The sequence below is a fragment of the Dermochelys coriacea genome, chromosome 6, assembly GCF_009764565.3.
Source record: "Dermochelys coriacea isolate rDerCor1 chromosome 6, rDerCor1.pri.v4, whole genome shotgun sequence".
Taxonomy (NCBI): Eukaryota; Metazoa; Chordata; order Testudines; family Dermochelyidae; genus Dermochelys; species Dermochelys coriacea.
In genome coordinates, this window is record NC_050073.1 from 61,224,769 (window position 1) to 61,341,828 (window position 117,060).

A 117,060-nucleotide genomic window follows, 5' to 3' on the forward strand; every position below is an offset into this window, starting at 1 on the left:
GGGCAGTGGACTTACCAGTTTTAATTAATAAGACACCTACTTCTGGTCCCTTCTGACACACTCAAGCCCTGAACTTGAACTACTGGGGTGGGATGCGTGCATTCACCCCTCCACACCCTCACAGCTCCAACTCTTTTGAGGTGGGGCTATTTGCAGGCAGTATATGAATACTGTAACTCAGTCACATTACCTGGTGGGAGGCAAAGGCCGGGCAGAGGGAGGTGGAAGACAGACTGTGGGCCAAGCTATTTGGTGGAAGGAGTAGGACCAGGGAATGAGGTCTAAGCTGGTGATGGGGAACAAACGAAGAAGTAAGCCGGTGGACTTGGACAGAACAAGAGCTAAGCCAGAAAGAGACCAGAGGGTCTAGCCAGGTTATTTGCAGCAAAATAAGACCAAGTTTAATTGGCAGAATACACAGCAGGGGAAAAGGACAATGAGATTAGAGGTGACTTTCCAGCTGTGGGGGCAGGAGAGACTTGCTCCCTTTGTCACAGAAACATTTTTAAGTATGTGAGCGAAAATATGAACACAAACAGGCTGCAGAATTTTTCCGAACACATGAGGACCATTACAATTGAAGAGAGGGGTGCAGGAGTAGAACAATCCTTCACTTACATCAAAAATAAGAGGGTGCTGCTTTTCAGAAGAGACATAAAGTTGAGGTCCTGGCCACTTGTGCTCATAGAAGATCTTGATGACTCTTTAATTAGTCTGAGGGCATTAACCCCCCAGTCTTGACCAAATTCAAAGTAGAGCACTTATATGCTAACCCCTTGGAATTTCCCCACCTGTTCCAGTTGTATACAATGTGCTTCACATCCTCTCTTAAACTGTAATAAAGTGTCACTGTACACTATTAGACAGCTGAGCCATTCCATCCCAGAAGTGGCTGCATTTTGGTGGTGGGTAAAGTGATATACCAAGAGGCTATGTATTGTTCCATATTTAAGATTTCAGTTCAGTCTGTTGGTTGTTCCCTTTTCTTTGGGCTCAAAGCAATCTCTCATGGAAGTTGCTGATCACATGGCCCTTCTGCCTCTTCCCTCACCTGCCTCTATACCCGCACACGCTTACTGAATTCCTGTGTGTAACTTCATACTTAGCGCTGTGATTTGAAGGATTGGGCAGGGCTATTTCCACTAACAGGAGGTGGTGTGGGAGGGCGGAGAGTGGCCCCATGTGGGATGCCGTGGGTGGTGCGCCCTGTCATTGAGAGCCCATCCATTGCTCCAGAGTTAATTAGCAAAGCTATTAATAGCATCACAGGCTTAATGTTACTCTATGAGGCTCATGTTTGTGTCACTGCAACCAACGTTAGATCCTAAAGAAATGCCTGTTTGGATTCTCTTAGGGTTCCTAGGTTTCTAAATGCTCTGGGTTATGTAAGGTCTGCCACATTAGGTTCTGCAGGCTTGTCCTTAGCTGGGTGATGGTGGAAAAGAGAGGTCACCTTCCTGTCTGCATGAATCCCTACAAATCTGCAACTTAAGCCAGGTGAATTCACAGCAGCTTGATGAGAATATAGTACCCAGTCATCAAGCACCGTGGGGCCACTCAGGACCTTGTAGAGGAAGTGGGGAAAGACCTCAGAACGAAAACGCTTCCGGAACCAGAGGCTCTTGCTGCTTGAGCTAAAAGAGACTCTTCTTCAGCTGTTGCAGTAATGGGCCCACCCAGCTGAGTATTTCAGATTCAGTCCAGCTGTAGGCAGTGATACATACAAATATCCTTTCATTACAGTGATGGATGTAGGGAGAGGATTCCTTTGGTGTGGAAGCAAGGTACAACTGTGCACCAATAAGGAAATTAATGGGTTGGCCTAGTTTGTCTCATCCTCACTCTTGGTTGCCTGCATTCCCTGGCTTAGGGAAAAATTGTGCCCTGCATTGCCCGGGTGTGCTGGGGGTGGGAAAGGGTATGGCAAACTTCTTCCCCTCCTCACCCCACCAGTGCCTTGCACAACTGCATGGGAGCAGAGACCGATACACTGAACACTCCCAAGAACTGATTGCTAGACTGGGGACCCAGCTAATGGGCTTGCTGGTCTTCCACAAACTGGAGCAAAGAAGTAGGGCCTCCAGATTCCCTACTTCCATACCGCAATGAGTATGTAGGCAGTAGGGCTATGGAGCAGTGCTCACTGCAGAGTACCTTGCCTCAGGACCCCTCTGTCATGCTAGCAGGATGTTTACTGGAGTTAAAGCCAGGCTACTACAGCTCTGCTACCCTTGTCCCCTGAGCATGCCTTTGGTGAGTTGGGGCAGGTTCTTGCCCCTACCTAGCAAAGGGCTCTAAGGAAGAGAGCTCCAGTCCACGCTCAGAGGCCAGTGTGAGGCTGCATGTTTTCCATGCAGCAAAGTGGCCCTGCTGAATGCAAGTAAGAAGGGAACAAAGAAAAGTAGCAGGTAGCTGCCTGTTCTATGTGCTGTAGACTATTCAGTGTTCTGACCACTGTGCTAGGGTGTGAGGGTGCATTACAGGAAAGGAAGACTAGTTTCCTGAGTCTGCCTGGGAAGGGCTGAATCTCTGCCAGCTACCCAGCCCTTCTGACAACCACTATAGGTGAGGAAATGGAGCGTACCATTGGAGCGGCACAGGGTATTTTGGGCGGCAGAGTGTGATACTTGAATTGGAACTTGTCCAGGATATTGGGCTTAGCAACCATCCTCATGTGAAAAGTACCAATGGATCTTCAATGACCACAAGTGGCCAGGACCTTGGTTTTATATCTCATCTGAAACACAGTCCCCCCGGCAGCTCAGTGCCCCCCTAGCACCATGCTCGTGCACTGGCGCAGGACTGACTCAGAGGGAAGAGTGAACCACCAGTGTCACTCCCTGTATTCTCCTTGGGAGCTGCGTGTAACCCAAATATATGTTGTGTTGTGTTGTGTCTTGTCAGCGCCACTATTCACAATCACGCCTCATGACAAGTTGGCTGTTACTCATGTTAGACCCCAATTTACCTCAGGCCATGCAGACTGGTATTTATTACTGTGAAATTTCAACATCAGAAATGCAAAATCTGGACACGGAGATTATAGAAAACTTCATACACATCTGAAGGATTCTGTCAAGATAAAACTCCTATAGTTAATAAACCTGATCTAGGTTATGATTACCATAAACTGGAATTAAAACGGAAACCACTTTAACTGGCTGTTCTGTTTCATCATTTATGGCAGTGTTCCCCACCTTATGTGTGTGCGTGCGCCAAACAATTCCATGAGGATGCAGGGGTGAGAAGAAGGGGACTGGGAGGCCCATCCTCTACAGCTGCAGGTAAGCAGCAGGTGACTGTTTGACTGCCTCCTGTCTTTTCTCCCTGCTCCTGCTCCTGCTGGGATCCCCAATGCAGCTGAGAATCAGGAAGCATCCTGCTGACCCAGACATCTTTCTGCCGCTGCAACACAGAGCCCCCATACTCCCACTCAGCTGTGAAACCACAGATGCACTGGTCTCACAAGCTGCAGCTGGATGCACCATCTGGAGCAGCTTTATGGTGAGTGGGGAGGAAGAGCTTCCAGCAGTGAGGGAGAAAAACAAGAAAGACCAAGCACGAATGCAATAAAACTGACAATGTGAAAAAGAAAACAGACAGAAAAGGCCAGGAGAGAGAGAGAGAGAGAGAGAGAAAGAGAATGTGCAAAACAAGGAAAGTGGCAACTATCGGTATTGGGGGGTGAGGCAGGAGGATCGGCTGCAGAGTGGGATCAACCATCTGCCAATTCCTTGTCGGGGAGGCTCAAACTAAAAAAAGGGTTGGTAATTAATTGATTTATGCTGTTTGTTTATTTTTGGCCTTTCACTCAACTTGGACAGTGAAACTAGCCTAGTGAGTTCACTTTGTATTTATGGACAATTTCAGTTTTCATGCATTAGTCAGTGCTCTAGTGTTTGAGTTTTTGAAATAGCAGGACTAGGTTTACATCCAGTAACCCAACAGTTTGCACTGAAATTAACTGAGAACCCATTTCTGTTCATACTGAGTTTTGTTTAAAAAAAACAACAAAAAAACCAACCCCACCACACATCTTTGGAGGTGGGGCCTAAACTACTCGATCATGTCCCTTTATAGAAAAAAGCTCACCCCCTCTTCCAAATGACCTGAGCTGTCTGATATTAAACATACACATTTTTTTGCCTGTCCCTCTTTCACTTTAAAAAGGCCAATATTACATATTTGAATCTTGGGGATTTGCAAGCCATGATGAAATCTCAATAGCTTGATCATAAGCAGCTTCGCTGCTTTCACTGTCTGTCTCACTCACATACACATTCTTGATATGAACAGACCTCAGAAGAGTAGAAAAGGCCTCCTCTCTCTCCACCTGGCATGACAACATTTTAGACACAAAAGGCAGCAAGAAGAAAAATCCCACACTCTAACTGGAAGGATACTGAATGTATTAAAAACCTCAACAGGACTGTGCTTTTGCTATTTGTAATTACTGTTGATGGAGAAGAAAGAGCACCTGCAAACGTTAAATGATTTTGTCTACTTCAGCTGAACTGACAGGCAGGTAGAAATTCCTTGCTAGGAACCTTCATTTTGTGTTTCAGAGTAGCAGCCGTGTTAGTCTGTATTCGCAAAAAGAAAAGGAGTACCCGTGGCACCTTAGAGACTAACAAATTTATTAGAGCATAAGCTTTCGTGAGCTACAGCTCACTTCATCATCCGATGAAGTGAGCTGTAGCTCACGAAAGCTTATGCTCTAATAAATTTGTTAGTCTCTAAGGTGCCACGGGTACTCCTTTTCTTGTTTCATTTTGTGTGTGTGTTTGCATATACAGCAGGCTGGAAGCTTAGCCTCACTGGCTTGTCAGAGGCAAATGGAAAATCAGTTTTGCTCAGAAAAGGAGGGGAGCTGCCTCTGAAGGGCAGGGGAGCCTGTTTAGCACTTAACCAATGTAGTGTCAGACTACATCAGGCAAAGTGAGGAGCACCCTCAATTCCCATTGATTTGAATGAAATTAAGGGCACTTCATGCTGGATTTACACTGCTTCAACAGGGTTTCTATCTAGAACAAGAGGTATGGGTCACTGCAGAAGAGAAAGAGTAGAACTATAATGTGGGTTTGAATGGCTGCTGAAACTACATCAGGTCACTTACACTGCTTCATGCAGAGAGGGCTGAAGGGGAGCAGTGCACAAGACAGGATTGGGCCTGTCAGTAAGAATGAGAGTGAAGGTGATACACTGAAAATTAGGGCTGGGCAGATCGCTAGTTACTGATGTACTGGGTCTCCCAAGGCTTTAATTTTTGTATGGCAATCAAGCTGCACTAGGCTCAAATGTGTTATTTAAATTGGGCTCTCTGTCTGTTGGGGGTTGGTTTTTTGTTTTTTGTTTTAGTGTTAAAATGTTTTCAAACTGCATGTTGAAGTTTCCATCTGCTCATCAATGAAACAAGGAGAAAACCAAAGGGGAACATGAGTATCTCAGAACCTGAAAATCAGCATCTCTGCCTGGCTCAGGTGAAGGAGAGACAATGGACATGGGGCTTGCTGAACATATATGAGAGACTTAGCGGAGGAGGTGCCTCTATGGGCTGGAGAAGAGTCTTAAGGAGCCAATCCTTGGAGCGTGGGTGGGGAGAAGCTGAGAGTGAGTGATGTTTGCTGACCTGAAAGCTGGGGAGAGGCTGATGGGAGTGTCATGAGAGCCCTTGTGGGAAGAGGGAGAGTTGGTCTGGGAGGTACCGAGCAAAGAAGAACATAAGAGGAAATCAGGGTAAAGATGATGTGGTAGGAGGGTAAGAAAGATGGAGGAGCCACCACCTGATCTGTCTCTGGGCCCCAGCTTCTAGCTTTTTCTGGATGACTCAGCCATCTAGGGCATTTGTGCTACAGCTAAGGGCCAAAATGTAGGAGGGAGTAGTCAGACAGAGAGCTGCTTCCTTAGAGGAATGGGGGAGATCAGCTGGAGGAGGTAATAGGCTGCTAGGTTTCTGCCCCAGGAAGAATTATTACAGCCAGTAAATACGGGTAGAGGAACAGTTTGGTCCCAGCTCTCTCCTCTAGGAAGGTAGGTATGTAAGAAAGCTGAAGTAAATTTGGACAATAAGACATTTCTGGTCTGCCACTGGTGATTGACTGTTTAGGGTGGGGGTAACCTGTAACATTATTTGGAGCGGACTTTCCCCTTCCAAGTCTGGATAAGCAGCTAAGCTTGGTTTGCTTTATCTGAACCAAACCTTTGAGTATAGTCTTTTTCTGTGCTTATGCATCCCTTTGCCTATCTTGCTGCTTTTTATTTGTCAACACACACACACCAATTAGCATACTGGACTATTGTTAACCCAACAGCCAGCTGCCGGAGATCACCAATAGGGATATAGAGCTTTTCCCTGGACTGTGGGTCATCAATTTGAATCCAGAGCAGGCAGTGGGAAGTGACAGGGGAGCTTTTAGCATCTGTTTTTCTGGTGGCTGTTTTGGGGTCTACAGGAAATGAGCTGCTGGGTGTCAGTCCAGTTCCCAGGAGTGAGAAGGGAGTTTAGTCTCCTTGATCAATTCAAATTGCCACCACAGGGAACAATTAGTGCCAATTGTGGGGGTTGGTTTTGGCGATGGGGATGCTTATCCTCAAGGAAGTGACGCGATGCAGTTTGAGCAGCCGTTCAAACCCACATTATAGTTCTAATCTTCCTCTTCTGCAATGGGACCCGTACCTCTGGTTCTAGGTAGAAACCCTGTTGATATTTTCATGTGTGCTGCTGGGGAGAGTTATGAGACACTACTCTTATACATGCAGTTTAATTGCTGGTAGATTTTTGGTGTTATCTGGCTTACCCGGAAAGAAACATATGGACAAACAGGGCCGGCTCTAGGATTTTTACCGCCCCAAGCAAAAAAAATGTTTGGCTGTCCCCGCTTTTTTTTCATGCCCCACCCCAGCTCCGCCCCAACTCCGCCCCTTCCCCAAATCCCCGGCCCCGCCTCCTCCCCCGGGCGTGCTGCATTTCCCCCCCCATTACTTCCTGCAGCTCCCCCCCCGCAACCCCGCACCCTCGCTCATCTCCACTCCGCTTCTCCCCCCTCCCTCTTGGGGTGGGAGAGGCAGCGCATTCAGGGGAGCAGGCAGAGCAGAGGTGAGCGAGGGTGGGGAGAGGAAGCGCAGGAAGTAACGGGGAGAGGGTAGAGGAACCGCTCCCCACCCCAGCTCAACTCCGCTCCACCATCACCGCCTCCCCCGAGCGCACCACTGCTCAGCTTCTCTCCCTCTCTCCCACCCAGGCTTGCCGCGCCAAACAGCTGTTTGAGCAAGAGACTGCACCGAAGCCTGTGCTCAGACCCCATCACACCAATGTAAAGGTGCTGAGGCAACAACATCACAAAGGCCCACCCTTGAAATCGTCCTAGCAAGCTGGAGGTGCTCAACAAGTGATCTCACAGTGGACTATCCTCTGACAGACCAACAAACTTCAGTCACTGAGTCAATAAGCTCATAAGGCTTGTCTCTTGACATCAGATCAGCAAGCTGAGTTAGTGAGCTCACAAGGCCTGTATTTAGGCATCATCCCACGGCATTACTACTTTTTACCCTTGCTAGGCCTGCAGGGTCACCATAGCTTTGGGAGAGCACTATCTATTTTATTTTGACTTGGCATCAATACCATTGTTTCAGAGACAAGAGAATGGGATTTCCCAGGTGTAAATGAGGGTAGAACATGGACTGCAGATTGCAAACAATAATGCAGCTTGACTCAGCCCTGAAGTTGAGTTTGTGATGCTGTCAGTTAGAAAAGTCATCTTTTTCACTTGGAGTGTGAGCACATCTGAATGACAATCAGTTAGAATATAAGCAAGGAGTCCCACAATGCCATTTTTTATATAGTCATGTTGCAAAGCAGAAGCTTGGTTTGCCTGCTCAAGAAAGGGAGCTTTCTCTAACTAGGATTCAGGCACTCCTAGGCAAAACGTGTCTCAGTTTTGGTTATCAGGGACACAGCTACCCTTTCCAGTTTCACCAGTGACTCACTGCGTGACTTTAGCATGTCACTGAATTCTCTGAGTTTCCTCTTGTATACGTGGGCATAACAATAGTAGCATAATTCACAGGTGCATTGAAGAATTTAGTAACAAATGTTTGCAGAGTACTTTTGAAGGATTATATGAACATAAGGTACTAGTACTGTCAAAGTCAAGAACGCAATCTACTGCTGAATAATTCATTTGATGTGAGAAACAACCAAGAAGTTGTTGAACAAAATTGCTGTACAATGAAACATAATTGCAAAGTGGCTACAGAGAGTGGGATACAGATGGAGCTTTCAGATTGGCTGCTGCTGCTGTCATAACCAGAACAATGCCAAGTGAATGAGTCTATTTTCATACTTTGTATTCAGTATAATTATAATGCTGTGCCCTTCGCTAGCCTTTCATCTGAGAATCTTAGTGCACTTTACAGATGTTAATTACACTTCATAACACGCCTGCAAAATTGGTATTGTAATTCCCATTTTGCAGATAAGTAAACTGATGAATAGAGAAATTAGATGATTGGCCCAAGGCCATATAGGTGAGTCAGTGGTTGGGAACAGAACTCCAGATTCTGGCTTCTAGTCTCTTGGTCTAACAAGAGAACACACCTTCCTCCCTTCCATGGCAGCAGTTAGATCACCTTAAGCCACTATGCTTTTCTTTTTGCGAATACAGACCAACACGGCTGCTACTCTGAAACCTGTAATTAAGCCACTATGAACTTCTAGAAGATGACTGCACATTGTAATCATTTGCCCTCTGCCTCGGGTCTTACAATACACATGGTAGGTTATAGTCATCCAAAAGCTGCTATACCCTGCTGCTTCAGCATGCAGTGAATTTAGTACTTTGAATGAGAGCTGATTGAAAGCCATAACATCTGAAGTCCTCTATTTATGCACCGAAGTAGTACAGCTTGAGCAGCAGCAACATCCGTTTCCTCTTCTCAGTTCCAGTGGTATGACTCAGTCCTGATCAAGAGGGGCCATCTCTCAGGAGGAGAGAGGATTTCAGACTCCATGGTCTATTTAGTCCTTAACTTCTCTGATGAGCCTGCCAAGAGAGGAACCAATTAGTGCTGACTGTGGTGTGATGTTACTTAGGTTGTAAGCTCTTTGAAGCACAGCTGAAATGCTAAGGACAGTTTAATGGCTTTGGTAATGGTATTGATCTCCCATCCTTTTAAAAAGGGACTGGAAGCTTAATCTGATCTGTAAGAGGGTGTCTCTTATTATTTACTTTGCCAAAGAAGATGATTAAATATCAAGAGGAACAGAAGGTACTATAGAAGCATGCGTTTGCACTGCAGGATAAATGCACATCCACTTATAGTTAGCCATAAATGTGTTTAAAAGAGAACAATTCCCAAGAACTCTCCAGGAGGTTTTGGTTCAAAGAAATAAGACAGCAATAAATAAAGGGGAACCCGTGATGCAGTGAACTGGCTTTTAACCTCTAGAGACTCTAGTTCAGATCATCAACGCTATTTTCACCAAAATTCCACCTGCAGAATCTTTTACATGTTACAGCGTAAAGGCAGATTGAACAAACTTTCACAGCCTCAGTTGGATGTGTAGGGTTTGGAGAAAAATGAATTTTGACTTGTAAGCTGAGCAAACATGAGCTTGAAAAGTCTCTGAGAAAAAATAAATGAGAAACTCCATGATGGCCTTTTTGACAGTCACTTTTCACACCACAGGAACTGTTGGTCAGTGCTGCTTAATCTGCAATGCCCTTTTAGAAATATTCAGGTTTCTTTTTCTTGCCACTTTGAGCTATAGTTTTCTCACCCATATTTCAAATGGATCACAAGGCATGCAACTTGTTTGTGCATCAGCACTTTTGAAGCAATGTTAGCACAACTCAGGGGTTGGAGAATTTGTTAGCCAAGGTATGTTGGCTCTGCAATAGGAGTGAACAAAACATTTCAGGGTGACCAGTGACATTTCTGGGTGATTTTTTTTAAATGTTTCAGCATCTCTTACAAATCAGCAGTCCTTCAGGGCTACATATACATACACACAGAATTGATGTAATGAATAATCTGTGTGTATTCAGCTTGCAGAAAATACCTAAAATGGCCACTGTAATTCCATTCATACTGCATTCTAAGACTGCCCCACTATTTCTGCCCCAAAGTCCCGCCATAGTACAAAAGGAAAGTTCCAGAAGCCACTGACCTGCATATGTCCCAGTCACTAGTGGCTCCTTCCGATAACTGTTGTTCAAAAAAATCTTTTCTTTTGAAGTCAGTCTTTCTTGAATTAATATTTATCCATGTCAGACAATAGTGCCATCCTCTCTGTCAACCCTGATCTGGAGCTGCAGAGGTTGGTCAGAGGTTTGCAACTGCCCTGCTAGTTTTGCAGAGATAATTATGGTACATTATCTTGGGTCTGGAGGTTTCTGGTCAGCCCCTCCTCAAATGTCCTGTTCTGAAATGAGGAAGAATCTAAGAAGGGGTTAATCCCTCCATTTTCTATCTTTAAATGCTCTTCCCCTAACATGCCAGATGGGCAGCAGGGTGAATCTCACTCTAGCCATTATGTGGGAAATTTTCATTTTGGATTTCAAATTATATCAGGGGTTGGTGTGACAGAGCTCAGGAACACAAGGTGGGTGAGGTCATAGCTTTTATTGGACCCACTCCTGCTGGTGAGAGAGACAGGCTTTTGAGCTTACCCAGCCCTGAAGAAGAGATCTGGGTAAATTTGAAAGCTCATCTCTCTCACCAACAGAGGTGGATCTAATAAAAGCTATGACTTCACCCACCTTGTCTCTCTCTAAGAGCCTGGGACCAACCCAGCTACAACAACATTGCAGCCAGAGCTCAGTAAATTAGACAGCCCCTTAGACTGTTTAGAAAGCTACAGCAGAGTTGTAAGAGAAGCCTGAGAGCAGCTGTTGTGGCTGTAGCGTGTGGATTTGCACAACTGTTATTGCTGGTGATGGTGCATGAGAGAGAGTAATCCCAGACTGACTCCAAGACCCAAAGGCTGGCACTTGGAGAGGGGGGAATATCCCAACTTGTAAAACAAGCAGTTTTCACTCCGAAATCATTGAAAGACAATAAACATAGCAGCATGCAATGCCTTGTTTACAGTTTCTATTAAGCAGGGGACAGCAGTGGAAGGATAGGTTTCAGAGTAGCAGCCGTGCTAGTCTGTATTCGCAAAAAGAAAAGGAGTACTTGTGGCACCTTAGAGACTAACAAATTTATTGGAGCATAAGCTTTCGTGAGCTACAGCTCACTTCATCGGATGCATTTGGTGGAAAAAACAGAGGAGAGATTTATATACACACACAGAGAACATGAAACAATGGGTTTATCATACACACTGTAAGGAGAGGTTTCAGAGTAGCAGCCGTGTTAGTCTGTATTCGCAAAAAGAAAAGGAGTACTTGTGGCACCTTAGAGACTAACAAATTTAGACTAATAAATTTGTTAGTCTCTAAGGTGCCACAAGTACTCCTTTACTGTAAGGAGAGTGATCACTTAAGATAAGACATCACCAGCAGCAGGGGGGGGAAGGAGGAAAACCTTTCATGGTGACAAGCAAGGTAGGCTAATTCCAGCAGTTAACAAGAATATCAGAGGTTTCAGAGTAGCAGCCGTGTTAGTCTGTATTCGCAAAAAGAAAAGGAGTACTTGTGGCACCTTAGAGACTAACAAATTTATTAGAGCATAAGCTTTCGTGAGCTACAGCTCACTTCATCGGAAATGCATCCGATGAAGTGAGCTGTAGCTCACGAAAGCTTATGCTCTAATAAATTTGTTAGTCTCTAAGGTGCCACAAGTACTCCTTTTCTTTTTAAGAATATCAGAGGAACAGTGGGTGGTGGGGTGGGGGGAGAAATACCATGGGGAAATAGTTTTACTTTGTGTAATGACTCATCCATTCCCAGTCTCTATTCAAGCCTAAGTTAATTGTATCCAGTTTGCAAATTAATTCCAATTCAGCAGTCTCTCCTTGGAGTCTGTTTTTGAAGCTTTTTTGTTGAAGGATAGCCACTCTTAGGTCTGTAATCGAGTGACCAGAGAGATTGAAGTGTTCTCCAACTGGTTTTTGAATGTTATAATTCTTGACGTCTGATTTGTGTCCATTCATTCTTTTACGTAGAGACTGTCCAGTTTGGCCAATGTACATGGCAGAGGGGCATTGCTGGCACATGATGGCATATATCACATTGGTAGATGCGCAGGTGAACGAGCCTCTGATAGTGTGGCTGATGTGATTAGGCCCTATGATGGTATCCCCTGAATAGATATGTGGACAGAGTTGGCAACGGGCTTTGTTGCAAGGATAGGTTCCTGGCTTAATGGTTCTGTTGTGTGGTGTGTGGTTGCTGGTGAGTATTTGCTTCAGATTGGGTGGCTGTCTGTAAGCAAGGACTGGCCTGTCTCCCAAGATCTGTGAGAGTGATGGGTCGTCCTTCAGGATAGGTTGTAGATCCTTGATGATGCGTTGGAGAGGTTTTAGTTGGGAGCTGAAGGTGATGGCTAGTGGCGTTCTGTTATTTTCTTTGTTGGGCCTGTCCTGGAGTAGGTGACTTCTGGGTACTCTTCTGGCTCTGTCAATCTGTTTCTTCACTTCAGCAGGTGGGTATTGTAGTTGTAGGAATGCATGATGAAGATCTTGTAGGTGTTTGTCTCTGTCTGAGGGGTTGGAGCAAATGCGGTTATATCGTAGAGCTTGGCTGTAGACAATGGATCGAGTGGTATGATCTGGATGAAAGCTAGAGGCATGTAGGTAGGAATAGCGGTCAGTAGGTTTCCGATATAGGGTGGTGTTTATGTGACCATCGCTTATTAGCACCGTAGTGTCCAGGAAGTGGATCTCTTGGATGAGTCATTACACAAAGTAAAACCTATTTCCCCGTGGTATTTCTCCCCCCCCACCCCACCCCCCACTGTTCCTCTGATATTCTTGTTAACTGCTGGAATTAGCCTACCTTGCTTGTCACCATGAAAGGTTTTCCTCCTTTCCCCCCCCGCTGCTGGTGATGGCTTATGTTAAGTGATCACTCTCCTTACAGTGTGTATGATAAACCCATTGTTTCATGTTCTCTGTGTGTGTATATAAATCTCTCCTCTGTTTTTTCCACCAAATGCATCCGATGAAGTGAGCTGTAGCTCACGAAAGCTTATGCTCTAATAAATTTGTTAGTCTCTAAGGTGCCACAAGTACTCCTTTTCTTTCAGTGGAAGGATGTTATTTATTACTGACACACTGCAGTGTAAGTATTGTAGGTTTGTGTTACAGGCTGGGTACTGAGAAATGACTTTGGGTATTCATAAAGAGAGGAAAGTAAGGGATTCATCTACAATCCTGGGCTAGATGAGTGCCTATGGGTGTATTCAAGAAGCTTCTACCTTTGATGTTCTGATGCAGATGCTGAAGGCAAATGGCAAACTGAAGCAGGCAGCTGCTTCGAATATATTTGCTGATTGCAACAGTCCCCAGTAAAGAGCAGCTTGATCTAATAAGAGAACTTTCCTCTGACATTCAACCACTGATTTAATAAAATAATTGAGGGGCTGCCAAGAAATTGGGTTGTCATCAGTTGCAATAAAAAGAATCTATAGTTGATTGTAACTTGGCCACTCCTGCTGTGACTGCAGCCCACAGGCCCAAGAGCAGAGAACAAAATAGCTCCTTTCCCATGCTGCTGTTGGTTTGCCCACAGATATTTTTGATTATCTGATATATTTTTTCCTTCAAAGTCAGAATCCTTCTCTTCCTCTGAGGCAAAACCTTCAAGGGCTTTGTCTGGAATTCCCCTTGAAGAGTTGAAGGTGTTTCTTTAAAAGGACTCCATCAGCTTTATACAGTGTTTGTAAGCCCTCATAGTAGTTAGTGTCGTTTATGTTGCTAACACTTTTGACTATGAAAACTGAAAGCAATTTATAAGTCTAGTTTTCAGTATTTATGTTATTTTCCTAACTGGGGAGAGTGGGGCTGGTTATTTATTCTCAGTTCTATAGCAAGCTCTCCCAGATAAGGAGTAAACCCATCACTTTTTGTTCCGATCTTGGTGACTAATGAGAATAATGGATCCCTGTTCTCTTTCTAGTATCCCTTTGTTCATCTGCAGACAGTACGTCTCCCCCTCAGACATCTTTTCTCCATACCAACCCTTCCCAGCTCTCTTGGCCATACTCCTTGGTTTCAAACCCTTTATCATTTTGTCCCTCTCTGTTGTACTCTTCAGTTTGTCTGTGTCTCAGAGTGAAGCCCAGAATGACTGTGGTATTGAAACTAGGACCTAACCCCCGTCAAGCAGGGTGGAATAGCACTTCCTTTGCTTACTGTGGACAGTCCTGTCGATGCCACATCACACAGTAAATCCCCCCCCCCCTTTTTTTTTGCATTAGCATTGCTCTGTTAATTCATATTCATCACTCACTTTAGCCCTAAATCCTTCACTGCAGTTCAGCTACCCAACCAGTATTCCCCCAGTCTTTAACATGCCTTTGTTTATTTGTTCCAGTATGAATCAATCCAGCTTTATTAAGCATGGCATCTTTCATAGCAACTGAATCCCCAAATGGCTAGTAGCAGACCATGAACATTATCTGGGATAAATGACTGCAAAGAGTACATACACTGCAGAGTGAATGCATTCAGTCACTTAATATTTGTCTTTACTAAATCTCATGTCATTGATTCCAGCTTCCGGAGCTCATGCTGCATATCCTTCTCCTCCTCCACACTATCGCTGATTCCCTCCCACCTTTCTCTCATCAGCAGCTCTGATTAACACAGTCTCCCCTGCATCCTCTTGATCTGCTCATGAAAATATGAAATAGGCTGCACTTGTGACAGATACTCTGAGAGGCCCCACTAGACAGCTCTATACATAACAGTGCATCCATCTCATTAGTTCCACCTAATTATTATTATTTGTCCTGCAGTAGTTCCTAGTGACAACATGCAAGGTGCTGCACAAACAGAACCAAAGGAAGGTCTCTTCCCAAAAGATCTTACACTCTATGTCCAGATTTCGCTAGCTTTCCTACACGAGTATCATGTGGAAAAGGGCCAAATTGTCCTCTTTTTTCCAGGGGTGGAGGGAGGGGATGAAAAACCTGTGGTTGCCCTGCTGGGGAGCACAAAAGGGAGGAAGAATGTTTCTATAGCATTCTTTTACAGAAGTCCCTCCTTGAGCAATGGTTCCATGCATAGGGGAGATATACATCTTCTCCCTACCCCTCCTGGAATAAACACTGCTACAGTGTCAGTATTAACTTTTCTGCAGAGAGCTCCTTGGTACTGTTGAACCTTCTTCTGAAGGCAGGGTGGGGAGAGGGAAGAAAGTAAGGGGAGTAGTTGGCAGGGGAATGTGTTGCATGAGGATTCAGTTGGATCTGTACTGTCAGGAAACCAGGGTGGACTGCAAGGGGCTAAAGGGGAATGTGGAGGACCCAGCTTTCCTCCCCTCTCCTTGCAAAGAGCAGAGGGAGAGATCCTTTCCTTGTCCCTCTCCCTAGCTTCTGGAAAGAAGAGCTCCAACACATCCTGTCTCCCAAACCATGAAGCAGGCATCTGTGAGTTCAACCCCACTTCTTCAATGAGAAGGAAAAACACCTTGCTGCCCTCTGGTTGAAGAAGAGGGAGAAAACTTTGTAAGGGGAATCTTATCTGGTTTCCTGTCCCTGAATAAAGTTTCCCATGTAATGAACTACTTAGGCCTTAGTCGCTTATGTTCAGATAGAAGAACATGCAATGGACATGGCCTAGCAGACATAGATACTTATTTGAAGACTGCAAATCTTGATGAAGGGAAATGCTTTTGCCCTTATGTGCCCACCCAATCCCCCACCACCTCCGTTTTATCCTTCCCCATGAAATTAACAACGAGCAGATCAAGGGCTGCTCTGGATACACTGAAATGCTTTTTCAGGAACTATTAAAAGAAAAACAAAAAGGCCCTTGGCAGCTTTCACAAGTCATTCTTCTTCCTAATGAACCATTAAAGGGCTGGTTCTTTTGGTGCATTGCTTACTCCGTAACTTGCCATGGGATTCCACATTTTCCTGGTAGTGCTGCTCTTATGGAAACCTTGTGTTTTTCTCCATTGATCGCTAGCCAGGAACAGCTACTTTGTTTTAATGTCATTATCTGTGCTAACAATTGCGTTTAACTCTCCAAGAGTTAGCTGATGTATACATGGATCAGGTCTGAGCCTGGACATATGGCCAGAGGAGGGGATTAGGAAGCAGGAGTCTTACTAGCTTCTAGTCCCAGCTCTGCTCATCAGGTTGTACCTTGCAAAAGTAATTTCTGTGCCTCTGTTTGTTTGTAAAAGGAGTCTGATAATAAAAGTGAGCAGTCCTGCAGGGTTGTTAAGAGAACTAATTTGTATTTGTAAAGTGCCATAAAACCCTTGGAGGTACAAAGGGCAACAGGACACAAGGGCAAAGTGAGCCTGTATTTCACAGGGCTGCCCTTTCCACTGCCCCCTCACAATTTTTTGATGCAAAACTATCAGATTATTTCACTGAAGTCTTTACCAGTCTGAGTCTTTACCAGCTGTTGACCAAAACACTTGTTGTATACAAACGTTCTCACTTTTTGATGGAAAAGCTGTTTTAACCCCACATTTTGAGGTTTGGATAAATTTTCAGTTGTCAGAATTTTTTTTTCCTGGAAACACATTTTTGTCCCAAATGTTTCTCTCTCTCCACCCTTTCTTTTGATGGCCACTTTCAGGGCCTGATCCTCTACAAAGCAAATTGTAATAAGCAGCCAGTAAACATTTATGAGCAAGAGAGAGCACAGAGGAACCAGATCTTCCTCTAACACTCCCCCCCTCTATTTTTACCCTGACCAGTTACAAACACTCCTGCCACTTTCTACCACTCAGTGTGGTCACCATAGGGCTTCGCTTTACTTGCACTCATACAAAGCCTCCATTCACACTTGCACTGGAGCACAACAAATGTTTGCACCGTGCAAGAACATGCAGGATCCAAAATTCAGTAAACATTTTAATAAATACACAATGAGGAAAACTGACTTCCCCGAAGGAAGATGGATCATCTGAGCACCCCACACTCTCACCTGGCTCCCTGTTTGTTTCCAAATTCAAATCAAGTAGTCTGTGACTTTCAGCCCAGACTACCCAGAAACCAACTCACTATCCATGACCCGCTAAGATATCCTCCATGAGCGAAGTTGTGGAAATTAGAAGCCTCCAGCTGAAATTTCTGAGGGACGAAGACTGAGCATCCAGGGTAAACACCAGGGATAGTGAAGAGCTAGTTAAGCTAACAGGCAATGCTGGCACAGGAACAAATGGGTATGAACTAGCTGTGAGTAAAGTTACCGGGAGGGGGGGATTAGAAAATGGTTTGTTACCATCACAGAGTTGAGGTGCTAGAACAGCCTCCTGGGAAGAACAGTGGGGATTAGAAACCCAACTGGTTTTATAGTGGCTCTTGATAAGCTTATGAATAGGATTATATGACATGTGACTGTGATAGCAGGGGACTGAACTCAATGACCAGAGGTCCCTTTCAGTGCTACATTCTTACATTCATTCTCAATGCTGAATCTTAAAGCATGGTACTCACTGCCAGATAGACTGACCCTTAGTCTGAGCCATTTCAGAGCCTGGTGCAAAACCCATCCCTCCACCAAAGCCTACTAGCAATAGCAGAAACCGAAAGGAGAAATAATTAGGAGGACAAGGCATCCCAAAGGCAAATTTAAGCAGCTGAACCCTAAAATGACAAGAGCTGAGTCCAATTCAATGACTATTGTTTGCTGATCTTCATTTAATATTGCGAGAGGTTTCAAAGTGGTAGTCGTGTTAGTCTGTATCAGCAAACATAATGAAGAGTTGTTGTGGCACTTTAGAGACTAACAAATTTATTTAGGCATAAACTTACGTGGGCTATAACCCACTTCATCAGATGCATGGAGTGAAAAATACAGTAGGCAGGTATAAATATACAGCACATGAAAAGATGGGAGTTGCCTTACCAGGTGGGGGGGTCAGTACTAATGAGGCCAATTCAATCAGGATGGATGTAGCCCTTTCCTAACAGTTGACAAGAAGGTGCGAGTATCAACAGAGGGAAAATTACTTTTTGTAGTGACCTAGCCACTCCCAGTCTAATTGTGTGCTTCAGTGCTATTCTTGTAAATACATAACTTAATCAGATTTTATAGCATCTGCCAACTGATCTATGAGAAAATGTAGAAAAGGACACAGTGCAGGAGAGAGCAGGGCAAAGAGAAACTGAGTGGCAGTAGGTAGGATATGTGGAAGTGAGTAAGAAATTGACAGGAACACAAGCAATCAGACATGAACAAGGAAATAGAGTGAGAGCAGGTGGTTCAAGGGGACAAAAGCAGAAATGAATGGAGTATGGGTGTACAGAGCATGTGGGACAGCAGGGAGAGGAGACTGGCTAATTCATGGAATTGGTAGTGCAACATGGAGCATTTCCTGATCACCAGATTAGCCCTGGTGGAAAGCCTTTACCATCTGACGACTGTTGGCCTCTGTGAAATGACTTTTGTCATCTCCATCCAGTTCCTAATGTGCAGGTGTCCACCTCCCAAAACCACCATGGCAACGAGCAGTCTCAGCCCAGAGGCCAAGGGCTGAATGAGCCATGGAGACTGAACTCCCTTCTGGGTCAGGATTGAAACACAGAGGGGAAAGCTTTCACTGCCTTTACTTGTGCTATACCTGTTTTGTGAGAACTCCATTCATTGAGAGCGGAAAGATCAGACAGGGGATCTGCATTGTATTCCTGTAACAGGTCTAGTCAGTAAGTCACCCATCAGTTGATGCAGGGTCCGAAATAGGTTTAAGCTCCCAAAACCTGTTTGTCACTAGCAAATTAATCTGCGGCTGCTACCTGGCTTTCTGTACAAAGCTGATAGGACATTTTCCTTGGGATGGGGTGGTTTAGGGAAGTTGATTTGAGTGAAAGAACATGGAAGTTCAGCACCCAGAGAATAGCTATTAGCCAGGATTGGCAGGGATGGTGTCCCTAGCCTCTATTTTCCAGAAGCTGGGAATGGGTGAGAGGGGATGGATCACTTGATGATTACCTGTTCTGTTTATTCCCTCTGAAGCACCTGGTATTGGCCACTGTTGGAAGCCAGGATACTGGGCTAGACGGATTACAGGTCTGACCCAATATGGTCGTTCTTATGTTCTAAACCCCACTAGCAAGCTGAAAAGTTGCAGCTTGTCTCAGGACAGATGCAGGCAGTGGTTGGGTGATGGTACACTGCCTAATGCCCATTCTACAATTCAAGCCCCACGTCCTCAGCAAAATCAAATTTTCACACAGGTTGCATGCTTGATGTGAAGGCAGAAAGCCACTGAATTCCATTAGAAAGAAAGTGCACACACATTTCCTGTGCACCTGGTAACCCCAGGTCCCTGTAGAGTGAGAAAGTCCACAGAGCACAGTTGATTTGCCCCCCAATTGAATTCTGAATAACGGTAATTTCTTTCTCCCCTGCTCCACAGGATCCAGAATCCCTGAATATTCTCCCTTCAATCCACACAAACACTTATCTTTCAGCTACCTGAGACAACTGTGGGTACCGTCAGAGAATCCTAATTAAATGCTCAGCATGTCCCTTTATCAGCCAGGGATGTTGTCATCCCCCTTATCAGACTACACCCAGTTGTGGAAGTGTTGACCCTTTGCAGAATTCAGTCCTCACTGAGGGTAAACTGCCCTCCAAGGTATGTTACAAAGAGGGGCAAAAAAAAAAAAAAATCACAAAACCAGCTGATCTTTTGTTTTCAGCTTGTTGCCTGGTCTGTCAGCACAGAAATGGAGACACCTTTTTACCCACTCTCTCAGACAAGGGGCATGGGGGTGGGATGAGAGGTGGATAGTGCTTTTTGATTTCATGATTTATAACATGCTAACAGTATAACTCCCACCTCCCCTTGATCTGCATGGGATCAACACCATGTGCTGACACTGCTAGCAATGCTCAGTGAGAATCTCTTAAGAACCATGCAGAAAAACCTGGTTTTCTATTAAAAAGGCTGCATATGTTTTTTAAAAGACCCTCAAAAATAAAAAAAGGCTAATCCAAAACCAGTCAAAGTCCTATCTGGCGTCTCTAGCTATAAACTGCAGAGCATGCAGTCCTATCAGCTGGGGGCCAGATGGGAAGGACGGTGTTACACTCATGTCTTTTGTGCCATCAGATTTTTTGCAGTGAATTTATTGCTGAATAACAGCCCTGGCGCAGGACACCCAATATCCCCAGAACAGTTATAACGTGGGCAGCAGCAGAGCAAGTGCCTGCAATGCTACCCTGCCAATATGTCTCAATTCTGCCTGGGGCTCATACAACTGCACTGAGGCGACTAGCCGTGAGAAGAGCGTTCATTCTTCAGTCTTGACTCCCCTCCCTGCCCCCTTTTTAAACTCCCAGCAAATGGAGCCAGTTCACAGATTCATCAATTCCAAGGCCAGAAGGGACCATCTGGGTCTGACCTCTTGTGCAACACAGGCCATACACATAGGACTTCCCCCAAAACAATTCCTTTTGAAGTGGAATTATCATAATTATTTTCTCTTATAAAACATCTTTCATCCCAGGATTTTAAAATGCTTTATAAATAATGCATTATCCAGCACAGTACTCCTGGGTGGGTAATAGTAATATCCCTGTTTTACAGATTGGACTACTGAGGGACAAAAGGGTAACTGATTTACCCAGAGTCACAGAAAAATCTGGGACAGAATTGGAAGTAGAACCCAGGAATCCCCCAATTCTAACACCTAGATTCAATCCCCTCCAATGGTGTGACAGGTCTAAAATGTACTGTCAAATGAGATAGGCCAGAGCACAAAAGCCTACTAGGAACCATACTGAAACCAACTCCCCCTAATTCTTAGCCACTCAGCAGCTGCCACATGCTCGTGGTGACCACTGCCCTAGAGCAGAATCAGGCAGGTGAAATTTATGAAAGGCTTCCTGTCCTCATTACCAACTGCCTATTTAATAGCATGTGCTGTTTCCATTTGCATTCATCTCAATAGGTTAGTGACACCACTTCCTGATGAACCACTTCCTGACAGAGAAACTTCAGTGCTATGGTGTGGAGGCAAGATGAGCAGGTGAAAAGGAAACAGCCCTTGCAACAAATTTTGTCCTTCTTAGACTGTTCAAAACCACACATTGTTCATCAGGGCACTGACAAACAACAAATTTGTTGCTCTCCACCCATGCCAGGTGTTTCAGTGGAATCATTCTACAACCTCCTATGGCACAGAGCTGCTAGTGATCAGTGAACCTTTTGCACTGATAGATATGGGTCCTGAAGCTGGAGACCAGGAGCAGCTCCTTCTTGGTCATCAGAAGAAGCTGCAATGAGAGACTAACGTCTGGAGTCAGAACTCAATACCATGCTCAGTAAAAGAACTGTTCCTGGCTGCTGTGGCATTATTTTGGCCACAAACCTTTATTCCCAAAAGGAAATTATCGTGGCAACACAGACATTCTGGGAGATCTGGTGCCAAATCTTGTCCACTGGTCATGGACTTTAAATTGACCCATCCCAGCACTACTGAGAAGACAGAAGAGCTGCGTCCCATACAAGTTTCACATATGCCATTACCTCCTGTGGTCAAATCAAGGCATTTCACCTGCACTTACAATTAAAATACACCTTATAGTGCACATCAGCCTAACTCAGTGGTTCCCAAATGTTTGAAGTCAGCCCCTGTCTTACTCTTAAGGTAATCTGCCCATGGCCCCCCTCCCCCCAGGCACTGGGGCTGAGAAAAGGGCCAGGGTTGGGGGTGCAGGTGAGAGCTGGGACGAGGCCACACCAGAGGCCAAGGCCAGGGCTGGAGCGGAGCTTAGGGCAGAGCAGGGTTGGGTGGAGCTTCCTCCATACTCCCTGTTGTGACTGGCCCAGGTCCCACTGTGCCCCTGAATATTCCTCTGCACCCCTCCGGGGGGAGTTGCACCTCACAGTTTGGGGACCCCTGGCCTAACTCCAGCCTGACACCAGGACACCGATGAGTGCCTTCTACACTCATACTGCTGAGCATCAAGCAAGTGGTGCATTCACTGAGCTGTGTAAAAATGAAGGTAGACACACATCTGTAACATGCTGATGAATGGGATCCTTAAGGGTAGGTGTGGGAGAGTGACAGACAAAGAGACAGAGAAATCAGCAAAGGAGAATTTTCAGGTCTATGATCAATCTGGAGAGTGATAGCTAATCTCTTCTGAACACTTGCATAGACCTAGGTTCATACTTCAGAGTAATTTCAATTCATTGTTTTCCAGATCAGAATATGGGTCAGGGTCCAGAGACCCAGACACACATTGCACATGTTAATGCTACAGCAGCAAATTGCTTTTACTGTAAGTTGCTAATAACCACCAGGAGATCATCATGTGCCCATTACATTATACACAATACAAGCCCACCCATGCACCAAGGCTGGAAATAGCTTCTTGTGCACTGCTCATTTGGAGTACCACATCTCTTGCAAGTTCTGCACCCTATGTGCTCATCTCAGAAGGGCTGGAAGCATAACCTGGTTAAGGTACAGGATTGGGAATACGGAGATGTAGCCTCTGCTCCTGGCTCTGCTGAAGACTCACTGTGTGATCATAGACAAGTCACTTAACATCCCTCTCCCTCTATTTCCCCATCTGTAAAATGGGGATCAAACTTCTCCACATCATGATGTTCCGAGACCTATTCATGTTCACCGATTTATGGGAGCAGCTCAGGTTCTACGGTGGTGCATGCCACACAAATTTCAATAAATGAACTAGACACTACTATCCCACTACAAGGGCCAAAGGGTGAGGCAACTTGAGGCCCTGCTGAAGGGTGGGGTCTGTACATAGTGAGGTTGTCCAGACATACCAACTGTGAAGACCTGAGAAAGGATTCTTCTCACTCCCAGTGTGAGGAGAAGTGTGACAAGCTGTTTAAAGGTACAACAGGGGAATAGTTTTATTCTAGTTAGAAGCTTACAAAGAAAAAGTTCCAATACTGAGCTCCATGTAAACAAGGTGGGAATCTAGAAGCTCACAGCACAGCCTCCCTCACCATAATCTGCAAAAGGCTATTTACCTTTTAGCTCCCCCTAGTGGTATAAGAAAAGGAGGACTTGTGGCACCTTAGAGACTAACAAATTTATTTGAGCACAAGCTTTCGTGAGCTACAGCTTACTTGTTGCATAACAGAATTACCTGTCCAAGGAATAAATCTTTGACGATGCCCATGCAGTTATGGCATTGATATCACAGGGCAAATTTGAGACTTCATTGCGTATTTAGAGGAAATAACCTTTCCAAGGGAATATGGCATGATTGCCATCTCCTAGTCGCCACGGCAGAGCTTGCATCTGACTGCTCAGAGTGCCCATTTATTAACAGTGTGTTTAGTCTTGTACAAGACACAATTCTTGCCTGAAAGCGCTTACCCTCTAAACACCAGACAGATAAGACATGCTGCAAGACCCAGGGTCATCATATGGTGTTTAAAAATCATTTTATTCTCTTTATTGATTAGATTCTTCTTCTTCACTTTAAAATTGGCTGTTGCAGAAATGTCCCAAGGCATTTCCTTCTTAAACTACTTAGACAAAGAGTGAATGCAGTTGCACTTATTCAAAATCCATTGAAATTTAGACCTACTTGATGGTCTAAGATATTTGATTTGTAAGACCTTTATGGAAAAGTCACAAAGAAAATTATAGCCTTATAGGTATTTTGAAGCAACCTTTAGAATTTAATAGATAATTATATCCCTGTTATAGAATTCCTTAGGATGCTGCAAAAAACTTATGGAAAGCATATATTTCTCTATAGAACGTAACAGTTGTTTCTTTTTTGAGGAATGTCAGACTGATTCAAGTCCTTCCTTACAGGAAACTTCTTCCAATAGCCTATCAATCTTAATATTTTCGTGAAAAAGGTCAGAACAGAAGAAAAACCCTCTAAGCACTATTTTGTTTTATCCCATTCTTCATCTGTCCATTGTTTATTTAGATACTAACCTCTTTAGGGCAAGGAATGTCTTCTTACTTTTACTGTAAAAGGGCCAAGAGCACATGTGTCACAATAATCAATAATAAAAGGTGCAGTGAGTTAGTGTATAGCCTTTCACCTGTGTGGATCCGAGTTTAGAATATTTATATTTTACCTAGGAGTCAGAGTGGGGGATCCTTCAAGGTTAATAATACTAGAGATTTATGCAGGTTAGAGAACCATCATGCAGTTCAGCTTTGATATGTAGTCTGCTCAGTAGAAACCCAGGATTGGAACTACATGACAGTGTCAAGATCGACAGCACCGACAGAATCATGGGAGAACCAGGACTAGAATACCAAGGATGCTGTTGGTCAGGATCAAAGGCTATGCATTTGTAGAGGGCGGGGAGCTGGCTCCAGATTAGAATAGTAGGGATTGGTGCAGATCAGGATTCAGGTGCTTTGCCAGAGAACAGTGACAAAATTAGACTAGCTGAAGATACTGCAAACTGAGGAACACTGCCATAGGTGTGCAGGGGCTTAGGACTGAAACAGTCTGTTTTGGGGGATGACTGCAGTTCAGGACAGAAGTGCACTGGCAGAGCTGTGTAGGGAACTGAGTGATGGAACAGTCCGATAGTGTTGCAGACACAGTAGAATCTTGAAGAGGGGAAAAAGAAGGCATATACATTTAGAGAGTAGTTTGCTCAATGAAACAGTCTGCTCATTCTAAAGTCAGTATCAAAAACACTTCAGAGGTGAGAGAGGAAGTGACAGCTACACTGTAAGAGAGGAGAGTTCAGAGACTATCGCTAAATACACTACACGTAGACTATCAGTTTTGCTATGTAATGGTAACAATAGCGCACCCATATCTCCTTCTAAACCTGTCTTCAGTTTTCCAAGACAATGGTAGAAAGGAAAACATATAGTGTTGATGGGTTTGGGGGAAGCAGTATTAAAAAGCTTCAGAAATTGATTCCCTATGTTGCTAGAACAGAGCAGGACAGCCCCTGTCACAGTCACCACAGGTAAGATTACCACCTCGGTCAAGACAGGAGAAAGAGTTAATGTGGTAGCACCATCATACATTGCAAATAACACACTGAACGTCTGACTCCCACAGTCCATGCTGACAGATTTTATCATCTCCCAAGATACAGTCAATAAGAAACAAATTGCTGCTTCTTTATCTGCCAAGTGAGAGAAGCACCAGACTGTCCTTCAAGTCAACTTACTAAATTAACATTTTAGACGCTTAAGCGAAATACAAAAAAGTGAAAATGTCATATGATCTGCATGACGCTCCCTCCCACTAATAGAGGAAATTTAAAAGAAAGAAGGCTAATGGAGATGGATCATCTTCTTACATATCTGTTGAGAAGCAGACAGGCTGTAGCTCATGAAAGCTTATGCTCTAATAAATTTGTTAGTCTCTAAGGTGCCACAAGTACTCCTTTTCTTTTTGCGAATACAGACTAACACAGCTGCTACTCTGAAAGGTATCCTAATGTATTTCAAAAAGTCACTTCCTGTACTAAAAGTACAATACTTAGACCTTCCAATAGAAGGCATTTTTGACAGGAGGAGCTAAATTTATCCATGACAGAACTCAAAGTTACAGCTGGAATGAATTAAGTCAAAAGTACACCATTATGAGTTTGAAGACAAGGATTTATTAATTTTCATAAAAGATGTGTGATACCCAGGTAGGGGGTACATGCTCTGATCAAAGATAAAAATATCTGACAAGATAAGTTTGTAGAATAACAGAAACAAAGAACAATGAACGTGTCATTAAACACATCTGGTAAATCAAAATTTGTGTGTCTGCATACAGCTGTTTTAATAATAAATTACATTACTAGGACACCTTTCATCCTTAAGGAGCCAAAGTGGTTTAAATCATGTTTAAATCACATATATGTATATATATATAAACTATATATTATATATATATGCAAGAATCACTTCACCCGTCACTAAAATACAGCTGCTTGGAGTGGGATGTGACAAACAGCACACAAACACTGAAAAACAGTTTAGGACAGAAAATGAAGAATCCCGTATCTAATAAAACTGCAGGGGGAATCAGAATGCAATTTCCTGAACTGGAATTTTGCTGGATGACTGGAGTTAACCCCCCTACTGATGTGAAAAACGCTATGAGATTTCAGCTCAATGTCTCAGCCAAGGGAGGATAGTTCCTCTGCATTGTTTCTTAACTGTGGAGAGCAGCACTACAAACTGAATCACTACCTAGAGAGGTTTCTAGAAGTCTCCCATCCAAGTACTGACCCAGCCCAGTCCATTTTACTTTCTGAGAACTGACAGAATTACTGGACACAATCTATATCAACAGCTAACCATCCCATGGTGAGTGCTTCAATTAGGTGGTATTCCCATTGTGCTACCCTGGCACTCCCATATTCACCACTGTCACATAATTGATATGTTTTGGACAAGTATTCTAAAAGTCTTGATCTGCAAGACATTAATATCTCGTTGGATTGCATGTGCTATTGTCGTACGTGAAGTTACGAAGTTTGGCTATGTATGCGTTATTGAAACATGTTGTGAGGTTGAAAGCGCCCACAAGCAGCCTTTCAGGTACAACAGTAAAAAGGCCAAACAATGTTAATGGCTTACTGAGGAAATGCACACAAACGCAAGGATTACCCCAGGAATTGTGTACAAGAGAAATCTCTCAGAGATAGCACTACACAATGGGAACTATTTGTCCCACGTCACAGCAAAAGAGCTTTCCAGCAAGTGGGAAGAAGATATACAAGGGGGACAATGACATCATGATGGTACCTCACTCTCCTCACAACTACACACCTGAAAGTACCAGAGGAAGAAAACTGAACTGGGGATGGGGGTGGGAGGGGAAGAATACTGGTCCCAGGCCAAAGGGGTTTTTAGCCTGTGTATGGAAACCTGGTGGACTGCTTATATCATCAGCCAGCGTGAGAAATTGCTAATTCATATCCAATTTTTCTAATATCTTATGCTTAGTTTGCAGTTTTGTTTATTTACTAGGTTATCTCCTTTGATCTGTTTGCTATCACTTAAAAGTGATATTTCTGTTGTTAATAAATCTATTTTAGATTTTATCTAAAACACTGTGTATTGTTTGAAGTGCAAAAGGGATAAATCTCAGCTCATAATAATAATAAGAGTTGGTGCACGTCCACTTTCCTTTGTAGAAGTGGTGGACTGGGTAATAAATTCATACTGGTTGGGTTTTGACCAGGGCAGGACGGTACAGCTCTGGGGTCTTAGGCTGGGGAGCTGTGGGTATTTTAGCTGTAGCCTCTCTATTGTGGGTTCATGAGTGGCGGGCCAGAGCATTCATGAATACAGCTGGGTATGGTCCCTGCCTGTGGATGTTGGTTTGAGTGCTAGCTTGGAGGGCTTTGCAGCTTGTCACAACGTCCTGGTGCAAGAGGGAACCCAGATTGGTGAGACAGAGGGTTCAGCTGTACCTCAATTCCAGGTAGCACCCTGGGGGTGAGGGGAGGGAACCCGTCACACCCATCACCTAATAATGTCTTCATAATCCTTAGTACCCTTTGAGGACATTGGCTTCAGTGGGAATGCGGAGTAGCTTGCAGGAGATCCCCTGCAGGCTGATAGTCAGCAGCAGATGCTAAGACTGAAAGCTCATCTGCACCTACAGGATCCAAAGACAGAAAGAGTAGTGTGCCTAGATCCTGCTCATGTCAAGAAAGGATAGCATCTCATTAGGCCTCTGTTTCTTGGGCCAGGTCCAGCTCAGGTCTGTCCTCTGTTTTCCATTTCTCACAAGCCTCTCATATATTCTCCCAGCATATATGCCAACAAAGCTTTCAAGCAAAGCCCGTTCAGAGAGCCCTGAGCATCTCTGAAAAAACACAGCTCAGCAGCCACCAATGTGTTTTCAGCCACTATTTTCTTTTTTAAATTGCATTTTGTCGTCATAATGAATTACAGAAATAGACAAAATAATAGCTAAACAGGAGAGATTTGCATCAGGAGCTCTCTTGAGAACAGCTAAAAAATTGTATGCCAGATCCTGATATCACTGAACTTGTTATTTACTGAAATGGTAGAAAGATGGGACCCTTCAGAAATCTCTGTGTGTGTGTGTGTGTGTGTGTGTGTGTGTGTGTGTGTGTGTGTGCGTGCGCGTGTAAGTATGTACACATACAATTTTATTTTACCAATTAACATAGCAACAAGTTCAGTCTTAGTAAAGATTAGACATTGTAAACCAACAAAAACATTTACTCATGTCTGTATATGATTTGCTAGCAACTTTAGAAGTATGACACCAATAATTATGGCATTAAAGAGGAAGGTAGCCTTTCATCGTGAGTAATTCCAAATTTCAAATGACATTTAAATGTTGACTCAAAGGATAGTATTGAACTGTCACAGAAATTAAGAAATGTTAACATAAATAATAAATGAGAACAAGAGCAAAGTAAATAAGAATCAAATGAAACTAGCACAGCAGAAGATTGTTGAGAAAGCCCTTCACAAATCATCAGTTTTTGCCACCTAGCAAAAGAAAAAACATAGTAGGACAACCCTAAACAATTATATTCACCTTGTTTATCACTCAGGAGTGGTAGCAGGTGCCCAAAATAACTGATGCGGCTGCTCCCCACATTGCCTCCTTTCCCTCTTTCTGACACTGCCTTCCCCATCACCCTCTCTCAGCAGGCTGACCAAATGGCAGGAGGAAAGAATTTATCCCTTTGTGGCCACTTGGCTGTACTCTCCCCCTCACCCACCAGGCTATCCCTACTCTCTGCACATCCTCATTCTCTCACTAGAATTTCATCCCCCAACTCCCAGTCATTCCATTCTATCCTACTCTCACCTGCACTTGCTTCCACACTCACCAGTGTTCATCCCACATTCAGCCTTGCCAACTCAAACCTTCCTCCTCCCTGTTCAGAACCTCTTGGTTCCCTCCAACCCAACCTCCCCACAATCTCCCAGGCAGGCAACCCTTCCCCAGCTCAGAATCGCCCTTTCCTCAGTTCTGCAGCCTATCCCCCTTCCATCCTATTTACCCAGCCTGGTTCAGAAATCCTCCCACTCTCATTCCTACCCCCTCCAGGCACATATTCAGAAACATTCCTCCTCCCCTCCCCACCGGCTGAGAAGTTTCCCTTACCTGTTGGTTGGTTGCACCCTGAAAAATAGCGATAGGGCAAGGGGTGGGGGGGGGACACCACATGGATGCAGGGAGTCCCATACCTTGTCTCTGGGCAGCTAATATAAGTTACAAGCACATGAATGGCTATGTTTTGTTCTGTGCCTGCTCCTTTTGTTCTGTAGGGACGCCTGGTGGGGCTGGGGTCCCCTGGGTGGCAGGCAGGTGTGTTTCAGCCACTATAACCTCCAGGGGATGTGGAAGCTCCAGACCCATCAGGAGCATCCCAGTGGCTGCAAGTGGTACTGCATAATGGAGAACACTTAAGACTATACACATAGTGGTTCTGATTTTCCATTTTCTTGCACCTTTGTGTAGTCTTGTACACTTGTGCAAAGCAGGTGTAAAATGCTGCCAACTCAGGATGGTAGTATTTTATTCCCATGTAGCAAGAGCATGAATGTTACCAACATCACAGAGGATGGATTGCCATTTGACCTCTCCATTCCGTATTTGGGTTCAGAATATCTGATAACACAATAGTTAATTGATGCCAAAGTTATTAAACTTGCTATGTCATCATCAGATATGGAAAATTGGCCACATTTTTGACTTCAATGGGAGTACTCACATCAGTAGAGAAAGCAGGTTAGGCTCCACATCTCTGCCTTAAACTGTCTCGCAAACAGTTCTCTGTCAGCATTGAAAGTATGGAGGGATTCCAGTGAAATTTATATAATCATTTGGTACTTGGCTCATCTAGTGCTCATGTGTGGGACTCATTAACTTCATTGGGAGCGCCACACATGGAGGGCTTGCAGAATCAGCTCCTTAAAACTGAAACCTGTTTTAATTTTGCTTCTTTGGTAGCTTGCTATTCCTTAGGCCCTGATCCTGCAAATACTATGGGCATGTCTACACTACAGCTGCTTCAATGGAACAGCTACAGTGCTGCAGTTGGGCTGCTGGGGGTGCCTTAGGGTAGATGCTTCCTACATCATCTGAAGGGGTTTTTCCCACCAGTGTAGTTAGTCCATCTCTCCAAGAGACAGTAACTAGGTCAGTGGAAGTAGTCTTTCTTCCTTCAACCTAGTCGTGTCTACTCCAGCACTCAGGGAGCAAAATTTTTCACAGTCCTCAGCAACATAATTGGTCAATCTAATCTTTAAGTGTAGACCAGACCTTGCACGTGTCCCCAACTTTACACACACTGAGTAATCCCACTGAAGTCAGTGGAAATACAGTGTGACAAATGAAACAAGGTTTTGCTGTATTAGGACCTTGATTTGTTCTGTGTCTGCATTCTCATAAGGGCATTTTTAGCATCCCATACCTGAATTGTTCCTGTGAGTTCCCACAGGGTTTGTGCCTATTTCGTTGTAAAACTGGACAGAAACTATTAGTTAGCTAAGTTTATGTATGAAAGAAACAAAGTGATTCTTTTTTTTCTGGTTTATCAGTAACATAGCACAGTGACTGCATAGAAGAGGTGGATCCGTTATATGTCATACTTTCAAAACTATATGTTAGAATAATATTTTCTAAGACATTTAAAGTAACATTTTAAAGCTGATTTGAAAGATCTTGAGCAAACTTTCATGGTACACATCACCAGTGACTCAGGTCTGCACACATTCAGACTTTCCAAATGACAAACCCAATTCCATCTCCATTTTATGATATCTCCAAGAAAGGGAAGTTACAGGAATTCTTTGGATTAATTTTACACCTTGGACCCTGTGGAGAGAGAGATTAAGTGGTTATGCAAATAACAATGTAGTTTACCTTTTTGTCCTGTTCATGATGCGAGTCCACAGAAATGCTGCATCTTCTGCCTTTGTCACTTTACCTTTCTGCCTACTTCCTCCCTATCTGTCTCTTCATTCTGTGGCTTCCCCAGGAGGGGCACTTCAGCGGATTCTATGTTTCTGCTTCCCACTCTACTGCCTTTAAAAGGATGAAGTGGAAGGCAGAGAGAGGAAGATCCTTCCAGACTGAAGACAGCAGCAAGGAACAATCCACTCACTCAGGCCTCTCAGAGATGAAGTCTTTGATTAGTTTGATCATGCAGGCTGTGCTAAAGGGAAGCACCCAGCTTCTTAAATCACCCCCCTCCTGGTGTTAGGAGGAGAAGCTGTGACTGGCTGGCTGGGGGAACAGGGCTGCCAGTGACAAAAGAGGCTGCAGCTCTTGAGGAGAGGGGGATGCCTACAGGAGGTCCTAATTGCCAGGGGAACCTCTGTGAAGGCTATACTCACTGCAGGTGGTGCCTCCTTGTGGCTGCTCTGGGGATCAGCTCTCACCCCATATGGCACCCCTTTCCATCAGTTACTCATCCTGTCACTGCTCTCCTTCTCTCTTCACAACTTGGGGTGCTCCCTCTTCAGGACTCAGCCCTCCAGCCAGTCCTCCCCTTCCAGGGTAACAAAGTCCCTCCAGACAAGCTGTCCAATTGGCGTCTCCAACAATCTTGTCCCACTTCTCAGTGGCTGGTAGGGGAACCCAGGCCCACCATCTACAGCGGGTATCAGCCCAAGAACCCTATAAAATGCAACCACGGTCTGCTCAGTCCTACTCCTTGCAGCTGTTTTCCTGGGTTTCTTTCTATTCAGCCCTCTCTTTCCCCACAATTCCTCTGGGGTGGACCCTTCTTCCAGGGCTAGGATCCCAGGGCTTATTCTCCCTCTCCAGTTGTATCCTCTCCTCCCCACTGCCAGAGACTGCAGACTCACCCTGCAGCCTCCTTCTGCTCTCAACTTCCTGGCTTTATACTAACCAGCCTGCTCCTGCCTCTCTGGGCTTCATGTTCAGTTAAGTCTAGCTCTCCCTCCAGTTGCAGCCAGATACCATAATTGGCCTCTCAGGCCCGCAACCCTTCAGAGCCTGTTTGTGGTGCATACCCCATCACCATTCCTAAAACCCTTGATCGTAGGACTCTGCTCCCATAAATTTCAGTATAATTTCCAGTTTGATGGATAATTCAGTATTGCTCTGCTGCGTAAATCAGGAGGCCTTTTTGCACAACTTGTGTCTTGCATGTCACATGGTACATAGCTTTATTTCTCTCCAACTATCTGCATTATACTGGTATTATATCGACATTCAGCTCTGTTATATTCAGAGCCATTGCACAGCGGGATCATATTCCACAGCAACAATACCCTAAACTGCAGCAGCAATTCATAAATTCCAAAGCGACATGAATTTATTCTGTTACTATGAGATTCTCTTTGTTCCCACCTCCCAAGCCCCATCCAAAACATGTACTTGCTGGAGCTCATACTTGGAAATACTCACAGATATAAAATTAATCTGTGATTATTTTTTGAAGGTGGTTTTTTTGTTATGCTTTTCAGACAGCTCAGCTCCACTCCCCTAGTCTCTGCATCCATAGTGCTGTCCAGGCAGCCTAGCTCAGAATTTCCTTCCTCTTATTTGCGCCAGGCGAAGAGAGAGCCTGTAACTAGCACTAATGGCGCCACTCTTCAGATGAATATGCCTCAGCTGCTGTGTTATTGTCTAGGCTGCCTAGTTTATACTTCTGACTCCCTCAATCTGCACTCCCTGGCTGCAAACTGGACTGCAGCTTTGGTTCCCCCAACCCTGATCCCTGCTGCCCAGCTCTATCGAACACTGCTGGAAGCATGCTCTGCTAGCCTATCCAAATAACTGCACACTGTGAGAAAAGCTAGAGATTGAGCATGACTGAGGCAGCTACAGTCAGGTCCCAGCAGGTCAGGGAGCCAGAAAACAAAATGCTGCATCAAAATGGTGAATTCTATGATGATAGAAATGCTAAATTATGTGGCATTCTGGAAAAATGCCACAGAATTTAGCATGCTCACTAACTCAGCCACTGTCTCACAAGATCCACAGCAGTTCAAATTGAGATGAATGCGATATTCGTAGCAGTTAGAGCTATGAGCACAGGTTAACAGCAGTCTAAGATGCAACATTATCAATTTACACTGTTTGCATATTCAAGGTTATTTTGGCAGCCATAAGGGATAGAAACTTGGTTTTAAAATGAGAGCTGAGATTCTGGAGCATAATTTTTGTGGCAAGGGGAGAATTCCACTGCAAATACATGGGGCTATGGGTATACTTAATAGTGGTAGTTTAGTCTTTTTCTCTCTTGTATTTATGTTAGAGTGCCGTCTTTGATCCCACCACCTTTCACTGCACTTGGATATTTTGTTGAAGGATTTGTTCTTTGTTAATTAAGTAGGATTTAAATGCACTAATCATATGTGATATAGTAAAGCTCCAGATTAAGCAGTTTTAAGAGGTTGAATGTATGCCAGAATCTCATAGAAAGTCTCCATGGAATATGTAGAATCCTGTGAGTCAAAAATATAATCAACTACCCATTCGTCTATCTGTAAGCTGGTTACAGCTTCAATCCACCAGCCAACTGAACTGTAGTTTCCTTTGAGACTGCACTACTTTCTGCTCTGACAGATGAAGGGGGTCCACACCAGAGAGGGAACAAACTGATTGTAATAAAACAACAACCCAAATCTGTCCATAACAAACCCAAAATTCTTACAGGTTTGGAAAAATTACGGTAACTTTTTGTCCCCTAACCAAAACCTGCGATGCAAACAACCCTGAGAAATTTGTGGCAATTCAGATCAGGATTCTAACTTTCCAGCTCAGGATTATCTCTAATTTTCAGACACTGCCACAGTTCTGGGTCCCAGCCAGAACCAAAAGTGTCTACGTTCAATGACAAAGGCTATTCCACCCAGTGTTTCCCAAATGGAAATCTGAAGTATCAGCATATCACATACAAGTGGGCCCATTCTCAATTTCCAGCCCAGGCCAATTTATCAGGAAGTCAAGATGGGGTTCAGATAAATTTTCAAACTTCTGAATGCTTAACTGAACCATTTGCAGTTTTATCTATTACTAGCTACAATCTTACCTCTGTCTCACATTTTCCCTACTGCCATAGCTAAGCCTATCACCAGATAATCACACTTTCAATTGCCTCAGTGTGGCAGTGAGCCCTGCTTAAACTACAGTAACATTTGTTCAGCTGCACATTCACTCCAGTGCTTTCACTAAAGTCTGCAAACTCCCTAAAACGACTATGTCAATTTATTAGCCAGCAGCAAGAACTTCCAAGCAAACCTATCATTATGCAATCAATTAGATTTCTGCTAAGCACAGTGGGTGCTTTACTAAGATTGCCTTTCTCCACTTCCCTTATGTTTAAGAAGAGCTAAGCAAGTAAACATTTAATTAAAAAAGCAGGAGATTAATGTTATTTTATTAGCTGAAGCTGGATCAGATGGAGAAGTCTGGGCTCTTTCTCCTTAATCTGCCTAGAAAGCTGCTAGGAGTTTCCTCAAAGAAATATAGTCTTCTGATAAAAAAAAAAAAGATAAATGAGCTGTTCTAGCATGTGCCATCTGCGGCAGACACCCGAGGACACCATCCAGGAGATCTTACAGGATGCTGCCAAGATCGACGCCTCCCTGCTAGCACCGTGGCAGAAGATAAATGCCCTGAACACCTTCCTGATCCTCTGCATCTCTTTCGTCCTAAGGGGGTCCACTGTGGCAAAGGTACCCCTCATCAAGGCAGACAAGATCGTCCGGCAGCTGGTGAAGAAGTGGCTGTTCCTTCCCCAGAGAGCCAGCAACGAGCTGGTCTATATCGCCCACAGGCATGGTGGTGCCAATGTCCCCCGCATGGGTGACCTGTGTGACATCGCGGTGATCACCCACGCCTTCTGTCTGCTGATGTGTCCCGACGCCATGGTAAGGAACATCGCAGCAAACACCCTCCATGATGCAACAAAGAAGCGGATCGGCAGAGCCCCCTCTAACCAAGACACCGCCAGATTCCTGAGCGGTTCTCTGGATGGCGAATTTGGACAGGATGGTGGCGACATCGCTTCAATGTGGTCCCGCGCTCGCAATGCCACATGTTGTCTGGGGAAGTGCATCGGCTGCCGCTGGGAGCAGTGCGAGGAGCGCCAGGAGTTGGGAGTCCTGGTGCCGCAGATCAGGTCCGACGACAACACCATCATCACCCCGAGCACCAGGGGCATGCTGGAGAGGACCCTGAAGGCGGCTATCCACTTGCTGTACATGGAAACCCTGAAGTGTAAACCGGACCAGGGTAAAGTCTTCGAACTTACCAGCAAGTGGGACGCCAGCAACCGCTTCCTCGCCGGGGGCAGCTTCACCTGTTTCGCCAACTGGCGGTTCATCCACTGCACCCTGCTCAACTGTGTCCTGCTCAACGGAGCCATCCGCCACGGGAACCGAGACAAGCGTTACAGGAAGTGCGGCTACTCCCAACGAGACCCTGCCCCACATCCTGTGCAGCTGCAAGCCCCACTCCAGAGCCTGGCAGCTGCGCCACAACGCCATCCAGAACCGCCTGGTGAAAGCCATCACACCGTGCCTGGGGGAAGTCGCCGTGAACTCCACCATCCCCGGGACGGACAGCCTGACGTGATAGTCACCGACGAGGACCAGAAAAAGATCATCCTCATTGACATCACTGTCTCCTTCGAGAACAGGACCCCGGCCTCCCGCGAATCCTGAGCTCGTAAGCTGGAAAAATACCCCCCCCCCCCCGACCAACACCCTGAGAGCAAAGGGCTACGAGGTGCAGATGGATGCCCTGATCGTCAGAGCTCTGGGTGCTTGGGACCCCTGCAACGAGCGTGTGCTGCGGACATGCGGGATCGGGCGACGGTAGGCACGGCTCATGCAGCGCCTCATGGTCTCAGACACAATCCCGTGGTCCAGGGACATCTACATTGAACACATCACCGGCCACCGACAGTACCCAGGAGGTGTGAGTTGGTACAACATCATGCATCAACTATGGGAAAGGGACTGAGAGACTTTTTTTCATTGGACCATATGAACTGGAACCATAAACTCAATGAACATTAAATCCCAGAAAATGAGGGTAGATCCATCCTCATCATGGCATCCGCTCATTATACTCCACACCTGAACATAGCCATTATATGGACAACATACCCCCATATCTCAATGTCTGTACTTTGACCCGTTAAACTTTTACCCCCAATCGGGGAGATTGCAGATTATGTATTCCTTACACCACCCGCTCCTAAACTGAATTTCGCACCCCTTGATAATCTGTACCTTATTCCCTGACAACCAGAAACTTCTATGCCTAAACTCTGTACCATTTTCTTTTTACTTCAACATTATCTTAATAAAATTATTAAATCAAAGCCTCCAAGGGAAATGGGTAAACGTAGTACATGTTCACCTCTACACCTGATCTTGTATAAAGCACAGAGAACGCATAAGAAGCTGTACTCCAGAATGTGTTCACCTTCCTTTTATAGGCAGAAAAATAATTACATTACTCAGCCACAAAGTAATTCCCTAGGTTCCTCTTTCTGTATATAATTCAGCCTTAGTGACCCCACTCATGCTGCCTCTTAATCTGAGATGCATACTCAGTAACAGATCATCCCCTCAAGGACCCTTCGTCTTCTAGAGCTGATCAGAAAATGGACGCCAACACCAAGGAATTTTGAGTTTTTGCTGCTGCTATGCCCCATACTCCCATTCTTCTCTATAGGCTGTGTTCCCTAGTCCGAATGCTTCTGCTATACTGCGCCATGGCCTGGCCTCTTGGTGAGGGGAAGCGGTGCTTCCTGGCAGTCACATTGCCACTGTGCATCATGGGAGATTATGGAGCAGGCTGTCCAGATGGACTCTGAGGGGAATGGGAGCATAAGGTACCCGAGCTACAACTCCCATGAGGCACCCCATAGTAGCATTTCAAAATGGAAATATTTTGGGCATTCACATTTTTGATGAAAAACATCAAAAGTTTCTACAGGATGCCTTTTTGTGAACATTTTCTTTTATCTGAACTGAATCAGAATTTTGTTTTAATTTTAGATGAAATTCAATTTTCCATCTAAAAACTGTTGCAACAGAAAACTTTCAACTAGCTCTACTCCATTCATTCCTGGGCTATATAACATCCCCTCTACTCCTCATGCATTACTCAACCACCCAGCATTTCTTTTTACTTTTGGTGGAGAGATCCACCCAATTTTATCCCCTTTCTGGCACACCCTAATGTTATAAAATCCTCCTTCTCAAAAGGGGCTGGATAACTTGCCTGCCCATAGGACCATCAGTGCAGCTCCCCTAATTTACTAGAGGAGGCTGCCTGACAGGTGTATGAGGTCCCTCCTTCCACTAGGAGAAGAGTATGCTGCCAGTCTGGAGATAAACCAAGGATTAAAACTCAGATCCCTACACATTTCCATCTGCCATCATAAGAACAGCGTAAAGATTCTGAAAAGACCTCTGCCACACAGCAGTCGGATGGGTTCAATGAAATGGTAGGAAGACCAAAGAAAGTTGTCATTAAAATTTAAAAAGTCATCTGCTAAATGTCACGATTCATGAGCCAAGTGGGTTACTGCATTAGCCTTTCGACTCTGGACAGCTGTAGTCATATTTTCGCTTTGTCATATGTAGAATAATGAGGATAGTCTTAGCTAATTCCTATATGAACATTACCCTTAATAAAAACCAATATACAATTAAGCAGCCTGTTCAGAGGCGGTCCAGGATTAGGTTAGCAGATGGTCTTGAAGGTCAGAATTGAGAGGCAAAGGCAAAGCTGTACTAAGTAAGGAATGGAATAGCAGTGGTGCTACTTGTCAGCACGGAGGCGGATTTGCAGAACTATGTGGAGGTCCAAGGCTGGAACAGCAGGGATGCTGCAGGTCTGAATTGAGGTGCACTGGCAGAGCTACATAGGGCGAGATTGTAGATGCACGCTCGGCTTTAGCAAAGACCATCAGTTTTCTGCAGTCATTGTCACAATTATCAAAGGCTGCTCAAAAATACTTGAAAAATGGAACAAAAACTCAAAACCTAAAGTAGATGACTCAACAGTTTTATTCAAGTCTCTGTTGAGTGTTGAGACAAGGCCTAAATCAGCATTACACTGTAATACAATAATAAATTTAGCCATTGAACCAAGCCTGCTTGGCATCCTTGGTTTACAATTTACAGGACATCCAAAAAAAGGCAGAGAAATGAACAAAAAAACCTAACATTAATTAGCTCTTTGCTTCATTTAAATATTATTCTATAACAAAAGAACTTAATACAAAAAATAAACTGAAATCCAAGATACACACAGTACATTGATATGGAACTGAGGAAAGAGATACAGTAGATTATACACAAGAGTAATCAGCTGATATGTTAGCTATAGTGAAACAAACCAGACTGATATAATTTAACTACTTTTTTAAGCCCTAATGAGTCAGAGGCAACAGCTGTGTCACAAATAAAGCTTTTTAAAAAATAAATTCAGTCTTATTTTCCCCATAGCTGAGCAGAAGCTAAAGGAAGGCTCCAACGAATCACTTCATTTAACAATAAGTCATCACTCACACAAATAAGGAAAGAGTGGCCTCAATTATTTTATTCAACTTACAGGAGGAAATTAGCATTTGCAGTTTTGACCACTTTGGTGCTGATAAATATACTGTGTACTTTGGGCAAAGCACACCTTCCAGTAATGCTTCCTATCATGACAAATACGTGAAGACTCTAGACAGGAGAGAGAAGCACACTGCAAACCGAGGTAATTAGCAGGTCAAAATAAAGGCCCACTCCTGCAGAGTGCATGGTGCTTATGAGGTGTCCAGCACCCTTTACTCCTAACTGACTTCAACAGGAGCAGAAAGAGTTCTGCACCTCAAAAGACTGAGCATAAGGGCACAGTCAAACAACAATGAAATCTGTTTGCCTGATTCTGTTAATCCATACTTACAGCGTTGTAATAGAGCAGAATTTGGTCAATGGGATTTTTGCCATTGATTTTAATGAGAGCAAGATCAGCTTCACAGCTAGTAGATAAGGCAAACAGAGGAAAAATATACTGCATAAAAAGAGCAGAAAATACATTCCTGTCTGAGATGATAACGACCTTTCAGATACACAGAACAGTTAGTATTTAAAAGGACAGTGATTTCCCTGACCTACTCCCTAGATATAAACCTCTCAACACGTAGCTCAGACCAAACATCTCGGATGCACCAGAAACATCCCCACATTTACAGTGAACAAATTATACACATCAGCAAATACTGTGCTGGACCAGCAACAAGTAGCTGAAGGTGCACAAGAGACTGTTGCTGGGCTTGGCAATTGTAGCCAAGACAGAACACTATCCTGAGAGTGTATTCTGCAAGGGGGTGGGGGAAATAAATTAGAGAAAAGGCATCAGGGTTACTGACGCTTCTGTCCCCTCACCCTCCCACGCCCCTTCACAGCTCACAACCAGCCCACATGGAAACAGTGCCTCCACTTTTGGCAAGAGAAACTTCCGAACTTCTGAAAGTGCCTATTCAAAGTATAAAAGCTAGCATCACAACAGCAGTCAGCAGATACAAGCACACACAAGCTGGCATTTTCTTAAAGCCTTCTTGAAGAACTGGAGGAAGGAGTCACTTGTCAAGTGACAGTCATACACTGCCATTCCTCTAAGGTTATGTCTACACTGCAATTCAAAACCCACGGCTGGCCCATGCCAGCTGACTGAGGCTAAAGGGTTGTTTAACTGCAGTGTAGACATCCAGGCTCAGGCTGGGGTGCAGACTCTAGAACCCTACAAGGTGGGAGGGTCAGAAAGCTCAGCTCAGGATGTAGCTGGAGTATCTACATCACAATTAAACAGCTCCCCAGCCTGAGCCCTCTGAGCCCGAGTCAGCTGACACGGGCCAGCCACAGGTATCTAATTGCAATTTAGATGTATCCTAAGAAGAACAGCCTGGTTAGAACATATAGGAGCACAACCCTCCACTTTAGCACAGAAGAGCTCTAAGGCACCATTTCAGCAAAGCACTTCAGTTCCATTGACTTCACTGGAACCTAAACACGTGCTTAAGTGGTTTGCTGAATGGGAATGGATGTACGTGCTCAAGTGTTTTGCAGGAACAGGGTCTAAAAGGGTCCATTCATTTCCTTAGTGTGTATATAGCCAATAGGTAGCAGAACCAGAGGAACCACGTCTTTTCTACCTAGATCTCCCCACTTAAAATCATTTGCCATTGGGACGGTTCCTCTCTGAATTAAACAATGGCCTACTCTCACCCTAAACTAAACTGATCCACTGGTGAATCTGCTTTGGAGTTCCAGATGCTCAGCCAAAATAACTCTTGCATTAGAAAACTCATCATCCAACCCCAAGATTTAAAACATTTTAGTGTTTGGATTAAATAGACCTTTAGTGTATTTTCAACTTCTGAATAAGGTGCTCAATCCTGAGATGCAGAGACATCTACTGACTTCAGTGGGAGCTGTAGGTGCTCAACATCCTTTTTCCATTCAGCACCCTAACCTCTCCCCCAGATGGATCCATTTTAAAGAGGAACACCTTTTAATCTCTGCAAAGCAGAGCTCAAATTCAACTGGTATATGGCAATATGCAATACGGGCACTTCTGTCATGCTGCTGTTTTATTCCCCAGAGTCTAAGATTTAAAAAGGGGAAACGTCTACCTGTTATGGTTGCTGAGATAGCCTTGAAAATGTGACCAGAGCATTACTGATGCAGCAACATCTGCTAGTGTTTAAGAGCCCAAAACAACGGTTCTGGGAGGTATTAATTATCCCACACAAATACTCAGTGGTAACAGTGCTTAAAACACTGGCTATTTCACATCTCAAAGCATGTAGGAAAGGGGGAGAACCATATTATGAAGATCTCCACAATTTACTGTGTGACAGTTCGTTCTCATGCCACGAATGATTGCACTTGAGAGCTACTACCACGCTTTCCCACCTCCATCAAGAAGCCAAACCCAAGATGCTCACTAGAACATCTAAGATCCCCTAAATGGAGAATCAAGTTCAAGAAGTCCAGTAGAGATATGAGCCTTATTGAGGAGAAATCAAGAACAGATATGGGTGTTTTTGGACCTCAGTGAGGAGCAGCCAAGCCCAAGGATCCAGGGAATGTATGTGATCATATTCTGATCATCCGGTATGAGTAGCATTTCATTTGAGTGGAGTTTGGAATAGTTCTGCCACTTCACTCCCAACCCCATTTTCTTCCTTTACTGCAAAGATGCAGACTTTGGAAGGGAAAAGGATATGGTCGGGGCAGGCCTATACCCCGACTCCAGCTCTCCCTCCTCCAGCCTTAAAATGGGAAGGAGTTAAATCTTCCCAGACTTCATAATCTGTTCTTGGGAAAGTCCCAACCAGAAGATTAGGACATTTGCAGGTAAGCAAGCTGTACAAAGGGAGGAGAGGTTTCAACTACTTCCAAATGGGATACACAAAACACTTAACCTGATCTATGCTGGCATTTTGGCCATCAGTGTAAATATATCCCTTTAAAACTGGGACAACGCTGCACCAGTGCAAATTGTGTTGCACTGGTATATATTGTGTACACTAGGAGTTTGAACTAGTGCAGCTACAGTGGTGGCTAAAATCCCAAAGTGGGCAAGGTCTTACAAAAGCATTTCTAGATGGTGACGGGGTATTTGTCCCAACATGAGACTGTTGGTCTCGCAAAGAATCAAAGTAAGCATGCCCCACTGGGTTATCCTCAAACTTACGTCAGGTCCCCATTTGCTATTTGTTTGTCCATCTGAATCATCAACTCCAGAGCTAACAGTGTAATTAAGCAAGTAATTAACCACATCTAGCCAACATTATAATTCCAATGAGGCACTGTGGCACCATTTCAAAATGGAAATATTTTGGGGTTTGGGAATTCAAATTTTTGATGAAAAAATCACAAGTTTCCATAGGAAGTCTTTTTGTGAAAAATTTCTTTTATCTGAACTGATTTAGAATTTTGTTTCAATTTTAGATGAAACTCAATTTTCCATCCAAAAACTGTGAAACAGAAAATTTTCAAGGATCCCTACTCCCTGCATTCCTGGACAATATAACATCCCCTCAACTCCTCCTGTATTACTCAACCACCCAGCATTTCTTTTTATTTTTGGTGGAGAGGTGAAGCTTTTTATAATATCCACTGCTTTGGGCACTAAGAATACATCATGCTTTCCTAATAGTTGCTGCCATGGACTCTAACTGCTAGATACTAACACTCAGATGTTAAGGTGATGAGTGCATTAGATATAGATGGGTTAAAGGACGAGTATTGTAATTGGAGAAGTGCATCATGGTTCTGTGCAGTTCTACTTTAAAATACATGAGGTGGCATTTTTTTTAATCTGCATGTTTATGTATCTGTATTGTTAACAGTAGTAAAAGCCAATACATCTTGCAGCTAATGACTGGTTGGACTGAGGGCAAACAACTACGCAGCTCATAAACTGCCAAGAAACGTGCTGATTATTTTGAGACTCCAGCAATGGAAAAATAAGCAGAATCTTTTAAATAAAGCACATACATTCTATTTTATTTTACATCATATATTTGAATATCTGAGACCCAACACAATAAGTGTTATCAAGCTGATTTCTACCTTTGCTGTGCCAGCTCATAGTTCACTAGTTCAGTGTTCACTCAAAAAATCTTTGTGCCTTCCCCACATTCTGATCCCTATGAATGGGTGGAGCTTCCTGTAAAAAAGCACAAAACCACTACACTGATCTCCTTCAAATTCCTCCTTTTATACTCACCTTTGCTGTGATACCTACAAACCTCTCAACTATGATTAGGCACGTGATATCTTGTGACTGCTTCTTACTGTACTAAACACAAATCATTTCACTATTGCCTGGTCCATCCCTCCAGCTCCCCCACTGCCTCCATCTTTATTTTTCTCCATTTGACGACTCTTTTTTTTATGCCTAAATTATAAGCTTCTTTAAGAGCTGGCACTACCTATTATGTGTGTGAAATTTCCTGACCCTAATTTGGACCCTAAGGCACTATCACAATTTAAATAAATAAATAATAAACTGAGGAAGATAGCGGGGACGGAGCAAGTCATTGAAAGCAGAGATTTAGAACAATAACTGAGAGAAGGTAACTGCTTGCTTATTTTTACCACAGTAACAGAGAAGATTCTGTGCATGTTTCAGTTAATGGGAAGGTATAAACTCTACAAGTCAGGTGTTTGATCTGACATGCTATGAAGCATACTACAGTACTGAAAGCCACAGTCTGGTCCTTTCAAAAGAAAAAACACCAGAGAGCAGACGTGAAATATAAAGGAACCTAGGATGCCAAAAACCCACTTAATTATTAAGGTAGTTAAACTCTGGACTAGGCTTCCAAAGGAGGCTGTACAATCCCCATCATTGGAGGATTTTAAGGACCGGTGAGACAGTCAGGGATGATCCAGATACACTTGGTCCTGCAGCAGAGCACGAGATGGACTAGATGACCTCTTGAGGTCCCTACATTTCTATGATTCTTTGTACCTAAAATACACAGCATTTGTTCTATGCAGCTCACAAATCAATCCAAGGAACCCACATTGAGTAGGACAATGATACTCCCAGGCATCTGGAACCGAAAGAGTGAGAAATCTCTGCCTCATTCTTGGCAGGAGTTGAACTTCTCTTCTCCATGTAAAGAGCTGCTGTGGCAGAGAAGCTTCCCCAGAAGGGAAAAAAAGGAATCTTATTCTTTATTCTAAGGAAGTGGTATGGTTTTCAGGTGGCTGCAGCCACCACACCCGATCAGTGGCAAAAATTTACCTTGAAACCTCATATACATGTTTTCAGACTGGGAGGGATTATTTAAAACCAAAACCCAATGTAGTTCATTTTCTAAAAAGCTATATTCATCTCTCAAAGGAATGGCAAGAAGGCTAAAAACAGACAATCACAAGATAAAGCAGAACCTAAATGCACATCATAGTTGCAGCAGATTTGTATCACTGTGCAATATTTTACTGCTGGTCATTATATTTCCTAAAAAAGGCATGCGTTTTTAGATTATCTCCAAAATTTATGAGCAGGTAGTGAGCATCTTTTTCTGGAAAAAGAAGCTCTGAAAAACCCAGGAAACATCAAGATTTCAGAGCTGTTCTTGATTATTCAAGAAGGTGGCAGGATGTCACGTGAGCTTTGGGATGCAATACTAGGCTTGATTCCTGAATCTTTGTCATGTATCTAATGTTGCCTTTGACTACAAATATAAATACTAACATGGGGGTGGGGAATCACATTACAAATGGAAGCTAGATAATGCAAATAAGTTTTCAAAAGGACTTTTTTTAAAATAAAATTCTCTGAATAGCAATAAACTTTTGAGTTCAATGTTTATTCTTTCAACTACCTTAAGATGTCAAACAGCAAACACTTGGATAGAGTGAGAGGTTATCCAGTTTCTCTGTATGCTCTTTACGGGTCTTAACAACAGACTGAGATCTCCACTATGAATGCTATACTGCCCCTATTGATCACAAGAAGATCCCGCAACAACTGTACCGCGGGGGAGGAGGCAACTACTTCTATACCTCTACATCTATAGCAATGAAAGGATATTACCTTCACTAAGTTTTGCTAAATCATAACACTTTTTTCTCCACACGGATGCCAATAGATTAATCTCTTAAAAGTGCTAACCTGCATGGACAGCTAGTCTCAAAAGAAACTATACACTGAGACTTCCTTGTCTCATACACAGCAACCACCTGAGGCAACAATGGTACACTGAAAAAAAAATAGCCTAAGAAAAATAATATTGTACTATTGATGTGGAACTCAGGGAGATGGGATGGGATCTCTGATGGCAGAGCAGGATCATCTAGCTGGTCTGGGAAGAGGCTGCAGCTACTGCCATTCTGGTTTCTTACATAAAGGTCATCTCTCCAATAAAGTTTTTCAGTCTACCAGAGATTAATGAAAAGAGACCTGTGGTTCTTAGGGTTTGGTTATTCTGGTTGTACAGGATGAACAAGGAGAACAAAGGACAACCAAAATCTTCAAGGATTCATATTATAAGGGCCTGAGGGAGTTTTTCCATTTCCCAATTCAGCATCTCACTTTGTAAATTAAAGTAACAGAAAATAGAATGAACTGATGGGACTGGGTAAGAACAGAAACAAAAGAAGAAAAGATCCACAAAGACAAATGTGGGAGTTACTTTGAAAATGTTATTTATTCAATTAAATTCCTAGATAGCAGTTTTTAAAAAGAATGGAGTTTCTCAGATGTAAATATATTCTCTCTTAGCACCACTCTATTTGCTGCTGTCATAGCAGATACTAACATTTGCCATTCCCCCCTCTTCTTGGAAACTATTTTTAAACTTTAACACCTTTTACCCAAGTCTTTTGCCATTATTTCTTGGTCAACTCAAGTGAAACTCCAGTCATACGCTTTCCCTTCCTTGCTTGGCAAATGGCACATGAATTATTCAGATATCAAAGAACTAATATATTTACCTGAACGGTGGTTTTCCCATAATGAATTTACACTGCCCACCTTCCCCTCCTCAAGAATGTTTGGTTAGAGCGACACATTAATCCATTATTACATTGAATACTGGGACTGATCTGAGATTTCTCCATTTGGCAACATGTGGTCAAAAGTAGCAATGGGGATTTGTGCTCTTCCAATTGGCTCTCAGCTTCCTAGCACCTAGTGAATTGTATCTAAGAATTCTATTGGAGATTTGGAGCATCCCAGCTACTGACAACAGGGCAGAAGAAAAGAGATTAAAGTAGGAAAGACATTAACCCAGGATAAAAGATGTAGGGGTAGGAATAGGATAGGATAGAATAAAGAATGGAATTGGTTAGGACCTTAGCTTAATCCAGATACATGTTTTCTACATGATATGAGGGCTCAGTGCCAGATCTGGCTCCCACTGATTTCAACGGAAACAGGCCATTAGTATTATATGCCTGATTTTCCTAGCATTGACAGGGTGAGTAAGAACCTCACTACTGAATACACTGAGTTCTTTCTGCAAGACAAATATACCCGATTCCTAACGCTGTTGGCTTTGTTATACAACATCAGTGTGGAGAGCTTGCACTTGAGGTCACACAGAACTCAAAAGAAAGAGTGATTTACTGTTCTAGCTACAGGTCCACTCACACAAAAGGACTACATTTTATATATATATTATATATATATATATATATAGACAGATTTGATTAGATGGAATGTGTCAGAATTCCAGATGAAAACTGCATCTGAGGAGCATTTAACAAAGAAATTTATTAGAGCCCATAAAATCCAAACATGTGTGGGCCAGGTGTTTCTGCCAGGGTAGCGGGTAGATACCAGACCAATCCTGCCATAAGAATGGCATTCAGTGAAGCAAATCTCCAAATATTTGCCATTTCTCCCACTTGGACAGCCTTGGGAAAATACCAAATACCAGTACCTGATATAGTGTAATACTTGGGATCTCAGGATCCAGGTTAATACTGGGATATATACCAATATACAACATTTGTCAAGCTCTGTGAGGTCAAAAACAGAGACTTTGATATGATCATTTTTGCTTATTGCAGTTTCAAACTGCAAAGACAAGATAAGGAAGACTACATAAAATCCCCACAGCAAAAGTCAGCAGCTTTCAGTCACCCAGTTACATCCAACTGCAGACAAAAATCAGGCAGTCAGACAACACATTTTCGATAGAGGCAGCACCATTATATGATCTCAGTAGCATCCCTCCATTTTATCCGTCTTCAAAGTGCATTCTCAGTGCAAGTAGTATGATTGACTCTAAAGGGGCTTACCGCCCCCTAATGGATTTCATGCTAAGACCAGAACTCTTGTTTCAGTTCATACGCTGCAGGTTTGGTTGCTTTAAGTTCAGTTCTGCATAGCGGAACCGTGCTGTCCTGGCTCTGACCCTCAACATCTATGTCCAATAGCATCTGCTCCACTACAGGAACACCCACCTGAAAAGGGAGCAGAGCAGGAAGTCCTGGCCTCTCCTCTACAGTGCTGCTGCTACTAGCAAAACAGGAGTCCAGATTGCTTGGGGTGTCAGTACTTGAACTGTTGGCAGAGGATTCACCCCTGGCTTGGCTGGGCGACACAAACCACCAGGGATCAAGCCGCTGCCGGTTGGCTGAAGGGCGTGGCCTCGGCAAAAACTCCAAGGTCTTGGGTCTTTCCAATGTGGAGTCCTGCTGTGCATTCCAGCGTCTTGGGGTTGGAGGAAAGACAAGGTTGGGGTCTGGCAGGCGAGGGACCTCATTTGGATCTCGGCTTGGGCTGGGAGTTTTTAATACACCTATCCAAAAAGAGAGAGAGAGAGAAGACCTATCAGTTAAGTTGGAGCTATTTAAAGCATCTATCTGACCTTACTGCCCAGATACACTAAAGGCATGTGCAAAAATAAAATTATATATTCAAAATTCAGAACGCCCCCAGTTTTCATCTGAAACACTATATGCGAGGTAGACCACTGGGAGCTTTGACTCTTTCCGCCAGAAAATTTTTGTATTGCATTAATAAATACAGGAAACACTGAGTTCAGAATAGAAGTTCCTGTGTGGACAGATTATTAAAAAGGGACAAATATAGTTCTCCAAACAACAAAGAAGTCTATGCCCCCGTTGTACTGATTTGAGATGAGGGACTGTCCACTGGCTCCTGGGCTGTTCTGGACACACTAGTGAGATACAACTGCTCCAATGCTATAAAATCAGATCACTTAAAGCTCATGTGGGAAACCTTAATCTTCTCACTCAGTGGCTCTGGGATGCTTCACTCTATCATCTTAATGTTCATTAAATGTATTTTAATAGAATATACATAATAAGCATAATATCTCATCATAGGAATTTGTATGTGGCGAAGAATTCCAAAGCAGAATTTATTGTTCAGTAAATAAAGTTTTAAGTTTTCACTGAAGCTATTTTTATGAGCATAAATGACTATGTTAACTTGTATCTCAATACAGACCCTGATACAATAGAACAACTGCAGCCTGACAGGACAATGGCCTAAATAGCTACAGCCACTTAGATTAGAGAACAATTCCAGTGTTCCCCCCCGTACTGGTAAGGAATTTGGGATGTTGTAGAGACTCAGTCCCAGGTAAATGTTTGGAGGCAGAGAACACCTTGTACTCCCCAACAGGAACTCTCTGGCTAATGAACAAAAAGTGGCACTGGCTCAATCCAAAAGGCCTCACGTCCTTTTTTTGTTGGCTTTCGGACTAGAAGTTGCCTTGAAAGCATAAGAGGGACTTAAGGAAGGGCAAAGGCTGAAGGTGGAATCCTCCACGAATGAACAACAGAAATGACATTATACTTGGCTAGTGCCTTCTGTCTAAGAAACTAATGTAGTAAGCCTCACGATACCCTTTGATGAGGAAACAGAGAGGTTATGTGAGTTGCCCAAAGTTGCACAGTGTGCATCAGTGGTAACACCAGGCCTCAACTGATTAGAGCAGGGGTTCTCAAACTTCATTGCACTTCAACCCCCTTCTGACAACAAAAAAACAACACACAACCCCAGGAGGGGGAACCAAAGCCTGAGTCCACCTGAGCTCTGCTGCCCCAGGTGGGGGGGGCCAAAGCCCCAGGGGTTCAGCCCTAGACAAGGGGCCTGTAACCTGAGCCCCGGCACTCAGGGCTGAAGCCCTCGGGTTTCAGCTTTGGCCCTGGGCACTGGGGCTTTGGCTTCAGCCCTGTGCCCCAGCAAGTCTAAGCCAGCCCTGGCGACCCCATTAAAATGGGGTCCCGACCCATAGTTTGAGAACCGCTGGATTAGAGTATTATTTTATTTATTATTAGTATAAAGGTAATGCCTCGGAGCCTTTGCCTATTGTGCTAGGCACTATATAAACACAGAGTACTTTCTCTCTTAATGAGCAAAGGCACAAGAGGGAGGAATTGATCTTTAAATATTCAGGGTAAATAGGCCAAATCCCCTGAGATGGGATATTAGATGGATGGGATCTGAGTTACCCAGGAAAGAATTTTCTGTAGTATCTGGCTGGTGAATCTTGCCCATATGCTCAGGGTTTAGCTGATTGCCATATTTGGGGTCGGGAAGGAATTTTCCTCCAGGGCAGATTGGAGAGGCCCTGGAGGTTTTTCGCCTTCCTCTGTAGCATGGGGCATGGTTGACTTCAGGGAGGCTTCTCTGCTCCTTGAAGTCTTTAAACCATGATTTAAGGACTTCAATAGCTCAGACATGGGTGAGGTTTTTCATAGGAGTGGGTGGGTTAGATTCTGTGGCCTGCGCTGTGCAGGAGGTCGGACTAGATGATCAGAATGGTCCCTTCTGACCTTAGTATCTATGAATCTATGAATAAGAGAACCACTGCACCAATTGTCTGGCCTTCATTCTGAAGACTGAGAAAGAGGAGAAGGGGAAACTTACCTGTGCCCAGTGCACCAGTTAAACAGTTACTGGGAGAGCACCCATTAGCAACCAGTTCAGCCACTTTGATGGCTCCATCAGAAGGGGTTCGCCTGTGCCCCCTTTGCTGGGCATGGGAAGAGAGAGTCACATGTGTGGGAGTCAGGGATTGGTTGGGGTCCTGCTTGAACCTCTCAATGCGTACATTGACCAGTGGGTTGGTAACTACTGGCAAGGGAGCCTTGACTGTCACAGGGCTGACGGGCATCTCATACACCACAATCTCATCACTGTCTGAGCGCAGCAGGGAGCGGGTGGAGTTACATTCAGAAATGGAAGACAGGGAGAGGAGGGTCAGTGAGGTGGATGGCTCGCCCAGCAGCAACAAGGGGTCCTCTTTCTTGAAGAGCTTCCGGGAAGGTGGGCTGGTGCTTCTGCGTGGTCGCCCAGCCCGCTGGAAAATACTGTCGCGCTTCTTCTTCTCCTCCTTGGGTGGTTCCAGCTCATCCTGGGTCAGCAATTGGCACTTGCCTGCCTCTAACAGATCAAAACCTAGGCCTGCAGCAGCCAGCACTGCCCCGCAACCGAGCAAGGCAACCTCCCACCGCTTATGCGGGGAGCCACCCCGCTTAAGGCTATTGGTGGGCGTGAGCTGAGGGGTGCTTGTAGCAGAATTCATGGGGGTGGACTCCTCATTGGCATCACAGGGTGGGCCATCCAAGTCTCCGCTCTTCTGAAACGGGATGCAGAGGTACGATGGGGTGCGCCCAGGTGAAGGGTGCACTTTGTCTCCATTAAGACACTCGCTGTCTTCATCCTCTGCAAAGCAAATGAAACATACTTTGCATTGGCATAACATTTTCACCAGAGAATCACAACATGCCTTACAAATATGAATAGATTAAGCTTCACAAAGCACGCAAAGGAGGAAATGCCTTCATCTAAGCACTAACTGTTTAACCATAGTCAAATGTGAATAAGCTGGCAATCCAAGACTGCACAAAAGACTGGCTGGTGAATCTTGCCCATATGCTCAGGGTTTAGCTGATCACCATATTTGGGGTCGGGAAGGAATTTTCCTCCAGGGCAGATTGGAAGAGGCCCTGGAGGTTTTTTGCCTTCCTCTGTAGCATCGGGCACAGGTCACTTGCTGGAGGATTCTCTGCTCCTTGAAGTCTTTAAACCACGATTTGAGGACTTCAGTAGCTCAGACATAGGTGAGAGGTTTTTCGCAGGAGTGGGTGGGTGAGATTCTGTGGCCTACGTTGTGCAGGAGGTCAGACTAGATGATCACAATGGTCCCTTCTGACCTTAGTATCTATGAAAAAAAAAAGCTGGCCCTTGGGTGTGAATCCAGCTCTCAAAGCTGATGCAGGCTGCGAACACTGAAAAGATAAATCACATGTTCAGCTGCAACCCCTACTGGCTGACCAAGAGTAGCATTTCTGAAAAGAGCTCGACAGCCCTCCCAATTGCAGTAGATTTACACATGATAAGGACATGAATAGAAAGATAGGGAAGGAAACAAGAACCACTCCCATAGTAGTTCCTGTAAGTGCAAGTGTGATCTATTCCTATATTGCAGCACCCAAATATCCCTTCCCAACAGGATTATTAACAAGAAAGATCACAAAGTTTCTAAGGAGTGCAGAGCTACCACAGAGAGCTGGACAGTGGTTTTGAGAGGTGAGAACTGGTGAGCTGCAAAGTGAGAGAGACTGAGTGTGGAGAGATGGGAGGCGAATGAACACACACAGAAAATCCAAAAGGAGAGATGAGAAAGAGGGCATTCCTTGGGGAAATTAAGGTGAAATAGTGAGTCACCAAAGTGAAGACATTGGAGTAAGATGCCTTGGATGAATAGAATTGCTCACTCAGGGATGCGTGCACGTGTGTGAAATGAAATACGTGGTCTGCCCTTACCCATCTCTGCTAGGCTGGTGAATCCCGGCAAGGCAGGAGTAGTTCTCTGGACCTTCCCTAGGTTTGGAGTACTAGATGACCATTGTTTATATCCATCTACCAGAGACTTCAGGCTGGAGGAGGAAGAGACAAGGGAAAAATATGTATTACACAAGACTAATATAACTGAGTTCAAAAAAGAATTAAATAAGTTAATGGAGGATGGCTAATAGCCATTGATGAACCTAACATAATCAGGGATGCATCCTCATGCTCTGGGCATCCCTGAACCTCCGACTGCTAGAACCTGAGACTGGGCAACTTGATGAATTGGTTCTGTTCTGTTCACTCCCTCTGAAGCATCTGCCACCATTCACTGTCAGAAGATAGGATACTAAGCTAGATGGACCATTGGTCTGACCCAATATGGCCATTCTTATGACTCTTCCCCACTACATTTCCGAATAGTATTATTGTGTTTAGGACTGCAAGCCTGGGCCAATTCATCTCCACATAGACAGGGCTAATGCCCTCCTGTAGTAAGACATTTTGCAACAATGACATGTTTCCACCACTAAAGAAAAAAAAACAAAAAAGCATCTCTCCTACTGGACTATAATGTGGCAAGCACAGGAATGTCTGCTGAGAGTCAATGATGTGTGTGGGTTCAGGACTTTACAAAATACCATTTTAGCAGAACATGCAGAGGCAATTATAGAAGGTACAGAAACTAAGCAAAACTCAGTTCTTTTACCAAATGTTGCAACTCCCATCTTAGGGCAGGTGCACAATATATAGTGAGCAAAGAAAATTAATCTCCAAGAATATTTCAGCATAAAACACAAGCAATAATGAAAGCTGAAAATCACTGCAGGGAATGGGATGTGCCAAGGTCATGCCTTGTATATTTAACCCTGTCCAAAAAACAATTTTAGAGCAACCAGTTAACAGTGGTAATAGTTTAAACTTGTAACACAACAGTCAATGCAGCCATACCATTGTATCATTAATTTTCTTCTAAATATGGGCCAGAACTAAAAGCTCTAATCCAAACTCAAACTTTAGGGGACTTTTTGTGGCCCAGATGGATCCTTACTTTCCATCCACACAAGCGTGTTACCATGACATTGTTTACTTCGTGGGGCCACTGTCAAGCCACTGCGAATGTCAGAACTTTCAGTGGTGCAACTTTTTGGCACATCAGCGATCAGCAAGGATATCAGCACCCATTAATTGTCTTGTAATATCTGGATTTGCAGATTTGAAATTACTTCCTTCAAACTGCTAAAGTTACAGCTCTTCACCTAAGCTGTGAAGTGTAAGACCCAGCTAAGAGAGTCAGAAGCCTAGAGAGGAGATCTAACCATGCCGATAAGTCAATGTCAGCAATCTCACTGTACTATGGATGTGTACAAATTAGCTCAATGGGCTGGGAAAGAGCATGTTTAGTGGTCAGAGAATGAGAGTGCAAATCAGGAGATCTGGGTTATATTCCTAGCTGTAAAAAGAAAAGGAGTACTTGTGGCACCTTAGAGACTAACAAATTTATTAGAGCATAAGCTTTTGTGAGCTACAGCTCACTTCATCACTTCAGCTGTAGCTCACGAAAGCTTATGCTCTAAATTTGTTAGTCTCTAAGGTGCCACAAGTACTCCTTTTCTTTTTGCGAATACAGACTAACACGGCTGCTACTCTGATTCCTAGCTGTGTTGTTGACTTGTATGATCTTGGGGAAGTCATAATTCTCCTGTGCTTGTTTCACAAATCTATAAAATGGGAATGATACTGACCTTCTCCCAGAGTTCTCAAGAAGTTTAATTCATTACTGGAGGCACTCTGCACTTTTTAGTGCTGTTCACCTATGATCTGGATCTCAGAGTATTATTATTACAGATTTCATTGTGTGGATATGGATTTCCTTTACTCTTTAGTTAATTAAGGTGTTCCTATAGCTCACTGGACAGAGGACTATCTTTTTGTAGCAAGATTGCAAAATCTACACTTGATTTTGCACATGATCAGTTGGATGATGACTGTTATATTTGCATTACCTTGGAACCACAAATATTATTTCCAATTTAGGGGCATAATTTTAAATTACATTAAAAGCATTCTGTTCTCATCTGTCTTGAGATATTATCATTCTTCCACATTAATCACTCCCACTAAAGTTTGTGCAATATCCTGCCATGTGTTTGAATCCAGTCAGTACAATGCTGATCTTATGCCCCAATGGAAGGCGTCCATGTGACTTAGCAACAAGAGTGTGATTGATGGGGTGACCTATACAAGGACAAAATTCTATGTCATAATTTATTCATCCCCAGATGTGCTGTAACTATGTGATAAAACAACCTGGTAGCTTTAGTTATATTTAAGCATCCCACCTATATATACCTGGACAAATAAACAAAGAGAAGGAAACATTAAGGAATGTATAGATGATGAATGCAAGCAAAAAGAAGAGGGGGCAATGTGCTCACCTCAAGGGTAAATGCCAAGGCCTTTGATAAGACAATTAGTATGGAGTCTTTCTCCATGGAGTTGGAAGGGTATGTACTAGGTTCTCAATGTATACAGACAGTAAACAGCAAAACAGTGAATAATGCACAACTATTGTCAGTCTAGCCTTCACCTTCGTCCTGATATCCCTGAAGATTACAGGGGTGTTCTGGGCTGCCCTTTGTGGCACAGCACGACACATCAACTTCTTCTGCTTCTCTATGCCTCCTTCTAGACACAGCTTCCTTCATAAAAAAGCAGAGGTCGAAGATTCATTGGCACTGAAAGTGAGCCTTACTTTGAATATGAAGAGTAGGAGTGATTAGAATAATTCCAAGACTTTGCTGAAGTTGACTAATTATTATTTTCACCTCATTGTTACATTTACCATTTCACTCCCATCCAAATTACAAACATTGCTACCCACAGTCCCTGCAGGCCTGACAAGGAGACTGCTGCACAACATACATGCCACTAGGGTGCACTTGAAAGCAGTTCAACATATAAATTCCACTTGCTAAAGCACATCATCTCTGGATCAGTACTAACTGACAGCACTAGCAGCTAAACTACCTATTTCTCCCCCGCCTCCCACTTTGGCAACCTTTATTTATTTATTTATTTTTGGCTAGGTTTAGATTTTTTCAGTAGCCTATTTGGGTGGGAAAGTTGATAGGGTATTCATATATTTATGTTATGAGAAAGTAGTAACTACATTTGTCCTCCCTTCCCACTAGAAAACCCGTTATCCCTCTCCTTGGGAATTCTTACAAACTCCTTCTTTAGCCTGAGTGTTGATTAGATGTCATTTGGTCAGTAAATTGCCAAATGTGTAATGGGATCCTTAATAATGTCTAATTTGAAAGAGAGAGTCTTCAGCAGTACACTGTCCTTTAAACACCATGATGGGGCATTGGTACAGTACTGACTCAGAGGAAAGTATGTCTGCTACTGAATTTCAAACACCACTTTTTGCAGCAAATGGGTTTTCTCTGAAAGTCCCTCATCTATGTATTGATCAGGGTTTGTCCTGCTTAGCTGGCAAGATCTGAAAGGGATCACAGCTCAAGGACCAATAGCTACCATAAACCCATAGATGTCACCTTCAGTCCAACAGAACACTAAAATCACATAAACGCTGACAACCCAACTGCTGGTGTGAAAACCTGAAAGTGTCTATCCCTAGGCAGAACAAAAATCTCCCATGTCACAACAGCAGGCTGAGGCCAAGTCACTCTATCAGCTGACTTGAGCATTACTAGGGGTAGTGGAGCTCAGAATTAGGAGTCTAAGGGTTTCTATCAGACAACCTAAAGTAAACATCACAAGGTCACAATGCAAATGTCATGGCACTGTTCCAAGTTACGTTCAGCCTTAATCAGTCCCTGCCAGTTCAGCATATCAGCCTATTAGATATGCATATCTCTGCAGTTCATCCACAAACTTTAAAAAGGATAAAAATAATCACTGTCATTTTTCAGTGACTGGCTTTATATAAACCTGAATTTAGAATGCAGGTTTTTTTTGTTTGTTTTTGTTTTTTTTAAGAGTTCTGGTTATCAGCCCCAGGTAGCTGAGGCTCGTGCAAAAGGGATGTGCACACCCAGGAGGTGGGGATAAAAGGTACAGCCAGAGCCCCACCATCCAGGCTCAGGCTCTCCTTCCCCCACCCTCAATCTCTGATTGGGAAGCAGCCCAGTCTTGGGCTCTCCCCCCCGACCAATCCCTCACAGGGAGGCAAGATGGGCTCTCCTTCCTCCCCACACCCAATCCCTCACCTGGGGGCGGAGCTTCAGCTGTCAGCCTTGGGGTGGCAACATCAGCGCAGAAGTAAGGGTGGCAACGATGCGCTAAGTCTGCTGTGAAAAGTGATACTGACAAATATCACTTTTTACATTGCATCTGATGAAGTGAGCTGTAGCTCATGAAAGCTTATGCTCTAATAAATTTGTTAGTCTCTAAGGTGCCACAAGTACTCCTTTTCTTTTTGCGAATACAGACTAACACGGCTGCTACTCTGAAACCTGTCACTTTTTACATTGCCATCCTTACTTCTCTGCTGCTGCTGGTGTAGTGCTGCCTTCAGAGCTGAGCACCAGTGAGCAGCCACTGCTCTCCACTCAGCCTTCAGAGCCGGGTGGCAGTATATGTATGTATGTATGTATGTATGTATGTATGTATGTATGTATGTATGTATGTATGTATGTGTCGGGGGGGGGGGGAGGGAGGAGTATAAAGGATTACAGATACACAGAATGGGGGCCCAATCAAATAAATTTAAGAACCATTGATCTAGTCTGACCTAGTATAACAAAGCCCACATAACTTGTTTGAAAAAATTCCTAGAGGGTATCTTAGAAAACCATCCAATCTTGATTTAAAAGTTGCCAGTGACTGAGAATCCACCACAACCCTTAGTAAATTTTTCCAATGGTTAACCACTGTTAAAAATTTATGCTCTCCCCCCCTACACACATCTGAATTTGTTTAGTTTCAACTTTCAGCCATTGGATTATGTTATATCTTTCGCTGATAAATTGAAGAGCTCATTATCAAATATCTGTTCACCACATAAGTACTTATATTGAAATCAAGTCATCCCATAACCTTCTCTTTGTTAAGATAAACAGATTGAGCTCCTCAAGTCTATCACTATAATACAGGTCTTTTAATCCTTTAATCATTCTCGTGGCTCTTCCCTGAACCCTCTCCAATTTATCAACTTACTGTAACTTGTGTTTTTTTTTTTAAATCCCTGTTGGAAAAGACATGGCAAAGGATAAAGGAGATAAGAATTCAAGATGACTTGGCAGAGAGCTATGTAAGCTACTGAAATGACAAGAATGTTGCTAGCCAGGATTACAGAGCACTGGCACAGTTCTGTGGGAAAAGCTTGCAAGGGGATTTTTCACCTATGTCTGGCACTTAAGTGAGTGAGCCTTAAAATTTACCTTTAACTAACCAAAAAGAAAATAAAAATGGGTAGTGTGCCTCAGAGTGACTGCAGCTTATTGCAGCTCTGTTTGCATTAAACAGCCTCTCAGTCTGGCACGATTTAAATGAGCAGCAAGGGCTCATCATATATTCACTGCATTCCCCATTCAGCAGAATAGTCGCCATGTTCCAGATGCTGCTCTGTGTGATGTTGTGACCTTACTGAGTTCATCTGTAAGAGATGAACAGTCAGTCACAGAGATAGCATCTCAGTTTTGCGGGGAACAGGATTAAGTTAATTTCAGCCACTCTTAGCAAACTGGCAAATCCCATCCTCCTAGCTCCCTGTGCACAATAGATGCTTCACCCTTTCCAGCTGTTGTTTTGCAGGGGAAGAAGTGAAAGAGATGAAGAGGTTTTCTCTCAGAGTTCCAAAAAAAGGCTTCTGGACTTCAAGGCAAAATTATTTTTCTACCATCAACATTTTTTCCTCCCCCTTTTAAATTTAATGCTGGTGAAAGGCATGGGACTATGTGATAAATAAAGGAATTAATTCTCAAGAGTTAACTACAGAACAGATACAGCCTGAGCAGTGGCCATGCAAGCTCTCTCCACACTGTCCTGCTAATATGCCTCAAAAGTCTGGGCTAGAAAGACCACCGTTTAAGGGAGATTGTAATTTAATTTCCATGGACCATTCAATCCTTGGCTTTTTTGAGGGGGGCAATCAATGCCAATTTTGGTGGACAGGTTTATTATATGGACACTTGCCTTCCAGGAATTTGGCAAACTGACAGACACCAGACTCATTTCTCATTTGGCTACTGACCAGCTATCAGAGTAGCAACCTAGGGGTGAAAGGCTCTTTATCCAACCTTCAAACCTATGAGGCATCCAGTCACCTCATTTTTTTTAATCATATCATTAAAAATAAATACTAATCTTTTAAGCAGCATCACAAAAATGCTGAGGTTCGAATCCTGGTATACTGTCTTCAGGTAAGACTGGAACCACAGAGTAGAAATCAACAGCAGCAGACGGCACAACATCTCTACAAGTATACACATACTTTTTAAAAAAGCTGAAAAAATATCCATCTGGCTTCTCTAGTCCCAGTTAAATACTACTACACATGAGAAGGAAAATATGTATTTGAAGGGTGTAAATATGAAGGATGGAGAAGAATATTTCAGGGTAGTCCAAAGGGGGTATAATTAGAAGCTGGAGGATATCGAGCTACAGAAAATTTAGACTGAATATCAGGAAAAGACACGTAATATCTAAGAGTTATTAGCTGTGCAATAGTCTCCGAAGCAAAATCGAAGAAGTCCCACTACTTTAAAACTACACTGGATAAAGTTCTGAAAGGCACACTGAAAATAACAATCCTGCACTGGACCTCTGAGGATGGATTAGATGTGACTTTACCTGTTTCTTCTATCTCTAATGTCTATGAGACTATGGATAAATAATTATTTCAGCTGAAAAGCATGGCAGCTCTGCAGGACAGAGCTGGAGTTTTACCAGGCAGCCCTTCTGAGAACCAAATGCTCATAAGCAGCTTTAAAGTTCAGAAAACTTTGGCCATTCACACTCCCCCCTGGACCCAGTCCTGTTTGTTCTTACCCATCTTCTCCTGCAGCTATCTCCTTATGACAAAGAGAACTTGGTCCCCAGGTACGCCCTTTCTTCTTCTGGCTTCTCTTCTCTTCCTCCTCTTCTTCCTCCTTCTGTAGAACTGAGTTGCATCCCCATGCTTTGCTGCTTTCACCAGGTGTCACTATGGAAACCAATAAGGGGAAGGGAGGGAAAGGATGGGCATGTGGGGCAGGAAAAAAAACAAAATGCTGCCTGCACCTCCTGAGTGGCAATGTACCACTCTTCAGCACCGGTGAAAAGAGAAGCAAGGCATAATGCTACAGACCCTGAAGGAAATGTATTAACACTACTTAACCAACCACCTGAAGAGCGTGAAGTGCTCACCGACATCAAACGATTTAGCCACACAACACTCACATGATACAGATAGATTTGTTTTATTTTAGAGATGGAGAAACTGGCACAGAGGTTAAGTAGCTTGCCTAGGAGTCACATAGGAAATCTGTGGCAAAGCAGGGAATAGAACACAAACCCAAAAGGGGTATGGCAAAGGCAATGGCTATGTAATCCTCCCTCTTCATGCCTCAACCCTGAGCCAGAAAAAGCACCCCGAGAGGCCTTCATAGCCTATTTAATCCTTGGGTTCTCTTCTAAAACTGCCAACAAGAGAATAGAAATCCAACTCTCATGATGCTGAGACCCACACTAATCACTAGACAACACTACCTTCATATTACTCTTCAAAATGTACTTGTGTCCCCTGCAAGGTCTCCACTTCCCGGCTGCTTGTTATGACAGGGCCACATTCCCACACCAATTGCTTTCATTTTTCTTGAAATGTTTTTACCAAACAATTTCCATTCCTTTGCCACACACTTCTCTTTCAGCCTATCTGATCCATCTCTAGAATACATGCTGAACTTGCAAATATAAATTCCATAAATTCAGTTATAGCAAGCAGGCTGTATCCCTGAGAAATATACTTCCAATACAATCAATCAGCAAGTGCCCAAAAACACAAACAAGCGAGACTCAATTTCTGGGAGAAGGAACATTCCCCACTACCACTCCCCACAGTTAGGCTTCATTCAGGAAGTTTTACAGTCCTTTCCTAAACAAGACCCAAAAATCCCCACTGCAGCACCTACTAGGCATATTATATTTTTCCCATGTTCAATGCTATAGCAAGCTTCTTACACTGTATGGCCCTGAGTCTGGGAATGATGGTAGGACTTGCAGGAGGACTGGAACAACTACTGATCAAACTTTTCCTTTTATCCATGGTTGGAGATGCCTGCACAGTGAACTTGTGCTGGAAATCTGTTAAAAAAAACAGTCAATTAAAATACTCATTCATGAAACACAACAAAGATTATTAATTCTTTCTAGTACCTTTGCAGAATGGCACCAGTGTTTCAGTGCATTTTTGCAGGCACATAAACCCCCAATTTGCATACACCCCTAATGCAGCCTGAAAATTAGTGCTTTGCATCTGGACATACAGCTGCAAAGGAGCAGCATATAAATGTGTCTAGTTGGGGACTTACATTCCTACCCATTTGTACCTGCATAATTTTTTAGGTAAAAACCTTTTCATCTCATTTCCCAAAGAGATTTCTTGGGGCAAGCAAAAATTCATGAAACAAATGTTTTCAAGACTGTTATTATTAAAAATATAATCTACCACCATCACTCTCCCCAACTCTCAGTCTCCCTTGAGAGACAGAGTTAACAGTGCAGTACATGTTAAGAAACATCTATAACACGGCTGCCAACTCTGGGTGAATTATATAATCAAACACACACAGCTTTCTGTTTCTTGCCAATTTGGAACTCCAAGCAATTTGCACATTCGGTACCCTCTCTTATCACAATGGACTCACTTCAATCGACAGCCATCCTCATTTTCCCACTCACTTTCCCAACTGTTGACCAACCAAGTGACATTTTCCATCCGGTCTTGAGGGAATGAAGTAGCAGTCTAATTCTGTATTTATGTGCTAAATAGTAGTGCTGAGAAGTTGAGTGCTGTAGTCTTCATAATCTTCCCTTAGCTACCCAACATGACTCAAGAGTCCCAAGGTCATTTCCAACACCAGCAGTGCAATGGGCTATGGTTGCTGTTCTGATATCAAACATACCCACATCAGCTTTATTTAACAATAAGAAGACTCCAGAGTAGACACTGCCATCATTTTCAGGTAATACCTTCAATGAAAGTGTGCATTTGGGGTATTGTTGAACTAAATGTTGCATTGATAGTTAAAATTAAGATTTTGCTTTAAAGTGAACTTCCTGATACCAGCTGCAGACTAGTAATGTGTGCTACAAACACTCAAACATTCAACATTCCTCTTTAGCTATATCCTTACCCTTTGGACAATGTTAGTCATAGTGCACTTATTGCTACAATTTCCTGGGTTTTTCCCTATAACCACTGACCTTTAATTTCTTGATGCCAAAGAGGTTGGGATTTCTTAAGGCACATCTTGTGACCATTCTATGATTGCAGGCACAAAGCAGCAATATTTAACAGAAACTCATCTGGCACCAGAGGACCCCCCCTACAACCCGTCACTGCGGCATCACTGACCTGAAGGGAGGCTGATGCGATTGCCATCTTTCAGCTTAAGACGGTTCTTCTTGAACTTGCCCATGCGCTTCTTCACCTGAGGCTTCTCCTGGCACAGCTGGTGGATAATGATGTTGAGCTCCCTTTCCAGGATGTCAATCTCACGTTCTGCCAACTCCTGCTCCCGCCGCCGCAGCAGCTCCTCGTGGTTCTTCTGCTGGAGTGCAGCACGGGTCAGCTCCTCTTCCCACGTGCGCAGCTCCTGCAGGGAGGAAAGAGAGGAGAATTCTATAGATTACAAGTATAACATATGAGGTCTGAAATTATTCTATCTACTTGAGCAAATCCAAAGATAGCTGGTGTTCATTACTGGCCTGGTTCACACGCTCAGCAGGGAGGCCAAGGAGTGAAGTGACAGAGACCGAACTCCACTCTCCCCCTGCAAAGCTGTCCCTGCAGCTCAGGGTTGAGGCGCTTTGATAGGGCAATGTGGGAGAAGCTTATTCTGCTGCTGGTCATGATGTATTTGATCTGTGATTCAGTCTCTACAGAGGTAAACCAGGCACCTTTCAAACACTATACTGACTGTAAAAATAAAATAAACATTTCCAACTCCAGCATGTTAGAAGTTGTTCCCTTTACCTAGTATAAAATATTTCAGATGTAGGTGCTTTCCTCAATACTTACAATTAGATATTTAACTTGGAGAAAAATGTTTCAAGATAAAAGACTGAACACTAAAATGTGCATCAAGAGATTCTGCTCTGCATCAGAACTCTCGATAAGCATAGAGTGGACTGGAGGCTCAGCCAGAACTTTTACATAGGCTGGCTTATTCAGGTCTGGGTATTGCCATTATCACAGGGGAGCCAGGGAGTAAATAGCATGATACGTCCACATCAATGAACACAGCAACTTCAGACTTTCCACCTTTCCAGCAAGATGATGACAACAGTTGAACCTGGAAGCTTGTTTTCCAGATATTTGAGAGAGTGGGAAGGGGGAAGACATGGGATATGGCAGCTTATTTTTGCAGGATTTGTTCAGAATTTCCAACTGTTAACTCCCCCTTGTTTTTCTGCCTAAATCAGCATCTACATTAATTTGTTTAAATTGACTTCAAAGCAGTCTAAAAATTAAATGTTCCTATCTAGCGCATCATAAGAGAAAACAAAACAAAAAACCTAGCTCCAACATAAGGTGACCAAATGGAGGAACTAGAATTACTGGTGCAGGAAGTGAAACAAGATATTATAGGGATAACAGAAACATGGTGGAATAGTAGTCATGACTGGAGTACAGGTACTGAAGGGTATGTGCTGTTGAGGAAAGACAGAAATAAAAGGTAAAGGCAGTGGAGTAGCATTGCATATTAATGACAAGGTAGACTGTAAAGAAAATAGAAGTGACGGAAAGGAAAGACAGAATTTGTTGGGGACCAAAATCACTTTGGGGAAGAAAAGTAACGGAGGCTCCAATGAGATAGTGCTTGGGATACGCTGCAGACCCAAAGGATCCTGTTTGGATATGGAGAGAGACAACTAATACCTTTAATGAAATAAGTACTAGAAGGAATTGTGTGATTATGGGAGACTTTAATTTCTAAGATGTAGATTGAAGAACAAGTGCTACTAACAGTTGGGCCCAGATATTGCTCGATGTGATGGCTGCAAGTTTTCTCCACCAAATAGTCACCAAACTAACAAGAGATGACGCCATTTTAAATTTGGTATTGGTAAGCAACAAGCACCTCACAGAAGAACTGGCTGTAAAGGACAACTTTGGATCAAGTGATCATAAACTAATTCAGTTGACACTAAATGGAAGGATAAACAAAAATAGCTCTGCAAGTAGGATCTTTGATTTCAAAAGGGTAAACTTTAAAAAAAAAAATAAGGGAAGTAGTTAGGGAGTGGACTGGACTGAAGAACTTAAGGATCTGAATGTGAAGGAGGCTTGGAATTACTTTAAGTCAAAGTTGCAGAAGCTGTCTGAAGCCTGCATCCCAAACAAGGGGAAAAAATTCATAGGGAAGGGTTGCAGACCAAACTGGATGAACAAGCATCGCAGACATCTTATTAAGAGAAAGCAGAAAGCCTACAAAGAATGGATCAACAAGGAAAGCTACCTCTTGTATGTCAGAAAGTATAGAAGAAAAGTGAGAACTGCCGAAAGCTAAGCAGAGTTGGACCTTGCAAAGGAAATAAAAAACTATCATAAAAGGTTATTTAGCCATTTAAATAAAAAGGAAATATGGAAAGAAGGGGGACCACTAAGCACTGAGGATGGAGTGGAGATTAAAGATAATCTAGACATAGTCCAACACCTAAATGAATACCTTGCCTCGGTTTTAATAAAGGTAATGAGGATCTTAGGGGGTAGTGGCAGGGTGGCTAATGATAACAAGGTTACGGAAGTAGAAATAATATGAGGTGGAAGCTTATAGGACCAACAGTTTATAGGACCAAATTGGCGGGCCTGTATGATCTCCATCCAAGACTATTAACAAAACTGGCACATGAAATTGCCAGCCCTATAGCAAAGGATTTTAATGAATCCATAAACTTGGGGGTTGTACACTGTGACTGGAATATTGCTAATATAGCACCTATTTTTAAGAAAGGAAGCCACAGACCCATTAGTTTGGCCTCAATTGTATGCAAGGTCTTGGAACAAATTTTGAAAAATGAAGTAGTTAAGGACAGAGGTAAATGGTAACTGGTATAAAATACAACATTGTTTTACAAAAGGTAGATTGTGGCAGACCAACGTGATCTCTTTCTTTGAGAAGATCACAAATTTTCTTGACAAAGGAAATGCAGTAGATCTAATCTACCTGGATTTCAATAAAGCATTTGATACAGTTCCACATGGGAAATTATTAGTTAAATTTGAGAATATGGGGATTAATATGAGAATTGAAAGGTGGATAAGGAACTGGTTAAAAGAGAGACTATACTGGTCATATTGAAAGGTGAACTGTCAGGTGGAGAGAGGATACTAGTGGAGTTCCTCAGGTATCTGGTTTGGGACTAATCTTATTTAACGTTTTCATTCATGACCTTGGCACAAAAGTGAGAGTGTACTAATAAAATTTGCAGATAACTCAAAGTTGGGAGGTATTGTCAATATGGAGGAGTAGAGGCGGGTTAAGGTTTCGTGGGGCCCTGGGCCAGACCAAGTGGGGGGGCCCCCTCTTCACCCCTCCTTCCGCCTGCAGTCCCACCCATAGCCCCACTCCATTCTGCCCCTCCCCACACCGCTCTGCTGTGTTCCACACACGGTCAGCTCCCCTCCCCCAGCAGTTCCACAATCTTGTTCCTTTCTGCCCCTCAACCCCCCACTGCAGCCCCAAGACCAGAGAAGCTCTGTGCCCCTCCCCTCTGCCATGGCCCCAGACCACACCTAGGGGTGAGAACTCCCCTGGCTCTGAGGCCGCAGCAGGGAGCTAGAGTTCCTCCAGTCCCAGGGCTCTAGGCGTAGTATGACTGCTATATTTGGGGGGAGGGGGGCAAAGCACGCCCATACACACGCACACATGGAATGCTGAAGCCAGTCCCCTTGGTTCACTGGCTCTCGCTTTCTGCCTACAGTGCTACCTGGGCTGCTGGTGCTCGGGGGGGACAGGATGGCGTAACAGGGGAGGCCCAAGCTACTGCTGGCAATCACTCCTGCATCGGCTGCTGCAGCGATGTCCCTGCTCTGGTGTTGCTGCGGTTGCCTCCCTGCTGGGGCTGCTGGTGGCCCAGGGAATGCCACATGCTGGGCTCCTACTTCCCCCCACCCATTCCTGTATCCCCTTCTCTTCCCCATCTCCTTCCTCTCCCCTTCCCTTCCCCTCACCCCACCTCCCTTGCTCTGCATCCCTCCTACCTCTCCGCAGGCACTCTCGGTTGTAGAGGAAAACAGGCTAGCAGTAGGACCCAGGAGGTGGTGTCCAGCTGCTGAGGCAGGACCCACAGCGCAAAGGAAAAGCTGCTCCGTCCACACCCCATGAGCTGAAACATGCCGGGGAGCAGGAGCACCCATTTTTCCAGAGTCCCCCAATTGGCCAGGGCCCTGGGGCCCATCGGCCCAGTTGCTAATCCGCCACTATGGAGGAGGACCGGAATATCCTACAAGATGATCCTGAAAACTGGAATAATAGAAATGGGATGAAATTTAATAGTGCAGAGTGCAAGGACATGCCTTTATGGACTAACTGCAAGAATTTTTGCTATTAGCAGGGGATCTATCAGTTGGAAGTGACAGAGGAAGAGAAAGACCTGGGTCTATTGGTCAATCACAAGATGACTAAGAGTCACCAATGTGATGTGGCTGTGAAAAAGACTAATGCAATCCTAGGATGCATCAGGCGAGATATTTCAAATAGAGACAGGGAAGTGTTAGTATTATTGTACAAAACACTGGTGACACGTCATCTGGAATACTGTGTGCACAGTTCTAGTCTCCCATGGTTGAGATAGATGAATTCAAATTGGAACTGGGGCAGAGAAGGGCTACTAGGATGATCAGAGGAATGGAAAACCTATCTTATGAGAGGAGACTCAAGGAGCTTGGTTTGTTTAGCCTAACAAAACAAAGGCTGAGGGGAGATATGGTTGCTCACTTAGATACATTAGGAGGGATAAACACAAGAGAGGAGTTACTGAAGTTAAGGGCCAATGTTGGCACCAGAATAAATGGATATAAACTGGTGATCAACAAGTTTACGCTTGAAATTAGATGAAGGTTTCTAATCATCAGTGGAGTGAAGATCTGAAACAGTCTTTCTAGGGGAACAGCAGGGAAAAAAACCCAACTGGTCTCAAGACTGAGGTTGGTAAGTTTGTGGAGGGGATGGTATGATGAGATAGGCCAGATGCCATCGTAGATAATCTGCAACTGCTAGATATCTCCAATGGCCAGAGATAAGACAAAAGATAGGGAGGGTTCTGAATTACTACCGTAAATTATTTCCCAGATACCTGGTTGGCGGATCTCACTGATACACTCAGGGTCTATGAGTGCCATATTTGACTGCCATATTTGAGGTTGAGAAGGAATTTTCCCCCAGGTCAAGTAGGCAATAGAGCCCCACAGTCTCTGCCATTCTCTGATGCTTGGGTCACTTGCTATTTGAATTAGAGTAGAGTAAATGGTGAATTCTCTGTAACTTGAAGTCTTTAAATCATTATTTGAGGACTTCAGTAACTCAGCTGAGATTATGGGTTTACTGCAGGAATGGGTGAGTGAGGTTCAGCGGCCTATAACGTGCAGGACATCAGATTAGATGATCACAATGGTTTCTTCTGACCTTAAAGACTGAGTCTGTGAGCTCTAACACAAATCTACACAATAACATTATCAAGAGAAATGAAGTGAGGTTTATTTGTTTCCTTTTAAACGTTAATTATAGAGGTCGTTCCTATCAACTCATGCTAGGGTGCAGCATCCCTGTGAACATGGAGGACTTTAAAGTTAACTTTTCACCTTGCCCTTTGTTGATGAAATGGATCAACTGGAATTAATTGTTCCTGAGATCTCTAAATCCTTTGCTTTCCCCATTACATTCCTTCCTTCTCACCACAAGGACAAAAGGTTTCAGAAAATCACAGAATAATTATCTCCAGTTGGTCAATTTCACTGCAGAGGTAAAAGTTGAAGAGTTCAAAGTTTAATTCCTTTTGGTTTGGAAGCATACTGTTAAATTTTAAATGTACTTTTAAACTGATTTTCTCTCTCTCTTTCCTTCTCTCTTTTTTTTTGGTAACCTCACTGTTATCTGTAATACCGTCCTACAAGCTTGATAATAAGCTTTATTTAAAAAACAAACAAATAATCGTTGTCAAAAGTAAGTATTCTTCAAAATGTCCTTTTCTGAATGCTATAGATGATTCACATTTTTCCTTTTATAATAGTAGCACCAGAAGCTCCAATTGGGATTGGGGACTCACTGTGCTATGCACTGTACAAACAGACAGTTCCTGATCTGAAAAACTTCATATTTAAATAATTTTAAAATGTAATTCTCACAATTGATGGTTTTGTTTACTGTTTGCACATCACTAAGACTGGACACTGAACTTGGACTAATTAGAGCGGTTTCATTTTCTGCCTCTAAAGAACTAACATAATGCTGTTGTACCATATGTATCAATGGACACCACCACCACCACATGTAATTTAAAAAAAAAAGTGCTCAACAAATTCCTAGTTACATTAAGGTTTTTTTTTTTTGCTTGTTTAAAAAACACAAAACAACAGAGAGCCCCTTCTCACTCAACCCCTACATTAACATTTGAGCCTAAAGCAAATTGACCTTTAAAGTGACAATTTCATTATAGATAAGCTCATTGTTCCCTTAACTTTGGTTAGGCATATATCCACCAGCCCAACTGGTGGACATATTAAGTCACTTCATTGTAATACACTGATGGAAACTTCGTCCCCTCTTTTTATACTGACCATAGCAAGCAGATGTTCTACGACGGCAATAACAGAGCTGCTGCCGTTTATGTTCACTTTTCTGACAGTACATGAGAACTCCACCCCATTCACTGAGCAGCCTTTATTTTTGGTGGCGGACATCCTCTTGTCCTTACTATCCTCCAATGCTGTCTCCACTTAGTCTGCTGCCACACTCAATCACCCAGTGTTTCTCTTAGACTTACTAGAGAGCTCAATGCCACTATGGGGAAGGGGAAGGAAGAAAAGGGAAGGCAAAGGGACCTGCTGGTGCATTCCAGGAAAAAAGAGAGAAAATGGGGTAGGGAGTAGCCGGGCAACAGCTGCTTCAATGACTATTTGTAGCAGAGACCATAAAGTATATGGAACGCAGATAGCTTTTAAGTGAGCCAGCCACCAGCTGTGTTTCTTTTCCCCTGGCCTTGCATCAGTTCCAGACACATTGAGAACTCCTGCCAATGGGGAGGAGGCAAATCAGGGTACATCAGCTCTGTCTACTTGAGCTTATCTTCTCATTGATCCATTCTCTGAAGCTATTTCCATTTTGTCTTTACTGTTGCTCTTGCCTGTTGGCAATCCCTACGGTCTCAAGATCAGAGCCAAGGGAGGACAGAGATTAGAGGCTCCATATGTCACAATCTGGTCACTGATACTGCAGGCCATATGGTGCAGGCCAAATCCAGTACTTTTTAAGTGTACATGTGTTCTTGACACCTAGAACAGCAATGCAAAATTTAGTGCCATGTCAACTAAATCAATCAAGTGGGAAACTCATATGATTGGTGATAGAAAGAGGTCAATACCATTACTAGCATGATTATGTCAAGAGACCCCTAAAAACACAGGCATACTAACATTTCTAAAAGCTTCCCAATTACATGATGAGCTGAGCTAATTCCCAAAAAGAGTCAAATTGGGTTGGCAGATGTACCTTGTGCTCCAGTATCTGAAATATTTTTTTTAAAAATGTAAGTCTCTAGCCCTTGTGGTTGTGACCAAAACCTTGAAAAGATGACCATCGTGTAACCAATACTGATGTTTGCTTGAATTTTCAAGCAGCCAGAAACAGTAGCTCTGAGAATGTGAACTGCCTCTTCCATATTATTTAGGTGTTGACATATAAGCCTAATGATAATGTATTTGTCATGATTGTTAACAATTTCACTGCCAGATGACACATGGAAAAATGGAATGGAACTATCATATGGAAAATCTTCAGTATTTGTGACTGAACTCTCATTTTGATGTCACAAGCGGACAAGGTTTACGTATGGACACAGCATGGAAGAGTACTACAACCTATTTTGTTCCCATTTCAACCCCTTTATGTACATATTAAAAATGCCAGTAAAAGAAACCAACACACAAAGATGATACCTGTTTAGGCTGTGAAACTAGACAAGATCACAGTCTCAAGATCACATGAGAGTGGAATGTTTTTCCCTGTTTACCTTTTCTTTGGCCCTGAGCTGATCAAACATCTCCTGGATCTCATGTTTCCAGTCTTCCTGCAAGGAGTGGAAGGAATCTTTGGGCATTTCAAAGAAGCCAGACTCCTCTATGGTAGTGAGCTGGTCTAGTATATTGGCGAAAGATGGTCGTGAGTGTGGGTCAGAATTCCAACAGTCTAAAACAGGACAAAAGCAAGCATGTGTTAAACATCAGAATAAGGAAGTTAGAGACTAAGCAGGTGGCAAGTTGTGTTTACTCCTTCTGACTGGCTAAGAATTGTGCACTATCACATCCCCCAACCTCAGTCTACAAGAGAAGACATGAGGATATGCTCTAAAGGGCAGGGACTGTCATTTTAAATATGTCCTGATTTGGTGGCTTCTAAATTTTACTGAAATATAAATATTAAATAAATAAAATATTGTCAGAGACTGACTCAGTTTATAGACAACTACCAAGCTTGTTAAAAAACACACAGCATAAGTATTTTCCCCAAATACTTTGCTTAAAACTAAGTGGTTATGGAACAGAGACTGATTTTGCTGTTGAGAGCATAGCTCGGCATAGAGAAGCAAGGGTTAGTACAAGCTTCTTCTGCACTTCACTGAAGAGTTAATTGGGTGAATGGTACTTAAATTAGCCTAGATTGGGTGTGAGCAGCCACAATACAAAGCCATACCCAAGTTACTGTGTCCTCATTGGTGCTGTGCTCCCCCATTTGTGCTTCTAGGACTTCTATGAGCATGTCTCATAGCTCTTTGTGCTGCAGTTAGCAGAGCACAGATTCTTTTCCAGTGAATTGTAGGAGAACTCATCTGTCCTCCTGCACACAGAAGGAATTGTGAGAAGCCTTGAAGGACTATCAGCACTCTTATGATTTAGCCTGCAACCTCACTGCAAAGTGAGCGGGTTACCAGTTTGAGTGAAAGCAAAGCTGGGCTCTAACCCATACCCCCAGACACACCAGCTAGTTGAGGTTGAAAGAACCACTTAACTCAGCTAAGACGGCTGAGTGTGTGTATGAAAGGGAGGTGAGGGGCAACAACTGAGTAAGAGCCTGAGCTAACCTTGCAGTGCAAATATATCCTATAGATCTTCAATTCTCATCTGCAATATACATGACGCAGTCAGTCATTGACACCAAGTTGTGCGGTGTTTATTTGTTTTACACGAGCAAAGAACAAGCAACTTTTTCCACTTAATCTAAACCAGATTTGAGCTGCCACGTTTCAAAAAGTGAACTCAAAATGCAGTAACTTATTCTATTACGTAGCTCCCAAATACAGAATTAAGGCACCATCTTACCACAACATGTACAATTCTTAGCAGCTCCTAACAAGCAACAGTATAAAAAAGATGCTCAGGTACTATAGCAATGTGGGCCAGAGAGATTAAATAGAGAATGGTGTATAATAAAATCCCAAACTCTTAAATTACCAAAATCATGCTTTTAAAAATACCATCATGTTAAGTGGAGGATCTGAAACCTTCATGATGAGGAAAATCCCAATCATTCAACCCCCTCACCTCAAATGTAGGCCCCCTTCCTCGGCAAATGTTAGTTATTCATTCTACATTTTGTCTCCTAGTGCCGTCTTCATAGATTCCTGCCTGAGTCATACACTTATTCCCTTTAATGCTAGAGAACTCCTTTATGCCAAGCCCCAACAAGAAGTCAGATAGGAAAGGCCTATCACATGACCATAGTCCCAGAGGTGGCAGAATACAACAATCTCAACCCCCCAGTTGCAGATACAGATGCTGTAATGCAGAGGGCCTTCCCAATGTGTAAATGTAATCATCCCTTCTAACCAGTACCGGGAGAGGCTGAAGCACAGGCTTCCCACATGGCCAAGAAAGTGGGATATTGCCTGCTTCCCCCCCCTCCCATAAAAAGGGAAGTTTAGAACATTCTAAGAACATTCATATTCTACTGATCTTTATAATTTTAAAAATTGCCAGTTAGATTAGAAGACATCATGAGCCAAATTCATCCCTGCAATAATTCTATTCATTTAACACAGTTACACCAGGGATTAATCTGAACTCCTATTTCTTATCCCTTTTGACTCTGCTGGGATCCTGATTTTGCATTTTTTTTTAATTTTGAAATTATTGCAATTCTCTATTTGGAAATTTTGATAGAGTAACTCCTTGCTTAACATTGTAGTTATGTTCCTGAAAAATGTGACTTTAAGCAAAACAATGTTAAGCGTATCCAATTTCCCCATAAGAATTAATGTAAATAGGGGAGTTAGGACAAAAGACTGTCTATGTCTATACACACTGTGATAGACCCAGGCCAGTTGAGTACAGCAAAGTAGCAAAAGGCAGATATACTAGCCACTGGATTAACAGTTTTCTGTTCCCTGACTGACCAGAGCAGGGCCTGCTCCAGGCTAATAAGAACACCCAACTCCAATTAACCTGCAAAGAGTCAGGTGAGGCCATTAGGCTAATGTGACCACCTGACTCTAATTAAGGCCCCTCTGATACCATAAAAGGACTCACTCCAGTCAGGTAGAGGAGAGCAAGTACAGTGGAAGGGCTGGTTAATGAAGATATCCTCAAATCATTAGTAAGGGAGCCCTAAGGTAAGGGAAAAGTAGGAGAGCTGTGGAGAAGTGGCCCAGGGGAATGTAGCAACTCTAGCAGTGAAAGATTGGCTGCCAACAGCTACTACTATTAGGGCTCCTGGGCTGGAACCTAGAGTAGAGGGTGGGCCTGGGTTTCCCCCCCCCCCACCTGCTATTACAGAAACACCTCCTGGAAGGGGAAAACAGACCCCTGTCAGGAGAGGAGGCTAAACTGTTTTGGTATAAGGCCCTAGGAGCAACAGAAACTGTGGGAATTTTCTCACCAGCCTTCTTGCTGGCTTATGATGAAAAGGGCTCAGTAGACTGTATCCCTGGCCCCAGGGGGGGGGGGGGGGCTATGTGGAGGGCTGCAGTGAGCCTCTGAAGCTAGCATAAGCCACCTGGAAGCATGGGCCCATGGGGACAAGGTTGGAGCTCTGCCACGACGCGCACACACAGTATAAGTTTTAAACAAAATTTAGTACTGGTACACAGCATGATGATTGAAGCTTGGTTGAAATGGTGAAGTCAGAGGGAGAGATATTTCCCCAGAGGATGCCTTACTGCTAAATGATGAACTAGCACTTGGCTGAGCCCTCAAGGGTTAACTCGTTGTTAATGTAGCCTAACACTCTACAAGGCAGCACCAATGGAGGGAGGGGAGACAGCATGGGAGACCAACACACACACACCGTGTGTGTGTGTGTGTGTGTGTGTGTGTGTGAGAGAGAGCAAGAGCAAGATATGCATTACTCCTTTAAGTAAGCTGACTCTTAAGTACACTGCCTTTTTAAGTTAATCAGCAAGATGAGATGGCAGCTGCTGCCAGGAAGCTCTTCTCCCCCCCCCCCCATCCTGAGCCCTGTTGCGTGTCCCCCTGCTCTATGGAAAATGGGGTAAGTGGGGTACAGAAGCAGGGGGGAGGGGACACCCTGACATTAGCCCTCTTCCCCCCCATATAGCAAGTGGGAGTCTGGGGGAGCAGCACATGGCAGTGGGGGGAGGGACAGCAGAACTGCCAGCAATTGATAGCCTGCTGGGCAGCTGTAGCACAGGGAATTTAGCGGGGCTGCCGGTTCACCCTGGTTCCAAGCCCCCACCAGCTAGCTGCAATGGGCTCCTCCTCCTGCAAGCAGTGGACAAAGCAGGTGGCTGCCAAATGACTTTATAAGGGAGAATTGCACAACTTTAAACGAGCATGTTCTTTAATTGATCAGCAATGTAACAATAAAACAACGTTAACTGGGATGACTAAGTGAGGAGTTATTGAACTGAGATTTTGTGCATCAGGCTGCTGTTCTTTAGGCATCTGGGTCTCAAAAGCAACACAATGAAAATTTTTGTTTTTATGGCTCACAAGATGCCTCTTATATCTATGTGCAGAACCAGGGATGTCCAAAACTGCTTCATAGCTTCCCTCATGCTGACCAATTAGTGATGATTGGTGATACAGAAAAATTGTCAAGGGCATAATCCCTGCCCCTCTATCCCACTTTTTAAGCATGGCAAAGCAAACATGACCCAGTGTAAAACAAAGTACTGCAATCAGCCAAGTGCATGAGTGACTGAGCTTGATAACTATGCAGGTAGTCTATGGCTTTTATTTTCCCAGCCCTAGAACAGTCATTATCTGCACTAATGAGGACAGTTGTAACTTATAAATCTTCTCTCTGAAGAGAGCAAGTTCAGGTTTGTCATCTGAGTAAAGATCACCAGGGCAGTAACTCAAAAGCAAAATCAGCCTTAGGGGAACCAGAGTTCATCAGGAAGGGAAATGGTGTTTTTGACAATTTTGATAAAGGGGGAAGAAAGTGATTGCTTTCTTATTCCCTTATTCTATGGTATTGGGGTGAAATATTTCACTTTATTTCACACCTCCCAATATTTTCCACCCCACCAACACTCACATTTGATTTTAAGAAACTTAATACTTCTCCTAAGAAACACTGTCAGTATAAAATGCACAAAAACTATGACTGCTTGATGTTGTCATTAGCTCTTTTAGACAGCGCTTGCTGCACTGCATTCTTTCTGATGTACTTAAATTAACTGGCATACTATCGGATTCCCATTGTTCCCATAGCATGTCCTGTGTATCTGACCAGGGGAATCTCAATGAACAAGTTACATTATTTCCATCCTTAGTGGCTACTATACTTTCAAGTGTGCATTTACAGTAGTTTCTCGGTAACCACATCCACCCGACAAGTTGCTCCCAATTTCGTAACCAGACTGTCATTTAAGGTCATAGTTTTAGTAATGCGGATGTATGTACTGTATCTGCAATTCTATTGTTTGTAATCCTATGGCTCATTGTTTTAGCAAAACATTACACAGAATTCTAGATTTTTAATTGAGCTGTGTTTGTAATCTGTATCAAAGGACAGAGAGACACAAAAGTATGCCAGAAGCAGACAAACCTCTCAGTGACTCACCTACTTAAGTCAAAGGCAAGTCTATCCCACTAACAGGGGGAGTCAGATACTCTGGGTTTATTTCCAGCCCTGCCATTAACTCATTGGGTGACACTTAAGAAGTCACTTTACCTCTCTATGCCTCCATTTTCCCCATCTGTAAAGTGAAGGTAATATCAGACTCACAGGAGGGTTGTGAGGTTTAATTCTGTAATGGTTGTAAAGCTCTATGAGAGCTTCAGCTGTAAGGTACAATATAGAAGTTCTAAGCATTCTTCTAGAATTCTGTATACATATTTTGATAAAAATTAAGAATTGGTCTGGAGTGGATGGCTCGGGGGAACATTTGCAGAGTTAAAATAGCCAGAGAACCCATCTGGGCCATCACCTGAATTGCACCCTACAAAAGATTTTATTCCTTCCTTTGGTACTATATTCATACTATAAAGCTCACCTCTGGAAACTGATTTTTTTTTTTATTAAAACAAACCTTCAACCACCTGGGGCTTTTCAGCATGTCAAAGTCATGCTTAAATCCCCCCCAAAATTTGAGTATGACATTACCAGATCGAGGGGGACCAGATGATGTTTAGCACTAGAACTATATACATATTAAGCCTCACAATCCTCCTTTGTGAGATAAGTGACCCATCAAAAGTCACATACCAGGCCCATTTCACCACTGGTGTACTGCAAATATGCATTCATTTCAATTATTGTGTCAATACTGTAAGCAGGTACTACTCCATTGATTACAAAATACATTAATGTGGCCCACTAAGTCAAGGGCACAGCAGGAATAGAACTCTGACCTCCTGAGCCCCAGCCAAGAGTTCAATCCATTAGACCAGTGGTCCGCACTCCCCCTTATTCCTGTCTGTGCCCCCCCACCCTATGGAGCTGGGCTGTGGTTCCGGGGGGGGGGCACTGATGGGGCAAGGGGACAGAGGCTGGGGCCACAGCTGGGGTCAGGAATGGACCCTTGGCCAGGGGCAGAGGCTTACAGCTGGGTGCAGAGCCCGTGGACCTTGAGCAGAGGGTTGGCAGCTGTGGTTGGCGGCAGATCCCTGGGCGTGTGGCCAGGGAGTCACTCCCTCCCTGCTCCCTGTGGGGGTTGGTGAAGGCCCCAGCCGTGCCCTACTAGAGTGGTGCACCCTGGAGATTTAAGACCTCTGCACTAGACCATTCTGATTATAGAATAGTGATAATAGTATTAGCTAGCAATAGGCTCAAGCTGCAAAATTCAGAAGTAGGACTTAGATTTCAAATACTCTAAATGTGGTTTCAGAGTAGCAGCCATGTTAGTCTATATTCACAAAAAGAAAAGGAGTACCTGTGGCACCTTAGAGACTAACAAATTTATTTGAGCATAAGCTTTCATGAGCTACAGCTCACTTCATCGAATGCATTCAGTGGTTGATGGTGGGATGGAAATTGTTGAAATCATGGTGGGAATTCCTCAAGGGCTTCTTTTCCATGGGTCCAGATGATGATGATGTCATCAATGTAGCGCAAGTAGAGTAGGGGCATTAGGGGACGAGAGCTGAGGAAGTGTAGTTCTAAATCAGCCATAAAAATGTTGGCATACTGTGGGGCCATGTGGGTACCCATCACAGTGCCACTGATTTGAAGGTATACATTGTCCCCAAATGTGAAATAGTTATGGGTGAGGACAATGTCCAGCCACCAGGTTTGCCGTGACGTTATCGGGGATACTGTTCCTGATGGCTTGAAGTCCATCTTTGTGTGGAATGTTGGTGTAGAGGGCTTCTACATCCATAGTGGCCAGGATGGTGTTTTCAGGAAGCTCACCGCTGGATTGTAGTTTCCTCAGGAAGTCAGTGGTGTCTCGAAGACAGCTGGGAATGCTGGTAGCATAGGGCCCAAGGAGGGAGTCTACATAGCCAGACAATCCTGCTGTCAGGGTGCCAATGCCTGAGATGATGAGGCGTCCAGGATTTCCAGGTTTATGGATCTTGGGTAGCAGATAAATACCCCAGGTTGGGGTTCCAAACAAACACCTACAAGATCTCTATCCAGCATTCTTATAACTATAATACCCACCTGCTGAAGTGAAAAAACAGACTGACAGAGCCAGAAGAGTACCCCGAAGTCACCTACTACAGGACAGGCCCAACTAAGAAAACAACACAACGCCACTAGCCATCACCTTCAGCCCCCAACTAAAACCTCTCCAACGCATCATCAAGGATCTACAATCTATCCTGAAGGACGACCCATCGCTCTCACAGATCTTGGGAGACAGACCAGTCCTTGCTTACAGACAGCCTCCCAACCTGAAGCAAATACTCACCAGCAATCACATACCACACAACAGAACCACTAACCCAGGAACCTATCCTTGCAACAAAGCCCGTTGCCAACTGTGTCCACATATCTATTCAGGGGATACCATCATAGCGCCTAATCACATCAGCCACACCATCAGAGGCTTGTTCACCTGCACATCTACCAATGTGATATATGCCATCATGTGCCAGCAATGCCCCTCTGCCATGTACATTGGCCAAACTGGACAGTCTCTATGTAAGAGAATAAATGGACACAAATCAAACGTCAAGAATTATAATATTCAAAAACCAGTCAGAGAACACGTCAATCTCTCTGGTCACTCGATTAGAGACCTAAAAGTGGCTATTCTGCAACAACAAAAACTTCAAAAAGAGACTCCAAGGAGAGACTGCTGAATTGGAATTAATTTGCAAACTGGATACAATTAATTTAGGCTTGAATAGAGACTGGGAGCAGATGGGTCATTTCACAAAGTAAACCTATTTCCCCATGTTTATCTCCCCTCCCCCCTCACTGTTTCCCAGATGTTCTTGTCAACTGCTGGAAATGGCCCACCTTGATTATCACTACAAAAGGTCCCCCCTCCCCCCGGTAATAGCTCACCTTAAGTAATCACTCTGGTTACAGTGTGTATGGTAATATCCATTGTTTCATGTTCTCCGTGTGTGTGTGTGTGTGTGTGTGTGTGTGTGTGTGTGTGTGTGTGTGTGTGAAAATCTCCCCACTGCATTTTTGACTGAATGCATCCGATGAAGTGAGCTGTAGCTCATGAAAGCTTATGCTCAAATAAATTTGTTAGTCTCTAAGGTGCCACAAGTACTCCTTTTCTTTTTTCTAAATGTGGTGGTATTTGGATCTGGGGGTTTGGTGTAAGCTTATCACCCACAATCAAGACAAGAACATCCCCTTCCCCTCTTCACAAAGGCTTTTATTTCTGTAGCCTAAAGGTCTTCTGATACACTAACTGTCATAGCAGACAGTCTGGCTTCTATAATAACATGGTCCACTGAGTAAAACCATCCAATTCGGTGGTCTGAGCTTCCAAAACTTGCAAAAACAGACACTCATCAAAAGCACTCGAGAAAAATATATAAACATTCTCTCTCCTACTGCAATTGGCTCTTACCTTCCATGAGTTTGGCAAAAGGTTCCGGGCACGTGGATGGGATCGGAAGGGCAAGTTTATTCATGGCAACTCCATATGCTACTGCTAGACCATCAATTCCTCGGAATGGTACCTCCCCAGTTAGCAATTCCCAAAGGAGCACACCATAACTATTGGGAGAGAGACAGAAAGTGTGTGTTTGGCTATAACAAACACTTTAATAAACCTCAAGAAAAAACAGGGCTTATGGCTCTCTTATTTATCAAGACTGCCTCACATATAAAGGATACTAAATAAATACATTTACAAACAAAAAAAATTTAAATGGACTAGTACATCTGTAGACAGACCACTTGATTTTGATGGGATGTTTGGCCAGAATTAATCTGTGCAGCCCTCTCTTCCTGAATTTAGTGGTCCTGTTTTGGCAAACTCCCTTTCCCCTCAGAATGTGACAGGACTCCTGATTTGTCAAAGTTAACAGAAGCACAGTCAATCTAGCAACAATTTGGGTTTCACTCTTTTTAAATAAACAGTTTACCCTTTTCATTTTGAGCAGTAAATACTTTTTTTTAATTGTGCAAAGGTTTCTTAATTCCACCATCTAAACTTTCTAAAAATAGAGCATGTAGCAAAATAGTCTATATGGATCTGTACAAAGACTGGACATTTTTTCTTTAGACAGAATTTAGTCTTCCAAGTATTTTTACTGTGCTCATTACTGTAGTTTTCAAGTACTTAAATTCCATATCACACCTTGATGGATTTCTGCACCTCTCCATCCCCCAAAAGGAAATAGCTTTTATATGCTTGTATTGATTTGGGATCGCTAGGTCAAAGAAGTGGCTAGGCTTTACTTTTTGCTCTGAAGGCAGAGCAATTTGTAGTCTTTCTGATCATTCTGGTTCACAAGCCTGTAGAAGTAACTTCTGTGGCAATTTAATGATATGGACTGATCTATGATTAAATGTGGTGCTCCAGAAATAAGTATTTTGTTATACCACTCCTGCAAAATACTTGAGTACTGATTATTTGGGCGATGAGTGGGAGGGATGCTAGCTCTTTCCTATAATATGCTACTGAACCTTAAAGAAGGATGTGTAGTGACATAATCCACCCAACAACCTAACTGGGGGGAGGGGGTAATAAGCCTGCCAAATTATATTTTTGCATAAATTTCATATAACTGCATACACTCAGGTACAAAACTTCAGAACCAGATGCCACTCCATTTTAAAGTTATGCTGTTACAAAAATGCAATGTGGAGAGCTGATTGTGTTTATGGGGAGCAGAGGGCTAGCTAGGTGTCATGTACATAAATCTAAAAATAAGTATGTACATTGACATGCCATACTTTCAGTATTAGTCCTGTTCTTTTTCATGACAATAAGCCCCAAGAAATGGGAAGGAGGAATGCCCATTAGTACTACCCTAGTTTAAGGATTTCATTAACCCTGAAAATGTCCACAAGAAATGCAGAAAGTCAAGCAGTTTTCAACAATACTGTGTTCTTAGACACCAGTAATTACATCTTAAGATCTTAGACTTGAGTCTGGGAATTTAAAAAAAAAAAGCCATTACCATTTATTCCTGCTAAGAAGTGTTTGTTTTCTGACAAAAATTCCAGCATGGTCCCTAGTAGTCAACCTAACAAATTTCAGAATGCAATGTGGATAGCTCAGAAACGTGAGGGGGTTTTCAGAAAAAAGGGGAGAAAAATATTTTCTTCGAATTAAGTCTTGTAAGAGAGTCTGAGTAATCTACATCTGTATCCTTTAAATTATGAGAGAAGTTAGGGAAACAGAAGATGAGGACTTTAAAAACACTATAGGGCCCTGCGTTTTTTGTTGTTTTAAATACAAATGATTTTCTGATTTCCTATGAAATCCCTCTGCAATAAACCTTGAAACAGGTATGGGGGGGGGAGGAAGCAGGTCTAGTAGTAGAAAGGGCAATATGGCAGTGGAAAGGGGGGAAAATAGACTTGGCAGATCTGTAGGGGTGTGAGGGAGTGTTCATCACACACCCTAGTGATTAATGGAGGCCTGCCACACCCCCTCCCAGAAAGGAGCAGGGGAGGTGAGTCCTCCTAGCAGCCTAGGGAAGCTTCACAGGAAGCAGCCAATTGGAGGGAGGCTGCATGGAGCAGCCAATCAGGGCCCAGATAGCTAGTACCAAAGGAATACAGGGCAGAGAAGAGTGAGTTACTGCGGGGAGCCCAAGGAACGAGAACTGTGCTCCCAGCAAGATGCAACAAAGACAGCACCTTGGACAGAACAGTTGCTGTTAGGGACCAGGGGAACACGGAGCTTCTGGCTGGCTGCTGAGACTTACTGGCTGAATGCCCTGAGAAGAGGGAGAAGGTGCTGGGGCCATGGGGAAGTGGCCCATGGAAATGAAGCACCATTGAAGGAAATTAAGGAGACACAGCTGGAGGCTGCTATCTGCAGGGTCCCTGTATCAGGACCCAGAGTATAGGTGGGTCCAGGTCCCCTAATTCACCTCATTCCACTGGGGAAATGGCTTGACTTCTGAACAGTAGTACCCATCCTAGAAGGGGGAAATACAAATGGCCGAGTCATGAAGAGGACTTGGACTGAGGCAGGTCTGCAGGCAGAGAAGATGATGGGAGAGGCTTCACCTGGAGAAGGTGCACTGGCTGGTAGAACTAATCCCCATGATGGTCAGCAGGACGCACCACTGTAGTGAGTGGACCTCGTCACAGGGAGTCTGAAAAATCTGATTTACCAGCAGCTGTACTGGTTTTTGAACATTAACCATTATCTATGATATCACAAGAAAGAGTACTCGCACAAGAGGCACTTCTGCCAGCAGTGGTGACACATTAGCTAACTAGTGTTTGATGCTGCAACTTTATTTATGGAAGTTCAGCTTTTAGAGGTTTTTCCCCATGCTGTGGTTAAGCAAAGGCTTGGTAGTGAAACACCATTACAGACCTTATCTCCAGGCAAGCTGGCACCCATGTTTGGAATAACCTGAAGTGTCTTGAACCAGGTAGATTAATCATCTCCTAGTAATCCAGTAATCTTTTAAGACATTCAACATCAAGTTCAATCCTACGCAGTGGATTTTCAGAGAGTCGGAGGGGCTATGTGATACTGCCACCTTCCCTGATGTCTCTGAACTTATTCAAAGGTCTTAATTCCCTCTCTGGTTTTTATTTTTAAATGTCAGTAGTGCTCTGTTTTCCTTTCTGCCTCCCTCAAGGGTCTGCACTTAACATGAAAAAGGAATTTCCCCCCTCCCAACAAGAAACAGCAAAGTCAGACAGGGGATGCAAAGGATGGAACCCCACAGCCCAGTTCCTTCACCTTCCTAATGTAAAACCCACCTGGAAAACAGATCATTTCTATCAAGAATGAAATGTCACTTCATTTTTAAAAAGTACTGATTATAATTTAGTGCTGACAAATAGTACTGGACTGAGCCTGGGACACTGTTTATCCTCAGAACAGGTATAGCATTAAGTGCTAGTTTCCCCCACCCCACCCTACCCTGACCTGGAGGGACCACCACTGAGGCTGAAAGGGGAGTTTAACTTCACTACTGACTTCTTGGCTTTTCTGCTAAGACTGCAAACCAAGAGGATAATTAGTGATTTTGAGACAGTAGCTGGACAATGTTCATGAGATAAGTACCTATCAATGGGGATAGGAACTGCCTACCACCAACTCATTTCACCTAGATCACTGCACAGTCTGTTTCAGTCACAACAGACTCTGCTGGATTCAAATTAGCATTCTAAAAAGGTAAGAATCAGAATCTGGATATTGGATCTAGATTATTTTTAATCACCTCAATCTGCTAGTCAGACACATCTAAATAGTTCCAGTACTCTATTCCCACAGGTGAAAATTTTAAAGTTCTGGGTAGATAATTGGTCTGAAGGTGCATCTTGTACATATTTAATTAAAGAGGCTAGGTGATATTGTGACATCACTTCCTGCATTATGATAGTATCACTGACACAGATAAAGAAAAAAATTGTAAAAAGTGTAAATGTATCAAAGTAAAGTACACACAGCAGTTAGAAGTTTCCATGAGAAAAATGGAAAAAACCTTGTTACATCTCCATATGGCCTGCTGGTCTTGCACTTCTCCTCACTAATAAAATGGCTCTCTAGGATGCGTTTACTTTGAAATTCCTCCCTTCCCCCACCAAAACCCATTTTTGGATGTTTCCAAAAAACAACTGAGCATTCCAGAAGCTGGGAGAAAAGAAAAATGTACAGAGGAATAAATAGGGGTAATGTCCTATAAAACAAGATTTGAATACTGAAGTAGTTTGCTGGGAATGCCCCTTCCCAGGTGAGCTACATCCATGGATGAAAGGTGCTATACAAGAGCAAGGTATTCTAGGTATCAGCAGAAACCACATCTACAAACAGAAAGGTATGGATATCCATTTTCCAAGTTTTTAGGAGCAGTGATGTTTGGTGGGTGGCAAACAACAGACAGGAATCACAGTTAAGTAGTTACATGACCAGCTGATATCTACTTACTGTGTGACCATGTACAAGTTGCAATCTCTGCACCTCATTTTCACCCTTTGCAAAGTGGAAATAAATACCTATTTTACCTGACAGGGCTGTTGTAAGAATTAAGTGTCTATAAAGTACACTCAGAGCCTCAGCTGGAGAGACTGTTATGTGTTTGTACAGCATTGTCTATGACTGGGGCTCCTAGGTGCTACTGCAACATGAAAAAATAAGTGATAATAGTAAGGCATGCATGCTAGATAACTGCAAGTTATTGTTTACCAGCAAGCCTAACTAGGGCACTGGTGGCAGAAACCACTCCTCAGAATATTGCTGTAATATAATAAGCCTATAATAAGCATCTTCTCCAACAGCTACCTGTGTATTTGTGCATCAAGGAGATGAGCTGGATAAGACCTCTGTCAAAAGGCTAGGACCCCCATTCAGACAGGAGCTCTTCTAATAAATTAAGAGACTTTTTGGGAAAGGTGTTGGGACAAAAGAGTTTGCATACCTCAGGAAGGGAGATAGCTAATTGTTTTTGTTGTTATAGAGATTAATTGTAAGGATGCTTATCAGCCAAATTCCAATCTGGCAGTGATTAGCCAGGAGTGTGGTGTGGGGGAGCTCTAAGAAGATTAAAAAAAAAAAAAGTCTATCCAGTCAAGGATTTGAACTGCATGCTTAGGTGGGAGTAGGCGTCTTTAATTATGTCTGTTTGTGAAGAGGCTAATGCTCTCAAATGATAATATTGCCCGTGTGGCAATATTTGCTCCTCTATATGTGTATCTCAGACACCACGTGGCCAGGGCCCAATGCCCAACTGGACCATACTCCATCCAACACACCTCAATTGTGATCCTGCAAGTGCCAGTATCATGGTGCCAGGGCTAAGAATACCACAGAAGCAACAAATATTTCAGGCCTAGGGAGAGGTACAACATCGTGGCTCTCTCACCAGCAAATCTCTCCAACTAAAGAACACCACAGATGGCTTCAAAGGGAGATTCATTTTGCTCTCTGGGAGAAGGCTGGTAGCCGAAGACAGGACTTTGTAGTTGAGAGATGTAAAACAAGGAAAATGGGGAGGGGACTCATAGGTGGATTATGATAATGTGCATAGATATAGGTTCTCAACATGCTATACACTACATTAAAGCTTTGTCTACACTTTTTTTTTTTTTTTACACCTGGGAGAAATCTGCAACATTGTGCAAGTGCAGAATTAATGCCTCCCCTCAGAATAACTGATTCATGCACTCCTCCCAGGAAATACTCCTGAACAAGGTCTAGTTCAGACATCAGGAGCAGCGATGGGAGACATGATTCACCATCTCAGGGGCTGTGGCTGGGCATGTGAGACTCTGTCCCGCTTGCATGCTATCGCAGTGCACCTAGAGTCAGGGAGGGGCAGGACTAGGGATGTCTTGGCCAGTGGCTCCCATGATGCACCAGGCTACAGCTGCTAGACCTGGCTGGGCTGGGCAAGGGGACGGGACTTCCTCTTCTGTTGCATGGGTCACTCCTGGGGCTAGGTCAAACCCACCCCCAGGAACCTCCCTCAGCTGCAGGAAGCTCTGCACACACCCCTGCTGCTTCCAGCACCCATTGCTTCCTAGCCGCAGGGGAGGAATCATTAAGTAAGGAGCTGCCACGCCATCCGCCCAACCCCTGTGAATCTGCCACCCACCCACCCACACCCCTTCTTGCCAAGCCCTACACCCTGTATCCAGACACCACTCTTGCACACAGACCACCTCCCTGGATCCAGACCCTACCCCTGCTAAGTCTCCCACATCTGAACCACTACCCAGCCACACCCGGACCACCATACTGAGCCTTTTTGCTCTGAAGTTGAAAAAAGCTGAAGTGATTTGCATTAAATATGCAACACTGAAAACTGGCAGAGTGCATGTAATCATGTTCCTTTGTTGCTTGGTCTGCATCAATGATAAAAGCCTGCTGTTTATTTACAGCTAACAGAGTTACTCCTTTAGCACAGGTGGCAGTAGTTTTGGGGTTTGGTGATAAAAGGTCCCGGTTTTCAACACCATCTACAATAGTGACTATATGCATGAAACCCAAAATCCATTACCCATGGCCACCCATTAAGTCTTTAGCACACACGTAAGGAAAATCAAGAATCCTCCCAATCTGTCTGCTCTAACAGCTAGACCATTCTTCCTCTCATGTACAGAGCAAAGTTCTACCCCTTCACTTTCCTGAATTACATCACATTAATTCACCAAATGTGAAGAGGGGGGCTGCCATCTAATTGTGAATAACAGGACTTTATAATAATAAAGTCCAGTTACAGCAGTGTCAGGATTTCAGGAACCTTCTTTCCACAGAAAAAATAAATCCAAAACACAGTATGTCTAAAACCTGCCCTCAAATACAGTAATGCATGAAGAGAAACACCTCTGCTCATTCAAATCACTCCAGCTGCAATTCGGCATAAGGCCAGCTGTGAATACAAAATAACAGCAAGCTGCTTTAGTCTAATGAACCAAGTGGGGGCCATTCACCTTTGTACAGTTATAAGAAAATCTCATTTGCTATCCCAAAGCACTGACTCCATGTAATTTCCCAAATACACACCCCATCATCCTGGGACTACCTCCTGGACACTGAATTTACTGATTGTATCACAAGAAAAGCACACATACAAACACACACAAAATACTGGCCATTTGGCATTATCGTAATCATTTACTTTTCCATACCAGCTTCCATTCAGAAGAATCCCAGTGATTTATAAAAGTGTCAAGTAAGTGTACAGCATTACCTATAGTTTGCATATCTCACAGCCAATATTTCACCTACCATCGAAATGTATCCACCTCCAGTGGAATACTGGAAAAGACACTATCACACCAATTTAGGAATGAAAATAAGAAATACCATGTCCAGGTAAAACTCCCTCTACAGTTTAGATAGACAGAATGTAATACCAGAGCTGGAATACTGCCAGAACATCAGCTGAATCCCTTACACTTTCAAAAATGAACTCTTTAATAATCACAAGTGGATAGGACCTTGGTTTTGTGTCTTAATCAAAAGACAATTGTTAAAATAAGTGCACAGATTTTGTTTTATATACTGCAGAGGAGTGAAGGTAATAGAGATTGGAAAAGCACACGTTCAAACCCATAAAGCAACAGGGATTTGGAGGGCTGCAGAAGTTGGCTGGCCACTTTGAAAAGCCCGTGTTCTGGATTCCTAAACCTCAAAGGAGGGTAATGATACAGCAGGATGGAAAGCTGGGGACACAGAGCTTTAGTAAAACAGGAGTTTGGGGATTTGATTAACCAGGACTGGTACTATATTAAGCATACAGTAGGTTGCCTGGCAGTCCCCAGCACTTAAATGTTTAATATCCAAGAATTCAGTGGCAAATCAATACCTCCACACATCGCTGCCTTTGGAGAACATGGAGGAGCGGATGACCTCAGGAGCCATCCAGGCATATGTCCCAGCTGCACTCATTTTGGTGGTTTTATGCCATTCTCTGGCCAAGCCGAAATCCGTGATCTTCAATATCTTGTTGCTCAGGTCTCCATTTTCCACCTTCTCGAGTATCAATACTGGAGGAAAGGGGAGAAGGGGGAAATGAAACGCATGCACAGTGCTAGGATTTATCCACAAAGATACCCTCTCACCCCCCAAGAGAAGCCATTTCCTAAATTTAAGTCTTGCCTTGACTTTTAGCTAATCTCTGCTTCTGAATGCTTTACACATGATCTTGCCTTGTAAAAGAGATCTCAAACTGTGCCCTCAATCTGATGAAAAACAAACTGTCTAATTAATGAGTCCATTCCCACAATTAATAAACATTAATTGCAGCCAAGACATGAAAGCAAGGATTTCAGAAGCAGAATTGGCCAAACCCTGAAATCCTTGCTCAGTTTTTAATCAGTCCTTACTAGAACACAATTCAGGATATAAGGTTATAGCATCATATATGCACTTCTAGGATGCTGGAGATATGTGGCCTTGGGTTTTTAGTGCATCAGGATATCCAAGGTATAGGTAAATACGACAGAAGAACCATTTGGTGTACTGTGTACTGTTATTCTATATAAACAATCCTCTGATAAAGGAAAGTGAACCACTGTAACTTCTAGAAATCCAAAAAAGGGGAGATGCCTTGTATATAATTTCCTAATTAATCCTTTCTGAGCAAAGCAACCATCACATCTTTCTCACAAACTGCTTAGAAGGAGAACAACCCCATAAGGGTGGATGTACACTTATATTTAAAAATACATTAGAGTGGAAATGGCCATTCGATAAACTCATCTTCAGGTCAGGATTTTCAAAAGTCGCAGTGATTTTGGGTGCCTGATTTGACCCACCTTAAAAGGGCTTTATTTTCAGAGAATGGATGTTCAGCACTTCCTGAAAATCAGGCCTCTTTAAACTGCCTCAGTTGGGAACACCAAAATTGAGACACCCAAAAAAATCACTAGGCACTTTTGTAAATCTTGGCCAAGTGAGTAAGTTGCATGTGATGTGTCACAATGGAGTGCAGGGAGGGAACAGGGTTGAGGCAGGAGCAAAGAGAAACGTAAGTAGTAACAAGACTGCTACCAGTTAAACTGAACAAACAGATGAAATGTGTTAATGGTATTACAGTTCTACTCCAGTATGAAATCAAATTTAAATCTGCCTTGGCCATTAACTATGGACAGGGCTCAGAGCGTGCAGAATCTAATGCAGAATCCATACATGGAAGTACACTCTAGATTCTTAACTTTTTAAAAATTTACAAGTTTAGTTCTTATGGTAGCAACAAAAAACTTAAAGCCAACCAAATGTAAACCAACATAATGTTGTCTTCCTGAGTCTACAGACAGCCTGAAATAGCTTAAACAGATGTCTGAACCACTTCATTCATCTTAATGAGTTAACACTGAAATTTAAAGATGACAATTTAAGTGAAACAGTTAATGTTGACATTGCTGATGATTTTAGCACAAAAATCCAGCTAGTGTGATTATTCTACAATTCAAGACCCCCTTCAACAGCTTCCTAGGTGCCAATTGGACACTTTCTCATGTGCCAAAACCTTCATCTTCTATTATGCATTGTCTGCACAAAAATCTGTAACATATTTAAAACAAATGGTATGAACAGCAAAAACTACACTGGATTTAATATAAAAAAAAAAATGAGCACCACAGAGGCTATTGTACTAATTTTATTAATCATTTTCTTATTTAACTTTACAGCATCTTTTTTATTTTTAATAAAGCTGCCACCGTTCCTAGTCTGTTGCATCATGATACAGCAATAAAAGGAGTCTTTGCTACAAAATTAATGTGAGTTTACCATAGAGTACAAGAATCCTTGTGTATAAGCATGATGCTTGTTTCTCCATTGCCTTGCACCTTGTGCTGTCATTTACACCACTACAAAGTGAATGCAAAGTGGATTTAAAACACTACCATTCAGCTTTAGTAACACTTTAATGTTAAATGTCCAAGTTTTCTTAGGAGCTAAATATGTAAAACTTAAGTCTGTGTTATAGAAAAAGATAGGAGAGAGGCTAGAATAAAATTCACGGAAATAGGCAGGCATATATAGTAACTTTACATCCAAATGCAAACCCTGTAAAACAAGAAGCACAACCACCAAATGACTCACCTGTAACTATAGCACATGAGCAGCAGTATGATTAACAATAACTATATTTAATGGAATGGTGCATAGGAGGAGTGCTGGGTTTGTATTACTTAGGATTCACTGCATAGGAGATTTTTTTGTTCTTGACCCAGAACAAGTATTCATTTATACAACTTTATCAGCCCAAAAAAGGGCACATTTTTGTCCTGCCACTTTTGCTGCAGGCTTTAGAATTCCTTCACCTGTGTGGGATTGGTTGGCTCAAGAAGTTAGTAATATTAGCTATTACTATAGTAATAGTAGATATTGTGCCTTATATGGCTCCTGTAGACTACAGGTTTATACAGAATGAGGTTGTGATTACTTTCAATCAGAACCAATCAGACAGCTTTTCATTTATGTAGGACAAATAAATTGGAGCTTTCAATCTAATTCCAGTAGATAGGTGTCCATACAAAAAGTCTTTGCACACAATCCCAGAATGGCAGACTAAGAGCCATGAAGAATGGCTTCTCAGGGAGGAGGTTGGGGTGAGGGCATTAGTTCAGGGTTGAGACATGGTGGCCAGGCAGCATGGAAAGCAGAATTTCTAAACCTTATGAAGGCAACAGTAACTTGTGTAGTGTAACTTGTCAGCTGGTGAAAATGATATGACGGCCATTTCCCCTTACAGCCAGATCAACAGAAGCCACATTTACTGTATGGATGGGGTGGGGGAATCAGACTTTTAAATGTATAGTCACAGGGCATTTGTATTATGACTGAAGCCTAGGAAAACCATACTTGGGAGAATTAAGAATTCCACACCACCACCAAGTGGGACTGGTGTGGTTCTCTAGGCTTGAAGGCTGCACACAGCAGCCAGTCTATAAATCACTATAGGTGGGGAACTGTGTGTTCAGTTTATCCTGCTCTCCCAGTCCAACAGTAAAGGCAGCTTACAAGGCCATCTGTAATTGGGGGGAGGCATACTTACTGCCAATCAAGAACCAGGAATAAGCTCCCTCCAAGTGCATTGAAAGTCATGGCAGTAGCACAAAAACAGGCTAAAACCCCCAACAAACTGCTTCTGTATTATTAGCAGACAGCATGGTTAGAGGTAGAGCATCAACACTCCGGGTCTTTGGAGCTACTCATTACTCCAATCAAGCATAGATTCATCAATTAATAGTGCATTCTTCACAAACTGGTCCAGCTCCAGAGCAGAGATCAAGGCAATCCTAGTAATTAAAGAGACTTTTCAGACCTCTGCCTGAAACAGCTCTTTTCTGAAAACAGGAAAAACTTCCTTTCATATTCCACAGAGATACAAGAAGTCTCAACTTCTAGGTTGATATTCGTTTGGGAAAACAGTGTGTTAAGTATCAAGTGCTTGGGTTGGGTGGAGAAGGCCTTCAATTATTCGAAAGTTAAATTTAACAGGGGTGCTTAACCTCATTGACTTTCTCCCATGCAAATACAATAGAAACTCCTGCAAAAGCAATTCAGCTCCAAGTAACTTTTTAAGCACCCTAGGCAACAGGCGCCCCTTCACCATTTAAGAAATCTTCAGATTTGTTTGGGAGTTTTTTGGTTGATTTTATTTGTGGCACTTTCCTCCAGTTCCCAAAAGTACCCAATCCTGGCTAATTGCTACCAAAAAAAAGACACTGATGGAGGAAGGTAGCTTGGAGATGGAATTTTGCCTGCTGCCTAGCTAACCAAATGAATACACACATCTTCCATTGCTTCTCTGCTCAATTCAGTGACTCGGAGCGAGGAAGAGATCATAACTGAACTGTAAAAAGGTTTTGAGGACAGCTAGTCAGGAATCAAAATTTCCATTTTGCAGGAAATTCTGACTTTTTTTAAGAAAACCAAAAAACTGTTCCGACTGAACAAAAAAGCCAAAAATTTTGAGATTTAAACACCCCCTCCCTCACCCCTCCGATTTCTGATTCAGGACCATCAAAACTCTCATTTCAACTTTATCAATTTGATTCATTTTGTTTAGACTTTTATAATATTTGTTGATTGATATATTAGATTGTGATGCATCTTATAGTTAATATAAAAGTCAAAGCAAAACATAGACTCCCCCCCACATTTTTGTCAAAGATTGACGTTTATATGAAACATTTCAGTTTTGATAAAAGTGCATTTTTCTACAGAATGCTGTTCAGTTCAAGTTTTTTTGACCAGCTCTGGTTGTGAGTAATGGGAGCCAGAGGATGACCACCTTGTTTTTGGTACTTTAGAAAGTTCTTGAATCAATAAAAATAACCGACAGGGTGGGAGATGATGAACTTAAAATTCCCTCCATAAAGTCGCCTTACTAATTGTAATGATGCTGGTTCTGGTAGGACACAACTGAGAGTGCCAATTCAGGACAAATTGCTTAAAACAGGGCAGTTACAGCCCAAGGCTGGGGTTTCTACGCACACCAAGGCAAACCAAACCAGCCAAACAGATTTCAGAGTAGCAGCCATGTTAGTCTGTATTTGCAAAAAAGAAAAGGAAGACTTGTGGCACCTTAGAGACTAACAAATTTATTTGAGCATAAGCTTTCGTGAGCTACAGCTCACTTCATCGGATGCATTCAGTGGAAAATACAGTGGGGAGATTTATATACACAGAGAACATGAAACAATGGGTATTGCCATACACACTGTAACCAGAGTGATCACTTAAGGTGAGCTATTACCAGCAGGAGAGCGGGAGGGAAAAAAACCTTTTGCAGTGATAATCAAGGTGGGCCATTTCCAGCAGTTGACAAGAACGTCTGAGAAACAGTGGGGGGAGGGAGGGGGATAAACATGGGGAATAGATTCATAGATACTAAGGTCAGAAGGGACCATTCTGATCATCTAGTCCACTGAATGCATCCGATGAAGTGAGCTGTAGCTCATGAAAGCTTATGCTCAAATAAATCTGTCAGTCTCTAAGGTGCCACAAGTACTTCTTTTCTTTTTAAGGCTACTTAGAATCAAAACACATTGAGATACAAGTATATAACCAATATTCATAAATTCAACTACAAAAATGGTATACACAGATAGCATAATCATAATTAGCAAATCATAACCTTTCCATAGATATCTTACACAACAACCTTTGTACAATCTTTGCTGCAAATATATAACAGTGGTTGCAACAATGATGTATAAGGTCCCAGGTTATGTCAGTAATGTCACACTAATGCTGCTGAATGCCCCATTTCCTCCATGCTTATATTCTGAAGAGGAGAGAAAGGAAAGGCTGGAGCCCTAATAAAAGTACTGCCTGACTCCCTCCCACAGAGCTTCATTGAAGGAGTACTAGCTAACATGCAGCTGAACAGGACTAAAACATCCCTCTCTTATCTCTGCTGCGTATGGGAGCAGAGGAAAGCTACTCCCTGGTGTGGAGCTAAGAATGTATAATCCATCTCCTTGAGAATGGAAATACATGTTGCTGGAGCTACAATCTGCAGCACAGTAACTGAGGCATTCTCAGAGAGGCTTATCCTTGGTGCTCCTGAGCAGTGCCCAGCTCCCAGCTGACCTAAGCTGAGGGACAGGAGCCCTACCAGCTGCATAATCACCACCAAGTGGAAAAAAGTTCCCAGAAAATAAATACATAGATCCCTTATGAACTCCTGGAGTGCATCTTCTATCTGGTTCCCTTTTATGGCATATACCATTTCTAGCTCCCTCGTAAAAGCTCAACCCAGATCAAACTGAACTTAAAATGTGAAACCAGTTATACCTGGGTCTCAAAATAGAACTTAAGTGGATTTCTGAAGAGGAAAATCAAATTGATTTGGCAAGTGCTGTTGCAAAGCTCAGCAGAAAGGTATGACTCTCCCTTGCAGCTGCTGGAAGCAGAACAACTGTCAGGCTCTTTGGAAGGAGGATCATATCCCTGTGTCTGTAATTAATAGGTCTGGTTCACCACATTGCAGCAAGGGAAAGGCAAGAGACATTTTTAGGGTCCATGACCCATCCTGGGCAAGAGATCATCTAAATCTGGTTGCTTAGTTTATAGTGTGTTCAGAAAGTTACCTTTCTTTGTATTAAGGTCTAACAAAAGAATTTGTGCTCATTTATATTTATTTAAGTCCTTGTTTCACATACAGACTAAGCCAATGAGAGACAGTCCCATGACAAAGTCCACAGAGGAAGACCATGTAAAAGCGGACATTATAAATTCCCCATTTACATATTTAAGTCATTGGACTACACTCTTTCCTCACTAGAACTGTCGTGCTTCATGCTACTGCAGCCCAATCTTGAATCATTGATTTTTACAAATTAAATTCACCATGCATCCCCCTCTTCTTATAATAGCTAGTCACATTTCACAGAGCGGGTGTCATAGGTCCATCCATCTCTTAATAGCACTAGTTGGTATGCTCAAGATAGAACCTATAGCAAGGAGGTGAGCCAGCTGAAGTGAGATCCAGAAGAAACTGCTTTGCCTGCACAGGGAAAGCTTTATTTTCTTAAAGTGTTGTCTAATAAAACTATGGGGGAAGTATGGGAATAGGGCACCCATACAACCCATCCTCCCGCAAACCCATCCGTTAACAGGAAAATTTACTTCCTGCGGGTCTATTAATTCAGCAGGATGAAAAAGAAAAATGAGGGCGGGGTCAAGGTGTAAACGTCTTTTAAAGTGTCACTCCCATCTTTAAAAAAGGAACTGGTTGGCAGCCAAGATGCAGGGCCTGGTCTTCAACTACACTGCGACCAAGGAGAGCTGATTCAGCAGGAACATCCAGTCTGTTAGCTTGTTAGTCATCAATCACTGCTAGCCTGCTCCAATCTGGTCTATGCAAAAATCTATTCCTGTGTACACAGACAGTACCACTTCCCTTCCCTTCCCTTCCCCTCCCTGCTCTGCGCAGTGGAAAAGAAACTGTAGACATGCAAATAAGGATGGTGAAGTGGCTTAATTATTAATTACAAATAAAAATACAGGAAAAGAACATTAAGGTCACAGAGTAAGATTTTTTTGGATGCAATTTGTTAGGTTTTTACAAAAGCAAACTGAAAAGCCCCCAGAAAATTTCATCATGTGAAATATATGGACACCCACATGGGTCATGAGCAGAGTTCGAATCTTTCTATCCACAGCCCATCACTCTTCCACTTGAGCAGAGTATTTGATAGTAGGTTTGTCATCCTCTGTGAGCCAGCCACTAGAGGAGGACAACAATGCTTTGGTAGGTTTCAGAGTAGCGGCCATGTTAGTCTGTATTCGCAAAAAGAAAAGAAGTACTTGTGGCACCTTAGAGACTAACATTTATTTGAGCATAAGCTTTCGTGAGCTACAGCTCACTTCATCGGATTTGTTAGTCTCTAAGGTGCCACAAGTACTCTATTTTTTTTGTGAATGCTTTGGTAGTGGGTTTCACAGCTATTTGCTGGCACTGGGATCTTGAGTTCCATTCTGGGTTCTGAAGGAGGGTGTTCCAGCGACAAGATCCTTTTGCTCATGTTCCCTGCAAACCTGACACCATCGGTCCCTGTCCCTATCCCATCTCCATTCCAATCTTGTTTACTCTCTCACCCGTCTCCTTGTCTGCCACCCACAATTCCCATCTCCTTGTCCTATTCACAAACTCCACACCAAGGCAGTCCCAGTCTCCAGCCTGCCAGGCTCCTCATCCCAGTCACAGTCTACCTCCCCTCCTCACACTCATTACCTCCAGTTTCCTCCCCCTGGGTCCTCAATTTCATTCTTCCTTCCCCTCCTCCAGCTCTTTGTCCCAATCTATTCCCCGTTCCCTCCCCACAGATCCTGGTCCAGCTCATCACCTCTGAGTTCAAGTCAGGCAAAGTCCTTCTTATCCCTGAATGGAGCAAGCACAGTGGCTCTGTGGGACTGGCATCTGCACAGTTCAGACAGCACAAAGGAACTGAGGGCCTGGAGTGGAAATGTAGTCTTCAGAGAATTTTGCTGCCCAACTCTACATTCTACAAACAACATTCCTGTAGCCTACCAGCACACAAATATTGACTACCAAAAAAGGAACAGGAGAAAAATTGGTTCTTGGCTCTTGATTCTCATTCTGTTATTATACAATCCAAAAATAATTTAAAAAAATATATCAAGCAAGAACAACTGGAGAACAGGGTGGGGAGTCAGGAAACTGTCCTTTTGTTAAAAATTTCCTGTATATCCCTGGTCAACTTGCTTACCTTCTTGGAATCTTAGCCTTACATCTATAAAAACAGAAAGATGGGTATAGAGTGCTTTGAGGTTTGGGGACAAATGGAAACATCAACTATTACAAAAACATCTTGGTTCAGTGTCAGTGAGTCAGTGCTAAATGGTGGTAGGAAATAATAGTTGTCCAAGTTACTGAACAATAAATTGTTAATTTTCTATTCAAAGAGTATCAGTCATCCCCGCATCATTCCTGGTTATTTTAAAAGGTAATTCTAATTCAACCTTTTCTTACCCATATTGATCACAACCAAGAAAATTCCCACTGAATTTAGACTTCCTTATTTAAAGGCCTGATCCTGCCAGGTGCCAAGCACTGAACTCCCAGTGCAGTCAACAGGAGCTGAGGGCACTCAACAGTGTACAGGGCCACACAGAGCACAGCTCTGGGCCTGACAGATTCAATAACTGATTTAGAGTTAATACCCCTTTACCTGGGAAACCCAAAAGATCTTCTGTACATTTTGAGTATAGTGTTTTCAGCTGATGAATAGATACTTTGCAGAGTATTTGAAAACTTCCACTTTAGAAGTAGTGGACTCAGTTTGACAACTTTTGCATTTAACCTTCTGCCTTCCAAGATAATGCAGGATAACAGACCTCTTCCACACCCATTAAAGGAAGTGGAATGGGATGGGATGGGTGGAAATAAGATCTGCAGGAAGAGACAGCTTGGACATCAGAAATTCTCCAGCACTATCACCACAGTGCACATTCTTTCTGCATGACCAGGTTTCAGGTTGCTGATACACAAGGAAGATTGCAAGTAAGTATTTGCCATACAAAACAATCTAACAAGTAGAAAAATCCCATTAATTTAGGAATAGGTAAGTAACAACTAGGTAACAACTGGAAGTAAGTTGTTTGATGAGTTTAATTGTTCAATTTTTGCCACATCCTCTCATTATCCTGTAAATTTTAAGCTATTTTTTTTTAAAGTGTAAGTTAATCATTTTTGCCATTCCAAGGGAAGTTACCACGATGGAAGCCAACTGTTACCTGAGCTGTGCAGAAAGTTATGTCCAGGCCCACAATCGTGGCTGGAGGTTGGAAGTCATTGCTTCACATCCCATTCACCTTACTGATGTAAACTAATTCAAACTGTAAGTGATAACCTTAAAATAAATTAATGCAAAAAAACAAAAAACAAAAAAACCCCCAAACTAATTACGGCAGAAAACCTAGTTCTCAGCAATTAAGCAACATCATTTTTGCTATTAGCGGACAATTACTCTGAATGTACATGCTAGATACTTACATGCACAACTAGTAAATTATAGCCATACTTGGACTTTTGTATGAATGTAAATTTATACAGCTGTGCATACATTTATACGTAGAACTCCATGCTTCCTTTTTCAGAAAGCAGGCTAGTCTGTGATTCTGTCAGTCTAACTGGGATGACATTCAGGCTTCAATGCAAGGCAAATCTGCTCACCTAAACATTTGCTTGAGGGTGGGTGAGATAAGATTGGCTAGGGATGGTGGTTCCTGATGCTTTTTCTCCCACTCTGGTATTGCTGCTATTGGTGTCAGTTCCGAAAGAGGGAGATTGTTTAAGGAGTTTTACTTTTATATAATAAAAGAGGGAGATGGAAAAATTACAGTGAAACATTTTTCATCAAAATTTGCAGACTTGCCTAATGCAGCCAGATTGCACATGTACACAACATAAGAATATAACGACATTCATGGTGTGGAAGATTGTTCAAATGTAAGAAGGCATTGTGAGACTGATGGAGAAGAAACTAACATTCACTGAAGTATAATCTATGAAATTTATACTCTAGTATACATAAAATAGCAATATAAGAGCTACAGAAGGACTGAGTTCCATTTTTAATAGTACAAAGTTATTAAGGAGCACGTTCACCAACAGCCTTCACTAATAATTTCCAAACTGTGTTTAACCCTTGCAGTTATAACACTCTTTCACAGCTATGTTGATAAACAAGGAATAAGATTACCACAATAAGAATTTGGTTTTGGAATATCCTTATTTCTACAATAATTGGTTGGGGTGTGCGCGCACGCGCGTGTGTGTGTGTCAGCCAAAGTGACAGGAAGAGCAATGAGTTGTGCATGAGGCACTCTGTTATTATGGTAATGCAGGCCATTATAAATAACTAAACAGACATTGGCGGGGTTATACATGCACAGGAGTGAATGCAGAGGAACAGGTGGCAATATGTGCATTCTGCTATGGAAAGTGTTACATCTGCTGCAGACACAGAAGGAAGTAATACCTGCTCTTCATCATTCCATATTAACTGGTAGCTTTAGAAAGGTTTCCCTCTTTTTTTGGCCTTCTAGTCTCCTTCCCATCATGCTCTGAATTGCACTGCAGAGTACTTACAAGTTGTTCATGGATCAGAAACATTGGTAACACTTTGAGCTTGAACACAGGGACACTTCAATTTGGGCATAGCCATTCAGGCCTTACCAGCTACTCAAGGTACAGGGCATTACTGGACAGAGCAGGAGGCTTCCAGACTTGGAAGTGTGGCTGTTACATATGGAGAGTGGTGGGGAGGGAGAGACTCCCTCCCCTCCTAGCCACTATGCATAAAGGTTTACTTTATGTTAGATGTGTTCAGAGTAGGTTTGGTGGATGGGGGATCACGGCAAGTGGAAAGGGACCTCAACAGCTGGATGAACTCCTGTAATAGCAGGGAAGTTTCAAAAGAAAAGTTATTAGGCCTGGTGCAGGGAGAAGAAACAGGCTTTTAAGGACAAAACCACTTTTCTTTGCTCCCATATCCTGTTCATACACTTCTACTGGAGCTGGAAACCTGATGTTTCAGCCATCACCACTGGGCATTTAAAACACCAGCTAGAAGCATGAGGCAGACTTTCTATTACAGTCACAAGGACAGCCTCATCACTTGCAAAGCCAAAAGTCTTTAGAGAGGAAGATCAGATAGAAAATTGCATGTCCACTTCACAACAATCTAACTGCCTTGACCAGGCAGGGAAATGGGCACAGCAGGAAAGGGTTCAAACCACACTGACCTACTGCCAGTAAGAAGGAAGAGGCCAGCAGAAAGGTGGAAGATTTTTCCTCATTGGATTGCCAGAGCAATGCTGGAAGGCAGCATAACGTGGCAAAGTGCTGCCTCTTTTTCTAGTCCCACTGCTTAAGGAAAACACTGAGTCTTCCTGTGAGCAAGAATCCCGAATAGGGCCTCAAGCAGCCCCTTGCTTGTCTGTGCTGAAAGCTATGCATAACTTCTTGCAAAGGACAGAGTGAGGAAAGGAGGCAGCATCCCAAATTGATTATTCAGAGCAAAACACCTTGTCATTAGCATCTTCCCCACCCTTATGTGCAGTTTTCATCCCACAAAATACAGAACTAACTGCTGGTCATGGTAGTACCTCCTGGTTTTGGTGGCTTCAGCTCCTTCTAGTGGCCTTATAGTTGGCAGCTCTGAATTAATTCATAGTGCATTATAAAATTTATGCCCAAATAAATTTGTTAGTCTTTAAGATCCCACAAGTACTCCTTGTTCTTTTTATAAAATAACTGAAGACTAAATTATATTTTCTGACTTTGAGGTGGAAAAGCTGACTGACAAAGCACCTTATCAAAACAGCTAATCCGATTGTAAGCACCCTTGATTTCACCCAGGGTCACTCTGTTTCGGAGTACATCTACATTGCACTATTGCTAAATTAACTAGCCATTGAAGATCTGCAACACTTCACAGAGCATTAACCCTATCAGATGCCATCTGTCACCCGAGAGCAAAATAGCCCCTTTCCAGAGGGAAGTAGCCAGCTAAGAATTGCACTGACACCACACTGCCATCACCAATGCCAGGGTTCAGTGTTTAATTTCCCAGACTTCCTCAAGAAGTATACCTTATTTTATTAAATCAGAGCTTGTACATCTGTCTGAGGTTATTCCTAGAGAACGTTTTAATATAGGCTTTTTTCTCCTTGACCCCTTATCTCCTTGGTCAGGTAATTTCCTATAGATGCGCACCAGTGGAAGGCAGTCCAACTTTCCACAACCCATTCAAGAAGTGTTTGGGCTTTCTTTCAGGAATGAGAATATTTAATTGTCAAAAGCTGTTTTAATTAAATGGCTTGCGTTTCAGGATGGAACATTTCTAACAATGTCTAAAGGGAAAAGAAAAGAACAGGAAAAGTAAAACACACAAACATATGTGAACACCAGCAGTGCAAGCTGGAACTGGTGAGGGAAAGAGATTGAGAAAATGGAGGTTCCTATAATGCAGCAACACTTGTGGGAACGGGGGAAATAGACCACAGTGGGGAGATGTGTAAAGCAAGGGAAAATGTGATGCTGCAGCACAAGTCAGGGCTGATAAGAGTTGAGAAAGTAAGCAAGCCAGCCCTATAGAAGAGGTCTGGATCAGATACTCAGATAAATGTGTTTTCTCTCCTGTTTTAGTTCATCCCTTAAATCTTTCCAGAATGTTCTCATTCAGGATAAATCTCAAATTTTTATGTCAATGACAGTGTTAGCATTTGGCTCCTGTACCATCTGAGCACGTTTTACGAATACAAGCCCTTGACTCCCCTAAGCAGTTTCTACACCTATCCCACTAGCTCATTGCATTTTGGAGGGAGGTGAAGAGGCTGGAAAGAAACAAAATTATGTTCAACAGCCCTATATTTCAAATGTATAGTCCTACATTCCTACTAAGAACTATGGACCAACATTTTCATATACACCCGAATAGCAAGGATAGCAGTTACTTCATAGCATCACCACATCGCTTAGCAACTCCTCCACCCCTTCATGCCAGCAGCTAGATCAGTGTTCCCTATCCTCTCTGTCTGGAATGTACATTCTCTCACAAGCAGGCGAGAGATGGCAGAAAATCCTGCAAGACGGTTAGTTCCTAGCACTCTCCAGTTTACACTTCACCACACCTCATCAGCCTATGCATGATGCTGCTAAATGAGTCTGGAACATAAGGACCGGAAACCTATTTGCTAATGCAGTTCAAACCTGTATTCATCTGGGACTAGTTGGCAAGCATCAAATAACGGCACAGTGTGCATTGTGATGTCAGCAGAGGGAATGCACTAAAAAGGAAGGGGAATTGCAAGGTACAGGAAAGCAAATAATTTCACACGAGGACTTGCCTATTCCTCTTTTAGCATTCCCTTTTGGGTTGCTGCCAATGCTTCTGAGGCTATGGGATGGGTTCCTAATCTCTATCCCTGACAAAAGTATATTCTATTTGGTGTGTGTTAACTGCTGGCAAATATATGAAAATCAGTACAACAGGCATTAGCTTGAAGAAGCTGACCTTCACCAAACACTTGTGAGATGTGATTAAGCTATGGGCCCTGGAAACAGTTAGAATTTACATAGCACCTTCTATAGTAGGAACTCAAAGCACTGTACAGAACTGGGCTTAGTGTCCAATTATTGTATTACTACCATTTTAGAGATAAGGAAATGGGGGTTAAGTTACTTGCCCAAAACAAGTCACTGCTGGAGTCAGAATCAGAATCCAATCATCACTCCTAGCCATTAGACCAGGGGTCTCAAACTCAATTTACCATAGGGCCAGTACCAGTCCTCAAATCCTCCCAGTGGGCCAGTAATGTCACTCATGCCACCCAGAACCCACCCCCCAACTGCCTAAGGCTCTGGGAAGGCGTTTGGGTCAGGGGAGGTGGTCTGGGGTAGGGGATTGGGGTGCAGGCTGTGGGAGGGAGTGTGGGGGCAGGAGGTGGGGTGTGGGAAAGGGGTGGGGATGCATGCTCTGGGAGGAGGTCGGGGGTGTGGTGCTTACTTGGGGTTCCTAGGCAGGGCAAGCTGGGGGGCTTCTGTGTGCTGCTGCCCCCAGGCACTGCCCCTGCAGCTTCCCCATTGCCCACAGAGGCATAGCCCTGCCCCGCCCCAGGGCAGGGCCGGCAGCCACTGGAGCGAGCAAACAGATGCTGTTCAGCTCCACTGTGCTGCCGGGGCCCCTGGGGAGAGCACCCGTGGGCAGCAGGTGAGGCCAAGGGAGAGCCCAGGCCTCAAAACTGCTGGAGTCCTGTGGCATATAAAATGGGGGAGGTTTGCGGGCCACAGATGGCCCATGGGCCGGGAGTTTGAGACCCCTGCATTAGACCATGCTGCCTCAGACATTTTTATGAAGCTGTATAGCTTAAAAGAACCCTCTTTCTTAAAGGGAATCAATATGAAGTCTAAGAGATGCTGAAGGGTAAGAGATGGCCTCAGAGCTGTTATCTGCAGCACAGCAAGAAAAAAACCTTCCAAATGTAAGGCCATATCTACATTACAAAAATTTGTCGACCTAGATTATGTCACCATACAGCCACCGCAGTTATTAAATCATTTGTATGTGCACACCTGGCTCCTTGTGTCAGTGGTATGCATCCTCACCAGGAGCGCTTGTATTGTCAGTGTGGGGCACTGTGGGACAGCTCCTGGAGGCCAGTAACAGTCAACATAAGCAATGCAGCATCTACACAGACACTGTCAATTTCATATATCGACCATGACTCTACGCTGCTTAGGGCAGTGGTGTTACCAAATCAGTGTGGAGAGGCACTTACTTTAGCAGGAGCCAAAATTAAGTGAAAACACTTCCACAGCTAGGTTGACACAAAGCAGTTTATGTCAACTTAACCATGTAGTGTAGACCAGGCCTACAAGGGTACACTGTGTATACACACCTTTATTTAAGCAGTATATAGCTTAATATTTTCAGATTCTTATTAATTGTAAAACCTTTAGTATATTAGAAAATGGTGAATGATATATCACTATTTACTAGTGAAGTAACTTTTTGTTCATGATTTGTGTCAAACTGCATAGGATGGTAACTGGAATTTAAACAGCATATAAAATGTATTTTAATAAATAAAACAACCTTCAATGTTTTGTATATATAAACTTCTCATCAAAACACGTTTCACTGATTTACTAAAATAAACTTCATCCCTACTCCAATTTTCAAGTACTCAGCCTAAATAATTCTGCTTCATGAATGACTGAATCATTTCCTTGTGCAATTTGTTCTTGGTGATCCTGCATTTAGGAAAGAAATTCTTCCAACTACTGTACATGAAGTGAGTAACAGACTTGCATATGGACTAGGTTTGGGCTTCCCTACACATTATATGCATACTCCCCCTCATTACATCATTACAGGCCGTCACCACCTGCTGTGCTGGATACTTTGCCACTAGTTCACGGGGACTGTGTCTTCTTACACCAGGTGTGACTTTAGCCCCAAAAGTTAAGCATTTTAAAAGATTCTGTAGCAAGGACTTCATTGGCCACCCTCGAAATTCCACAATTTGGAAAGAAAAAACATGATGTGAACGCCGATTCTGCTAACAAGCAGATATTCTCCCACACCCAACCCTATCCAGCATCAGCTATATTAAAAGGGGGAACATATTTGCCTACATCGTGGAAGCAAAAGCATTTTAATTATCAGACTTGTGTGAGTCCAGCAAAGCTCGCCAGCTGTCCCATTCTATCAGTCTGGAGGATGTGATGAATGTGATAGCTTCCTGGAGTTTAAGCTGTACTGTACGGTAACACTAAAGAACTAATGCTTAATGGGGGAAGGGGAAGGCCTCCAGAGCCATGATAAATTTAGAATTGATATATTTCACTCAGCTCGGGTGAAGTAAGTTTTTTTTGTTTTAGTGTAAAAACATCTTGAATGTTGTGGGGGAGGGGGGAAGAGAGAGAGAGAGAGAACGAACCCTGGAAAAAAGTGGAGTTTCTCCTTTGTGGATTGAGATTCAATTCCTGCCAATTGCTTCGTTTAGAGCACCTTTCTTTTTTAGGCTTGAATTAGCCTGCACTTTATCATCATTTAAGTGTTCCATGGGAAATAATTAAGTCTAGAAGCCAGCTCAGTTCTTCCTCAAATCATATCATCTTGAAAGTTTGGGGATAAAGGGACTTCCTGGAATGAAGACAGCAAAATCAAGAAACATCAGCAATGTCATGGGAGTATCAGGCAGGAATCACATTAATGACATTTTCTTAATTAGGTCCACTAAGACTTTTTGAAAGTATAGGTCTATTATAATAGTGTCTATATATATTTATTATATTTGACAAAGCTTCAGCAGGCGCCATCTCCAGCTGGAAATATAAAGGTAAAGTGGAATAGATTTGTTGCTACATTTGCCATCACGTTTCCACTTTGTGCAGTTTTCTTTTCTTTTTCTTATATGCAGTGTGAGATCTCTCTCTTATCCTCCTTCCCTAACCACAGCACAGCACCACAGTAACTGAGGGTCGGTATATCCCCATAGCTATGAGTAGGGCTCTACCAAATTCGTGGCCATGAAAAACACGTCATGGACCGTGAAATCTGGTCTTTTATGTGCTTTTACTCTATATGATAGAGATTTCACTGGGGGAGACCAGTGTTTCTCAAATTGGGGATCCTGACCCAAAAGGGAGTTGCCGGGGGCAGGGGAAGGGGAAGGGGAAGGGAGTCACAAGGTTATTTTAGGAGGGTCACAGTATTGCCGCCCTTACTTCTGTGCTGCCTTCAGAGCTGGGCGGGCAGAGAGCGGCGGCTGTTGGCCAGACACCCAGCTCCGAAGCCAGCACCCCGCCAGCAGTAGCGCAGAATTAAGGGTGGCAATAGCATACAATGCCACTTTTACTTCTGTGCTTCCGAGAGTGGCGGCTGTTGAGTGAGGACCCAGCTCTGCAGTCAGCAGCACAGAAATAAGGGTGGCAATACCATGTCATGCCATCCTTACTTCTGTGCAGCTGCTCGTGGTGGCTCTGCCTTCAGAGCTGGGCTCCCAGCCAGCAGCCGCCACTCTCCAGCTGCCCAGCTCTGAAGGCAGTGCCGCCACCAGCAGCTGTGCAGAAGTATGGGTAGTAGTACCGCAACTCCCCTTACAATAACCTTGTGACCTCCCCACAACTCCTTTTGGGTCAGGACCCCTACAGCTACAACAACATGAAATTTCAGATTTAAATAGTTGAAATCATGAAATTTATGATTTTTAAAATCCCATGACCGTGAAATTGACCAAAATGGACCATGAATTTCGTTGGGCCCTAGGTATCAGTATAAATGCACTACCCTATAAGTTGACGTTAAAATCGAAGTTAGATTTAAATATTAAACAGAAAATGGAACTAACTCCATGCTTCTAAACAGTGGCTACAGAGATGCTCACAGATCCATGATGGACTGCAAACTACAGTTGACAGTACTATTAGCATCACCACCTGACTGTATGCTACAATTAAAACAAAAAAAACAAAAAACACTCAAATCCCAAGACAGGAGAGGCAGCAACCTGATGGGAGTGCACAGAGTTGATCCTACCTATTACCAGGAAACAAATGAGGGCTCTGGAAGGTAAAAGGCTTCCTGCCACAATGCAGTCAGTTCCCCCTTAAAGGTTAGTCTGTCTCCTCCCTTTCATACCACAAGCACACCCAATAAAGAGAACCAATAGGAAGCCCTGTTATACAGAAGAGGTGGTAGGGTGAATCACCTAGTTCCCCCACCCCATCAATATTATATCTATATCTCATGTGGTCTCACTACACAGCAATTATCATTAAGTCATAATCTATCAACAGTTATTATACAGCAGAATCTCAGACCCTGCAGCAATCAGGTATTAACTAGGTTTAAAAATACAACCTTGTTTAATATGAATAGAATTTTGACTCTTCCAGTAGGTAATTCTATTTCTGCTCAAAGAATGTCTGTTTGCTCAGTTTTGTCTTAATAATATTTGGTGGTTTTATTCAGACTGGTCTCATGGGTATCAAATACCCCATATGGTCTCTGCATTTTGAGCATGTGACTTAGAATTGGTATAATGTAATATTTTAATACTGAATCAAAAGACTTTTCAAAATGAAATTAACAGCTCCCCCCTTAGATCACAGAATTAGAGTAACAACTGCCTTCAAAGTTGTATAATTGAAAACAAGAAAGTATCTGTATAATCTCCTTAAGAAAAAAGAAGTGCCATTAATTTAGACAAGTTAAGAAAAACAAAGAACCAAGGTAGAGTCCCTAACTGAAACTTTCCCACTCTCTTGAAAGTCTTAAGGAATGGATTTTCCAATATATCAGTAGCAAAAATAAAAAGTTAGCACCAGCATATAATTGCATGAAGACAGGGAAATAATTCCTCAGGACTGATAACCAATGTTGTGACTGATGAGTGGGTAGTAAGTGAAAGACTTCTTTTTGGCAGAGAATAATGCAGGAGTAGAGAGTTCACCACATCCTGTAGATTTCTAGCAGCATTGTAAAATGTATCCACAAAGACTGGCAAACTGACAAAGGACAGAACCTCGAAAGGTCAGTCTACAATATTCCTCAAGTTGGTCACAGGTCTCCAGAAGTATATATTCTTGCTCACCTTTATGATCTTAAAAAATTCAGAACTAATTAGTGCTCCCTGCACTCCCCACTGAACCTACATGTATGTGTGTAAAATTAGCACGCCAATTTATCGGCAAGAAAGTGACATGCTCCCACCTCTCACCCTCATATTGGCGGGGAGGCACCAATCTCTATGCCCAAGAGCAAATAACTCTGATTACCTCATAAAACAGCCTCCCTCACCTTATATAGAAATCTTACCTTTTTAAAGAAAGTAGTGTTGGTGAGCAAGTTCAATTCTGATGGAAGATGCCAGATTGAAAGTCCGGGAGAGTTTGGTCAGCGGTTTTTACACACACACACACACACACACACACACACACCCACCCAACTCTGGGATTGTGGCGATTGAGGGTGGGAAGAGGGGAGAGAAAGGCAGTGGTTTCATGTCCACTCAGTTTTTCCCTCTGATGAGACTGTCAGGAAGAGGGCTAGTTGTAAGTGGGCTATGCTATACCTAGAAAATTAATTGAGGCCACCATTTCATACAGACCTATCAAACAGTAACAAATTTCAGTCACTATTACCCTTGACCTGGATTTAAGATACTTACCTGTAAATAAAGGTTAAATGCTCTGCATCTATTTTTTTAAAATCAATTAATATTATGAATTGCTGGGTCAGCTGTTCAGAGTCATGCTGAAGTTAGTTGTATTTGGGAGTTTTTGGAAAGGAGGTTTGTTTCACAGTTTTATAGAAAGGGGAGCCAAAAGCATAGCAGTGATGGGAAGTCATTAGAAAGCAGCAGCTTTGAAGTATCGATATGGATATTTCATATTTTACACAATACACCAAAAACTGCAATACCTTTTAGATTCCATGTGTTAGAAAGGAAGGATCTATTCAAAACACAAGATTGGAATCAGAACTTCTGGGTTTTATTCTCATCTCTGCCCTTACCACACTATATCACCTTGACCATATCACTTAATCGCCTTGCGCTTCAGTTTCACTTTTTGTAAAATAAAGACTGACTTTTGTAAAGTGCTTTTAAGATCTTGGATGAGTAATATCTGAAAAATAACCCCACAATATATTGCAAAAAATAACCATATTTTACTGAACCAACCAAGTATCCCTTGCTGGCTGGCTCCTTGCAGCATCAGTTAATTGGCATTATTCCTGTGCGGCCATCTCTAAGGCTGATGCATAAGTAGAGAAGTAAACAAGAAAAGCTATGTTAATTTCTTTATCCCACTAGAAACACAAAAGGGCTAGAAGATGGTGAGTGCTCAGTATCTGAAAGTCTTGGCCAATTTGTTTAATTCCTTATGCTGGATAAATTCTGAGCCTCTCAAACACTATGCAATACAAAGGGAAACCATATTAACATACCAGAGGTTGAAAAAAAAAAAAAAAGACACCTTTCTCCACTTTTTTTTTTTTTTTTTTAAAAAAGGAGAAAAGGCATTGTGCAGGGGATAAATCCCAAAACAGCTGCTGTACTTACACAGTCACATAATTGGAATTATACACCCCGTTGAAGGAACCATTAGAAAGCTTGCCTAACAGATTCCAAGTCTGTCCATTACAATACAATTGGAAGTCACTTGCAGCAATATATCTATGCACCCTAAAGACGGCACAGATCTCTCAAAAGTCATGAGTGCAGGGTCAGCCATCTTTAAGGATTACATTTGTTTTCTGACACTGTCCACAAAGCAATCAAACCACTCATATCAGATCCTCAGAGCTCCCAATCACAGGAGCCAGCCTCCCTCCTGCAACACTACTCAATCCTCCTTCAGGTGATTTATCTAGGAGTTACCCGTCTACAGGACCTACCATAGGCGTAAACTGTCCTTCTGCAGTTTCCTCTCCCAACTGAGCTCTCACAGCTCTTTTGTAGGCAGCCCATGGCCCCTTCTTAGTTAGGTCTAATAATTAAATAGGCTAGTTATCAGATGGCCCTATCAGCTGGAAGGGCAGCTGATCTGTCACAGGCAAGGCTGGGCCAATACCCCTTAGAAGAGGGTCAGCCAACCTGTGAAATCTTCCCAAAGAACAAGTCCAAGCCCATTATTTTTAAAACCTTTGGAAGGTATAGAAATAGGATTCTACTCTGAAAGATACAGCTTCTCCAGTACCTACCAATTAAACGATTCAGTCCCTCAAAAATATTCCATAATTTTTTTCCAAAAGCTCGTTTGTTAATATCTACACAAAGTATACATTCAAACATGAACTCTTTCTAAACTCTGAGGCTCTGAAGGTCATACACCATGCATCACAGGAAAATAAAGTTTCCAACTTGATTTGTGTCCTCAATGCCAAAATAATCTGTGAATTTAAATATTTCATAGATATGTACACTCTCTTCTGGATGTAAAACAATAAAAACAAAGTTACTCATTGCAGTTATATAGTTTGATAGATAAACTTTAAAAAACTGAGCAATCAAGCATCTATACTATGCTGAGTCCATAGTTGTAGTACCAATTAGATTGTTTCCATATTTGCAAACTGTGGGAAATAGATTATCTGTAATAAGATTCCATTATTTTAACACCCCTTCCTCCACTACTAACCTTGGTATTTAGCTTGTTTACTGTCCTTGCTGCTTTCTGCAGATCTTGCTGGGTTAGAGCAGAAACTTTTCCCCTTCCAATGTTCCTGTATTTTTTTTTCTGATAGCATCTTTAACTCACAGTCCTCAATGGAGTGCTGCTGGGCAGGCCTAAATGGCACAGCTGCACAGCATGTGATGCAATAAATTCTCAGCCTTTCCCTCTCAACAAGAGAGGCCTCTTGACTTGAAAAATAATTTTCATATTCACTTTGCCTTTACCTCATCCAGGCACTCACTCATTCTCCCCCCCCCCTTAATACTTAACGTACTGTTTCCTCCCAAATCAGGTTGGGTGGGATTTTTGAAAAATTATCTCGCATCTCAGTTGGCCTGACTTCATCTGCAGTGGAGCAGGCGCCACCAATTTACTTTGCCAACATTTCCTGTTGCTCTTCACAGAACAGATGGTACAGATAAGCTATAACATTTTGCTTCTCTATCCCTCTCCGATGTTGAACAAAAATCTGTGCTTTGCTGAGGTACTTAACTTGTCATGCAGCTGGCAATGGCTCTAAATTTTTAGACTCAACGAATTCAAAATGAAATGTGCAGACAAAAGGAGTTTTAAAAATAAGTTTTATGTTTTAGGGTACCTTTCACTGAATAATTCAAAATGTTCTGAGAGCGTTAATGAATGAAGTCTCACAGCCTCCTTATCAAATAGGCAAATAAATGTTTTCTTACAGATGGAGAAAACAGGCACAACAATTCAAGAATAGGTCAGCATCAGAGCTAGGACCTACTCTGGTCAACTCTTCACTTCAAAGCATTTACTAATATGCCTTTAACACATCCACAACACAGAAGGGAAATGAAAATGTTTAGGATTCTGGGAAAAACTCTCCTATGAAGACATTTAAAAACTGGGATTATTTACTTTAGAAAAGAGATGACTAAAAGGAGCAATGACAGCAGTATGTAAGAATTAATGTTATAGAGAAAGTTGGTTGAGAATTTCTGTGCTCCCTGTCTTGAAACACAAGACCAGAGGGACATTCAATTGATTAAAAATGTAACAAAGACTAAACACTTTTTCCATACAACTCCTAATTCAACTATGAAATTTATAGCCACAGAATTTCCCTGAGGTCAAAAACTTAAGATTCAAAAAGGGATTGGACATTTACAGGGATGAGGATATCTAAACTTATAACAGTTAATGCTAACAAATTTGAAAGCAACATTATGCTTCAGATCTTAATCCCAATCTCTAATTATAAGGGATTGGGGGAGACCTAATAATGAGAGTAGATCATTCCACATTTGCCAAATGTAAGGTTTCTTGTACTTTTTTTTGCAGCATCTGGTGCTGGCCACTGTTAGAAACAGCAAACTCAACCACATCTGGACCACTGGCCTGATCCAGTAGGGCAATTCCTATGTTCCTAATATTAAGTATTACTTACATTTACCTCAGGTTTAACTAGGCTCATTATCCTACCAAAGGATAATGCAAATTTGCATTTTAAATTCAGTGGTACTTTCCTATATACTGATATATGCTGAAGTGACTCAATTCAACTTCTTTTGAGGTCTCAGGAGTATTGGTTGTTTGTAAATAAGTATGTATATTAGCTCACTGTATAAATATGCTTCCTATTGGGGAAATATTGTCCTTTACTGCATGCAAGCAACTTGGTTACCTCTGCAAAGTACATGACTGACACTGTAAAATTAACACTTGCTCTAACTCTTTGTTTATAAGATGCTTACCACCATGTTGCTGAGAACTTAGCTTCCTTGCAACACTCAGTTTTCTTACCTCCAATGGATTGCATTAGAGGATACAGTGGTTCACAACACAGGATTTAAATTAGCAATATTCCTCCTTCTTTACTACTCCCTTTCAAAACCCAATCCCAACCCTGGCCACACAATGCATAGTACTTACTGTTGCTGGACTTGAGGTCACGGTGGATAATAGGAACAATCGCTTCATCATGCAGGTAATTCATTCCCCTGACAATCTGGACAGCCCAGTTGACTAGTATGTCTGGGGGGATCCTTTTACCTGACAGCACCCTATTTAGCGACCCACCACGGGCAAACTCCATGATCAGGCAGAGGGTAGGTTCCTTCAGACACACTCCCCTGAGGGCAATGATGTTGGGATGCTTTAACATAGCAAAGAGTTTGGCCTCTTGGCGGACATTCTCAATGGTCTGGCTGATATCCTCGTCAGGGTCATAACGAGCTGCCTTGACAGCAACTTCGTCGCCTTCCCAAACAGCTCGATAGACTTTTCCAAAGCCTCCTATGCCAATGATTTCCTCCAGAAACAGCTCTGAGAAGTCAATCTCCAGTACTATGGGGAGAGAAAAATAAATGTTAAACTGTTCTTAAGAATTACTCAACCACTACTTCATACATGGAAAAGTCTGCGATGCCCAATGCCATCCTTATAAAATAAGTCAACCTCTAATAGAAGCCATAAGTGAACTACTTACTAGACTCACCCTTAAACAGTAAGAATGAAAAAGATAGCTCTGTGCCTCTCTACTATGATCTGAGAGATCTTCTGGGGGCTGGCAAATTTTTATAAATACTTTGTAAAACACATGGTGAAAATTAATCCTGGGGGAATTCTGCATTGCTGCGCATGTGCAGAATTCATGTCCCCCTGCAGATTTCTTTGCTTCCCTGCCAAAAAAAAAAAAAAGACTTTCTAATGGGGAAGCAAAGGGAAGCCAAAAAGCAGCCACGCGACTCCCCCCCCCCCCGCCTCAGCAGTACGTTTTGGGTGCCCAGGGCAGCCAGCAGAGATGTAAATCACTGTGGGGAAGGGGGCAGGACTGGGAAAGACCAAACTGGTGGCTCCTACCCTGTGACAGGCTCAGCTGCTAGTCCTGGCTGGGCTGGGCAAGACAGCACTTCCTCTTCCCCTGCACAGCAGCCGGGGCTGGATAAGATCCGCCCCCAGATTTTTCCCCAGGCTGCAGGAAGCTCTGCAAAACTACCGCTGCCCCGCTTCCTGCGCACATCACTCCTCAGCTGCAGGGGGAGGGATCACTGCATGGGGAACTGCTCCCCCATCCATCTAACCCCCGTGCATACCCAGACCCTCCCACTGAGCCTCCCCCCACTGCACTCTGAACCTCACCCCCCCGATGAACCCCTCTGAACCCACACCAGCCCACTGAGCCACCTGCAACCCAATCCCCACCGAGCCCCACTCCCCCAGCAACCCCCTCAGTAAACCCCTATACATACACCCCCCCTGCTGAGCTCTATCCCCTCACACACCCTGCTGAGTCCCGTTACAGTTGCACCCAGAACCACCCAACAGGCCCCTGTGCATCCAGATCCTCCCTGCCCTCGGATCCCCCACTGAGCTGCCCACACCCAGATTGCCCCACACAGAAACCTCTCAACCCACATCTGGATCCCCCCCACACTAAGCCCTTCCATACTTGGATCCTGCTGGACTGAGCCTGCCTGCCCACACCTGGTGCACCTGGCATGGAGGGGCAAGGCCCTGGAGTGTTTCTGGGGCAGGTCCAGTACTTGTGCTGTGTCAGGGTTGGGTGCAGCCTCACCACTGAGTCCATGTCCCAGGGCAGGATTTGCAGAGTGATCTCCCACCTCTGTGCAGCCAGTGGCCTGTGCTCTCCAATGCCATGCTGGAGCCTCCACATTTATTTGACAAATAAAATTTACAGAATTTTAAGATATTGTGTGCAGAATTTTTAATTTTTTGGTGCAGAATGCCCTCAGGAGTACAAAATGTTCTTCATCTGCACATAAGTTCATTGAACTTTATCTTCAGGCAGTGTGTTTAGTTTGTGATACACCTTTATTAATACATTCACAGTTTGACACAAATAAATGCTGTTAAAATACTATTTTTTTTTAATTTCCTGGATTACACTCTATTCACATAGTAGCCAGTGCTATAGACTTAGTCAAAAGCAAACAAAAATTGCATTTGCTCCTTCTGTGTCTATGCTTATTCAACTGCTACAAACATGTTTTCACTACTGTTTGGCTGCATAGGCTGCAGGGCTGTCTGCCCAACAGGTCAACAGAATTGTCAGCAGAGTTCTGATGTCACTGACATTATTTGACAGACAGCACAGCTGGATTGTCAGACTTCACACTGAGGTTGCAGAACTGATAAGAAAAGTCATCTTTGGACCAACACATAATGTGTCTTTGATAAGGAAATATTTAATATGGAAAACCAGAGGGTCATCATTTTAAAGATTTATTTAAACACACCCAAACACAACCCAACAGAACCTTGAATTATATATACTGGCTCAACAGACTGGTGATTGCACAAAATTAAGTTTTTTTGTAATTTTGGTTGACTTGTTTCTGACCAAGATCAAGGAAACATGGATTAGACACAAGCAAGACTGAGATGCTATAATTAGGCTTGGAAGGATTAGATTTTTAATCAGCGAATGTCAGCAAACATCAATTTCACCAAACACACACAAATCCACAAGAAAATAATTCCATCAATAATACTCAAATTTTACAGATAGGCAAAGTCAGAAAAATGCTGCTTGAGAATTTAGAGACTGATTTTAGGGTATGTGCTGTTGATAATGTGTTTTAATAATCATAAACTTTTAACTTTTTGAATTTCAACATTAAATAATTGTCTGACCCACACCCAAATTACCCACAACTGAAAATTTAAACTGAAAAGAAATGCTTTAAAAGATTAATATGCACCAAAATTGTTAATAAAAATCAAATTCTGCCTAGCTATAAAGCTTCCTTACACAATAGCACCCAGCGCAACAGAATTCTCACCTTCAACACCTCAACTATTTCATCTAGCATTACACTGCCTTCCTTCAGCACCGAGAGTTTTCACCCCATACAGTTTTCTTGACTCCTATGGCTCTTTCAATACAAGAGGGAAAAGTCCTTTGTAGTCCAAAAGACCAAAAAAAAAAAAAAGAAAGCCTAAAACAGGGAGTCCAGGTAACACTTGTCTATCATTCTGAAGATCTATTTTTCTTCATTTAATCACCCTGTTGAACAGAGCTGGAAAGCTAACGGTATACAGCCTTCTTCTCCTACACATGGAGACAACGTCACTCCTACAGTAATGGCACTTTGGTGTTCCAATACTGGTTATCTACATGACTGCAGAAATCACAGTACCAGCTTCTGACCAAAAAAAAAAGTGATATTTTAAATCAAGGCTTTCTAAGACAAGAGGAATAACTGACATGAGCCAATTATTTTGGTACTGAAAGCACCTAAGAGGTATTATTACAGTTGTGTTGAGGCTCTCCAGTGCAAGGACTAGCCCTGGTACCTCTTGCTAGAAGAAGATTAAAAACAGGAAACAGTGCCCCTCTTCTACTTTTTGAATCTTCCAGCTGAATTCCAGCAGTTGCACAGTTTCCCTATAGCCTGCTTCTAGAGAGAAAAAGGGAAGTTAAAATGTACTTTATGTGCAGATACACAACTACAAAACTAGCTTTATGGACCCAACAATCTACCTTCTGAAAATGCTTTAGAGAAGCTGTTATCATAGGATCCCAAATGTACTTTAGCTAGTAAACTAAAAAGGTAGAGAAAAGGAGTGCAGAAAAGTGATGAATTAGTGCTGGCCTGAAGTTAATTGGTTAGAGAAACTTGAGACATATAGCAAAATCTTTACACCCAGATTTGGTATCAACCTACACACGCTAGTGAAAAGGTATGACCTCAGGGGTGCTGAATGGACAGTTCCTCTAGCAATGCATCTTGTTTAGTTAATGGCTCGAAAGCTGGGGAAGGAATAGAAGTGGTTCTGGATGTAGTAATAAAATTCTTCCAGACGCTCTGTTCCATTACAAAAGCTTGCCCTAAAAACTGACTTTCAAAGGAAACACAGAAAATGTAGAAGGCAGTGCTGTGGATGGAAGAAATGGGTTATTAAAAAGAAAGCCAAAGCATGACAGATTCTCCACAAGGAAGGGGAGAGACAGAACTGCCACGTTTGTATCTTGTAATTCCATCCTGATTTGCAAGTTATACTCTCATGCTGGAAACAGAATGTGGTTTTATGCCCAGTGATTATCTGAGTCTTTGTTCCTCCACACATAAGCTTGCATCTCACAGCAAAACTTTGTTTGTAGTTAGAATAAGAAAGTACTTATGAACTTAAAAGTTTGTTTTCGGTTTCATTTTCCATTTGTATGTTGCTTTCAGGTAAATTGGGATAGCAACCTCACAATCTTCCTTCACCTATGGACAGTCTAAGCAAGAAAATCTAAGGGAATAACTAGGAGTTTACCTTTGGAGAAATCAACAAAATAAAAGACAATCCTAGAATCACAGAACTGGAAGGGACCTCGAGAGGTCATCTAGTCCAGTCCCTTGCACTCAGAGCAGGATTAAGTATTATGACTGATTAGATTCTCATTCTTCATAAAGATAGTTACAAAAATCCACTGGGTGAGATGTATGAGTTGGTCTAATGTAGTGCAAGGATATAGAAGTACACAAAAAACTAGTTGTGTTACAAATCCTCATTTTTCTTCACCTTGCTGGAAGTACTAACTCATTTTCTAATTTCAAATGTAATGGTAATAAGTAGTGTTCTCCTAAACTGTAAAAATTAAGTGAAAGAATATTTTAACAATACTTAAATCCCAAGACAGTACCATTACTAAGAATTAACAGAGAAATCAAATAAACTGAAGTAGATGAAAGGTATACGGATTCCTCAATCAAAGGACTGGTGATAAGCTGCAGAGCCTGTAGATCACTGGTTCACACCCAAACTAAGTTGAACGTGAGCATAATTACCATTTCATCAATGATTATTTCAATTGCTAGTGGACTGGAGTCCACAATACATATTGGCATTCACAGTCCTTCAGCATGCCTGCTGGCAGCCTCAACAAAGAGGCCATGGATTAACAGAGCATGGAACCTGACCTATCCTTTCACCTCTTGAGGCAATCCGTCCAAGTTAGGACTGAGGCACATTGGCTGAGTGGTGGAAGAGAATGTCCTGCTACTGCCCAAGCTATTCCATCTATCTACATGAACAAAGTTGCCAGGACTTTCAGTCCAGCACCTTTTGCAAGCATTGAGGTAAAAACCCAATTCAACAGCAGCCACATACACAACAAATGGGTATACAGCTTGATCAAATTCCATCACTTCTTATTAACAAGACACTAGGGCACACAAAACCCCTAATGCATAGAGGCAAATCCTATCAGCAGGAAGTGCAAAGAGGCCTTATACAGCAGAGGCACTACAGTTCTGCTGTACATGTGGAACAGCAGGATTTGGGGCTTCTGGAAGAGGTGTACTCTACAGCAGCTCTCTGAGCAGCAATGCACTGCGAATGAAACAGGGTTGGAGAATCCATTGCTATGTACATTTCCTCTGCACTCCCAATAAAAAGTTAGGGCCACAGGATCTTGGGCAGTCTCAGGGAAGCAGAAATGGCTCTGTGATGGAGGGATTCTTTTCCACGCCTCCCTCAGAGCTATCTAGCATACTACTTAATATTTGGGCTGTTCCCTGCATGGAAAGATTGAACCATACAGCTGCTAAACAGAGGAGAGCAGAATCATTGCTCCAACACTCAGCTTTAATGATCTGAACAGTGTCTGTTTCTTGGTGCTCGTAAACCAGGATTCTCCCATAGGCAGCATGATTTACTATTTAATCCCAGTTACATACTTTTGAGCATACAGGAAGCCAGAGAGAAAGACATTTAATGACATTTCACGGATCTTTCTTGAAGGAGTTTACTGTCCTATATGAGCATTTTTGTATACTCTATCACTGCTTTAAACAAAATAAGCTTATTCAAAAAATAAAATCTTAATTTTGGGTTTGAATTCCTAGCATTAATGGAAAAAGATATTAACAGAGAAGACAGAAACATGTTCTAGATGCAGACATTCTAGAATGTTTTGCTTTCCACAACTGTAGCTAGCAGTTAATAAACTGAGAGACCGTGGAATGGCTTCAGGCTACAGAGCAACTAACAGCCCCAATCCTGCAATGAACTCCACACAGAGAGATCTGTGCACTCCTTCAGAGCCCCAAAGAAATCAACAAGGCTCTGAGTGGGCACAAGGGATCATTACAGGATTGGGCCTAAGTATCTTGTGTCAATAAGACTCGTGCACATATCTGAGAGCAGAGTTTGATCTTAAGGACAAAGGGCTGGAAAGCAGCCTTTTAACATACAACATGTTAGGTTAGGAAAGTACACTTGACTTTTTAAAAAAGTAAGTTTTAACAAAGGAATATATGGGATAAGTAGCAGCAGTACACTGACATGTCTAATTAAGAATTGACTGGTCTCTTTCCAAACAACCCTTCCCTAAGTGTATTGAGAGAAACACCAAACTACATAAACAATCTTGGGAGCTTTAACCCTGAAATTTTTATCATCATGCATGACCATACCATCTTGAAAACAGGTTAGTTAAGCAAAAAGTGATAGATATTCAAATTCATGAAACAACAATGTGATGACCTACACCTAGAATATAGGAGGTGTAGTCCTCTGGAAATTAGAGAAAGATGTGGAAAAGGAAGAAATGTGTGTTAGGGTAAGGAGAACGGTGACATTTGGTGGAACAGGATATGTAATGTACTAGTAAAGAAACTGAATTTTTTTTTTACAGGGATCCCCGCACCTCTCCGATAGGACATGATGGATTGTATACAGTACTTCGTCTGCATCAAATCCTTTCATGAGCTATTGCTAAGTAAGGATCCTAGAACCTTAACTTCTAGCTTGCAAGCTCCCTGCTGCAAGTGACAGGATAAATAGGACGAAAAAGCTGTGTCTGTGACCTCCAACCCTGTACCAGATTGACAGTGTGCCCCACTTGGCCTAGATAATTCCACACCAATGCCAAAATCCATGGGGTGGGTGAGGAGTCAGTGTAGACACTTTAAGGACAAGGTCGTTATAAATCATACACTTGAGCAGCAGGAGCCTGGCACTGCCTGACCAAGCAGCCCTACCGCGGCTGAGGAGCTGCCTCCCAACCCACCCCCTTGCAGGCTCCTCAGCCCAGACGAAGCAACTCCTTGATGTCACTTACAGGCTAAAATTAAGAGACAAGAAATGGTGACAGGCTAGGCCGCCCCCTCCCCTTTCCGCCCCAGTACGACCGGACCAGGGCCCACCGCTGGGGGTCTCCCACCCCTCAATAATACCCATCCCGCCCCCCGCCAACGGCCCACCGCTTCCTTACGGTGTATGGCCGGGGACGGCGGGTAGTGGGGTCGCAGCTCCTGGGCGCCCCGCTGGCGGCGGCTGTGCGCGCTGCTGCTCACGTAGTTGCTGGGGAAGATGCCGACGCGTTGGTCGATCCGCCCCGTCCACCAGCCCTCGTCCCCAGACACGAGCGAGTCCCGGGACAGCACCTGCACCACGTCCCCCGGCCGCAGGCTCAATTCGTCGTCGCCGCACGCCTCGTACTCGAACACTGCGGTCCAGAGCGGCCCGCCCGGAAGGGGCTCCTCTCCCGGGCTGCTGCTGCTGCCGCCGCCGCCGCCGCCGTCGGCCCCCGCCTCCGGCTGCGGACTGGTGCTGCGCGCTGTGAAGGGCTCCATGGAGCGGCTGCTCCATAGGGGGAGGCGCCCGCAGAAGCCGGGCGCCGCCGCGTCCACTGCTCATGCAGCCGGACCCAGGGGCGCCTCCAGGCAGCGCATCGGGTACGGGCGGCGGTCAGTGGGGGCTTCCTTAGCCCAGTCTAGGGACAGGCACGGGCAAGCGCCGGGCGCTCCTCAGCCGCCGCCGCCGCTGCTGCTGCATCCCCCACCTCTTACTGCCGTGCATCCTCAGCCACCTGACTCTCCTCTCCCGCAGCTTCTGCTCGGGAGCGCGGGCCCTGCCCTCCTCTGCCAGATATCATCTCTATTGGCTGAGGAGATTGTCCATCAGGACCTCCCCTACCTGATTGAAGATACTCAGCCACGCCCCTCTCAGGGAAATCCCCGCCCACCCGTTCCTGATGTCTCGCGCTTACAGGCAGGGGACAACAGTTGGCCCCACGCCCCCTTAGTGCTGATTTTTCATTGGCCTGAGGGTCCACGTCAGTTAAACCGCCAGAGCACCGCCCCTTCTGCCTCTTTGCGGTGGAGGAGTCTATTCTCTGTGTTGCTCGTTTCATTGCATGGCTCGGAGGATGTGGGCGTGTACCATGAAATTAAACGCTTCATTTGGATTGGGCAATTGGCCCCGCGGAGAACATTTGTTTGTTTGCCATTGGTTGGGAGGGCAGTTAAAGTAAGACGCCGCCGTCGAACAGCAGATTTAGTCGACGTCACGTCGACGGGCGCGCGCTTAGGGCGGCGTCGGAGGGGTGGCGTATCAGCAGTAACCGCGGCAAGTGGCGTTTGGCTGGATTACCGCGGGGCTGCCCCTATGTACCGCTCTTGGGGGCGGTGTGAGTCACTAGCGAACCCATGGGACACCTCAGGGGGGCGAGCTCGCGCCCCCCCCCCCAGAGCGGTCACAGGCCATCTCCCTCGTTGCCTCTGCGGCTTCCGTGGGGTGCAGCAGGGTCTCGCGGCTCGTGGGCTGCTGCTGGGCTGTATGAGCCCGCTGCCCTACACCACCCCAG

General features: G+C 43.2%; 1 protein-coding gene across 4 annotated transcripts; it reads right to left on the reverse strand.

The window, feature by feature from the left end:
* Positions 1–38,046: 38,046 nt before the first annotated feature.
* MAP3K9 (mitogen-activated protein kinase kinase kinase 9) lies at positions 38,047–116,546 on the reverse strand. Of its 4 annotated transcripts, none has more exons than XM_043516128.1 (12): positions 116,464–116,546; positions 108,390–108,803; positions 85,122–85,302; positions 84,542–84,640; positions 77,237–77,385; positions 68,807–68,982; positions 60,930–61,170; positions 59,534–59,656; positions 58,364–58,517; positions 51,323–51,435; positions 49,421–50,218; positions 38,047–47,318 (listed from the first exon to the last, which is right to left on the reverse strand). In XM_043516128.1, exons 2-12 carry the CDS (start codon positions 108,619–108,621, stop codon positions 46,837–46,839), a joined length of 2,748 nt encoding a protein of 915 aa, XP_043372063.1. In that variant the 5' UTR covers positions 108,622–108,803; positions 116,464–116,546; the 3' UTR covers positions 38,047–46,836. The 4 variants fall into 4 exon arrangements, with proteins under 4 accessions (XP_043372063.1, XP_043372061.1, XP_043372062.1 ...); XM_043516126.1 differs by lacking the exon at positions 116,464–116,546 and adding an exon at positions 115,687–116,320; XM_043516127.1 differs by lacking the exon at positions 116,464–116,546 and adding an exon at positions 115,859–116,308.
* Between the last annotated feature and the right edge of the window lie 514 nt (positions 116,547–117,060).

Coding starts and splice junctions, on each gene's coding strand:
- MAP3K9 (XM_043516126.1), bottom strand. CDS start 116,047: ATGGAGCCCTTCACAGCGCGCAGCACCAGTCCGCAGCCGGAGGCGGGG. Junction 84,641..85,121: donor AAAGGCAGCGATGTGTGGAG/GTATTGATTTGC, acceptor TCTAAACTGTAG/AGGGAGTTTTACCTGGACAT. Junction 77,386..84,541: donor GAGGTGGATACATTTCGATG/GTAGGTGAAATA, acceptor CTCTCCCAATAG/TTATGGTGTGCTCCTTTGGG.